This window comes from Saccoglossus kowalevskii, chromosome 21 (genome assembly GCF_978046115.1).
Source record: "Saccoglossus kowalevskii chromosome 21, keSacKowa6.1, whole genome shotgun sequence".
NCBI lineage: Eukaryota > Metazoa > Hemichordata > Enteropneusta > Harrimaniidae > Saccoglossus > Saccoglossus kowalevskii.
In genome coordinates this window covers 15,767,691-15,911,869 of record NC_140661.1, presented here as the reverse complement: position 1 = coordinate 15,911,869, position 144,179 = coordinate 15,767,691, and the positions used below count along the sequence as shown (strand labels likewise).

The 144,179-nt window shown below is 35.9% G+C and overlaps 3 protein-coding genes and 3 long non-coding RNA genes across 8 annotated transcripts; 2 read left to right on the top strand and 4 right to left on the bottom strand.

The window, feature by feature from the left end:
* Positions 1 to 43,966: 43,966 nt before the first annotated feature.
* LOC102804192 (G2/M phase-specific E3 ubiquitin-protein ligase-like) lies at positions 43,967 to 50,581 on the bottom strand. Its single transcript, XM_085495048.1, has 5 exons — positions 50,359 to 50,581; positions 49,947 to 50,128; positions 49,566 to 49,738; positions 46,338 to 46,552; positions 43,967 to 44,229 (listed from the first exon to the last, which is right to left on the bottom strand). Exons 1-5 carry the CDS (start codon positions 50,579 to 50,581, stop codon positions 43,967 to 43,969), a joined length of 1,056 nt encoding a protein of 351 aa, XP_085351174.1.
* A 44-nt stretch (positions 50,582 to 50,625) lies between these two features.
* On the bottom strand, positions 50,626 to 52,008 carry LOC146729662 (uncharacterized). Its single transcript, XR_014928058.1, has 3 exons — positions 51,916 to 52,008; positions 51,004 to 51,111; positions 50,626 to 50,684 (listed from the first exon to the last, which is right to left on the bottom strand). It is a non-coding gene; the product is annotated as an uncharacterized LOC146729662 (long non-coding RNA).
* Positions 52,009 to 72,207: 20,199 nt separating this feature from the next.
* On the top strand, positions 72,208 to 74,088 carry LOC102804369 (alpha-tectorin-like). Its single transcript, XM_078009681.2, has 6 exons — positions 72,208 to 72,313; positions 72,408 to 72,549; positions 72,776 to 72,840; positions 73,022 to 73,272; positions 73,379 to 73,665; positions 73,821 to 74,088. Exons 1-6 carry the CDS (start codon positions 72,208 to 72,210, stop codon positions 73,828 to 73,830), a joined length of 861 nt encoding a protein of 286 aa, XP_077865807.2. The 3' UTR covers positions 73,831 to 74,088.
* Positions 74,089 to 74,825: 737 nt separating this feature from the next.
* LOC144352809 (uncharacterized) lies at positions 74,826 to 128,095 on the bottom strand. 3 transcript variants are annotated; one of them, XR_013420682.2, is made up of 3 exons: positions 127,814 to 128,095; positions 75,351 to 75,444; positions 74,826 to 75,246 (listed from the first exon to the last, which is right to left on the bottom strand). It is a non-coding gene; the product is annotated as an uncharacterized LOC144352809 (long non-coding RNA). The 3 variants fall into 3 exon arrangements; XR_013420681.2 differs by lacking the exon at positions 127,814 to 128,095 and adding an exon at positions 86,610 to 86,772; XR_013420680.2 differs by lacking the exon at positions 127,814 to 128,095 and adding an exon at positions 79,510 to 79,635.
* Positions 89,120 to 92,850, top strand: LOC102804172 (alpha-tectorin-like). The gene is made up of 8 exons (XM_006817112.3): positions 89,120 to 89,260; positions 89,898 to 89,913; positions 90,423 to 90,569; positions 90,699 to 90,840; positions 91,013 to 91,077; positions 91,431 to 91,669; positions 91,775 to 92,061; positions 92,630 to 92,850. The coding sequence occupies exons 1-8, from the start codon at positions 89,201 to 89,203 to the stop codon at positions 92,637 to 92,639; spliced, it is 966 nt and encodes a 321-aa protein (XP_006817175.2). The 5' UTR covers positions 89,120 to 89,200; the 3' UTR covers positions 92,640 to 92,850.
* Positions 104,337 to 108,749, bottom strand: LOC146729661 (uncharacterized). The gene is made up of 3 exons (XR_014928034.1): positions 108,445 to 108,749; positions 107,951 to 108,006; positions 104,337 to 104,751 (listed from the first exon to the last, which is right to left on the bottom strand). It is a non-coding gene; the product is annotated as an uncharacterized LOC146729661 (long non-coding RNA).
* Positions 128,096 to 144,179: the final 16,084 nt, after the last annotated feature.

Genomic DNA, 144,179 nt, shown 5'->3' with positions numbered 1-144,179 from the left:
TGTTTGAGAAACACTGCACAGAAACAATGCATAATGACAATAAAGGCACTAATCACAAAAATAAACTTCGTACCTACAGACAGCTGAAAACTGATTTTGCACTTGAAAAATACCTTGAAATTATTAAAAACCCCATCCACAGATCATCTATGACTAAACTGATGATAAGTGCCCACATACTTCAGATTGAAGTTGGGCGATATCACAACATAGATGTCTTAAATAGAACATGCCCTGTCTGTGACTCCAATGAAATTGAAGATGAAGAACACTTCCTCTTCAATTGTAACCAGTACAAATTTGAAAGAGATGCTTTGTTTGAAAACGTAAACTTATCCGGTAATCTGAAAGCACTTCTCAATAACAAAAATTCTGAAACCGTCCAAGCAATTGCCAAGTTTATCAGCGACTGTTTCAATAAAAGAGAGAATTTCATGAAAAGCAATTTACCAGCTGCCTCAAAATAACACCATAAAAATATTTATATAATATTTTCACAGTATTAATATTTATTTCTTTTTTATTATTATTATTACTTATGTATTTTATTGTTCCTTATATCCTTATTGTATTCTAATCTAGATCCCAGAAGGGATACGATATCAATAAAGGTTGTTATTATTATTATTACTTGTATCCGCCCACGAACCAAGATGGTCGTCGAGTATCGTTCGAAGAAAACGACTGTTCGAAGTGTTGTTTTTTTTATATTGATGCCTAAAATTTTGAAGAACCGTTGATTTATATCATAGAAATATCCGAATCATGTTGGTGTAGTCAGATTCCGATATTCTTCTCAGAAAATCACTGAATTAAACAGCTCCCTGATTTAGAGTGTACAAAATTTGTTCATGTTATATCATTTATCTTCATGCTTATATCATGGAGCTATGGTTATATCAAGATGGCGATTCGAATGACCAAATTCGATGTTATAGTAACAGTATCTGATTTTAACAAACCTCACAAACACACTTTTCCGACTTGAGCTATTATTTTATTAATATTGAGGTGGAAGTTAAAAAAAGTGCCCAATGCTGTTTTAATGGCTGTTCTGTTTGTTTCGATCAAACTTAGATCGTGTTTTAACACATAAACTACGTTCGATACGTTTTTTGCGGCCCTGACAGAATGGATGGCTGCGTCGATGTCTCTGGTTCCGTAGCCTTCTTTCGTGCATTCAGCAGCAACATACTCTGGGCCCTCTTGCAATATATCATTCCAATCGATATCGAAATCGACAAAATCCTCGTAGTTTTCCCACATTTCGGTAAATAATGTACCGTCTCTCGCGTTGTGCCAAAAATCGAAACGAAGTGTATACGCATGCGTAGATGTGATTCAAGAAGGCTTCTGTTGTCATATGTCATACGTGATTAACCATGGAGGTAAAAAGAGACCTCCATGGGTTAACGAATAAACAATTTGATGAACGTGTAACACGCATTAAGACAAAAGAAGTATTATCGTTTCCCAACCGGGGGTTGAGAGACTGCGTTTCTATCCACCCCTTATCACGGAGATCTTACCATGGATCTTACATAACCAAAGCTCTTTATTAACAGTTTATTTGTTCACAACTCCCGACTTTTGGCAAAATTATATTCTTGATTATCACAATAAAAATAACATTCCAAAGATTTGCTAAATTAAGAGTTGTAGTCCTATCAGATTAAATACCACATCACAGTTGAGAGAATAAGACAAAACTATATACAGTATACAATGTATTTCAGCAAAAACAGTTAGACGAAACTCTGTAACTTTGCAAACAAAACCCAAAAATGTTTAGCTAACGACTACCAAACACGCATATGAAAATTTCAGCTTACAACTGAATTCGTGCCGAAAACATGCACAGCACGTTGTGGACACTGAATACCGGTCACCCCAAGTGCCAAATCAAGATAAACGTAAATAGAGTAGCCAAGGTGTTAAAAATGGATTATGTACTGGCAAACCAAATTCTGCATAGGCATATGTCTCCAACGCGTTCTTTTTGAATCATTTAGTCTTTTTTTTTTTGACTCAGCAGCTCTCAAAACCTATTATTAAATATAAGAACGAAACAAATCTGTCGCGATTTCACGCTTTCACGGTAAAGGGGTGGTGGCTGCTCCCCCGCTGTAAACCCCTGCGTTTACTATCAACTCTTTCTACCATGTCCTTACTTGAATTGGTGACGTTTCTCAATTTATAAACTTGCCACGCTACTAATTTCACCCAATCACCCGCTTTTATCGGTTTTAAGCAACCAATTATCACATAATATCCGACCACGGGATCTTTTCCGACCGAAAAAACTACCACATTTATATCACTTTCTTTTCTCGCTCGCTTATTTAAAACACCAATCGCTGGCTCAAACACTGATCACTGGTACACGAGTGGTTGAATTTGTTGTTTCAATGGTAAAGTTTACGGATACAACGAGTAATAGAGTATTAATTACGATTAAAATCCGAACGACACGATACGGACGAACGACAATCTATGACACTTTGTATCACAGTCCCTCTATCCCCGGTCTGGAAAGTAACGGTTATTGTATTAGGTGTCATGAATTTGTTTTTGCGTATCTGTTAACCGACTTTATTAACTGATTATTAGCGAATTGCTGTGTTATGTCTGTCATCGTGTAGGCCTATTTGAAGTTTTGGACGGAACTTGGCTCAGTGATTTGGAACTAATTACGAGATATCCGTTGCGATTCTGACAGTTGGTATTCCATAGTTATTAATGTGGTGAACGATTAATCAAAAGATATGACGTATTCAGTACTTAGTGTGATTGGCTTTATGATTGAAGGTTACGCCCTAGAGTCTTTTTACTGCTTTGTAATTGGTTAGAGTTGTGAAAATGAATAAAGAGAGTTTGAGTTGGTCTTGAAGAGTACTCCACGATAGATGCAGTAGAGAGAGAGAGTGCAGTCCTGGGCAGTCGAGAGTCCTGGGGCGAGCCTTGAGGCAGTCCAGTCTTGGGCGAGTCTTGGTTCAGCCTTGCGAGAGTCTTGGGGACACTTTTCCCCAGGGCGCTGTGTCTTATAGAGTGCTCCAAAAGATCGACTAAGACGAGAGCTGAAACGTATTTCGTTGTGTGTGCCTTATTTGACTGTAAAGTTAAAGTGACATTCCCGATCCCGTACCTCAAGGGGACGCGATAGAGAGACGAGAAGAGATTCCCCACCTGACAAGTGTGTAGACCCCGAGAGAGAGATTTTCCCCCTGATACGTGGTGTGAGAACCCTGGGCAGGTGTTTAACACACATTGACATCCTGTGAAGAGAAGTGAAATGGCGAAGATGTGTCTTTCTTGTGAACCGAACTAACAGCTCGACGACTCGGAAACTGCGCTTGACGACTCACGACTTTACCAGTATGGCACCGATGTACAAAGAGATGAAGACTTCTGAAACCCTTACGAAGGATGAGTACCGGATAGGACAGTATAATTAAGAATTGAGCGACATTAAAGACAGGAAGAAGATAAAGAACGACCCGGACTAACACGATGACAAGAGGAGACGCTTATAGACTTTGACTTTAGCTATTTGCTTAGAGTACCGCTCGTTGGACACTGTAACTGACACTGTGTAACTCAAGACGTTGAACTCTTTTCCAGAACCCTAACCCTATTGCTCAGTAATGTAATGTATTGCTTGCTTTTCCTATCGTTTTTTCTTACCGTTTCTTTTAGTGATGTTGAATTGTATGTGTGTAAGCGCCCAGATCTTTGTTTCGAACTGATATTTAGTGACGTGCGAGGTCCTTTATAACGATTTAAGCGCGCCTCAGTGGACAAGTATTTGCAACACAGTGTTTTGAGTTTTGTGATGTTTTATGGAGTTTTTATGAGTTTATGAGTACGGATTATGACGGGGAAAGTAATGCCCCAATGAGTTTTTCAGAGTTTTGAGATTTGTCGAGTACAGAGATATCGACGTTTTAAGAGTTGTTTTTGTGTATGTGTTGTTTTCCGGAATATTTCTGACGCTTTTTGAGTTGATAGCGCCTTTGTAACGTTTTTTAATGTCTTTTTACCAAACGCTTCAGCGTGGTATTAAGATTTTGTTTTCAGGCTTGGGTGGTACCAAGGTGGAAAATGGTTGCACATATGGGAGGTAATTCCTGGAATTGCAATAGAGAGGGTTCAGGCCGAAATACATATATATAGTGTTTCCATGTTTCGTCTGATATTTCTGTGGTATTCTGCTGCTGTAAATAATGCAAGATTTGTTCCGAAATTCAGTGTGTTGTGTGCACTCCAGGGTTATTCGTTTTTTTGCTCAAAACACCCCTATTTTTTAATGGGAGAGTCGAATAGTTTCACTCCCACTGGGAAATCTGCATTGTTACTTGAATGAGAGCTAACTAAACACATTTTCCAGACCGGCGAAAGTGTATGCAACAGCCAATGTTAACAGCCTGTCACGTGATTTTAGTCTGAATGTCAACATCAAAAGAGGCTAATCCATTTACGCAGGTATAACTGGGAATAGAATATGTGAGGGATTGTATCAACAGAGATGTGTATAATGAAAAGTAACATCTATCCTTCTTTTGCATCGCTGAGCATTTCTGTTTTAGTATACTGGTTTGAAAATGTTGAATTTGCATGATTTGCAATGTGTTTTTTTTACTGAAACTCCCCTATTGATCGAATCCCGGGTTTGAAAGAGAACGGCGTGATTCGTTTGAATACAATGGTGAAGGCACGCAAGCATGACTTACGTTGTCAGCAGTAGTCGCTGAGCTTCACGCTACAACTTCACTTGTGATGTTGCTTGTTAGCCGTGGATTGAATTAATCTTGATTGCGGGTTAAAATGTTGCTTATTTGGCGTTGGTGATCTTTATTTGGAACTGGGTAACGTCGCCAGCAGAAACCTCCTGCGATTTTGATGGTGATGGTTGCGCCTCCATGGCAATCGCTAATTTTACTGTGGGTGGATCTTCCAAGAGCCCTTCGAGGTTTATAAAACTCATTCAACATACATAAAGTTCTCTCAATCGCAGTAGTCCATGTGATGTACACCTAATATGCCAAACATGTTGCTGAACGATTTTGCCAATGAAAACAAGCCGGTTGGCGATCCACTCCACTAAAAAAAACTAGCAATATGTTTTCGGCTGTTGCCATGGTAGGACATGACCGCGAAGCTAACGTCGGTTTATAACAAAACCGGGCACCGTATACAAAGTTCGCAAAAAAACATTCAGTCCTTAGAAGTCATTTTATTTTATTGCTAGGACGTATGCTGTTGTTAGGGATTGGTCAGTTACATCGGCCTGAGGGTGGATCAGTAGGGGGGTTACCCTGATTTTGATTTTGCGAATGGGGGGGGGGGCGTCACCCTGTTTTCCACAATTCACACACGCGCTTATGCATATATTTTTTTAAATTTTATTTCAGAACAATAGATTAAAAAGTTAATCGTACAAATGTGTTCTTAATAATAACTATTACCCATATTGCCTATAAATTTGTTGATGCAAAAAATGTTATAGGCTAAATATTTTGGGGTTGAAGTTGACAAATAACTAACAGATTATGCAATGCGGCAGAGCCCCATGCAATTATACAGTTAAGTTTTGAACACATCCCAAGTCCATGTGATATCAGATTATTTTATTTAAAGTCTGAAGTCACCATTGTATAAGATATTTACTGGATTTATCCAATTGTAGCTGGAGACGGAAAAACACAGCAATTAGTACAAAGAGCAGTGACAGTTTTTGTTCAGCAAATCAAAAAAGTTAAATGGATTCATGTATATGAATAAATATTTTTTTTTGTTTTTTTAACTTTTAAATATGCATATTTTGCTCTGTAAAATACCAAAATCCAACACAAATTTATACAAAAATCAAAGTGTCCCTTGTTTTCATAAGCACAGACTGTGCTTCAGGTGTAAAGCTTTCCTGGTCTATAAGATATGAAAGATATATTAAATCCAAATTAGTTTTCAAACCGCCTAGATTCAAATCCTCTTTTCCTATCTTATAAGGGCGTTTATCAAGTGAGTACTCCACAGCTTTGTTTTTATTTACTATCTTTAGCAGCATAGATTTCCCTACTTCCTGCAGCCTTTTCTGTAGTCGTTTTTTGGCTTTATGCTTCCCCTCCCCTCCTAAGGTGACTGGTCTATTAAATGAAAACACTAAAAATTACGGCAAACCACGATATTTTCAATGCACATCATACATGTAATGTAATCATGTCAGAGCCAAAACTGTTAATGTTTCTTTGTTTTTCGGGGGGGTCAGCATGTTTTAAAATATAATGTTAGGGGGGTCGCCCACTTTTTGTTGTTGATAGCGGTGGGTCAACTGAGATTTACAGCTGACAAAATGGAATCTGCCGACCCCCCCCCCAGGCCAGAGTAACTGAACAATCCCTTAAATTTATTATTTCCAACCGATAGCATTTTCTAGATTGCAGGCAGCATTTAAAGTTCATTCAAAGTTCAAAGTTGCGTCGGGATTACGTTGATACAGTGTAACAATGTCGGCGTCGGTGATCTCTTACCGGTGTGCAACGTAGCCAAAATAAAAGGCATGAATACAAGACTAGTGGGAGGTAATAAATTTGGGGTCGAAAGTATTCAAAAAAAAGTTTTCGGCTGTTGCCATGGTAGCTGTGGACCAGGATTGTTTTGCCAATTAGTGACGGTACGACCTGCCTGTCAATTATAAACAAAATTAGCCAAGCCAAAAAAAATCTCAGTAAATTGTTGCCCACACTCAAGCGGATTAGAATGAGCTACGTCCATGCTTTTTAATCATAGAAATGTAGGGTGTGATACTTTTGGCGTGAAGGTATTAAAAAATTCAGTTGTTGGCTGTTTCCATGGAAACGGTGGTCAGAATTTGTTTTCAGATTTTACCAATAGTAACCTTGTGCCCACACTCAAGCTGAGCAAAATGAGCTATGTCTGAGGTGTTGTATCCAAAATTTGTAGGAGATACATTTCCTGATAACTAGGGTGAAGGTGTGACCTACCTGCTAAGTTTGAGCGAAATCGACCAAGCCAAACAAATCGCAGAAGAATTAATACGTGAAAACACTAAAAATCACACACACACACACAGATACACAAAATTAAAGTGATTTTAAGGGCAATCCAAGTGGAGCGAATCGCCAATACCATGTTCATTTGCATATTGACCGTGAAAATACCAAAAACATCATTGCATGGGTGATATGCAAATTAGTTTTAGTCAAAATAAGTTACTGCTTAGAAGTACCATTACTGTTGTTCAAATTTCATTTCACTCGGCAAATATATTCATGTACCCAAACGTAAAGTATCGTACTTCTAAATATTGTTTATTTCTGCTATGTATCGAAAAACGCTACTCTTGAACGGACTACTTTATTCGCTCTCAGACCTCATTTGCATATGGGGTGTGGAAGTACCGATTTTGATTTCAGGGACGAATCAAAATAAACTGCAGTATATATGTAATAATGTGGAATACTTCCTTTCACTGTGAACATTTTTCCGCTAAAATAAATTCCAGTGAAAATGCCATTTCCCTCATACTCTATTGAGACTTGACACAGCACAGTGAAAATTTGATTCACACCGTATGCTTGAAAACTTTTCATCGAAAATAAATTAAGTGAAATTCTGTGTGATTTCATGAGAGTTGAAAATGAAAAAATTATATGACACTCAACCCTACCACTCCATACACAATGTAACCACACCTCAAAAACATCCTTTCACCAGTGTATTCTATTTGAATTCAGGAGAAATTTAAATAAACAAATTATATGACAACGAACTTAATTATAATTTCAACCTCTAGTTCAGCACTGATTAAATAAACTACCTCGTCTTTATGCCAACTTGAAGTTATTCAATGCCTACACCAGTGACTTCAAAATCTATGTTTCAATTCCAGGAATTTCACTTGCTATTAATTGTATGGGAGTGCCAGTCTTTTATTTTCTATTGTAATGTCAATTTCTTGTGATTACTCGGAAAATGAAGCTGCAACCACAGACCACAGTGCTGCAACTAAATCCTGGTATAAGCACCGGTTAGGCAGTCTTGAACTATGCATGTGAAGCCAGCTGAGAGGTATATCCAATCCTATAGATTTCTCATTGTTTGGTAACTATTTGCTGCAAATGCAACAAAAATCAATATAAAAATATTACCCACACAGCATTCTACAGGTTACTTGTTGAGATGAGAGTTTGGTGCGCTTATATACGTATTGTTTGATATCGCAAGCTTTTGTTCATGATTGACAGGATTATATGTGACTTAGTAGTTCCTATCGTTTTAGCCTTTTTCCCATCTTAACTGCCAGAGAAGTAATGTGTTATGAAAGCGACATTGTCTTTGCATTCTGTTTCCACGCCGTTTGACTTTTGCTTAGAATAACGACTTTTGAGTTCAGTTGAAGTTTATAAGCGTATATGACAGGAGTTTGATTAATAGCTTTTTATTCATTGTTTATTAGTTACCGCTTTGCAATGCTTTAACCGAGAGACGCATCCCTGGTAATCACGTGATCACGCTGTCGACTGCAGCGATTGGCTGATCACATGGTTACACCGCCACGCCTTAGTTTTTTGACCTTTTGATATAGAGTTTGTAACCTTAGTAACGGAGACAGTGCAGCGAAGGGTTACCCTCAGCGGACCGTTTTGAGAAAAGTGAGTCGTTTGGTAGCCTTTCCCTTGTTTTTGATTTATAACCGTTGATATTTGAAACTTTATAACCATTGTATTTAGACTTTATAATCATTGTACTTAATTAGTGTGTTTTACTCTTTTTGATTTATTCTTTTTCTTAGTATTGTATTTAACCCTATGACGATGAGTGGCTGACGGTATCTTTGATTTATGAACGTGTTATGCCGAGAGGCATATCTCAGTTTGGGTGAAGGGATGTGTCATGAATTTGTTTTTGCGTATCTGTTAACCGACTTTATTAACTGATTATTAGCGAATTGCTGTGTTATGTCTGTCATCGTGTAGGCCTATTTGAAGTTTTGGACGGAACTTGGCTCAGTGATTTGGAACTAATTACCAGATATCCGTCGCTATTCTGACTAAGATTCTGACAGTTGATATTCATAGTTATTAATGTAGTGAACGATTAATCAAAAGATATGACGTATTCAGTACTTAGTGTGATTGGCTTTATGATTGAAGGTTACGCCCTAGAGTCTTTTTACTGCTTTGTAATTGGTTAGAGTTGTGAAAATGAATAAAGAGAGTTTGAGTTGGTCTTGAAGAGTACTCCACGATAGACGCAGTAGAGAGAGAGAGTGCAGTCCTGGGCAGTCGAGAGTCCTGGGGCGAGCCTTGAGGCAGTCCAGTCTTGGGCGAGTCTTGGTTCAGCCTTGCGAGAGTCTTGGGGACACTTTTCCCCAGGGCGCTGTGTCTTATAGAGTGCTCCAAAAGATCGACTAAGACGAGAGCTGAAACGTATTTCGTTGTGTGTGCCTTATTTGACTGTAAAGTTAAAGTGACATTCCCGATCCCGTACCTCAAGGGGACGCGATAGAGAGACGAGAAGAGATTCCCCACCTGACAAGTGTGGAGAACCCGAGAGGAAGAGAATTTACCCCGTGATATACGTGTGAATTGGCCCCTTCCCTGGCAAAGGCGCATTGCGTGGTTGGGCAGAGCATTGTCACGTGATCAGTACGCAGCCGACCACTACTTTTACATCGTCAGTGTTATTTATTTTTTTACAACTTAGTTGTTTATTCCAGAATTCGTGCTTTTTTACATAATTTTATAATCAGGTTATCTGTATAAGGTCATATTTTAGCCGGCTAGTAGTTCTCCAATTCATCTATTTTACCAGCAGCGACACATTTTCCAACGAATTTTCATACTTTTACCCAGATTTTTGTCGTTTTTGATTTTGGGGTGATTGAAATGAACTCTATTTTATTTACCATACTTCTCGGCGCGAAACCAATATTTGTCTTCGATTTTGACATTTTATGATCGAAACATATCATTAAAAATTGGTGGGCTGGTTTGTTATTTGTCACACCGCATTTTATTAATGTTAAATTGAGCGACTTTTATGGATGCTTTTTAGATTGTAAATGCAAATTGCGACGTTTTGAAATGACAATGTACTCAATTCTGTGCTAAAAAAATCATTTATATACAAGCATTGAAGCATTGTTATATACTTTTGCATAGAATATAGTCATTAGTTGTTGTATAGTTGACTTGAACTGTTATGAACCCCAAAGAATCAGAAATATCACAGGTTTTTCGATCGATCACGTTAACATGAACGACGCCATTTTGACAAGATTTGTTTAGCGATGTCAGCATGTTGGCACGCGAAGTTTTTTCCCTATTAAAACTAGAAGATGAATATAATTCCCGATATTAATCTTTACATTGTAGGAACTGGATGTTTATGAGCTGGTAGGCTGGTTTTGATGCGCATCACCGTTAAAAAAACTCAAATTTTATAGTGATAATTTTGTTTACATGTTTGTTTACGTTGTGGTTGCCCGATTTTGAAGTCAAAGTGAAGTCATACAATGAGGTATCGCTTTGCATGCCGGTAAATTTTCCGATTTTAATGAATATTGTGACGGTAATGTAATCTGTCTGACTTCCTGACTCCTTCGGCCCGGGTGTGAACGGTTTGTTTACCCGCACCGCGGATCGAGACAAAAAAAAACGCTAGTCGTTTCCAGACCGGGGATAGAGGGACTGTGTTTGTATGGAGGGGGTAGCTGGTACAGTTTTACGGGAAATAAAAAGGGCCTTTTACAATTTACAAGGAAAAAAAGACGTTTTTACAATTTACAGTGATAATTGAATTTTCAATGAATTGTGTCATCTAGTCATTTCACAGTTTCGAAAATGTAATTTCGCTGGATTATTCTTTACGACTTTTTTAATTTGGATGTAAATTCTTGTACGTACCGAGAAAAATGACACATTTTTACAGTGTACGATAAAAATATTTGATTGAGTACGTCGTACGTCTAGCCTGTGATTACACAATTACGGAATTTATTTTTCCAATTTCCGTTGTACGAACAAAAAAATATTGCAATTACGTTGAACGAAAATAACCCTCCTTGCCCTCTTGTATCATTCGCGCACGCAACTTGAAGTACGACCTTTTGTTTAACATGCTGAAGGAGCCGAACTGTGTTCCGTTTGAATCCAGAACTGCTCTTTCCTTTCATCAATGATTATCGAGACAGTTACTTGATAAAGACAACGCTAACTCCCTAGGGCAAAGAAACGAAGAAAATATTGATGTGTTTTCCCAAAAATAACGATGTCAAAACCACGAATTAAAATGCGCGCAGCGGGCGATATTTTCAAAATAAAGCGGAAATTAGACAGGTTGGGTGAAATTAATACTGTGCACGCGGTTGGTATAAACAGATCCTTAAATACGTAAAAATACGACCGGACAATATCTATCATTCTGAAATATGCCAAAGACAGAAACAAATGCAGCACGTTTTTTTATTAGCCAAAATAAACAAAACAAAAATTCTACGAACAAAACAGACCCTGTTTGCAATGTTTATTTACACCGCGGCATCTCTTAAACACATTTTCAAAATTAGCGATGTTAATTTTACAAACGTTTAAAACATTGTTATTCTGATATTTTTTGGTCAGCATAAAAAATAAAAAAATATTTTGTTCAAAGGGCGGTGGTCATCGTGTCCTGTTGGATAGGGGACTCATAGCGACGTATACAACACGTGTAAACATTGCTTCATTACACGAAGTACGAAAACGCGCTGCGCAACGACCAGCGCCCTTCAAATTTGTACCTGTATCATACTATTTTAAAGGACGTTGGCGTTTTTTAGTTTGGAAAATAACTTTTCAAAAAAGTGGTTATACGCTAAATATTTATGTAAACAACTAAACATGTACGCCGAAATAACGGAATAGACTACTACTATGTTTTAATATTTTTGTAAACTGAATGACGCAATCATTTCTGTGAACAACTGATGACCGATATCACGTAATTGACTACGTATTACATATTTCTGTGAACAACTGATCACTTATATCGTGCAATAGACAACAACTGTAACATCCAGTCTTCTTGGTCATTATTATGTTCAGTATTATGTAAATTAGATAATGAAAAGTTCTTATTTGTATTGTTGTTTTATTTGCGAAGAATAATTAGAATGTACTGTATACACGTAATTTCTATTGCATGTTCAAGGGTACCGAATATCCCGCTGTTTAGCGCCCCATCCACAGCTTTACCCTAATGTGATACCATGGAGGTAAAAGTCTTTTTTACCTCCATGGTGATACCAAGTGAAACGTATATTTTTACTATCGCATTTTACAAAAGTCGAAACTGGGTGTATCATGGTACAACACACGCTGCGACAACTGAATGATCAGCGACATCTTTGTTGGGCGATGTTTCAATGGTGAATTAGTTTATTTGAAATGGAGTGAATATGAATATGAACTCTATTACAACGTGTTTGAATTATGTGCAGCAATGGGCAATGACCTCCAGAGTTCACGCATTAATATCTAATTAAATTCGCTTAACTCTGTTTTTTAATAAACATGTCGCACGTGAAAAGCAGGAGCTATTTTAGATTAGTTTTATGTTTACCGATCTTCAACTTTTTAGAATAAATGATAGCTACCGTTGTCGAATCAATCCGGAAGGCTTGACTATTTTAAACTTCGTAAATAGCATTCTTTTCAAGCGGCGACTTTATTCAAGTTTAATGAACGTAAGTGAAATGTATGGAAGAGTCACGATACTTGTACCTACGAAAGTTACGACTCTTATTCTTGAAATTGGTCATAAATACATGCACAAAATACAAGCATATACCATTTTTTCAATGGCACAAAAATCATACTTATTGTTTGAAATACTCGTAACTGATACCTACACATATAACGATAGGTGCAAATTTCAAATATTGAAACCCTTGACCGAAACGTCCGTCCACCGGAACGCCCAAACCCAATTTTCTGTCATTTTAAATATAATTACTCAGTAAAGTAACAAGGAAGGTATACATGTTCGATTTATAGTTATAAATCGATGCCAAAGCAAATTCAGAAAATGCAGATAACAGTATAACAGGAAGTGGACACGGTGTCTCGACGTCAGTTATTTTTTTTCGCTTTCACACATTATTATTTAGGCCGCAGTTTGGTTACGTCAGAAGTGTCCAATACGCCGGACCTCAGCGTTTTGTTTCTCAGTGTTTTCCTTTATGTACGTAGCACATTTCGACGAAAAGGTTGTTGCTGCCGGTTTGCAACACAGTTAGATATGTGGCGCCCTCTAGTGGCCCTTTCGTTTTGTTCAAAGTTGACCTTTTACCTTTTGAAGATCACAAGTTTTCACGCTACCGCGGCATTTGATTTTGACTCGTCACTAACGCTCAATTCGTCATGATTGAAGGTTACGCCCTAGAGTCTTTTTACTGCTTTGTAATTGGTTAGAGTTGTGAAAATGAATAAAGAGAGTTTGAGTTGGTCTTGAAGAGTACTCCACGATAGACGCAGTAGAGAGAGAGAGTGCAGTCCTGGGCAGTCGAGAGTCCTGGGGCGAGCCTTGAGGCAGTCCAGTCTTGGGCGAGTCTTGGTTCAGCCTTGCGAGAGTCTTGGGGACACTTTTCCCCAGGGCGCTGTGTCTTATAGAGTGCTCCAAAAGATCGACTAAGACGAGAGCTGAAACGTATTTCGTTGTGTGTGCCTTATTTGACTGTAAAGTTAAAGTGACATTCCCGATCCCGTACCTCAAGGGGACGCGATAGAGAGACGAGAAGAGATTCCCCACCTGACAAGTGTGGAGAACCCGAGAGGAAGAGAATTTACCCCGTGATATACGTGTGAATTGGCCCCTTCCCTGGCAAAGGCGCATTGCGTGGTTGGGCAGAGCATTGTCACGTGATCAGTACGCAGCCGACCACTACTTTTACATCGTCAGTGTTATTTATTTTTTTACAACTTAGTTGTTTATTCCAGAATTCGTGCTTTTTTACATAATTTTATAATCAGGTTATCTGTATAAGGTCATATTTTAGCCGGCTAGTAGTTCTCCAATTCATCTATTTTACCAGCAGCGACACATTTTCCAACGAATTTTCATACTTTTACCCAGATTTTTGTCGTTTTTGATTTTGGGGTGATTGAAATGAACTCTATTTTATTTACCATACTTCTCGGCGCGAAACCAATATTTGTCTTCGATTTTGACATTTTATGATCGAAACATATCATTAAAAATTGGTGGGCTGGTTTGTTATTTGTCACACCGCATTTTATTAATGTTAAATTGAGCGACTTTTATGGATGCTTTTTAGATTGTAAATGCAAATTGCGACGTTTTGAAATGACAATGTACTCAATTCTGTGCTAAAAAAATCATTTATATACAAGCATTGAAGCATTGTTATATACTTTTGCATAGAATATAGTCATTAGTTGTTGTATAGTTGACTTGAACTGTTATGAACCCCAAAGAATCAGAAATATCACAGGTTTTTCGATCGATCACGTTAACATGAACGACGCCATTTTGACAAGATTTGTTTAGCGATGTCAGCATGTTGGCACGCGAAGTTTTTTCCCTATTAAAACTAGAAGATGAATATAATTCCCGATATTAATCTTTACATTGTAGGAACTGGATGTTTATGAGCTGGTAGGCTGGTTTTGATGCGCATCACCGTTAAAAAAACTCAAATTTTATAGTGATAATTTTGTTTACATGTTTGTTTACGTTGTGGTTGCCCGATTTTGAAGTCAAAGTGAAGTCATACAATGAGGTATCGCTTTGCATGCCGGTAAATTTTCCGATTTTAATGAATATTGTGACGGTAATGTAATCTGTCTGACTTCCTGACTCCTTCGGCCCGGGTGTGAACGGTTTGTTTACCCGCACCGCGGATCGAGACAAAAAAAAACGCTAGTCGTTTCCAGACCGGGGATAGAGGGACTGTGTTTGTATGGAGGGGGTAGCTGGTACAGTTTTACGGGAAATAAAAAGGGCCTTTTACAATTTACAAGGAAAAAAAGACGTTTTTACAATTTACAGTGATAATTGAATTTTCAATGAATTGTGTCATCTAGTCATTTCACAGTTTCGAAAATGTAATTTCGCTGGATTATTCTTTACGACTTTTTTAATTTGGATGTAAATTCTTGTACGTACCGAGAAAAATGACACATTTTTACAGTGTACGATAAAAATATTTGATTGAGTACGTCGTACGTCTAGCCTGTGATTACACAATTACGGAATTTATTTTTCCAATTTCCGTTGTACGAACAAAAAAATATTGCAATTACGTTGAACGAAAATAACCCTCCTTGCCCTCTTGTATCATTCGCGCACGCAACTTGAAGTACGACCTTTTGTTTAACATGCTGAAGGAGCCGAACTGTGTTCCGTTTGAATCCAGAACTGCTCTTTCCTTTCATCAATGATTATCGAGACAGTTACTTGATAAAGACAACGCTAACTCCCTAGGGCAAAGAAACGAAGAAAATATTGATGTGTTTTCCCAAAAATAACGATGTCAAAACCACGAATTAAAATGCGCGCAGCGGGCGATATTTTCAAAATAAAGCGGAAATTAGACAGGTTGGGTGAAATTAATACTGTGCACGCGGTTGGTATAAACAGATCCTTAAATACGTAAAAATACGACCGGACAATATCTATCATTCTGAAATATGCCAAAGACAGAAACAAATGCAGCACGTTTTTTTATTAGCCAAAATAAACAAAACAAAAATTCTACGAACAAAACAGACCCTGTTTGCAATGTTTATTTACACCGCGGCATCTCTTAAACACATTTTCAAAATTAGCGATGTTAATTTTACAAACGTTTAAAACATTGTTATTCTGATATTTTTTGGTCAGCATAAAAAATAAAAAAATATTTTGTTCAAAGGGCGGTGGTCATCGTGTCCTGTTGGATAGGGGACTCATAGCGACGTATACAACACGTGTAAACATTGCTTCATTACACGAAGTACGAAAACGCGCTGCGCAACGACCAGCGCCCTTCAAATTTGTACCTGTATCATACTATTTTAAAGGACGTTGGCGTTTTTTAGTTTGGAAAATAACTTTTCAAAAAAGTGGTTATACGCTAAATATTTATGTAAACAACTAAACATGTACGCCGAAATAACGGAATAGACTACTACTATGTTTTAATATTTTTGTAAACTGAATGACGCAATCATTTCTGTGAACAACTGATGACCGATATCACGTAATTGACTACGTATTACATATTTCTGTGAACAACTGATCACTTATATCGTGCAATAGACAACAACTGTAACATCCAGTCTTCTTGGTCATTATTATGTTCAGTATTATGTAAATTAGATAATGAAAAGTTCTTATTTGTATTGTTGTTTTATTTGCGAAGAATAATTAGAATGTACTGTATACACGTAATTTCTATTGCATGTTCAAGGGTACCGAATATCCCGCTGTTTAGCGCCCCATCCACAGCTTTACCCTAATGTGATACCATGGAGGTAAAAGTCTTTTTTACCTCCATGGTGATACCAAGTGAAACGTATATTTTTACTATCGCATTTTACAAAAGTCGAAACTGGGTGTATCATGGTACAACACACGCTGCGACAACTGAATGATCAGCGACATCTTTGTTGGGCGATGTTTCAATGGTGAATTAGTTTATTTGAAATGGAGTGAATATGAATATGAACTCTATTACAACGTGTTTGAATTATGTGCAGCAATGGGCAATGACCTCCAGAGTTCACGCATTAATATCTAATTAAATTCGCTTAACTCTGTTTTTTAATAAACATGTCGCACGTGAAAAGCAGGAGCTATTTTAGATTAGTTTTATGTTTACCGATCTTCAACTTTTTAGAATAAATGATAGCTACCGTTGTCGAATCAATCCGGAAGGCTTGACTATTTTAAACTTCGTAAATAGCATTCTTTTCAAGCGGCGACTTCATTCAAGTTTAATGAACGTAAGTGAAATGTATGGAAGAGTCACGATACTTGTACCTACGAAAGTTACGACTCTTATTCTTGAAATTGGTCATAAATACATGCACAAAATACAAGCATATACCATTTTTTCAATGGCACAAAAATCATACTTATTGTTTGAAATACTCGTAACTGATACCTACACATATAACGATAGGTGCAAATTTCAAATATTGAAACCCTTGACCGAAACGTCCGTCCACCGGAACGCCCAAACCCAATTTTCTGTCATTTTAAATATAATTACTCAGTAAAGTAACAAGGAAGGTATACATGTTCGATTTATAGTTATAAATCGATGCCAAAGCAAATTCAGAAAATGCAGATAACAGTATAACAGGAAGTGGACACGGTGTCTCGACGTCAGTTATTTTTTTTCGCTTTCACACATTATTATTTAGGCCGCAGTTTGGTTACGTCAGAAGTGTCCAATACGCCGGACCTCAGCGTTTTGTTTCTCAGTGTTTTCCTTTATGTACGTAGCACATTTCGACGAAAAGGTTGTTGCTGCCGGTTTGCAACACAGTTAGATATGTGGCGCCCTCTAGTGGCCCTTTCGTTTTGTTCAAAGTTGACCTTTTACCTTTTGAAGATCACAAGTTTTCACGCTACCGCGGCATTTGATTTTGACTCGTCACTAACGCTCAATTCGTCATTCAATTCACGCTATTCCATGGTCAAGACACAAACGTAAGTGTGATCTTATTTCCTGTTACTGTAATAATGACATCGTTCAGAATTACTAATTTTTTTTGATGAGTGAATTCAGCGAGGTTTCTAAATGCAATTTTACACGAGGCGTCGTAGGTCGACATGATGTGGAAAATTCCGTGAAACTTTATGTATTTGTTTTTGATCGATGATTGTGCAACCAATGCCTTAATTAGTGATTTATGCGTGTCTAGTTAATCTGATTCAACGATTTATTGTTATGTCTCAAGATTCGCAACCTTATTTCGATTATGTGCAATTTTGTTTCACTCGATGCTTATCACGTGACCGCTATCTCCATGTGTGATGTAATTGACAACACCTACTTCTGCATTTTTATTGTTCGCTATTATTGGTCTGTAAGCCGCGAATATTACCAATGTGTGAATCATATTTTATTGTCTAAAATTATGTATTTACATTATACTTGTACATTATTTATACCTTTGTAATTTCTTTATTTATTTTCTTTTTTATTCATTTTACAGTTGAAACCATTGTCATTGTCACTGCCAATATTCTATCGTAACTTGACCTTGTATATCTACTAGATGTGATTAAAGTGATCAATGCGTTGAAAGTTGTGTTTTATCCAATCAACTGTGTCGTGTCAATATTCACCCTCAACCGAACAGCAGGAGCTGTTACAAAGGTAGTCTGCATTATCGGAATAGTGTCTTAAATTGAAGTCTCTGCTTTATGTTTCTACAATGCTGTCTTTGGAATAACCACTGAGAAATTAGTTTTCCTTTAATATATACCAACCATTGGTTTTGTTTCCTCGGCAGGCTAATTGACATCTCTCACAGCCATCCTGGTTGCAATTGTAAAAACAAATTTTACGAACCTAATTTAGTCAATGCATGGAGGTATCTGTTTATACCTCCATGGTCAATGGTAGTTGCGGTTACGCAATCTAGCGCTTGATCATGCTGTAGTTAGGCCACCCATGGAGGCTCTTTTTACCTCCATGGGCCACCTAACCTTGGGATTAAAATGCAATGGTTGTCGCGCCGCGTCGTGTTTGATATGGACTCATAGCGACGTATACAACACGTAATTGTTTACTTACATAACATTCAAACACGCACTGAGCAAAGACCACCGCCCTTTCATCAAAGGCCTCTTCTAAGCTATGATTTATTTATATCGCCCGAATATTTTGATTCGAAATTGAGTTAAGCCACAGCCCCTACACAAAAGCCTCTATTATTTTACAATGTGATATCGATATCCAACAACATTTATTATCTTGAATATTACATTTAAGCCCAAATACTAAACGTCAACAATATTAGTAAATGCTAAAACAATCACAATTATGAATTCTAAGTAGGAAGACTGAATAGACGTGATGTCACAGCGTCAACCGTAGTGCTTGTCATGATTACAAGATCCTAAAGCGGAAGTGATGCAATCGTAGAACGATTTTTAGCCCTTGAAAGAGAAGCAACGTCACAACAGTTATAAATACGCCTGTCGCTGTGTTGGCTGTTGGTTGTTGGCTCACCCGCTTCAAGTTGTCCGAATATAACGCCTCGTTAATTACTACTTAATGCTAAGCGGTGTTGTTTGAAATAACGCTATTTTACAGAGTGGGTTGCGTGGAACGAATTGTCGTATGTTTTAAAATTACGTCAATTAGTCGCGTGAATCCGGACAAGAATCCCAGGGCCGACCTGCCGTTCACAAAAAACACTCCTGTAGATTCGTGTGCTACAGTAACTCATTAGTAGACATCATCTTCATAAAAAAGATCATAAAATTTTCCCTGAAAATTACATGGTCATCAAGTATTGGAATACACTACATAGTAATATAGAATTTTGTTTAAAAATTGTAATATAAGTGATGATATAGAAAACATTCCCTGTAGACACAATCAGGGTAGAACAAACTGCCAGACAGTACATCGCATGGAGACAATGGAATTTAATGTTAGCGTACCATAATCCGTTAATTGTTAAACCACCTATTTTTAGCTGTATATTATATATTATGATTTATAAAGCAACAATAGGACTATTTGTATTTTAAAATAAAGATTGAAATTGGTGACCTTTTAGATCTACTGTGAAATACTTTATTTTCGCGAATATACCTTTTTCCTATATGTCACATTCAACTCGTCAGAAATCTGTAAAAAAAATCCATGCAAAACACTCAAAAACACTTTTCAGCAAACAATAATTCCAGCTAAAATAAAGTATTTCACAGTTCATCAACGTTCATCGTCGACCCTGTTCTATTGTAATGTGTTGGCAGTAACTTAAAAATTACATTATCTAAACACATGTTTTCTGAGATAATGTCCGCCGGGATCTTGCTCTGCCGGAATCCAGTAAATCTCGAATTCAGGTTAACCTCAAAACACATTTCGTGCTCATAGGATTAGCGATGGTGCGGGTTAAACCCATATATTATCCATGTAAGGGCCACGGCCACTTCACAAAATGTCAATAGTCGCTAAAGTGTTAATTCCATAGATAAACATACACAATTTACAGAGGGCGCACAACCATCGCATAAGCCATGATAAGGAGCTATTTTGCTTCGCATGAATTGTAAAGTTCAACTGAATTTGAGATCGGCGAGGGCGCAATAACAGAAGTAATATTATTATTAGCCACTACGGATTCGTATGTAATAAATTATTATATGTCGCTATAATAGCATATTTATGTAATGTACAGTTACAGTCGCTAGTTAAGCACTTCGCCACAATCGAATCCTTGAGTATTACTTCAAACAATACCATTGTAAAACAAAAAATGTATAGTTGACGATAAGTTAGTAAATTATAAACGGATTAGTTAGAAATATATTTCTATAGTCTTTAGACCTGGCCACCTAAGCAGGTTTATATGAAAAGTGAATGATTTCTACCATGTCAAGCCAGTAGTGCAGCAGTTCAAGCTGCGTGATTTCCGCTTAATAAGTTGAACGTAAAACAACGACAAACTCAGAGTTGCCCGTCAATTTACGTTGAAAATATACAACGGGCAACGTAGTATATCAGTTCTTTAAGTTCAGCGTAAAACGACAGCAAATTTGGGAATTTCCGCTGTTTACATTGGGCGTATCAAACGCACAATTTCTAAATTTACGTCGTTTCAGTTTCGACGGTTACGCGAGGGAAATTCGAACGTTTACGCACCCAAATATAAACAACGGATTTACTGCAAAACACGTTGCTAATCCGGCAAGCGGCTACGACGGAAATTCGAATTTTCATGCAGTGGTTGTCAACCAGTGGAGAATTAAATTTAAAGAGATCTGAATTAAAGTACAATATATTGTGTATAATTTTAAATTGAAACTCTCGTGATTTAGTGTCTATCGTGACATAAAATGGTAAAATATACAACTTTCTCAAACTCGAAAATGGAATATCAAAATTATTCATAAATTTGTTAGCACTTGTCGGCCTTTGTCGTTTAATTGTATATTTAGAAACAACACTGATTGGAGCAAACTTTTTGTCAATATAAATACATGGTGAATGTATCCTATTGCCTGTACGTGTATGATTGTACTTCAGCCAGGGGGGATAGAATGAATAATTCCCAGGACTCGAAAGTAATCAACACTTGATAAATTATAAGCTTCCCGAAATACAGCTGCTGTTTTTATCGTGCCGTTTGTAAAAAGATCGTTGATATATGTGATGCTACCGTTGCTAATATTAGAGTAATATACTGACTTATTTCCAATCAATATGTTGCGATTGTTCCAAATTATAAATCTAGATGGATTATTTCCAGTCAGGTGTAGAAGTTTGCTCCATGCCGTAAGAGCTTCTTTGTGAAAATTAGATAAATTTATAGGAAGAGATTCGATGCTGAAGTCACAGTTAAATAGAAATGAGCCGCCTACGGATTGTAGTCTATGTGTGAAGAAATCTTTCCATGGGTGATGGAATTTGGGGTCCAAATATTTTTTAATTGTTTGGATTCGAAATGAATCCTTCAAGACAAATACGTCTGGGATGTTAAAACCTCCATCCTTTATATCCGACAGCATCGTGCTCTTGCGATTTTATCTTTTCCGCCCCATAAAAAATTAAAACAATGTGTGTTCACTTGAGAAATAATTGTATCAGGTGTGTTGGTCATGCGCATAAGATATATTATTTTGGAGATTGCTAGTGATTCCAATGAGAGTAAGATTTCTTTGTTTCCAGAATTTAAAAGTGCATGCCAAATTTTCCAATGGTTTTGCATAATTTAATCATGTTGCCAATGATGTATTATAAGAAAAGTATACCCCAACGATTTTAATTGGCTCTCTGGGCCACTTCAATCCAAATGGCGTATCCTTCCGATCTTTCCAGCGACCCAACCACATGCATTCTGTTTTTCCCCAGTTTGTTTTTAGTCCAGAGAGCCTTTCAAAGTCGTTCAGTAAAGTTAACACTTTGGACGCGGAATCCATATTACGCAAGAAACACGTAATATCGTCGGCGAACGCAACCCCTTTCACATCTATATCTTTATCGAACCGTATTCCTTCAACATCTGAATCTGACCTTATCGACAAAAGAAATATTTCAAGTGCAAGTATAAATAGTGCCGGTGAAAGGGGATCCCCCTGTCTGACGCCTCGTTCGATTGTAAAGGACCTGTTGTAAATCCATTGTTTATAACTGTACATTCAATGTTACAATATAAAGCATCAAACCACCTTATTAAAGACGGTCCAAAATTTTACATTTTAAGGCAGTGTAGAATGTAATCCCACTCCAGAGAATCGAAGGCTTTTTCGAAATCTATCGCCATCAAAATTCCTGATAGCTTTTCTTCTTTAGTTGTCATGAGAATTTCCTCAATTAAACGAACACAGTCCGAAATATCTCTCCCTTTAACAAAAGCTGAATGGGTGTTGTGAATTAAAGAAGGTAGTACTTTATCAAGGCGCTTCAAAATACATTTAGAGGCTATCTTAGCATCCACATTAATTAGTGAAATTGGTCTCCAATTTTTTATGTAGCGTTTGTCCTTTCCCTTTTTGTCTATTAATGTTATTATACTTTGGCGTTGAGACACTGAAAGAGTTCCATTGACATATGCATAATTCAATTCTTTAACAAGCGTGGTACCCAGGGACTGCCAAAAATAAAGATAAAATTCGGACGGTAAACCGTCATTTCCAGGCGTTTTACAGCGCGGCATTGTGACTAAAGACTGGTATGCCTCATCAACTGTAATCAGACCTTCACACAACTCTTGCTCAGCCTGTGAGAGTTTGGGTTTTGTCTGATTGGAAAATAAATCACAGTTTTCGAAATTAGCATAGCGCGATTTATGATTATACTTGTACAACGCCTCGTAAATTGTCTTATTTCAGACAGAATTGTAAAGGGAGTTTCGTGAACAGTATTGTCAGGACCAACTATTCTCTGTATGTGGGATTTTTGATAATTACGTTTCTCTAGCCCTAGGAAGTACTTAGTACTTTTTTCTCCACTTTCGGTCCACTGGGACCGAGAGCGGATTATTGCTCCCCGTGTAATATAATCATTACAAGAATCAAGTTCATTTTTAACCTGGTTATATTGTTCAAGGTTTCCATTTGAAGGGTCAGATAAACACAATAGATCTAACTCTTCAAATTTATTTTCGAGTGAGATTCGTTTATCCTTTCGTTTTCTGGCCCTAGTTTTACTAAAATTTACAGTGAATTTGCGAATTTTGTATTTTAAACAATCCCAAGATAGAGTTGGCGTAGAATAATTATTAATTTCAGATAGCCAATCGTGTAATAATTTTTGCATCTCATTTACATAATTGATATCATCCAGTAGACTGATATTAAACTTCCAAAACGACGGTCCATGAATTGAATCTTGTGATGATAACTTGATAAATGCACATGAATGGTCACTGAAAGAAATTGGTACAATGTCCACCATACTAACAATATGTTGCATATGGTCAGAAATAAGAAAATAATCCAATCGACTTTGAACAGGTGTCGAGACACCCCTTCGCCAAGTAAAACGTTGACCTGTAGGATTGCGTATTCTCCAAATGTCAACTAAATCATACTTTTCTATAAAAGTACTAAAACTAGCATTGGAACGATTCCAGGCGCGAGGATTACCTCCGTGGCGATCCAAGGCAATGTCTGGGGTATAGTTAAAATCTCCTCCACAGATGATCTGTGTGTCTTGGCTGTAGTTTTGAGCAGTGGTGTTTATGTGATCTAAAAACTGGTAATGAGAGTTTTGGTCGTTTGGGGCGTAAATGTTTAATAAAATGAACTGTTTATTATCTATTAACATGTGGATTAAAACAAAACGCCCACTCGGGTCGTAAACAACATCTGTAATATCATATTTGAAATTGTGAATAATAGTAAGTACACCCTTACTGCTACTAGTACCATGGAAATAAACACAGTGACCATTTGTTTGACTAGACCATTGCCTTGGATCTCCAGCCGTGCTATGGGTTTCCTGAAGAAACACAATATTAGCATTTTTACTTTTAATCCAGTTAAATACTTTTGCTCTTTTAGAATAACTTCTCAGGCCATTTACATTAAGTGTCAATATTTTCAACTCAGTCGCCATAATTAAATTGTCTAAATTGACTACATGTAAATGTGCCTTGAGATGTGGCCCAAATAACATACAAACACACGAATGGACGCAACACAGGAAAACATTCAAAAACGTAGCAGTAACAAATACACCCAATTGCAAACTGCATGATGTAAGAGAGCAGTGAAACAATCAATACTGCTCCGAAAGACCCATTTCAAAAATATATATATATAATAAATCGAAAGGAAGTAGACCAATTATTCATAGTCATCAGCAACAAAATGAACCCCCCCCTAAAAAATAAAAAATAAAAAAATAAAAAAAAATTAGAAGAAAAAAGAAATGAGGTGAACTGTATCGAGTGACAAACATCTTGTCTGTAGTTAATCACAAAGATTCAAAATACAAGTTAAATACCAGCGTGGCTAATTACCATCATTAAACATGCAACAGATGTGTATTCCACACAATGTATCCTAATTAGCACATGAATATAGCAATGTTCATCTACAAATCACACAAAACACGGAACAAAGCTATATTAAACAAATTATATCAATGCATAAATGATTTACCTTCTATAAAGTGTTCCTTCAATATAAAGTTTACCATCGCGAAAAGTTTGTTTTTTGCCTTCGTTGTAGGCCTTTGTCATCACATCCTTCAACGACTGTTTTACTTTATAGTCTTCCGGGATGAGATCACGGGCGACAAAAAGAGGTGAATCTTTTAAAACGGATCTGGCATTCTTGACTACAAGTTCTTTTACTGGCCTGCTATATAATTTCGCTATTATATGGCTAGGTGTTTTCCCATTTCTTTTAGACCGGAGGCGGTGTGCATTTTCAATGACTTGCCCAGAAGCCATCTTTAATTTTTCAACTAACAGTTTTTCAATAATTTCTATGCAATTTTCATCTTTGGTTTGTTTGATTCCTCCAAATCGCATATTATAATTTCTTGAGTACCTGTCTTGTTTCATCTGTCGTAGATGTAGCTCGTCATTGTGTGTCGATAACAGTTTATTTTGTTTCTCCAATTCATATACTCGTGCAGAGAGTTCGCCGACCTTACGATTTAATATGTGAAATGATTGCTCATTCTTTTCTGCGAAGTTTTCGAAACTAGCTTGTCTTTCTTCTAGTTCATATTCCACTCTGTCGACTCTTTCGCTTGTATGCTTCGATCATTCACTATTTTATATAGGTTAGAATCAATACGCAGGATCGCTTCTTTCATAAAACGTTGGAAGTCCTGATCACTATCATCCCCACTCGCACTGTCTTTGGCGGTATCCACATACTGCGTAATGGATCTGTGAGTCGATTGCTTCGGTGTATTCATCGGTTCCATTTTATCTTTTTCTTTTATGCTTGCCCTAGTTTCGATTGGCATCGCTCCGTCACGTAAAGTATTACAAACTGAAATACTGTAAAATGGAGTGTCTACCGGAGCAGCAGTGAACCACGACCTACACGTTGTTGGTCATGCGCAGTCGCAAGAGACGTATAATTGTTACCATAAATTATATTGTAGTATGTTAAAGTCAGCGGATAATACCGAAATCAGTAATAAGTATAAAAGATATCGAAATCTATTGACAAAACTTCTTTTGTATTATTCGAAATTTTCTAGTGCCAAGAGTAATTGCAATTCAATCTGGAAAACGGAATTCTTAATAAAAACAAAAATATGTCCTCCCCAAAAAACATTAAATCATTAAAACATTAATAATATTACAGATAAGATTTTATTGGTAAGTATCATGCTGCTGGACAACTCAATGAGTTTTTTACAACTATTGGCCCCAATCTTGCAGCAAAACTAATTTCTAACAATGACTGTGAGCGTTATCTCAATGACAGTAATCCAGCCTCATTTGTTTGCATCAAGTCAATGAAAATGACATTGCCAACGAAATATTTCGTTAGGATGCCCTGAAAGCTATAGGTCAGATAGCATACACCCCCGGCTTATAATTGACGCTGCTTATCATATATTTCTCGTCCTCTAGCATACATTGCTAACTCTTCCATAACACAAGGTATATTCCCAGATGCCCTTAAAATTGCTAAAATTATAGCATTATATAACAGGGGGTCAGCTTTATATGTTAGCAACTACAGGCCGATTTCAATTTAACTGTCCTTAGCAAGATAATATAGTTTATTTTTAACAAACAAACAACTAATGTATTTCCTTGATAAATACAATATACTTCTGCCATCTCAGCATGGGTTTCGGAAAACAAATTATACAAAACTTGTTCTTGCCGATTTAGTATTTGATATTGTAGATAAAATGGATGAAGGCTTTGTAACAGTTGGTATTTTTATTGATCTAAAAAAAGCCTTCGATACAATTGACCATCGAATTCTCCTTAACAAATTAGCATATTATGGGACCAGGGGTCTCCCACTCAAGTGGTTTCATGGCTACCTTTCCAACCGCCATCAAGCAATAAATATCGACAGCTTTATGTCAGCGCAAAGACTAATTAAATGCGGGGTTCCCAGGGTTCCATTTAGGGCCAATTATTATCATTCTCTATATTAATGATATTAACAAATCCACTAATGCATTTATTTTTCGTTTATTTGCCGATGATACTAACCTGTTTAAATACATGTAAACAGATACTATTGACCTTAACACAATTAAGAACGACTTTGGTAAAGTGATAAAATGGTGCAATGCTAACAAACAAACTAACAGTGAGTGTAGACAAGACTAAGTATATGATTATGAAAACGACCCAAAAACGAACCCAAATAACAGGCCATCTAAGTATAACGGGCACGCCGGAAGCGGGCGTACAGTCAGCTACATACTTAGGTGTTTCTATCTACCCCTCACTTACCTGGAAATCTCATATAGAAAAAGTGAGACAAATTATTACTCTCAAAATTGGTATTATATCCCGAATTCGTCACTATATTCCTCGCTCTAGACTAATTTTACTATATAATACATTAATCCGTCCACAACTAACATATTGTATTGAAATTTGGGGAAACACTTATCCAACTTTACTAGAACCAAAATTGTTCAACAACAATATGTAGTTTGACTTTTCACTTTTCCGACTTTCATGCCCACTCTGCTCCCCTTTTTTGCCAACTTGGAATTCCCGATATTCACAAAATCTGCAAACTTCAAACATGTTTATTTATTTTTGACCTCAAACACGACCGTTTTGCCCGTAGTCTTATATAGTATGCAAGCAATCCCACTAAAGCAACAACTGAAAGAAACCTGTCAATTCCTAAACTGCATTTGTCCATTTCATAGCATAATTTTCAACATGCAGATGTTACACATTGGAACTCCCTCACAGTTTCATTAAAAAGTGCACATAATAAAAAAATCAATTTAAATCAGATTTAAAGACACAAGTAGTTAACTGGCATATCCATCTTCCTTGACTATTATTAGTATTTTAGTTACTTTATTTTCCTTGTATTATAATTGCTAACCAAGGTATGTTTGTTAGTTCCTTGGAAGATTTTGTTTATTGTTTTTTTCCCCTACCAATTCATTATTTACATTTCTTATTTTTTTGTTTGATTAGCTGTTTGATTTGTTTAATTGAATTGTTTCATAGCAGGTTAATTAATTATTATATCAACTGTTTTTTTTAGATATTGATGAATTGTATTTTCATCTTTTTTGTGTCCTAGTACATATTTAGAAATATAGTTTCTGTCTGTCAATTTATTATTATCTACTTAACTACTTGTAACTACTTGTATTTTCATTTTTTTTTCTGATGAAAAAAAAACTAAAAAAACAACAACCATATGTTGAGAAAAGTCTATGGGAACCTGCATCCGTCGCAATGAAAGCGTGTGTTTCAAGGGAAATCTAATACATGGTGCATACACATCAAGAACAAGTTGAAACATAACAAGTATCCAAAGCAACTGCTTTATTGTTGACATACAACCACATACATGAACAGCTTCGCTAGATGACAATGTAGGTAAAAAGACCAGCATCAAAGACACAATATTTTCATTGTAATCCGTTAAAATTTGATACGCATCTTTTGCACGTGACTATTTGTACCAAGTTTGAAAACTAGCTACCTCGATGGTCGAAATACTTTCGTTTCTTTTTTCTTTTCGTAAAACACTATTGTTCTCTGTTTTCTGAGGTGAAATATTAGCTATTTTTCATGGTAAGCGGATTCTGTAACGTAGTTAAACACATCATTTTTAACCAAAATATTCACCCGAAACAGAAAATTTTTGCGATATCAACACGAAATGAACAGATCTGAGTGAATAATACCAAACCGATTCGAAAGTCAAAAAATATCAGTTTTGACCGAAAATAAGCCAAAATACTGACCAAAATACAAGATTTGATATACAGACAAACAATGAAGTTATCTGATATCCCGATAAAACTACTACTGTCAAACATTTTATTTTCTCTGGTATAATTTCATTATTTTGAAAATATCATTAATGGTATTAAGTTCACAAACATTGATGTGTATTTATTTACCGAATTTTACTTATTATTGAAATTTGCAAACAAGCAGACTACCTGTCCTAATAAATTGCTATATTGTCTCATTCTGACTTATGTTCTTATTTCATTCACGCAACACGTACATATTACGAAGAAAAAGTTTATTTGTCTGCTCACACAAACTGCTGTATTCTTTTTTTCTGCTGATTATCGTACTTAATTCATGACGCATCTCGCCATGGAAACACATTCTAACAATCATGGAGCTCTGTTTTTTTAGCTCAATGCAACAAACCACAACTATGCATCTGAGCCCAAATCGAAACTGAATTGTATTCTGTGTCAGAGGACCGCGTACGTCCACGTGTATAATTGTCAATAGGTACAATGTTTAGTACAAAGGCCGCCGTGAGTGAATGAAACAACTGCCACAATGTGTCAAACCGCAGTCCCTCTATCACGTGCCAGAGAAACAAATGTGTTGTAAATAATAAAACCACACATTTATTGAGGAATATTAACACTATAACACTACTTCAAATATAATTTATGTTTGTCGTTGATGGCGGACTTATGATGCTGGAATAATGGCACTTCACACACAATTTAAATACATGCTGTACGGGGGCGCTATATACGATGCTCGACTAATCATTATTATTATCGTCCGTTTTTTCTTCTTTCTTCAACTTCTTCTTCTTTCTTTCATCCGTAATTCTCTTCATCAACTCGTTCGGGAAAACTGCTAAATGGGATGGTCTGGAATTCTCCATACTGATAGTTCCTAATGTGAACTGATGCACCTTATTTTCAGAATTGTGATTGGTCAATTGGTTCAGCAGCCATATTGGATTTAAATTAAACCGGAAGTAGTAATTTTACCACTTTTTGAGGGTCTAGATAGTCTGATTATTTTCCTGGAAAATAGTACAACAACGCCATGTTTTTTCTTCCACAAAACGGTAAAAAAATTATCAAATATGATATTTTATCATCTATATTTGAGTTTTACAAATTTGTTATGATTGGTCACATGGTTTGGCCGCTATTTTGTTTTTCTCTAAATAGGAAGTATTTTTTTACTTATGCCACAATTATGTGATTATTAGATTCTAATTTGTTACAATGCATCACCTGGTTGAACTCTTTCAGAAAGTTAAAAACGATCTAAAAATGATCAAAAGATTTGGCATTTTTTTCCCAAAGGTGCTTCAACCGATCAACTGATTGGTAATTTTAAACTCATAGTTGCTGTCGACATAGGAAGTAAAGTAAGCAAATAACACCGAATAAACGGCAAGGTGGCGTGAAGCAAGGTGGCGTGAAGCTAGGCGATTTGGTGCCGTACGCGAGCGCCGGTTCGAGTCACGCACGCAGTACGTATTTACTATAATTAGACATAGTCTTTACCTTGCCGTTTATTCGGTGTTATTTGCTTACTTTACTTCCTATGTCGACAGCAACTATGAGTTTAAAATTATTTCTCAGTACCTATTCACTGTTACAATGCTGTACCATTACTTTCACCATCCTACTACAGCCAGATCTGAAGGCCTTTGCCGCATTCTGGCCATGCTGTGTGGCGCGTATCGCGTGGACGGGTTTCATGTTCTCTGCACGTAATAAGCTCGGTTATTAAGCATCATTTTTTGGGGATGCCCGGTGGCCGAGGGGAAGACGTGTAGTGGCGTGAAGCTAGGCGATTTGGTGCCGTACGCGAGCGCCGGTTCGAGTCACGCACGCAGTACGTATTTACTATAATTAGACATAGTCTTTACCTTGCCGTTTATTCGGTGTTATTTGCTAACTGATTGGTAATAGCTTGTTGCAAGACAAGTATTATAATTTTAATAGGTCGTAAACGGACATTGTGCAATTACATATGTGCCACGACCAGAAGGCATCAAACAAAAGATGTAACTGACATAAGGAATGTCCATATATGATCATGTAACCTCATTAATATGCACATGGCTCATTGTATATTCTGGAAACCATATCTTGATGAGCAAACCAGTTAAATACATGGAAGCAAATTGGATTCCGACCTCATGGTAGTAATTATTCAAAATAACCAATTGTATATGATTTGCCATCATTAATTATGAAACAGAATCTTGTTAGCTTGGGATCCGTTGATCCCGCTTGCAGCTTTAATTTTACTTTCTCTATTATTCATTTGCTTTCAGAAACAGATCAAAGTATATAAGGTTGTTTACGTTTAATATGTTGGTACCTACATATGCACGTCATCCATATAAACTGTTAAAGGTCAACACAAAAACATAGTTGAACTCTGGTGACCTTGCCATCTGTTATATAATATTATTCTTTTTATGATAGTTTGTTTCAATATGAATATGCATTGTCATAATTAATTTTGAATACAAACAAGTTTTGGGGTTGAAACAACAGTTGGAAAGCAGTCTACCAAATGCCCTCGATAGATGTAAATATCTTACAAAAGCATTGGTGTCTAATCTGTTTAATTATTTTAAGGAACATAATTTCCAGCTTTATTCAAATATTCAGAGTAATTCAGATATTTTAGTGTAAAAACGTATAAAAACAAATGCCTAATTTAGGCCTTAGTCCTGCATTTAGACGTGAATAGATTCATAAAACATGCAAGATAACCGAAAATCTTAAGTGGCTTTTGTCCAAGTATTTTGTACAGGAGTTTGTCAAAAATTAATGATTCACTTAGACGAATATGAATTGCCTTATAATATTCATCGTGCGACTATTGTATTATTTGAAAAGTTAAACAAAACGCCCTCTATGAATAGCTATCGTGTTGCAAGCTCTGCTTTGTATGCAAATCAACTTAAATAGTTAGTTGGTGGAGAGAGAAGTCAACAGTACTGTTGTCTCCGATTTTCATACAGGACATATATCGTTCATACTCAGAGAAGACTTTATACTGATGAATAAGGTGACCAAGTTTGATAACGTTTGGAGTAGAATTAGTCAAGTTATTGTGCACAAAATAACAATTATTAACGACAACAACGACGGACAAAGATTTTCTCTGTAATATACCTTTCCCTTCCATCTTTGATGGTACAGGGAAGGTAATTATACATAATACACATTTCAGGATGTAAACGGTTATGTTGAAACATCGTTTATAGATAAATATAACTCCAATACCGGCTAACGTCAACACAAATGTGATTTACAATGGACGTATCCTCATACATGACGTGGAAGTACACAAGATTACACCGTATACTGTGGGTATATCGGTTACAAAGCTGTATATGTCGTACATTGGCGTGTATTTCCGCATTTGCGTTTCTTCCGTCCAAATAAATTTCTTCCGGAACTATCTACACGTTCTATCACTTGAGTGTGTTAGTTATGACCCCCGCCTTTGCCAAATAAAATATTGTTTTGTGAAACGGGTATTTGGCTAAATGTTGCAAACATAAATAAACATGTTTTTACTGCAGATGACTGTAAATTGAGCAATCGTGTGTTTTTCAATTGTAAGTTTGTTTATGTACTTCAACAGAACAATTATATATAAATTGCAGCATAAATTGCTGAACCTTCTATGACGACATTCTATCTGTTCGAGGACTGCACGTACAACCCTTGTTTTGAAGACATAACTATGTTTGAGCCAAGAGATAATACTACACCAATCACAGTAACTGTTGGAAATCATAACTCAGTATTGATCGACCTTCTGGATCAAACATATTTTTGACATTTTTCCACATAAAAACGACGAATTCGGCCGAATTTTTCGATCGGTTGGGTAATCGTTTTATTTTGAACCGGGAAATGTGTCAAACGTATGGTTGGTATCCCGATGGCACAGGGCAGGGGGTTCGATTCCCCCATTGGCCGTGCCAAATTGGCGTTGGCCTGCCTGCGCGGTGTCTTGGTTCTGTTTATTACTATCCAGTCGTTGATTTATTTATTATTTACCCGCTGAATCAAAAAAGGAGCTAACTATATATTAGTAACTAACTAACTGAAAGACATATATCATTTGGGAGATAAGCAAGTGAGTAACCAGTGGGAAAATAATAAGACGTTTTTCTGATCAAAATCTACAGTTCATTATGGACGTTTTTTTCTGAAGCTCGATCTCCTGGTAATATATTTCTGCTGTGGCTCGTCACCAAAAGGTAGTGTTATATCTATATATCTCATGCCATGTTATATCTATACTAAATAAATTACCTGTTGAAAGTGTAACTTTAATTTCTTGCAATACCATTTTGAATGATTTATGATTTGCTTTGCCCTTGGTCTTGACTTTGTTAGGTTGTTCACATGTAGCAAGTAGCTACTTAATTAATATTCGCCCTCAGCTGCTATTAAATAATTTACACCTGAATGTTGCATAACATCGTGTGCTTCATTCATAATTGTTGAGCTATAAATGAAAAATCCAATAAGCTCAACCCATTATAACATCAAGACGAACATAGTTGTTTACTGGTCTATTCTTTCCAAGTTAACTGATTATCCACTCTGTTCATCTTGGCGAACCTTGAATATTTCAATCATATCAGCAGTCAAGGTAAATGCAGAAAATAGATGTTATGCCATACAAAAGATTGAGTCTAGTCATTAATGCTTCCTAATCGTCCAAGTAAATCATTGTTTGCATTATAATTATTACTAAAAGCTATGACCTCATCAGTAGGGTAAAACTAACCTGTCTCACGACGATTGAAAATCTTTCCTGTTTTGTCACTAGGACAATAGACACCTAAAAATGACTGTGCTCATGTTTTAACGTCCATTTTAAACACTATTACCCATTAAAATAACTTAAATACAGACAATAAATATTTATTACATTGAATGGATCGTCATACTGTATATAACTACTTGAACTGAGTTAATGATTAATATACTGTCAAAAAACTTTATAATGACATCCACACGTCATGTACGTTCTATTCTATCGAATAAAGAACTGTTGAATTAATTTTTAAAATCACACCCGGCAACAACCAGTGTGCCTCCCTCGGGCGCAGCTATACATCACAGTTCCAGTTCGCATTAGAGCACTGAACACACTCGTGTGACAGCATATGATGGAAGTGCATTTGCTTTCCAAGGCAAATGTGGTCCTGTGGGCAATGCTGATGGTAACGCTTTTAATGATTTCAAACGTGATGGCAGTGATGTACAAGACGTTGACGAGTTTGGAAATAGCTGGAAATTATCGGCAAAACATATATATTCATATTCTTTTTTACAAATAAGGATGACAAATAAGAGCATGTCTAACCAATTAAAACAAACCCTGGTCTGATATATTGTATATCAATCTATTTTCTTTAGAAGATTATTATAATACATTGCTATTATTAAAGAATATGGATATTGTAGTTACTGCACCAGTTGCTAGTTGCTACAAATTGATCACCTAATTGCACACATGTCTAACTTGATTTCAATTGGTATTAATCAGTATGTACTGACACATGCCTGAAAGTATATCTAAACTGTATTGCATAGGTATATAATATTACAAAACAAACACGCCATTGAAACAGTTAAACCAGTAATTCGGAGAATCGTTGAAGTTGATTTACAAAACAAAGTGGGAACCACATGTTGCAACATAATATAACCAGAAACAGACCTTATTTGAACGAGTACGCCAATGGATGCTGTTCACTGACGTTGTCTTGTGAAAAAAACAAAGAAAATGTGAGTATGAACTCAAGACGGCAGTATGAATACCACAATATTTATGTAGCAAATGCCGATTGCAATATACACATCGGAGTATTTCGGAATACCATCTGCACAGTTGGCGACGTTGGGCGCGTATTAGAGCTCGTAATATAACTATAACTACTACTACTACGATAACTGTGAAATTATGGAATAAACGGATATAAGTGGCGATTTTTTTCTCGATAACAAATTGCAGGATGTTGAAAGACACACAAGATGACAACCTGCAATGTCAATTTCACTCTAGTGACGGTCGTGTAAGGGAAGTGATGTTAGGCATGCTATCAGGTGCAGTAATTCTATATTCACATGAATAACAATCCCACTTGTATGTCACAGTACTGCAAATGCTAATTGAGGCGCATTCTTATCATCTCCCGTCGGGCATTACCAAATACGGAAATTGTGGAATGAGCGATTATTATGTGTGGCTGGGTGTACGGTACATATGCAATGATTTCTCCAGCAATGAACAGGCCAAGTTCATTCACCTAATTAAATTAACGATGCACATGGACTACAGTTAGTGATTAGATTTAATTTTATGTTATTGTTTGCGTATTGCAAATTTAAACTTGTTATGAATATGTTAATGATTTCGCTTTACATCATCGGTAAAGGCAATGTTATATACTGGATAGTGGACGAGAAATCGTGAATTGAAAAGTATATTCATCATGCAGTTGATATGGACTTATATTTTGCTTTTTAATCACACTTGCTGTGATATTGCTTGGCGGGGGATGTTTCACTCGTGACCTAATTGACGTATATCCACCATATCTGAACATCAACTTGTTGCTAAACACTATGGGTTTAACCAATCATGTTTTTACATTGCTCATATCAACAGTAACGGAATAAAACAATCACACTGTCAATTTTCTGATCTTATTATTAATTCTACTTTATTTTCATGTCAATTATAGCACAGAGAATTGAAAGCTGCAAATAATGTATTCACTTTCTAAAATTATCATTCTGAAATGTATTAAAATTATTCAGTACAACATTTATGCATTTCGAAACAGTGCTTATTGGTAGACAAATTGTAGAATTTAATTAGTATTACCGTTACTTTGTAGCACAATCCTATTTTCCAACTCAAGTCACGATATATTGTTTAGAGCCTACGGATGTATGACATTTGTATTGATTATGTCATTTAGCTGTTTATTCGATAGTGGGTTTAGATGAACTATGTTTGTATTATAAGTAATTATTTTGGATTACGGCTTTTTAGTACACATGATGCAACTAAAGCATGGTGATATTACCTCATAACTCAGAATTAGTGTCGAAACCAGCATGGGAAAGAGTGGTGTGGTGAGGGCGTAGCCCGAAGCAACTCCCGATTGCTTATGGTCAAGCAGTGACTGAAACAATGGTCAGTCAAAAAGTCAGTGTAATGTGTTTTTCAGTTACTATGAACAAATGTCGTTAATCATTGTCGAGTATTTTTCAAACAATTCCCGTAACAATTTCTCTGAAAGGCAATATAATTTCAATTTCTGATTGTTTTGCGACAATCCTTAATTGATACGAAATAAATATTGTACAACATGCATGCTGTCAATTCTATGTTAAAGCCAGTGAATGTGTTATCTTACTGGTACACCAATTGTACATTGTTTGCTCAAATGAAATAAAATAATTCATTATAGTACATAGTGTAAAATACACCTGTGGTGTGTTTGAGCCAATATATATTTATTTAATTCTTTGTACATATTATTTATTTATTAGTCTCGTTCAAACGTAGCTTGTATAATTCAGTCTCCATATATTTGTCAATCCGTTCTTCATCATATTGTGGAGCCCTCTGGACCGAATCAGTTCATTCGCTGCATGTTCCTGATATACTGTGTGGGACAAACGTGCAGTAGTTTAGTGAGTCGATCCAGGATGGCCGACTGTCAGCCATTTCCATAATCAGATCAAATGTAGTCGCCTGCACTACTATATCGCCTGAAATCTCCGTATTAAACCTCGGACTTTGGTTGTCATTGATGAGGCCGAAGGATCGACACCAATAATTCAACGGCTTTTGACGGAGTACCACGAGTATAGCATCCCCTGATTTGTCGAAATCGAATGCAATGTAAACTTGACCCATTTAATGTGTACCATAATTTACTTCTCAGGTGCATGATGAATAGGTATAGTTTGAAATGAACTAGGTCAAAGTCATATTGCTGACATGTTCGAGTAGACATTAAAACTGGCATCTAAAGGGGGTTGTCTTACTGGAAAATAATTTATTTACATTTGCCTGACAATATTTATAGTTCTGTCTGAAAATCTATAACATTATGCTTTCATTATGAAAATTCATATTTGTTTGTTTTTCAGCCTCAACCAACAATTGTAGCCCGCCCAAAGTTTTAAATGCGCAACTTCTGATCAGCATTTTTTTTTCAGATCAGATTGTGTGTGCTTTTAGTGAGCTATGTTGTGGACCAGATTTATTTCAATACCAAGAGGAATAGTATCTGTGATTGTTTCTCTGTATGATAATATCTCCAGATACAGTCTATTATTTTTTTGTTGGCAATAATATTTATGCACGATGTGATAAGAACGCGTCAAGTAACGGATGTGATGTGTTAAGGTAGCGAGACTATTATTTGTGTTGAAAATTACGATTTTCACATTTATTTATTAATTGATGAAATGCACTATAAACTTTCATGTGATAAAGTCAACATAACGTAGAATGTCATGTAAGTTGGTTAAAATGTAGATTTTCTGAAGGGAAGCAAGGCAGCTTCAGTAGTGTTTTCCAAAATCAATAACACAGGTTTAATCTGTGTGCCTATAAGTTTCAAGGATGAACTCAAGACAAAGCAATGTTAGGATGTGTTATCAGTAGCTATCTGACACACAATGAGTGTTTCCAAACATTTGAGTGGTTTGTCTCCGCCCCTGTTTGTTTCACAGATTAGTCATTTGCATATGAATGTGTCAGACACAAGGTCACACAGCCACTGAAAAAAAACCATTGATTTTGGTGTTTTCATATGCCGAATTTATCCAATTATAGCTATCACATTCCTTTATTTTTTTTGGTTTCCAATAGTCTTACACATTTGGATGTCCCTACACATGTTAAAGCAGACCTTGATGGGAAAACAAATTGATTGTGCCGATAAACAAGCTTGAAAATCTTTGCTGTTACTTCATGGACGTTTTCTAGGAGTTTATGTTTTTCAAAATACAAGGTCTTTAACAAAAAATAACGTATACTTATTGTTGTCGGATTAACACCAAATTTTCACAGCTTTAAGGTGACAGTGAGACGAACTTGAATGTGTCCAGACAAACTATTTCATCGATTATTTACCAACGAGTTGTGGTTTGAGTTGGGAGCAATGCGACTAAAACAGTAATTGAAATTCAGCACACTATTTTTTTAAAACGCGTTGCTTGCATAAAACTGACCAGACACATTCAATTTACCAGACTATTGAACAACTAGGAAAAGTGAAAAAAATACTTCTTATCGCCAGCATAAATGCGTAATTATTTTTTTACAGAAAAAGTAATTTTTCACCTTTGATTAAGTAACGGGTCATAGAATGCAGATACGAACATGGCAAACACACCTTTGCAAAGCTTGAAGTCTGGCGATTCTAAAAATATATACTTTCCTGGGTCTATTTGTAGTAATTTGGTCACAATTAGAAGATGAAAACAAGTAAGCAAATAATAGTCCCACTACCTTAAGTTGTAGTGATTGTTGGTAGCGATTGCATGTCATTTTAGGAATTGCATCCTACTTATCAGTGTCTCCTGCATAATTTGACCTCTATACTATTTTTCAGTAAGAGTGGTAACCTTCGCAGCGAAAATAAAATAATAACAATTTCTCGTGAATCATATCAATTTTACTTATTTACCTTGTTCTTTTTCAAATATTTGTTTTGAAATGTCTCAGTGTAATTCACTACTGACAGAGGATGAATATGCATTATGTTATTTCAACACATAATTAATTTAGTAAACAAATGTGTTATGTATTCAACTCTCAAGTGTAGCTTGACTTACAATGTTCGACGTGTAGATGCTTTCTCATTTATGTAAACCTTTATTCCGGCCAAATATAACAGCTGGATCACCAGTTACTAAATAAGGTCGATAAACTGTTGAGTCCATAAATATTGTATATACCGTATTTTTTCCTAGCTGTGTGTGATGCTAGTATAGAACATACGGCATATAGTTAAAAACTGTCGAACCTGTCAACATTTCACAGTTTAAATTATTAAACTGTTGGGCAGGTAAAGTTTAACAGGCAGATTATAATAAACAAGTTGTAAATTATTTCCTTCAATTAAGATGTTACGATTATGTTTGTCCACACAATTAGGATATATTGAGAATGTACTTACCATTAGGATGTATGTGTGACCACCATTTCCGATAGTTTGACCACTGATTAGAATGTTATAGGCATGTTCTATTCTAGTGACCATGTTTGACAAAGAAAGTCTGTATTTGACCACTATTTAAATTATCATGACAATGTTTTGATCACAATGTTGTAAGTAACACATTCTGCTGTTACTGATCGTGTGTTGGCCACGTTGTCAATATACCGTTGAAGTTTTGTCCAAGTTTTATTTTCGCGGTTCATATTGTTGTGATCATGGTCGATCAAGTTCAACAACCATGTTTTGATCATTGTTCAAAACATGGTAGGCCATGTTTTGTCCATCATCAGAGAAACAGAGTTACACTGACATCACCTCTTTGAGTTTGAGGTGCTTGTATAAATCTGTAACTGAATTTACAATGCGTGTAACGTATTGTTCTAATGTAATGTATGCACTTATAGTTGTATTTTATGGTTTACTGATTGGGTGTCAATTTGCAAAATATAAACAAACCAAAGTATTTTATCATCCTGCTACATGTATATGGGCCTGGCCAATACGCCTATGAGAGTACATCTATGCAGCCAGCTTTTGATTTTACTTTCTGTGCCAGTATAGTGACTCTGACTGTTTGCACAATAGAAAAAGTTCACTCAAACTGCTCAAAATCGTTGCAATCTTTAAAATGTTTGTTTCCAATAATACAAAATAAAACGACATAAGATAAAATATTGCATGTGATAATTTATAATTATATTAAAAACCAGCATTCTAGTAGCTAATGTAAAATACATCGATGTGGTGGACGTGAGAAAGAACTGATGGAAACATGCAATCTGGTGGAGTAAATACGATATCCACGTTATTGTAGATACGATGTGTTTAGTGATTAAATCCCTCGGTGCGGTATTTACCAACTGGCATTGGTTATTAGTTGATGAAAAAGGTAATGTATCATGTCTGGGGGAAATGCTACTAATGTATTTCTTGAAGAATGTATATGATCGTTCAAATACAGGTAGTTGAGTGAGCATTGTTCGAGAATGGATGTCTCTGTGCATGCAGAACAATTGTTACTATCTTCCCAATACTGTTCGGCTTTAGGCAGTTATTGCAACATTAAAGATATTGGTTTACAACTCAGTAAATTGCGACATCTAAATGACTGACATTTAGGTATTTTACTATAGTTTGATCCGGAAAAATTGTGTTTTCATGGTGTATTTTACTCTTTTGTTTGTTCACATTGGCGTATTTAAATGTTGTCAACCCGAACTTTACTGTCGATTGCACTATAAGTGCATTTACTGACTGGCTGGAACCCAATTCTCGTTTCAGTACGGTGGCCCATATATACAATCGGCGAAGAATGACCAAATTTCGGCGATCAATGATGCATTGCGACGATCAATAACCAATTACGACGATCAATGACGCATTGCGGCGAACAATAACCAAATTGCGGCGATCAATGACGCATTGCGACGATCAATAACGCATTGCGACGATCAATAACGCATTGCGACGATCAATAACGCTTGCGGCGATCAATAACGCATTGCGACGATCAATAAAGCATTGCGACGATCAATAACCAATTCCAGCGATCAATAACGCATTGCGACGATCAATAACGCATTGCGACGATCAATAACGCATTGCGACGATCAATAAAGCATTGCGACGATCAATAACCAATTCCAGCGATCAATAACGCATTGCGACGATCAATAACGCATTGCGACGATCAATAACGCATTGCGACGATCAATAACGCATTGCGACGACCAATAACGCATTGCGACGACCAATGACCAACTTCAGCGATTTAGTTTAAAGGATGGACCCACAATGCTTTGCACACTTCAATGGCGTCCGCCATGGAGTTAACTTCGTTCGTCCACGAACTACAGGTTGTGTAAGTATTCGTTATATGAATAAATCCAAAATGCTAGAATCCATTGCTATGGCAAGTCAAGTGTTGCAATATTATTAAAAACATTTTTTTTTTTTAAATCCATATTTTATTCCACAAAACGCAATTTATGTTTCTAAATTCTATTTTACATTCATAAAATATTATTTCATTTTCTAAAATTCGTATTTGATTGCATCAAACGTATTTTTGTTCAAAGAATTCCTATTTAATTATTCAGACGCCATTTTGTTGTGTACAATTTATATTCCATTCAGTACACAAATTTATGTTTAAATAAAGGTTATTTTGTGTCATTCATTTTACTTCTGATGTGTTTAGGGTAAATTTATGTTTCACTTCTGAATCAAAATTATTTCACTCGTGAAATATATTTTACATGCAGAATTCTGTTGGTTTTTTTTCGTTCGACAATTTTCTATTTTGATTCATAAACCGTAACAAACTTAGGGGGCCTACAATTGTATGCCGTGGCGGTGGTGGCGCTGTTGTCATTTTTGGTAAAAAGTGATATTTTCAACTTCTTGTTAAAAACCGCAAGTCTGATTGCTTTGATACTATACATATATGTACCTCAGGTAGACCTTTTTCAGATTTGTTTATTTCGTGATATCTTAATTCTCTAATTTTAATGAATATTTTTGTCATTTTTGGTAAAAAGTGACATTTTTGAATTATTGTTGAAAACAGCAAGCCCGATTGCTTTGATACTATACACATTGTTCATTTTCTAATATCTTCAATTCTTGAAATGTGCATTGCTAACAGCGTAGATATCTCATATTATATATTGTTTAGTGGTAATTATGGAAAATGTACAATAAATATTCAAATATTACAAATTTCATTATGTGTGTTGAACTGCTCTATTTGAAAGATTACAGTTGTAGATGTTATTGGCCGAGAATTTTCTGAAAAATGCATTAAATTGGTTTGATACAGTGTATATTGATGGGGGACTACTACATTGCTGTTGCTTATATTACCGGTAGTATGAAAAATGCATGCCACATTTAATAGTCATGATCAGTTGTCATTTCATTCACTTGTGCAACCAATAGGACAAATATGGTATATTTCAGTGATTCAAACTGCACTATTTACTCGTGGGTACAAATTCTATGATACCATATAACACCCAAGTTCTGTATTGAACACATTATTTTTTTAATTATTCTGAAAAATCAACTACATTTCTGTATGTTGCAATACATTCACTATGGATTCAGTTTAACAATATGCAAGCTGTTTTCATGAGTCTTGCCCATGTTAAAAAAAGAAAACACTACAGTATTTTATAGCAATTCACTATTTGCACAGATCAAAATAATATTAGCGTTGATTTGATGTCACAGACACCTATTTACCACCACAGACAAATTTAAACATAGGTAGTATACTTCATTGATGAAAGCCCTTTCAATGAGTAACTCTAAAGTTACATCATTCTCAAATTATACTGATCAGAACCTGGTACAATGCACCTTTCATTGACTACAATAAACCACATCATGCATTGCTTTCAAATTCTGTGCTTACTTGACATAACTAACCTAGGAAATATGTATTAATGAAAGTTTGCTCAGGTCACTGTGCAATTAACACAATATAAATAGTCTGGCAGTATTGGGCAGCCAATTTGCAAACTTGATTGTGAATTGGCTTACTACTTTGGATTTGACAAACATAACTTATTTCTAATATTGCTTGTGTCGACTTGTGGCCATGCCTACTTTGGATGAATCTATGTTGCGATAGGGACATACATTGTGTAGCTTGACTGTCCTGTAACGTGGTATCACAGACAGTGGACATGCTACACAAAAGCAATTAATGTCCCTACTGCAATATAGATTAGCTTGGAATGGGCATGGCCACCCTAAAATGCTGATAAAGAAGTCACAAATTGTGATAATATGACATAGCGAGTTTAATTTTGCCAACAATGTAACTTTAAACTATCTGTACTATTACTACAATTACTGCAGACAATCTTTCTGTACTGGTTAAAAAAAATGACACTACATACATAGATCTTAGCTGAGATGTATATGTTAGTAATACGTGTACATATAAGACTAGCCGCCTGTCAGCTGCCATAGCTTTGCTGTATGTACTGCATATTATAAAAATAATCTGATCCATATTTGGAAGCAGACTGAAGATGTTACAAAATGAACAAATCTAATAATGGTCATCCCAATGAATGTACATACACACATTAACACAATCAGCAAAACAGTTTTTGAGAAATTGTTAAAAGTATTTTTTTACTAAAAAGTACCAAAATATTCATCAAAATTAAAGAATTTAGAATTTCACAAAATGGAAAAAAATTATAGAGAGAACCTACAAATATAGCTATCACTGTGTTATACAGTATGCTGTTCATATGTATTTACTATCATATGGTAGTTACAGTGCCGAGCATAGAAGGTTGATTCAACATAATATACGGTGTGGTAACGCTGACTATAATGTTAATTACTGTCAAGAGAATAATGCATCTTAGAAATCAAGTTTTATTCTGTACTTACAGCAGTTCTAAGAATTATTCAGACTGTCAGGTAGCAAGATAGATGTCATTGTTGCACAATATTTTTCTAGACTGTGCTATTCATGTACTCGAACGTGTATCATATTACCTTCATCTGAACGAGGGTATGGAACAATCTAAACTCAACGAAAAAACGGTGTTTTGCAAAGTTTTAAGCAACCTTGCTAACTGTCAGAATAGTTCCTAGAACCGTTGTAAGAAACTATTTGGGTGTATGTAAAACTATTTCTTATGCATTCCTATCTTATCAACCATTCTTATCTTAATAAGGAAACTAGCTGCAATTCACAGTTTTATTTCCTGTGAACTACCTAAATAACGCACACCATGATGCGTACAAATTTAAATTGTAGCCTAATACTTGCTCATAAAAATAAAAGAGAATAAACTACATATCAAAATTGGATATAAATATCAAATGAAAAAAATAGAAATGTTTAAAATTAATTAAAAATGTGAGTGAGTTAAACAATACGCCAGTAAGTTGATGAACTGAGATACACTGTGTTAATATTATAGGTCATTTAAGAGCACAAGAGCAAAATTAATTTAGTTTGTTGAGTATTAAAATTGGGGTATAAATTGATGATGTAACCTGATGTACCGCCGAACACCTAGACCTGTCCAAAACCAGGACTGTTAAGGATTCCAAAGTCCATGGATGATTTAAATAGTTCATAACTATTAACAACTGGAATATAAAGGAGATTTGCACACGTGTTTCCCAATGGCAACTTTTGCTTCCCTATATCCCCATCATGAATGAACTCTACACTAGGTTTGGGGAAGAATCCCAAAGGAGGAACTTTATCAGCTCCAGTTGCAAATATTAATATATCTGTAAGTGATGCTTCTGATGATGTTTCTTCAGATGATTCTGAAAAAAAGAAAGAAGAATCTTAAACATAATTGAAGGAAAAATAAGTAGCATACAAGCACATGAACTAATTTAAATTGAACATGCTGTACAGAAATGAAGCAACAAATTGATTCCATTGAAATTGAGCCAAACAATATTCATGACTGTATTGTTCAAGACGTGAAGCACCAAGGACAATACCGTAGCATACAAAATGTAAAATATGGTATTTTGTGAATAACCTTATTATCATATACCTTTCATGTGGCCAAAACAAAAATAAAACACAACAGAGAGATCTTAAGTTGCGTTTGCTCATTTGAATATCAAACGCTGCTTTTGCACTGCCCGCCACAGTCAGCTGTTTCGATGAAATGAGACATGGTGGCAGGGCGTAATGGTCAGGATTACTGACACTAAGAACGTTACTGTACTGATATTAGAACTTTGCAAACACCTCACTGTTGTATATATTTGGACAGTGGTGAACAATTAGCCCGTAAGAGTGGCAATACAGACCCTTTGCAGCATCCCAACCTTTGATTTTCAAAGTTGATCGCATCTCTCCAAAGTGGATGGCTACTACAAGCAATACTATTTTCTGAAGATTTAGTTACAGTACAACTGCATGTGGCTAGAGTGCAAACGAATGCCAGTGGAGTCAGTGCGTGTAGTGCGTTCAATTATGCCAATTCAGAATACACTACTGCCATTGTCTGCTGTCATGAAAGTGGACCACCCAAAACAAAAAAAAAACTATTGCAGAAGCTAATTTAAAATTGTATACATTTTTTTCTTGCTGGATTAAAAAATAGACCGCCTAAAATTTCATTACAATGTCAATCAGAACATTTTTCTCAAAAAAAAATCAAATTAACAAACTTTGTGCGCCAAATACGATTATTTATTAGTAATGAAAGTATATTTTAAAAGGAGTTTCAAATAAAAACGAACACATCTGCATTCCTTAGTAGCAAATGATCGCGGTAGTGCAATCCGGTTATGCTGCGTTTCACAATTGTTGATTATTACCTAGTAATGATTATAATAACGTGCAAAAAATTCGTTGAATTGTTATGAAATGCAAATAAATTTCAACTTATTTCATCGTAAGGCCAGACTTTTTTTATTCCTTGTTTCTCGAGTTTTTATAAGTCAATTTTTTTGAGGGCGAAAAAAAAAATAAAATTAACTCTTTTTTTTTCATTAGATTTGTGTGATTCTCAAAGAATTGTAAGTGAGATCATTGATCGGAGAGAAGAAATGAAATAAAATTTTATTCCATGTATAACATGGTTGGCAATGTCGCCAATGGTGGCACAATTTTCAGCATTAATGAGAGATTTCTTGGTTTTTGGCGACAGAGTTTCAAGGCGTGTCACCACGCCACGCCATGCCATGTTCACCTAGTAGTCTCAAGCAGGCAGTACGCAGAGAGGTCACTGTCAACCAACGCGCATAAAGTATAGATCTGCGCGAGACTTCGGTACTTTGATCATGATACTCCCATGAAAATGCAACTTGGATTTGTTAGGCGACGGGCCTAAAAAATTAAGATAAAAATAATTTTTTTTAGCAATTTTTTGCACTCACATGTCGGCGAGCGCGAGAAATTACGCAGAAATAAAATTTAATTTTTATTTCATTTTAGGCTCCTGTTCATTCGGTGGGTTCGCGAAACAAGGGATAATAAAAGTCTGGCCTAAGCAAAAGATTACGGTCGAAATTTAAACGTTTGATGCTGTAGAAATTAATATTCGCCATGTTTTGACCTGGGACGGTGTTCTTTGACCTGACAGGTCAAATCACTAATTAACCAATCAAAACATTGGATAATGCCAACGTGTTCAAATTACCATAGCTCGTTTAAATATGTTAATGTTATTGAACCCAGCACGGAAGAGATTTGCCGATGTTGTTCTACGATCTTATGGCTTGGATTGTAATGGGAAAGCAACATGATTTGCTTTTAAATAATTTTTTTTTATTTGTTTTCAAATAATGAACATTTGAAGTGAAATTTAACATTGTTAACAGTGAATATTGAACAAGTTTTTTTTAACTGCTTTTATAGAGAATATATGATAAACTAAATGATACTTTTATTATATGATAATTCTGTTTACCTTCTGCGTCAACCAAATAATCTCTCCAATAGCTTAAGACTTCATTTTCTTGATTTCGTTTGTTGGTTCCTTCTTCACTCACTTTCACTGAGAACAAAATTTCTATGCTTTCAGCAGTGTGTTTGATATTGTGGTACATCAACACTTCTTTAAATGAATTAGGGTTTTTACGAACACAATCTAGAACACCAAGGGTGTTGAAACCATCCTTAAACCTGTCAATACACAATGTTATGTGAAAAACAAATTTTAGAATCAAGACATAAATGCCACATTCCATGTCTTAATGCTAAGAAACAACACATGAGACAGGATTGCCGTTTGAAGTGGGGGAAGTGAATGTCACACTAGGCGTCGTCACGTGTCACCTCATAGGGATCCTCAAAACCACTGAATGTCATTATGAGCTGGCGACGCATGCTACCCGAGTGACACCTGCCGACACAGTGGCTCTGCATCAAGCGTCGTAGCGGCTGACCCCCATGACAGGAGACCTAGATATATTTGACTCATGTCATGGTAAGGGCAATGTCGTACCTGACCAGAGCCAGCATGCTCTGTGCAGCATTTCCCCCAAATTAGAGAGGAGGTGGTGGAATTGAACAATTCGCATGATGTGGTGAGGCAAGCATCGCTTGTTCAAGAATATGGAGAGTCTGCATGGGATAAGAGTACATGGTTACAGAGCAGGAATTACAATGTAGTAAAATTACAAAATTACGAATAAAAAATTGCGAGTGAATAACAATTAAAACAAAAGATCTATAATGTCGATTGGAGATGATTGGTAAATGTAAAAATGACTAGTGTGGATTGAAAGTAAAATACAAGCAGAGCCAGCAAAAGAATAGAATGTCTTAATAGCATTGTTCGGAAAACATTGTGAGTTGATTGGCTTAGTTCTGAGGTTCGGTGTGGTTGGCGAGGATCCTTGGCACTGCATGAAGGATTGTGGCTGGAGTCTTAATGTAGAGCTGGTATGAGTCACTGTGCCATCGTCCAAGGGTCTTGATGAGCCAGTCGGGAAGGTTGGCCTCGGCGGCTGTTGTGGCGGCTCCAGCACGAAAGCTGTGTGATGAGTATTTCTCCGCACTTGGGATCCCTTCTTGCATGAGGAGGGTTCTGATTGAGTCGGTGATAGTTTGACGTGTTAGATATGAGCCGTTGGTAAACTGGAATGCTGGTGCAAGCTGGGAGAAAGTGGTACGTGTACTTGCCTCAATGTATTTGTGGTAAGCTTGCACTGCGCAGACCGAGGAGTCAGATGAGACTTAGTCAGTGTATGGCCACGCCGAAATGGATCATTTTTGGCTGCCTTGATGTAGATGGTGATTGCACTACCAAGATTAACATCAGATCGAAGAAGTGTTCGTTCACGGTCAAATGTTGTTTTCGTCGGAGAGGCAAATTCGCTTACTCGTAAGAACCCGAAGAAGGCCATGGTGAATGCGGCCCATAACATCAGTATGTCTGTTACATCCATATTGATGCAGCAGCGCAACTGATTTTTTAGTGTTCTCATTAATTGAATGGTTATCGGTAATCGTGTAGCCGTAGGGTCACCAATTTGTTTCTTGATGCCTTGGAGTGTGCGAAGCAGTAGATGATCCTCTGGAAACTCTGGGTAGCCCATCTCTGTGTGCTGTCGTAGGATGACAGCGAAGTATACTTTGATTGTTTTATACGTCAATGAGAGCGATGCTAGGTGTGTGACGAAGAGGATGGCAGAGCGGTGTGTGACTGGTAGCGGGGCGAGACCGTAGTTGTGACAGAAGTTATACATCAGTAACCTCCATGAGTACATGAATGAAACTGGACCAGGCACACCAGAGAAATGTTGCAATTTTGTGAATTTTAAGTGTTTTTCATGAATATGGTTGACAAACAGTTACACTTGCTCAAATAAACAATCAAAATTGACCAGAGGGGATTACGCACCCTATTAATATATGGCATTCATATCTAGAAATTTGTGTTCGGTGATTATTAATTCCTGTTGGGTAGTATTAGTGTCGGCTAGCTTAACACTAATGCACTTTGAGGTGTGATTTTTGTCAGTTATGAACAATGAAAGACATAGTCAGAGAATCATCTTGAATTGAAATAAATAAATGCATGTGCATATGGAGAATAGAATAGAATGGAATGGAATGGAATGGAATGGAATGGAATGGAATAGAATGGAATAGAATGGAATAGAATGAAATAGAATGGAATAGAATAGAATAGAATAGAATAGAATAGAATAGAATAGAATAGAATAGAATAGAATAGATTTATTTCACCAGAAAATTGTACAGGAACTTTATATGAAGAAATATTATAAATAAATATATTTTTTCTGGTGGGAACCAGAGAGGTAATTCTAGCAGAACTAATCTAGTCCCTGGCCCCAAAACCATACTTAACTGTTCAAATGTACGATGTTGTGAATAGTGATACACACACAAAAAATTTATTTAGTTAAGTTAAAAATAAAGAAATACATAATTATATGATGTGTGTGTGGAGTTTGCGTGTAATTGTCCAACATGTCTTCGATACATGGGGTGACGGACAGACGCACACATGGCAAGACGCACCAAAGTCCCAGTCCAAACACAGACTAACAAAATGTTATGTTTGATTCATTTTAATTTGATTATTTACCAACCATAGGCATCTAGCTAACACTGAGCATATGGTTACGAGACTTGGGTGAAAAAACTATCAAGAACGGGTGGCTAATCTGCATATGACCAAAGGGGGACCACTGATTGGCAATTATCAACAAAATAGATAAAGCATACCAGTATACCAGCATATAACACTTTATACAATGCTATAGGATTAATCAACCAAGACTTCAGAGAAAAATCTGACTATATAATGCAATCAAGAGATAAGACAGTTATATATGCTCCAACTAAATATTTGTTTCAATGTAAAAAAACAAACACTGACTAACAATGTCAAAACTTATTATCAAAGTATGTGTGAAAGGACTAGTTTCACAATCAAAATACTAGTAGTATAGTCTAATGTTGCTATTTTTATTATATATTTTTTACTTAATACATTACTTTGTTTTCAATTTTTCATTTCAATTTTTCAACTTCATTGATGTACATAACCAAAAAGAAAATGTAATATTTTCTTTACGGTGTCAATAAAGCACTATTCTATAGTTCTATAGTATACCATCAGGGGCGAGTAGGTCAAATGTGATGATATGATAAAAGAACATACCTCTCGTATGCAGACTGGGTTCGGTAAATCACGTAAAACTTTAAACAATCGGCCAACAGTTTATCTTTAGTAGTCAAATCCCATAGTACATGATTAGCTCCTGTGAGAGTTATTAGGACACTAGCTCTTTCAATTGCAGCATCAAATTCATTTTTGTTGGTGGACAACATTATCTGAAAAAATAATACATACCATAGTTTACAAAAAAATAATAATGCACACATTTGTATTTGCACAGAGGTAAATTTATTAGTCGCATTTTCTGGACTGTGTTTGAACTAAAAAATTTATAATCAGCCTGAATCAGCATATGGATTATATTGTAATTACATGTACATAGTGTACTAGTATATATATGGTATATGTGGTAACTCAACTTACATCCTTCATCTGACTTTTTATCTCTTCATCGCTCACATCTTCCAGGTTAGGTTCAGTATTATTTAAACCATAAACAAGGCTGTTAAACAGAGTGCCAGAAAAAAAATTAGGCGCTGCCCCACCATGAACAAGAGAAACAGCCAACATCCTTCCTGCAATGTGGTATAAATCATTTTCCATTGCTGTAATAAGAAAATATGATAGTCAATACTTCTATGAGCATGTTAAGAACAAACAAAAAATAGCCCCTCCATCTTTATTTTAGTAGATTCAGTTTATACTGTCAATTAAGCTGATCATTTTGTATATAATGAGCAGCTAATAACCAATGCTTATTGTTACTTGATGAGTGGATTTCTTACTGCATTAAATACTCCAATAATGCAAATAACCATGAAAAAAAAGAACTTACCAGAAGTATTCATCGAAAGCACTTTTGAGTATGCAGGACCATCAAATAAGACAGAATCTTTCAAATGATGCATTAACAGCCTGAAAAACTCCCTTTTCGGACCACCAACATCCACAGCCCCCTTGTCTCTCCCATAGTCATCTGTGAAGCGAACATTCATCACTTTGAAAGGACTATAGGTCTTGCGTTTAAAACCTCGTAAGGCCCCCTCCCAGACTTTCATCCTATTAATATTGAATCTGCAGCAGATGTCAGCATCAAAGTTGATTTTCTCTTCCAATTTATGTAGCAATGCAGACACATTTGTATCAATTTCTTCTGAATTTCTGGAAACAAATAGGTATGTATGTATGTCAACCAATCAGTGGACATGTGTATGAACATGCAATCCTGTAGTTGAAATGATAATGTTCTGTACCATGAGATAATCATTCAGGAGTTGTTTTGACCCTCAATTCATTTATTTATGGCAGCACATGGGAGGTGGCACTTTGCTACTCAGCTTATGTCCCACACTCATTGCCTCATTGTATTAGACATTATTCCTTGAATTTATAAAACAGTTCCCACCATAAATTTACACTGAATCCCAGGTTATAAATGCATGTAAATCAGTATATCGATATATATCACATATATACATACAAGTGTCTTTGTTCCTCTATACTTCTATGTAATGCTTCTTGTAGATCTGGGTTGTCAGAGTCTGAATCACAGATTTCTTCTTCTGCATGTAACAAGTTTACATAGGAACTGTAACAGTAACATACACTAGCATAATTAAGGAAAAATAAACACTAACTAAATCTGATAAAATTTATGTTTTCAGATGTAGCAAGCAAGTTAGAATTGAGAAAACAAGTCAAACACTCAAATAAGAGTCATTTTGTCATTTTTCATCCTCCATACGATTTTACTTGTACATGTACTTAATTATTGACAACATGGCTGGCAGTAGCTCTTATGTTGGGGTCATTAACACTTTTTATTGTGTAGGGAATAAGCACCAAACCTAATTAAATAATGAAAGAAAGCTTAGAAAGAACTCCCGTGTACTGAGAGTATTGGGAACACATACAAAATTAATTCAAAATTACTTGTACTTGAGATATTGATGGGAAAGCTAGAAACTACATGTAGTTATGTAAATCAGGAAATTAATATGAAGAGATTTGAGTGTAAAACTAATAAGGTCTGAACAATGTAACAGACCATCTGTGTACTTCAGATGTGAAAGCTTAAAATTTGTTAATTATGCAAATTAGGTAATTAATATGTACAGATTTTGACTTAAAATTAATCAGATCTGTGCATTGACCCAGAGCATCTCTGCACCAAGTTTCATCAAAAAACGAGGTATGGTTCTTGAGATATCAGTGGAACAGACGGACACACATACACACACATACATAAAGACTCCCATTGTGCTTCACACACGCGAGTCAAAAATATATACTGAATTTGGTAAATAAGTATTATTGAACCAAGGCTATACTCAGTATAATTACGTGACACCAATAGTCTCCAATGAAGTTCTGCAGAATAAATAAATAGTACCTATATAGACAGCTATCTCCAGTTTGTGAACCTTCGGTACTTGTTGCTTCAATCACCGGTTGAGTAAGGGCACTACATATCAGTGGTTGAGTATTTGTATGAGCATTTAATGAGAAATGAGATTCACAGGCAGGGATGCTGCTGCCAACGATGCATGAACCACTGGACTGGTTGCTTGTAGCTTGCAGTACATTAGGTACATCAATCTTGTTTGTATTCGTGTCATTACTCTCATGATCTAATGTTCTGTAAATAATTATCAGACATCAAGCATGTTTACTATTTCAAATTGAAAGTACAATGTATTGTTACTACAATAGATCCATAAATAAAATAAACAAAAATTAGAAATTTTTAAAATGTTTTGGTGCAATGGCAAAAGTATATCAAATGTCCAAATAGATGTTACTTCCATTCACCAAAAATGACCCTATAGGAACCTATTGGACTCTGTCCTATAGGATATTATGAATATCTTATATGACTATGTCTATAGGATCCTATTGACAGTCCAATAGGATTTTCTGTCAAAATACTATAGGATTTGTGCAATAGGATCCTATGGAATTATGTCCTATATGATGACTATGATACTATTGTAAGGGTGTGTTCCCTAACAATTGTAATACCTGTCATTTTTTCCATCAACCTTCGTCCCAGTACTTTCCACATAGTAGGTATGAGGGAAATACTTCCACTTCTAAATCTGAATCTGAGCCAAGAATGAGGGCAGTAGTCTTCGTATGTCCTGTAATGAACATAACCACAAAAACCTATTAAAAAGTGAATTACTATAAATGACAAACTGAACTTTAAATGCAATCATATCTCAATCAACTAATGATTCTGGTATATATAACCCGGATACTACCTAGATTATAATGTTTCATGTATGAGTGTCAAGCAAATTCGCTCACACAGACAAAACTTCATTCACTACTTCCTGCTTGTGAACTATCGTGAAAAATAATAGACACAGTCTGTCATTTGAAATAGCCCCACTGTGTAAGAAAAAAAACAAATACTGAAATTGTAGTGCAAACGTATATTTTGCCACTGGAATGAGAATGAGAAGACACAGCCATGGTCAGTCCGGGACACCTCCATGTTTGGTGATGTATGTTTGAGGCCAATGTCCAAATAAGTGCCAAATAGTTTTATGAACCCTGAAAACCATACCATTTTCTTGTTGAAACATCAAAATTATGCATTTATATCACATGCATGCCAAGAAAACATCCTATGAACTATAACACATGTGGGATTGTCTCAGAAACATCGGCCCAGACATGTCTGAAAAACAGGTTAATGAGATGTCCAAAATGAGATTTTGGGCCATTTGTCAGAACTAAAATGGCCACCAAATGACCTAAAATGATCAAATCAAAAAATAACTTGAGATGTTTCTGCCCACTGCTATGAAATGACTCTTTACCAACATAAACAGTCAATTCATGTCCAAGATACGATTCCAGACACAGAGAACAGAGCACTAAAGAGCATAAATGTTATACTCACTTTGATTGGTTAGGTATAAAAACAGGTTGCATTTCACTGGACGTGCCAGGTGTGGGCTCAGTCGAAGACCTATAAAAACAATAGTATCAGTAAATAACCTAATTATTATACACAAATTGTTGAATGGACTGCCACTTATTGACTATTTACTTAATTAGTGCTATTAGTATTAGATTGATATCAATAAAAAACATAGCGGAACTATAACCACCTTGCCCTTTAGGAACAAATGTAATCACTATACGTTATATTTTGTAATATTTAAACTTTGAAGAGTTGAGCATGTTGGGTGCATGACATGCAAGATAACTCATGTTGCTAATCAACATGCAGTTGTTTGAAGCAAACATTCATAATAACCAAAATGGGGTGTATCATTTATGGAGACGGGGTTGTAATGTTGATGGCTTATACTGTTGAATTTGCCCTTATGAGATTCTGGCCTGGTTTGGGAGGTGGATGGGTCAATGGGAAGTAGGGGTAGTTGGGATTGTAAGGGTAGATCTGTTTAAATGTAGGGTATTCCAACATACTTTTGTTCTTTCTCAGCTGCTGAAACTACATGGTTACATTTACTACGTATCGACTTTGTATTGAGTAACAAATTGATTTATTATCTTGAGTAACAGACTTACTGTAGTAACAAATTAAATGAATAATGAATCAACTTCTTGTTACACAGTACCCAGTCAAAATACCTGCAACAACAAAATAACTACACAAAACACAAAGGACAGCTTGAGCAGATCAAAAGAAATACATTGCAGCCACTTGAGAACATGGCCTACCAAAGTCCATACACATGTATGTCACCACATCTGGGTCTGCATTATTTCAAGTGCTATTACAAAGTGTATTCACTTTTGCTATAGCCAAGGGTATTCATCCACACTTCCCACCCATTTCCAAGTACATGCCCAAGTACATACATTGTACTCTCAAAGACGTGTCAACTGTACAGATATTATGTTATGGCAGATGGTCTGCAGAGCTGCACTCTCCATTACAAATTATTACTTTGGTCAACCAATTATGCTAATTTATATTCACATTTTAATACAGGTTATTTGTGGCCAACATAAACATCCCATAGGATAATGTAAAATAAAAAAAAGACACTTTAATGTCTCCACAGCCAAGAGAGGTGTAATGACTTAAACAAAATCTATCTTTCTAATGAGACTCTAATGAGTGTATTTATATTAAATCAGAATATATAATGTCGCATACCTCATTGATTTCATCTTTACAATTGGCTAAATTGCACTGTATTCACACAGGCCACTTTTCTTAACGTTTAAAGAAAATGTACTCATGGGCATTGTTTTGGATGGACAATGTATTGGACAAATATGATATACATGTATGTATTTATAATGTTCAATATTTACTGTTCCAGGCATGTATGAGATATTTGTATGGGAAAAAAATGTCCATCAATCGACCATCTATTTTGCTAATTTTACAAATCATGGGTAAAAACCACCCATAATACAGTATGTATGTAGAAAATCAAAATACACATAATTTGAGTGATTATGAATCACACAACATATACATCAAGGACTGTTATAACTCACAGATGAAATGATTCATGTGAATTTGGCTAAAATCTCAACTCAGAAATGCCTACACAAGAACAGACAACAATGGGGGATAGTATTGACTAAAGTTTGATCTTCCAATCACACATACCTATATGGCAAAGTATCGTCTAGGTCATCTGAATTTGTACTAAAAGTAATTTCTTCATCACTTATGTCGAGACATCTTCTTTTACATTTCTGTTTTGACTGAATAATACAAAATTAATGTATATAATTATGCCCAATAGTAATATATCATGCAGATTACATCTATGTATATGCTTATCAAATTTGCTGTAAATTTGTTAAGTTGCTCATGAGATAATCCCAATCTAATAACTAGAGATTATGGAAAACGTTCCTGTTGAAAAGTTACCACAAAAACTGGTGAGGGAGGGCGACCATTGGCTGGGGGGAGGGGGGGTTTCTGCTATCTTGGAACTGTGCGATTATTATATTGATGGTCTTCTGGAACGATAAATTAATTTATCATAAATGCAAGAGTGTTATTTATGCGCTGCTTTCTATTGTTCAGTGAGTGAAAATATCACGCGTTACTGTGGTGTTCCAAATGAAAACATCAGTCATGTGATTGGTGTTTTTATTTTTTCACTCTGTGGCTGGGACTACATTTGTATTTTTGTGGCGATTGAGTCGACCCTGATTCTGACCATCCGTTGACATAGAAATTAATTCAAAGAACCCATCCTCCGAACACTGAGAACAAGATGAAAATCCAAGGGCCAGAATCATTACCTTCATCGTGACTTTATCAGAGATAATTTGTTTGAAAAAGTCCTTCTTTCAGTAGAAAATCAAGACGACACCGTGAACGGCACATCGCATTCTCCACAAAGGCATTGAAAATTCGAACATACAGTTTTTAAATAAATAAGACATCGATTTAAACCAAAGAACGATAGATTCTGTTAACTTGTTAGAAAATATACATACCACTACAAAACCGATAACAAAGACACGAAAGGGTCAAATTTGCCATCCATACCCGACATCGCGCGGCCACAGTGCGCGACCTGCCGTCTTATCGCACTTCTGTTCAATCTACATCCACTTCCCAGTAAATAATCCCATACATGATGATACTTTTTCCCAGTATTTATTAAAACATATATTTAATATGAAACTGTCTTTTATATAGTGATATGATCACCAAAAATGGCCCCAACTTCTGCATAAATATTGAAATCAATAGCACAAAGAAGTGTGTTTACTCGTTAAACAAAACCCATTTATGGCGTTCTGTAAGTTACTGCGCCAGAGTTCAAAAACCTTACAGTCTGTTGCGCTGCAATATGTTCGTAATCATTCGATTTTGAGCATTTAACATGTTTATTGGTCGTAGCATGCATGATAAAGAGGTTATTCGTGGCGAGCTTGAAAATACCATGTTATATCACTTATTTTGATGTCTAATATTGTTAAAATATCTGTTGTTGTCAACTATGAGGCGACTCATATGAATATCGTACATCAAAACTCGTGATATAACGCTGTATTTTCTCATTTGCAGCAAATAACCTAGAAATATTTGTAAATCAAACATATATATGTATTCACCTTTTTCTTTGATGCTTTAGGTGTACTTTCCACCAATGACCGAGACGCTGAAATAAAGAACATAGTGGTACTACTGAAACCATGCCATTGGGATATTTGGAAATTATGACCATTCGATTCCTTGGGAATATGTATTATAGACAAGTTTATAAAATTTGTAAATAATAAAAAAGGTACCTGGTATATATAGGTGGAAATTATGAAGAAGATATTTTTTTGGAACGGAATAAAACAATCGTTCAGTATGGCATACATTTTGGTGGGAAATTATATGGGGGGGGGGGGGCTGTGACGTCCATTGTAGTAATTGAAACCAATTGCCATGAAAGTGTTAGTATTAGACTATATTGAGAATGCATAGTCACTTAAGGTAGAGATGCAGGTTCGTGGGCACTTGGGAGTGAAATATTTTTTTTTTTGCTTTTTATTATTTTATTATTTTGTTATTTTTATTATTTATTAGAATTGTGAATAGTGGAACATACTCAAAAGACGATTTTAAAATATAGATAACAGGTGCAGACATTCTTTCTTTTGAATGCTTAGCAAGATTTAGCAAGGCTGTACATAAATAATCAAAAAGAAACATGGTGAAAAAAAGAAATGACGGGATCTCCATATTATGCACTATATTTAACTTTTTACAAAATGATAATACATTTAAATTTGGAATTGTTACAGTCATTTTAATTATGAGCATTAGCAAACTTCTTACTGAGTGAATTGTTATGCAAATTAGCAATTATCTCGGCTTCTTTTTAGTGCACATCCCAGAACTTTAAAAAAAAATAGCTCCTAGACGCTTTGACCTTTTGTTTTGAAATTTTTACAAATGATTGACAATGTGTTTATCTTCAAAACGCCGTCAGGGCATTGTTTTTGGTTGAACAGTGTTACAACAATCGTACAGACAACTAGCCTGGGTGTTAATTTATGCATAAACTTGAAGTAGTGAAATTTGAGCTGCTGCCCTGCAAAATTGACAACTGGTAGACAGTTTTCAAGACGGCGCTTTCTTCATAGTAAACAGATGTACCCATAAACCAATTTTGACAGGAAACAGAAGTATTGTTTAGAAGCTATTTTTTTTAAATCACTTTTGACCAAAAAAGCACATTTTTTGTGCATATTTCAAACTACAGTGTCCATAACAAAAAAATACTAAAAAAATTTTAAAATTCATACAATAAGCTTTCCGAAAATATATAGTTTTGTGGACAAGGGAGGTCATCTTGGTTTCGTAATTAACTAATTAAAATACCTGTCAGGTAAACTGCATCTCTACCTTAAAAAAAATAAAATGACAAAATCAGGAAAAACAAGTCATTGTCAATGACACGTCCCCGTTCCATTCATATTTGAGTGACATATACATTCAAAGCAGATCATGACCGAAATGCACCTGCATATGTACAACACATTGTGCTAAATCTGAACAAAATCCATTCATGCATGACTGAGATCCGGTTCTGGAATTGTGAAAATACGTGATTTTGATGCATTTTCGGCCTTAAAATGGCCATCATTCCGCTATTGTTAAGCAGATCATGAAACAAATGCACATACATATTTGTGACATGATGTACCTTGTGTGTGTGAAGTTTGAACTCGATCAATCCAAGCATGTCTCAGATACGGATCCAGAACTGAATTCTTTAAAACAAAATGGCCGCCAGTCGGCCATTTCGAACCCGATCCAAAAAAAAAATGACGTGCATCAAGGTCCTATTATGTTTAATGTATGTACCAAATTTGAACAAAATCCGTCCATGCATAACTGAGATCCGGGTCCGGAATGGTGAAAATGTGCGATTTTGATGCATTTTCGGCATTAAAATGGCCGCTATTCGGCTATCGTTAATCGGATCATGAAAAAAATGCATGCGCATATGTCCCATATAATGTGTGATGTATGAGTGAAGTTTGAACTTAATCGGTCCATGCATGTTGGAGATACAGAGGATCACGGACGCACGGACGGACGGACGCACACAGGGCAAAACATAAGTCCCCGTTTTCGGACTGCGTCCGAACGGGGACTAATAAAGATTTTAGCCAGATCAACTCAAAAAACTATACAGGTTATCTATGTACAACAACTACAATGGACATTTTGCCACAACTATAACTTTGCCCTCCACTTCATTACAGTCAAGCCAAATGATCAAAAAGAGGAAATTTTCTGAAAGAATCAATTATTATAGGTCATTCTTTTTTGTTTAAATAATATATTATTAGTTACACATGTAGTTTGTCATCCCCACTACCAATGCAATGGAACAACAATTTGTACAAATTATTGGTCTAAATATAAGTAGAATACACAAGTAATCAACCTCACAGAAGAATACACACCTTGATAGTCATCAATGTAACACAAATAAAAATATAGGCGGCTAAATGATGCATGTAAACTTTCACTGTACAAATCAAGTCGAAAAGGTTCAGTTGTGCCAGGTATGAATTCCACAGGTGTAGTGTCCCTGAACAGTAGTAGGCATTCTGCATCTTTGTCTAACAAGTTGTTGTTTGTCAAATGTTTATCCAGAATAGTTTTTTTAAGTTCTTCAGCAGTAGCTAAAAGTAAACATACATTAAAATCAAACAACTTAACAATCCTTAGTACCATATAGTTAGCTAATACAATACAGTATTAATATATATGCACATGTATAGAAGTGGATTGCTGCAGGCATGTCCAAGATATATATACGTTTGTCAAAATCAAAATGGCTGTTAGTCGACCATCTTAGGTAAGATTTGTAATTAAAGATGATGTGCATAAACCGATCAGATCAGATCAAACTTTCAATTCTGGTTAATCCCTCCACAAAGTTTGAAGAGGTCAGAGAACATTTATTCAAGATCTTATTCCAGACATGTCAAAATGACTAAATTGAGGGCATTTTTACACTGATAATGACCCCAGTTAACCATCTTTGATCTCCTCATGAAATCATTGCATGTACATAAGTCCCAAATATTAGATATGTGTAAAATTTAAGAAGAATCGGTCCAGAGATTTCAGAGATACAGGTCAGGACATATAAACACACATATGTCTATCTGTGTGTGCATTTGTCCACCTAGAGGATGGACAGACGGCTGATTCATCATAACAGGAACTAACAAACTTAGAAAGGGTTCCCATGTTTTGAAAACAAAGGTTAAAATCTTAAAAAATGATATGTCATCAATAAATATGTTCAGAGTTACATGAACGCAACTGTAGTTCATGGTACAGGTTCATGATTATTTCTTGAAAATAATCAGGTATTGCATAAAACATTAGCCAAATTAGCTAAAATAGACAAATTATTTGCAATAGTAATATGGTAAGCTGTTAACATCGAACTTCAAAGAGTCAAATCAAGACAAAGTTGAACATTCAACGTTTTAAGCAATACAAACCTGTTGCTTTGACTTCGACAGTCAACTTAAATCCAGTGTGGTTCTGCCTGGAAGGCATTAATATATTATCACTATTCAGGGTGAAGAAATTTGATTGAATCTAAAATATGAGAAAGATATGTATCTAAATTGAATAAAATAAGTAATTAGCCTGCCCCATAATAGCAATGTACATATTAAAATAAAAAGCTACTTTTAAAGGACATAATAGTTTTAACAATTACAGTGTCACAATGACAGAAAAGTTCAATGTGAGGCATAAACTCGCGCATAAACGCTGGTTGTCAGTGCAGTTTCACAATGCAATTGTTAATTGGTTAAGTTAATACAAAAAATTGCAGATGAATTTGTCATTGTCTTTCAAAACAAAAACGATGGTTATAGCACCATCAAGACCTAAATGCAGTCGAAACGCACCCGCAATTTCAACACATCCAAAATACACACACATTGGACTGGATGTAATTAGCATAAATTATTATTATGTTTAGCAACACTTTTCTCCTGTCAAAGTACCATTTTCAGTAAATTTAACCACACATAATTCTAATTGCTCATTTTATATAGTGCCCAAATCCTACAGACACAGTCTTTTTCAAGAGTACATCATTACCCTGGTTGATTGGCCATACGCAAGTCAAAGCTGAAATCATCTTTACTCCAGACAATTGGTTCTTGAGATATCAAAAACACAGAAATTTTTTAATTAATATGCAAATTAAGCTAATTAATTATGCACAGATTGGTACCAACTCCCAATCAGATCTAGCATTTGTCCCATACTATTTGACAGTTAGGTGTCGTCATTGTTAGTAGAGCAAATACTGTCTTAAATGTTGGAAAATACTTACCGCAACCTTTGAACTACTTTTTTTTTTCTTGTGTTTTGCTATTGATTTTGCTCTATTCTGTTTGGCAATATTCCTGAATGCATCAAAGGTAACTAATGTTTAAAAATAAGGATACACAAGATAAGCTAAAATCAAAGAAAGCTTAGAAAGAACTCCCATGTGCTGAGAGTATTGGAGACACATTAAATATAATTCGAAATTACTTAGCTGAAAACTAATTATGCAAATCAGAAAATTAATATGACCAGATTTGAGTGTAAAACTAATGAGGTCTGCGCAATGTAACAGAAAATCTATGTCTCCAAGTTTAATTGAAATGTGATTAGAACCAAAAAATTATGAATTATTATGCTTATTAGGGAATTAATATGAACAGATTTTTACCCCAAACTAATTAGGTTTGTACATTGTCCTAGAGCATCTTTGTACTAAGTTTCATTGAAATGGAATAATTAGTACCGTGAAAACTCCAAAATTTCGACCCCTCTAAAAATTCGTCCTCCTATTTATTTGCCGGGTTTCGGTGTTTTATTTACCTCCAAATTTTCGACTCCACTAAAAATTGCCGACTCATTCTTATTCGAAAATTGCGACCAGTTTTAGTTTTCCCCCAAACGAAAAAAAACCGATGTGAGCGTTCAAACGGGACCTTCCTCAAAGGCATGAATCCGGGTTTCTGATTGACTGAGAGATTTTTATTTTATTGGTAACGAAAATATATTCTAAATAAACGAAGTTTCAAATAAAAACGAACACAAAAATCTCGGCATGCTGCGTTTCTGAATTGTTGATTATTACTGTACTCAGTAGTGATTATAATAATGTACACAAAATAAATTTCTTGAATGGTTATGAAATACAAATAAAAGTCAACTTAGTTTCATCGTAAGCGAATGATTCCGGTCTCGTATAAACGTTTGATGCTGTAGGATATCCGCCATGTTCTCTTAGGTCAAATAGGTCAAATCGCTAATTAACCAATCAAAAAGCTGGATGATGCCAACGTGTTCAAATTACCATAGCTTATTTAAATATGTTAATGTTATTGAACGCAATGCGGAAGAGATTGATGTTGTAGTACGATATTTTGGCTTGGATTTTGATGCGAAAACGGCATGATTTTTTTTAAATAAAAAAATTAGTTGTTTTTAAAAAATAAACTGGTCATCTGAAGAATAATTTAACATTGTTCACAGTGATAACAGCTCATTCTCGAAAGGAAGCTTACCCGCTCACGCTAGTCACGATAAAAGTCATACACGTGTACTCTTGAATAGACAGACGTCAATGACTACGGAAAAACTTAGACTCTATTTTAGCCGGCAGGATTGATTGAAATGTTCGAAAAATGACGCCAAAATACACCTTAAAAGTCCCATTTTATTTTCTTAAATCCCATTTTATTTTTTAATCCAAGGGCGAATTTACGGCAGAATTTGGTCCCTCAAATAAGGGACATGTGAGCTTTGATTCTAACCGGATACATTGCACTGGGTCGGGGAGATCGTTTGCTAAACTTCCATGTATCTTTTGTCCAATAGGTACCTGTACTTCGAACATTCGCAAGTTTTCCTAGGTAGTGCGAGACAGCTTTGTCTTTTGACCTATTAGTGTTGTGCTGACCTCTTCTCCGCGTCTTGATGTTTTGTTTTGCTTGTCATAATACTCACTGATTGATGACTTTGTTTAGATTTTGAGTTACAACTCGGCCACGACCTTTGCTTTTACCGTGAAACATGAGGAAGTTTACGTCAATTGACGGACATTGCATTTTTTAAAAACTAATGAAGCACACTGTCTATCATCCCCATTTTTTTTTGCTGATTTCTATTCTGAAAAATTCGACCGTCCGAAAATGCACCTTAATTTTGACTCTAAAAACACGTCACATTTCTAACACCAATTATTTAAAACCGGTCGAAATTTTGGAGTTTTTACGGTACTTTAGATATCAGTGTGAAAGCTTAAAATTGGTTAATTATGCAAATTAGGTAATAAATATGTACAGATTTTAACCCACAATTATTCAGGTCTGTCTATTGTCCTACAGCATCCATGTACATTCATTGATATGTGATGTATAGTACCTGAGATATCAGTGTGAAAGTTGGTTAATTATGCAAATTAGGTGATTAATATGCACAAATATTTACCGGAAACTAATTGGGTCTGCATAATTCTAGATTCATTGAAATGTGATGGTTAGTACTTTAGATATCAGTAGAAAAGCTGAAAATTAATTATGCAAATTAGGTAATTAATATGCACAATTATTTACCCTAAAACTAATCAGGTCTCTGCATAGTCCTAAAGGATCTATGTACCAAGTTTCATTGAAATGCGATGATTAGTACTTGAGATACCCATGGAAAAGCTGAAAATTAACTAATTATGCAAATTAGGTGATTAATATGCACAAATATTTATCGAAAACAATCAATCTCTGCATAGTCCTTGAGTATGTAAGTACCAAGTTTCATTGAAATATAATGCTAACTACTTATATCAAATGCTGAAAATTAATTAATTATGCAAATTAGGTAATTAATATGTACTGATATTACCATAAAAACTATCAGGTCTGTGCAGTGTCGTATGACATCTATGTACCAAGTTTCATTGAAATGTGATGATTAGTACTTGAGATATCAGTGGAAAAACCGAAAATTGACTAATCATTATGCAAATTAGGTAATTAGTATCCACGGATTATTACCAAAAACTAATCAAAACCTAGCATTAGTTCAGAGCATCTATGTACCAAGTTTCATCAAAATCCAATGAGTGGTTGTTTAGATATCAGTGGAACAGTCATGGAACCACTAAAAAATAGCTAATTATCATGCAAATTAGGTAATTAATATGCACGGATTTTTACCAAAAATTAATCAAATCTGCGCATATGTTCAGAGCATCTATGTACCAAGTTTCATCAAAATCCAATGAGTGGTTCTTTAGATATCAGTGGAACAGTCATAGAACAGCTAAAAATTAGCTAATTATCATGCAAATTAGGTAATTAACGAGCATGCATTTTTACCAAAACCTAATCAAATCTGCGCATTGGCCCAGAGCATCTATGCACCAAGTTTCATCAAAAACCGATGTATGGTTCTTGAGATAGCAGTGGAACAGTCGGACACACATACACACACACATACACACATACACACACACTAACTGCAAAGACTCCCATTTTGTGCTTCGCACATGGGAGTCAATGAATTATGATCACAGACAACTCACATAATGTTAATTGTCAGATGTCACATAATGGCAGATTGTGTGCAATTAGTTTAGTCGAAAGTGTTGTACTGTTTATTGTCAATTCTAACAACAATGACAATCAACTACCATGACCAACCAGGGTTGAGTGTCAATTCTTTTGTATTTCATATATATATAGAATGTGATCAGTAGGACATGTATACAGACATAGCGAGGGGTACAAATTGCCATCCCTGCTTTTGCTTGATATGTTAATTGCTGCAAAATTATTTTACAAAAAGAAATTCTAAAATTTAGGTGCAGCACTTCAGGTTGCAATTGACAATTTACAGAACTGACCACACAGCCAATTCCTGGACTAAAACACAATTGATGCGGTAACTAATTTGAAGCAAAAGAAAATTATGACATGCCTGCACTTATACTTTGTACTTACGTTTCTGTCCTTCCTTCACTGGTAAGGGGGGTGTTGGGGGCCTAGGGGAAGTATTTTGGCCCATAAAGTCCACAAAATTACTAGGGAATGAACCCTCTTCTTTAGAAGTTTGGTTAACCCCAGTTAACCATCCTCTTGGATTCTCTGGCATCCCCCTAAACTTCCATGGAAGCCCTTGAACCTTCACAATGTCACCAACTTCCAATGCCAGCTCATCATCTGCTCTTCGCTGATATTGGTGTCTCACTTTATATAAAAATACCATGTCTGCCAAATAACAGTAAAATGATAAGAAGATGCTAATTTTCATAATTATTGTTTAAATGCATCAAAAAATAAATTAAATATACCGATAGGCAGCCACTCGTCTCTCTGTTCTTCAGACATGCATCATGCAGCATACTCACCACGATATAATACACAGGTTTAACGTTGAATAAGTCAATACACTTATAAATCACCGGGAATGACACCAAATCTGTCACAAAGTATGAGACCCTAATATCACTGTCTTCCTTGAGTCATCACTCAAAATAATTCCAAATTACATATGAAAAATATAGATTCTCATCATCATCTGATAACAGTAGAAGCAAAGCATAATCTCTTCCACTGTCAGGGGCGATTTTTAGTTCAAATAACCTCACACATAGTCATTCGCGAATTAAGGTCACATCATAAAGACGCTGTTTCAGTGCTTACGATAACATATGAATTACTATTAGAAGATAAATCATAATAAAGAATATGGTATGACTGCACTTACCTACAACAATCTTCGATTATCCTGGCGATAAATAGACCAGAATCAAGCATGGATCAATCGTCAAAGTAAAGTCGACGAAATGGCACGGAGAGTACAATTGGCGCATAAACGCCCTCACCACGTGATCACTGTTCGTCGCGTCAATGTCACCATAGACGGCGCTCTTTACTAACATTACTTACACAAGCTGTAGTTCGTCATTGATCGTCGCAATGCGTTATTGATCGTCGCAATGCGTTATTGATCGCTGAAATTGGTTATTGATCGTCGCAATGCGTTACTGATCGTCGCAATGCTTTATTGATCGTCGCAATGCGTTATTGATCGTCGCAATGCGTCATTGATCGCCGCAATTTGGTTATTGTTCGCCGCAATGCGTCATTGATCGTCGTAATTGGTTATTGATCGTCGCAATGCGTCATTGATCGCCGAAATTTGGTCATTCTTCGCCGATTGTATATATGGGCCACCGTATTTCAGGGGGTTTGACTTGCATGCAGTAGATGTAAACATTATCAATGTCATATCCCACTATTCTGAATCTGGGCATTTGTAGTTTACTTTGTTGTAGAAGTTCACAACATTACATTATTTTTTTATATATTTTCTGGTAACGTTTGTGACCCCTAGATTCTTATTGTCTATAAAATATTCCCAGTGGTTTTACTTTCGAATCTGATAAGGAAGTGTAGAGATGACTTATGTCAAAGCGTGGATGGTGATCGGAATCTGGAGGTATTATTTTGATTCAGTTGATTGTGTGGTTTTGTGGTTACCAAGGAACGACAAAAGAGCGGCGAATTTTAAATTGAAAAGGTGAGAATATGTACACGAATATTGAATTATATAATATAATCACAACCACAGTCAAACAAATGTCAACTGTCAATAATCGCTCACAATTCACTACATGAGTTTGTTTAAAGCATTGAAAAAAATTAAATTAAATCATGTGATCTGAAATTATATAAATCAGTGTATGGTTCTTCGGATGGATAATGTTTATATTGCTATATGTGAATAAGCTGTATTTCACGTATGTTCCATCATATAATTGTGGATGAAATATGTTTTGTTTGTATAATATAGTGCTTTAGGTTTTATTACAAAGGATTAGTTTTTTGTGTAGCTAAAGCATGGGTTATGAGAAAAGGATGACGATGGAAATTTGTATAAGCTGTACAAATAAAATATGATCGATCGATGTGGCATGTACCTGAGTAAACACTGGTAATCACGATTTTAAGTGATACGTACTTTCGTGTGTATATGACGGCGTGGGTTACTGAGCAAATGAATGAATAAACTAATAATTAATCAATAAATCACTCATTCCGTTTGATAAAGGAAATGTGGATAGCTACTTCGGGACTACTACTACTACTACTACTGGCCCTGTATTTACTATGAATAATACATGAAGAAGATTCAATTAGTGCATGGTGTTCGTTATTATAGATATTTGAGTAGCTTTTCCATTACAAATAAAGGTCCACGCACAAGGAAATTCGTTTATGTAAGGGTGGGGTTGTTTCAGCTCATGTTGTTTATATCCAAAAAGTATGGATCGAATGTTTTGTACATCTGAGTAATTTGGAATGAATGGGAGTACTCCCGACAGAAAAAAAACAGTCGCTGGTTTAACCAGTGGTTCAATGTAGATCCTAAAAAATGTTTCATTGATCCTGGAAGCAGCAATAATATTACAAGGATCAGCAGTATGCGCAATAGCTTGTAAACATTCTTCAATATTATAACCAGCAATATAAGTCATTATTTCAGGTCAGTACTGCAAACAGATTGTCATGTGAAAGCTTATGACGGAGGCCGCCATATTGCATATGCGTTATCGCAGACTTAAAAATGCAGGAACCTTGGAAGGCAGGAATACGAGTACAAATCAAAGTAAACCTGATTGTTCTCAGAGTAATTAAAGATGATGTGTAACTGTTTTATACTCACATGAGTGGCATATATTTTGCAGGTTTTGCAGAAGCTATTCTCAGTGACGCATGTATTCAACTACATACATACATACTGACGCACTAACTGCAAATCACCGATTCACAAATATAATTGTGAGCAGCTTAGTATAGTAAAAACTAATGTTATGAACGTACATATCACATGCTAAAAAATGAACAAATAATGAAAATACTGAATAAAATCGTCGCAGAAAAAAATAGACGTGTATATTTGACCTACATGTGGCAATGCATTGTCGCTGGTCCTAACCCTTCGATTCAGACATAATGTTTGCTCATAACATACACACCATTAAAAGCCATCCTTAGCACGAAGTAGTGCTAATTATTGTATAAATATGTTAGCTGTTTTTCCTAGTAGTGTGCATTACTCAAAGAAATGTTTATTGTATTTATTAGCTGTGTACGGTTTACATCATTACCAGCAGTAGCTACGTAAATAATGACAATGAGCATGCGCAAAATAAGTTGCTTGTGTGTGCAATAATATATTTAGCCAATGGGAATGCTACCAAATGGCTTATACAAATACTAGCGTCAGCAAAAACTAATCGTTATAATCGAACGAGCAGATCAAATCTATCAGTTGCATGATTGTTTGTTTAGAGTCTCTGCACAACATTTTTTATTTAAGAGTAATATAGGAAAAGCAGCAATGATGTTATGTTTATTACTGATCCTTGCGGTTGCCAGTTTGGCCCAAGCAGTCCCACAGGAGGTAGGTTCACTCTAATATTAAGTTACGAGGGGCGTTTACTAAGTAATGCTGCGTACCCATTTCCCATAGCAAAAGATTAATTAAACTTGGCACAGTTATTAGTCTTCCTCTACATAGGAACCACCCAGAGTTATGCATTTCTCACTACGTTTGATGCAGCTCTGGACACCGTTTTTGTAGAACACTCCAGGTTGGTTTTCCAACCACGTCGTAACATCAAGGCTGCATCATATGTGAAACGATTTCCTTTCAAAAACAACTTTATGGCTGGGAAGAAATGAAAGTCAGAGTGTGCAAGGTCAGGAGAGTAAGGGGGATGGGGAGGATTTCATAGCCACACGCCCGTGCTTCTGATCTTGCCTCGCCTCTTGATTTTGATAGCTTCTCTTCATTTCATAAAAAAGTGAAGCGTAATAGGCTCCTGAAATCGTAGTATCCTTTGCCAGGAAATCTGTCATCACTATTCCGTCCTGGTCCCAGAAGACTGTTAGTATGACCTTACCAGCGGAGGGCTGTACCCTTGCCTTCTTTGGAAGTGGTGAGTCCAAGTGCTTCCACTGCATTGACTAGGATTTATCCTGTGTAATCAGTCTTTTGAAAAACTTTAACTCATCTTCTTGGCACATCTCCAAATTCATCCTCGAGCAATCGACACGTTCTTGCTTCTGAAACAGTGTGAGCACCATGGGATCCAACTGGCAGACAACTTATGCATATATAAATGGTCATGAATGATAGTTTCCATAGACCCTGTACTAATCTTGACCTCTTTGGCTATCTGGCGAACAGTTATGCGTCGGTCTTCCAAAATGACTGCCTCAACTTGACGGACATATGACTCATCAAAGGCAGAAGAGGGACGACCAGGTCCGGGAGCGGTTTCCTCAGACTCCGGCCATGCTTGAATTCACGATGTCAGCGTTTTACAAGGTCATATGATTGGGCATCATCACCATAAGTTTCTTTAATTTCATCAAAAGTCTCATTTGATGTGCGTCCTTTCAAATACAAAAAACGGATCACTGGCTCCATTTTATACCTGACTCAGATTAAACACCTGTAAATCAGAAACCACAATTTATTTCAGAGCTGTTTTTTTTTGCAACATGGATATGCAAGATTTCATCTAGATCAGACAAGCGGAAGTGGGTCAGGGGCATAACTTATTGAACGCCCTTGGTATATATTACATTTTAAGTAAATTAGAATCATTCATGATACGTACACGTTATGATTTGTGATTTGTGATTTATGCAGTTTTTAATTTGTTCAGTTGATATTTTCAAACACATTTGTTACTAATACATGAACTATGTCTGTTAAAAAAACATCTTATGATACGATATGCACATTACAAGGTAAACGTACGTACAGCGAGTCTGCTTAAAACTTTTTAGATTAATTTGAACACCATTTCGCTGATGATAAATACATGCCTTTTAAAATAATGTTTTCGAAAACACGACATTGTCTTGCTGAAAAATACCCCCATTGCTAGCGTAGAATGTACACAGATATGTAAATTGATCGTATACATAATTATTACACAAATATATAAACATTTACCATGACTTTTGAAACCCATCAAAAACACTTTTAGTATTGGATCGCCAATGAAAAATTGATGAAGAGATACTTAATTACAATAACCACATTTAAACTGCATTGAAACAATATTTTAGTTCTTTTGTTTCACATTTTTTACAGAGATCCGTCAAGCAAAGGAGTAAGTACACCCTCTTTGTTACGAAAACATTGACACTAGTACTCTCATATCAGTTTGGAAATCAATTACTTAGAACGTGTTCTAACTACCAATCAATATTTTACGGCAAAGGCTAGTTAAAATACGGAAACTATACATATGTGTGCACAGTGTTGGCAAATGCAAAGTTTTCAATGCTTCAATTTGGGTAATTGTATCGCGTGGTTTTAATATTAAAGCGAACCTCAATGAGGCCATAATTTATAGTTGTTCATATTCAAAACTTGTATTTGGAATAAAATTGCAGTGGTTTAGTTTTTTTTTAATCATAGCTGCTATTAATTAAAGCCAATAGCGGCCATTCATGGAGGGGTAAATAACAAACAAACATATTTAATACCCGGATACTTTTCAAAGCTATGATGTTTTATTATGTGTTCACATTCGTATACGCCATTGTACATAGCCATTTATGCAGCCTATGATTGTGTACTACTTGTATACAATTTAGAACTTGGGTTAGAACCTTATGCGTTTGAACCACAGTAATCTGGCAATAAGATGCCCAATTGCGTTGAAGTACCGTACTTTCCCGAACATAAACCACTGCCAGAGTATAATCCCACGCACCCCGCTAATTCCAAACATCTAACGAGTTTAGTGCATTCCCGATTATAAGCCCATGGCGTTTTGTTGGGTATAATTTGCATCGTGATTGGTAGGTAGTTTGGTTCGTGCTTTTATGTGGAAACTAGCATTAATATCAGTGTGCATGGCGAACGCACACAACACGGTTCGCACCCTTTTGTTTACTCAGGATGAACCCCGATGTTGCAATACTGAAGTAATCCATATAGTAGCTTTCGAAACGCCAAAAATGTGATCGTCAAGTCGTGAAAACTGGTCATTGGAATTGGTCGTGTTCATTGAGACTCTCGAGGTGGGAACGACGTGACCTGTTGGCGACCGTGTATGGTGTTTAAATACTACCTCCACACTCAATTAACCTTTCGAAAATAAATCGCCTTTTTTGTCGAAATTAGTGATATATATCGCAATATAACATCGCATTGCGTTAACAAAATTATCGTCAATAATCGGAAAATGTCGGCAGTACGACACAGCATTTTGATTGGTTAATGAAAGACGTTACCTGTAAGGTCAAAGGACGGACGTTGTTTCAGGTCAAATCGTGCTGAAAAAAACACATGACGGAAAACACCCAAAACGAAGACAATGATAAAGATTTTGCCTTCGACTGTTTCCCCACAGACTCTACCAATTTGTACACGATAAATTCGGACAGTATGTAAATCGTATTGTAATAAAATGTGTGTTTATTATGAACATGTTTGTTTCTTCATTGTAAAAGTGCAGGGAAATCAATGACGCATTTTTTCTTCAAAAAGAAGTAATATCTACCCGAGCCTGGCTTGGTGAACGAAAGATATAATTTGGATATTTTTTAGTGGGTGGTAAGATGATTACAATGTTACCCCCCCCCCAATCATCTTTTCCGAGGTCATCTTTGAGTATAAGCCCACCCCTCATTTTTACCGATTTTACATATTCAGGGATGTACGGTAGAATGTGAATTTGGCGAATATTCAGATCAGTCTAGTGTGAGTGACGGGAGTCTATCTGACGTCGACGATGCCCCTTCTTCGGATGATAGTTTTATTTCAAAATACGGTCGGTGAACAATCTGCTTGGCGTTCCTGTGACAGTTGTCCCATTGATTTTCCAGTACAGCAAGTGAGCGTCTGTGTTACAAAAGAACAGAATACATGAACGAAAAGTTTTCCACCACCACCCTACAAACTGGATTGGATTGCATACTCGAGCAGCGAGCAGTACTGGAAACAGCATTTATTAGAAACCAGTTGGACAGAAAAAGAAAAAAAACAAAATGCCTGTCTTGATCATTCGCACATCCATAATACTAGTATTTGCACGTGGGCATGTTAAAAGTAAAAGTCAAAACTCCCTAGGCCAATCCAGCCATCTATGGCTCCCCAGGTTGTTTATATATAATCAGATAGATAGTATGCTTTGTTTTCTTTTTTGTTTATACCTCATGTGGGCGCTATTTAGTTCCCATTTAACACTGTATCAATACAGTGATATTAAGCCCCTTTCACAATTGGCGCCTCACTCATGCGATAATTTTTTTTTCGAAAATATTTTGTCCGTCCTGTTGTAGAAGTGTTGTCTTTGAGTCGCAATCAATATATAAAATCGTACGAGAGGTGAACGACCACTGCACCAGGATACAACGAGTCGTACAACGTGAACAATTTCGAGTCGCAAGCCGTTGTAGTCTGTAGGGGCTTTAGTTATATATAATTGAATAAAATTAGTATCACAAAATGCATACTGTGTATCAGCAGCTACACCGACTATGTACAGCAAGCGGGTATCACTCTATTGCTATATAGGTATGTTGTTAATCATTGTCCATTATTTGTTATGCAGATCCTTCGAGCGTATATAAAGTTTTGGATGGGCCCATGAACTGGTCTGGTGCAAAAGATAAATGTGAAGCCCTTGGTTGTATATTAGCACAGCCTAAATCTGAGTACGAAAACGATGCTTTGCAAGCTGTACTTGTTTCAGGTATACTTCAAGGCGTTTTAATTTAATTTAATTTAATTTAATTTAATTTAATTTAATTTAATTTAATTTAATTGTTTTTATTTTATTTTATTAGGTTATTATTGGCTTGGGATAACAGATCTGAACCACGAAGGGCGATTCACTTACTACACTGATGATGAAAACATTGTATACAATAACTGGGCTGAAAACATACCAATAGATTACTATGGATCTCATGACTGCGTTGATATTAGGTAGGCAAAATTAATATCACGTAACCGCGAACAATGATAGTTAAGAATAATGCCGACGAAACATAGTTTGGGGTTAACGTTTAAATTGTTTCTACATCACATTGAATCTCATCTATAACCAATTGATCCCGTGATAATCCCGTTGGTAAAACATTGCGAAAGATGATATAGTGATTTATTGTGGCTTATGCAATTATATTTTAGTCAAATAACTTATATTTGACAGGGCTAGCGATTTAACATGGGATGACTATGATTGTAAAACAGCAGAAAATAATGCAGTCTGCGAGTGTGAGTATGGTGTTTGACCCGTTAATTAATTATTTAATTCATTCATTCACTCCTTCATTCATATGAATAAAAAATAAGATTTTCAAAAGATGCATATTTTGTTTCTCCACTTGTATTTTCTTTATTTCATGTACAGAAGCAGAGCAATTATTCATAACGTGTGTTTAAATGTTTCTATCAGGTCCTCCTAATGGAGTGAGCGGTGATCCTCATATGAGGACATTCGATGGGCGTGCTTATACATTCCAAGGCACATGCTGGTATTATCTATTCAGGGACTGCACTGACAACCCTCGTTTTGAAGTCACAAGCAAGTTTGAACCAAGAGAAGATAGTACACCATGGCGAGACCAAGTCAGAACACGAACAATCGCATTCAACGTAACTGTTGGAAATCAATACGCAATTATTGATGGACTGGATGTTACTACAGTAAGTTGCCAATTTGTTGAATTGAGATGTGCCACACATAATTTAATTCATTTTTTTATGAATTCAAAGATCATAGCTAGATACACAACACTTGTTTATTTCACAGGGAAGTACAGGTGGAATGGTGACTGACGCAAAAGTTATACAAATCCAGGAAGAAGATAAGGGTATTAAACTACACTTCACTTCGAAAGACACGACATTCACTTTTAATTGGACTCTCAGAAAGCACGAATTATATGTATCCTACACTGGTTCTTTTTACAATGGAAAGCTATGCGGTCTAATGGGTAATGCAGATGGTGATACTCGCAATGACTTCCAGAAACCAGATGGTAGCATTGCCAAAGACGTTCTTGAATTTGGCGAAAGCTGGAAATTGAATGACAAAAAGTAAGTTGTTTGTAAAAGTATTACATTGATTATAAAAAAATTACATTCTTTACTTCACGGTTTTAAATTAATCATTATGCTGAGATATTACAGTGGTAATATCTTTCTTTCACAAATTTATATAGCTTAATCATTTGTATATGTTCATATTATAGATGTGATTAGAAATGCCATAACTGGGGAAAGGACGAACGTGGTAACATCTTTATCAGTTTTAGATATTTGGATTTTTCAACATTATCTGTGATGATATAATGTGTAATATACAACAATTATGATATTTAGATTTGTAGTTAAGCAGTATGGTTTTGATTCATTATATTCAATGACGCTATATCAAATGGATTATACATCGCAAATTGTGGGTATTCAGTAGATAAGTAATGTATAAAGGTTAATTCAATACAAAGATGTGGAAAAAAACGTTTGAGTTCTAATTATGTTACAAATACGACAACACTATTCCCCAGTCTTCCAGGTAACTGCAAGCAGATAGTTTCTAGCATGATTGGTAGAATGTGCGAATAAGCAATGTAACAGTGGGTAATAAGTTGTACGTCGATAAACCTGGAATTTGTTTAACCAAAAACCTAAAAACCGATTTTGAGATATTATATCAAGATACTAATTTTTAATAATATCTTGCTCTCATAACCATATAATGGGTTTAATATAACCGTGTAGTCTGCAAATGTTGAATATAAAAAAGTAAAAATTGCCTCCCGACATCTCTTACCGTTGAGGCGGGAAGGGGATCAGTACATATAAATTCCTATCAATATACACAAGACTCCCCCATTGTTGTAATGATAACGACACACTAATACGGCAAAACATCGATAGATTGTGTTCATGGTGATCTGAATTCTTCACAGTGTATATAACTGGTAACTACATTGCACAATTAAACCGTTTCACTATTTTGATAAATTTTGCATATAAAATAGTTCTTTTGTCATTTTACAATTTTTTAATTTAGCGGATTTTACTTACTTTCGAAATAGTGAAATTAAAAACCAGTAAACAATATTAAATTACCCAAATGTATTTGCTCACACATCCAAGCATTTAGGAATCATACTTTATCGATATCAGATATTATATATGTTGCGATTGTACTACTAGACACACGCCTAAAAAAACAAGATAAACATAACAAGAACGAGATAACAAAAGTCATTTAGTATCGACTTAAGGCATTACAATAACTTTCTCTGTGTTGGTAATGTTTCGAGGCTGAATTCGATTGTCTTTCCAGTTGACATGACTGTACCATGTTTTTTTTTATTTGTGAGTCGTTGATTGGGAAAAGTAATTTTCTATATTAATGTAATTTTCTATTTATTTGTGCATGAATAAGTTGAGTAACTCCATATTTGAAGGTGTACTTCTAATCATGCTTTGCGAGAACTTCTCCCTTTTTCTTTATTTTCACTGTATACATGGTATTGAGAACATACACTACCATGTAAACATTATAATTGATCAAGGACTTATAACCTGTACCCATGGGGGCTTGAAGTCTAACTGCAGCTCAATTTTTGTGATATACCATTTTCCAGGCAGTGAATCACATCTAGTCTTGAAATTAAAATAAAATATAAAAATTAATTAATTACAATATTACAAGCAGTGAACATCAAATGATGCTCTAATTAATGAAGGTATACAGTTCATTCACTTACCCCAAAACATATTATAACTTGTACCCATGGGGGCTTGCAGTCGATCTCCAGCTCAATTTCTGCGATACTACCATTTTCAAGCCAGTGACCACATCTAGTGTTGAAATTACAATAAAATATTAAAATTTATTCATTACATCTGTTATATTTTTATAGAAGACCCTTCCCAAATAAAATAAATTCTACTTTCTAAAAAAAACAGAGGTCGTCACTAAACCATGTACTTTCACACTCAAGCAAGAGAATAGACATGTTGATGAACTAGCCTTGCACTGTGAGTGTTTTATTCGAGATTGCATGACGGTGAGCACTGTTCATAGTGATTGCAGCTGTATGAGTAACTTATGAAAACAAGGATTCGTGGTATAAGTACTATTTGTCATATATTTAATAAGGATATTCTTAATAAGGAATTGAGTTGATGAATATTAATTAGCCTAGAAATCACTATCAGCGAAGTCGAAAAAAGATAATATACTAATATTCTAATTTTCCAACAATTCAGAAATCATTGGCAGAGCTGTGTTTCAGACCATGAAGAAATCGTTGTATTTACAGCCGTTCTGAGAATTATTTAGCAATATATCTTGGAGTTTTGCAAAACACTTGGGTCATTTTCCAATCTAGACTTGATGGCGCCGTTGTATTGGTACGCCCACAATCTTGCTAGATGCGGGTAAAACGCTGTTTTCAAAACGACACGCGTTGGTTACCATACATTAACAGGTTATATGTTGTATCTGAGTCCACCTGCAATTTACAAAATAACTCCCGTGTGGTGAGTAACTACAGGTAGTAATGAACTTCACGGAAGGCTCAAAGTAAAGTTTCTTAGCTTAGTTTGTTGTTACATTACTGGTGCATTATGTATCAAATTCAGATTTTATACCGAGGTGGGAGAGTACGTAAGGGATACACGGACGGATACTCGATTATAACGGTTTGATGGACTTTGTCAAATCAAAAGTGCCTTCCTTGTGCGAATCACTTTTCCAACTGCAGTTTGAAAATGACGGGGTATGACGACCGTTATTATGTCTAGTCCATGTTTGTGACAGCTACAACTGACTAAATGAGCGAGAGGTTGACATTTTTCGACAAATTTAAGCAACACGCAACATACGATTTTTAAAATTACTGAAAATAATTACAATATAAATATAAAAAATAAAGAATGGTTGCTGTAAACCCACGCTAGATAATACTTGCAATTCGCCATGCCGACAACCCCTATGCAATAGTAACCCTAAACTACGCTCCCGTCAATCAAGTGGCATCGTCAATTGGGCAAAGAGCAAAGTGTTTTTCAAAGTTGCAAATCATTTTGCTAACTGACTGTTCGAATAATTCCCAGAACGGCTGTAAGAATCATTGTCGTGTTGAAAAGTACACTCATTAGATGGTGGAGTTACCCCCCCCCCCATAGTAGAGATATTAGTTTAGCTTGCAAGTTTGAATTAGTCAACACATATTTCCCATAGTGTTCACACTTATTTTGGGACAGCACTGTGGGAAGCAGTCGGCCTCCTCCTTAAAACCTGAATTTTCAGTGACTCTTGGGTGACACCATCTTTCGTTTATCACAAGAACTGCTGACCGCTGATGGGTTCTTTAACCGTGCAGATAATCGGTATGGTAATTCTGTCTATCAACTCTTGTATACTCAAACTACCAAATGAATTACGCTTGTACTGTGAGTTCGCATTTACAATTAATGTGTCCAACTATACGAAACCCTGCCAACATTTCTGAATTATGGCGCGTGATTGTGAGTACTCTTCACAATTTCTACGAATGAATTTATGATAACATTTTCGTACAGCGCCCTCACCCTGTGTATTCTATAGATAAACTCTCTGACACTGAAAAGCGCCCCAACGTTAAATTTGGCCCAAGTGATGTTGATTATATAATGATCCTAGCGATGATATAATTGTGTTTTAAATCTGGACTGATTATTTACATGTATTAGCGAGGGTATTACATTACTGAGATTGGACGTTCAATGGTTCACAGCGTCCCCTGCGAATGGCAAGTAGGACGCAGTAAACTAGTATTCGTCTATGTGTTCAGATAATAAATGTACCGGCTTCAGCGTTACACCAACGTATATGGTTAGAAGTCAAAAAATAAAGTGCATTAAAAATTGTAAAAAATAATGCAGGTAACAACGCTGATTCTATTGTAGATCTATCAGAGGGAACAATAATGTGCTTTCATTTGATATATCTCTTAATGTTTTTTGCGTGCACATTGTTTTAATTGACATTTAACTTTGATTTTTCAACACATAGTATTTGTCTCTCACATATGATGCAACATAGTTCGTTATCTTTGGTCTTCTAGTGAGCAAGACGTTGGTGGACTGCATTATTATTATTATTATTATTATTTGTAACAAGCTAGTTATCTGCTTTAAGTGAGATAACAAGTAAACATATATTGGGTATTGCAACAATGTTTTAAAGATGATAATACTAGTGTCACTTCAATTACCTTAACTAAAAACTTATAAGAGTTCTATAAAATATAAAAAAAAAACGATATGAGATATATCCCATTAACTGAGTTACCTAGAAAACGTAATATACCATGTATACACGGATGGCTAAAAAGTATGATATTAAAATGCTACAGCCACAAATAAATTGCAACACTTACGATATTACTTAACACAGAATGTTAGGTAAACTTGAAAAATTAATGTGTACTCAAAAACAAGATTATTACAAAATACATCAACGTTTTCTCGATAGAAAAAAGAAGAAAGAAAACAAGCAATGTCTGTATAAATGTTGACAAACTATTTTGCACTAACTAACACTAAAATTACAGAGAGATTACAATAAATGCCGAAATATGAACACTAGATATAATCATCAACAACACTTTATTTTGTTGATTTTCGAGAAAATTTGTAAATGTACTGGTTTGTGATAGAAAATCACAGGAAACTATGAAAATCCGCAGCTATGTTAGACTACTAAGTAACACAGTTGTCTCTCGATAGAAAAAAGCACAGAGAAACTAGTAACGTCTTTCAACCTGTAAGTATTAGATAATCCAGACTAAACTGATGAAATGTCTGTTAGTATGAAATTACTCAGAATACAATGTTTCTCTGCATAGAAAATAAAATCCATGAGAAAACTACAATAATTTCCTTCAATTATGGGCAAGATATACAAAACAGTATATTTCTTCAATACAAAAAAATACACAGAATATAAGTAAACGCTTGTAATTGTGTTAATGTAGAACATAATTGGATGAATCTATAAATGTTAGTTGTATAACAAAGTTGACAAAACGATTTTACTAATAGGAAATATCACTGGAAAGATCAGCTAATGTGTCTATTTGAAATGTTAGTGGTCAGAATAACATTTTTTTTTCCGATAAGTAAATTTTAGGTTTACAGTGACGAGATATCTACTCCATAGGAAAACCACAGGCAAATACAGTACATAGGCTTATTTTATCGGAATACTGCTTGGAGACATTAATTTATATGGTTCAGTGCTACTTGAAAGCAGGTAATATCAATCGGCAACATACAATAAAACATAAGCCCGAGTGTAGAGAACTTTTGTAAATCCAGAATTCAGAAGCAGGGTATTATTCCACGGTTCTAAAACAGCGATATACGACATACTACATAATGGTAATATAATAAAAAATAAAAAAAAACTACGTTGGTGACACACAGTGGACGAGAACAAAACAAGGAGACATACAAAGTATATAAACAATTTATACACAGCGATTATATATTATAACGGTATTTCAATAATAGTATTCAGGTTTATGCAATATAAATAAAACATAAAATGGCATCTGGAGAGAAGAAAATGATATTACATTTTTATAGAACAGCCAATCAAAATATGAATGAAACTGTAAACCATAGACAATTCTAATTAGCAATGAAATATGATAGCAAAAAATATTATAGCGCCCCCACATACGAATTTAAAACTATATAATACTGTCATTAATTAAACGACGATCCGGATGTACACTGATCATCACTAAAACAATGGATATATATATATATATATATATATATATCGTTTAACTATTTTCCAGCCATAAAACATCACTATTTTAATGTTAATTACTTTGCCAATTAACATTCACAAAATAGTCCCCTACATACCGTGCAGTATTGTGACTAGTATCAGTGACGACAGGTTGCATCACACGATTCAGTATTACTGGTCACCGGGCTCATCATGTTTCGCATCTACCAACCGCCCACTGGCGATAGAAAAGAAATTGTTTTAGACCTAATTTTTCTTTAAAGCAGTTTAGGGAGGTTTTTTGTACATTATGCGAAGTAGTAAAATACGACTACAGGTCACACTAGATCTGTCAATCAAAGCCTATCTTGTCAATAAAGACAATAGTTGATGTAAACCACCGTCCTGACCGGGTTTTAATGAACATCTGCTTCTCGATTAACGATTTACTGAACCAACATGTTATCCACTACACTGTTAGAACCACAGAGACTGACAAATAATGTTGTTATTTATTTCGCCATACAAATATTTATGTATGAAAAAGCTTTTTGAAATTACAATTGAAAAGTGGCATCTAAGTGTAGAAACACTTTCATTTTTTCTGTCACGCGATTAAACCACATTTGAAAACAGGATATGTACAAACAAAGACAAATAAACATGGACACTGAAGTTTATTTATATTGTTTAGCCTAATATTTAAATACTATAGACCACCGGCAAAAACAGATACATCATAGACACAACTCATGAAAAAGAACACACAGAAGGTAAGATATTCGAGGAACATGGTGTTTGATTGGAATTAAAACTTTGTGTATTGAGGCGTCAAGCAGAAACAATAAAACACCAACATAATCACTAATAATACATTGTTTTTGTTAACGAGACTGAATTTAATATTTTTTTATTTTTCGTGTGTGGATTACACATTAATGAATTCTAAGTAGGGTATTATCCGGTTACTAAGTTGATCTTGGCTTTCAAGGGCGACATTCATAGTAAGTGTCATTACTGTTTTGTTCAGGACCACTTAAGGCTGTGGCGGAAAGAGAGTTTTTATAGATATGAAGAGCAAAGAAAAGGTGACTCCAGTTCACAATAAAAGGTGCGAACAGACCTTATAAAAGCGGGAAGGGGTCTAGGGTATATATATATGGATCCCAATTTTTCCAAGTTTGGCGTGTTCCTGGTGGTATTGTGGGACCTCTACAATTGGGGAGAGCAGGGGGATTAAACACATTTGAAACCTTAACCAGATGATGATTATTATCAACTACATACACTAGATGGAGATGATCATGTGCACAGAGGCAAACTGTTTCTGCGAAGTAAGTCCAGTGAGTGTATCATGCAGTGAGAAGATGAACTTTGGAAATCTGCCCAGCAACTGATGTTGGGCATGACTAATTATGGTACGAAAAGCCATGCCCCCAATCTTTCGGCCAATATGTGAAGCTTCTATATAAAAACACACTCTCAATTATATTCACTTAACATGAACAAAGGCACACTTACAGGAAGGTTTGGTGTCCAGGCCCACAGGGTCTGTGAATTGTTCTCAACAGTCAAGTCTAGATAATATTTTGGGAAAGACATTTATTTTGAAGTGCAGTATCTGGTGATGGCCAGTCAGGTAGTTCATCACCTGGACAAGAATTCATCAATTCTCAGCATAATCTAAAAGTTGGAAGATGTATATGTATATAATTCTAAAGATGACCAGGAGGGCATAAATCAGTGGCCAGTATGGTACCAATGCAGAGGAGTGATGAATCTAGCGTGTCCAGGAGATGGTTTTGTTCCATTAGCTGTTGATGCAAGCTTTAGGAATGGTCGTGGAGGGGTCATATTTTGGGGGTAGTGAAATGACAAAATGATTATGTCTATCAAACATCAGTATGAGCAGTGTAAAACATTTGCTCAGTTGATGAGCATGAACAGAGTTACAGAACAGGAAATGATAGTGAAAAGTGCTGTAGTTCTGTTTGAAGTTAGCCAAACTGGAATAAATTCCAAGGGCATCCTATAACTCAATATACCAGATCAACCTGACTCAATGTGGAAGAAATGGCAAGAAGAAATCTATTCATTGTTTCAACTGTGATTGTTTTGCAAATGAGTAATTGGCTCCAAGATGCTCAAACTGCAATCAGGAAGGGCATATTTCCGAGAACTGTCCAAAATTATAGACGAATGTAAGAAAAAAACTTGGCCCAGGGTAATGTCTGTGCAGGTATATTAATGCAGGCATAGTATTTCCGTCTGAGATTTTTGATGATGAGAAAGAACAAAATGTTTTTGTACTTGGGTAACTAGAGCAAATATAGCCAATATATACCACTGAAAACATGAACCAATCTGCTGAACCAGTACAAGACAAGTTACAGAGAGATAGCAAATGACAGAATCATACCAGGTAGCGAATCACCATGTATGGATTGGAGCACCAAGGGCAATTTTCGGGAGTGATGAAAACAAATTGAGGTGTGGAGGCATCCTTTGGAGATTAAACAACACTAGCCTACGTCAATAATGGGAAGAACAAGGCTTGGTTGTAATTGGGTGGAACTTGGAGGATATATGATTGATCACCTAGTACCCATAATGCAATGTGTTTGACTATGTGTTGACTACAGGAAGGTGAATACTAGTACTGTACGAAACTCATATGCAGTACCAGGTATCCATGCATTGTCTTGAAGAGTTGGTACTGGTAAATTGACATGGTCAGTAAGGATTTTCCAAAGACTGCTTTTACCACTACCTTAGAATTGCCCATGAGTGCCATTTGTTTTGCAATATGCATCTGCAAAATTCATTGCAATATCGACAGTTATTTAGATGGGCTGAACCTCAAAACATTGTTCATATACTTAGATGATGATATTATATTGTAAACCACATTTGACAAACACATCGAGTGATTGCACTCAAGATAATATTTTATATATTGTTAGAAAATCTTAGCACATCATAACAGCACATCATGAGCTTCCTTTTGAGGCTCATATCAGTTTTTAGGTTCAACCTTGAGTCAAGAAGATATGGTAAATGGAAAGACAACAATGACTCCAGTTGCATATGCAAGCGATGGTTTAACAGCAGCAGAAATGAACTATGCAGTCATAAATTGGTTTTATGGAAATGGGCTATAACTGTGAAATTGATTTGTATGAAGGATAACCAAATGTAGTAATTACTTATAGTAACCGGTAGGTAACATGTGCACTGTTCCAAACAAAATAGGATGTGTCACGGTGTAAGACCTGGTCATAGCAATTGAGAGGGCCATCCACACTGGACAGGGGTTCTTTCTCTAAAGCTCCTGGCTTTAATACCTCTCAAAATAATTACAAGAAATAAAGCACAGAAAAATGAATAAAGTCACTAAAATATGGGATTGCTTAGGGAAGTGTACATTGGTGATAACTCACAGTTCCAGGATGTAGAAACGGATGACAGTCAATGGCTCTTGCAACACAACAACGAAGAAATATAGTAGTCTTGTAGAGGAACGATGGTATTCTGGAGGGTACCGCTGAAAACAGGAGATCGCAGAGCAGTTCATCCGAGTCTCACAGATCGATGATTGAAGCATGTATCACTTGTCTCACAATATCGCAGTAGCTACACACAGGATACACATTAGAGATGATGTACCTCAACTGTCCCCAGTCTGCCCAATTTATAGGCATAAATGGCCCAGATTCAGTGACACCACCTGGGTTTCCACATGAGCCAATCTGAATGTGATCTTGCTAGCACCTGTGTCACATAGGCAAGTCAGTAGATCATAAACAACTATTGTTATTCAAATAACAGCACACATGGTAGATTCCAATTGTCCTATCAAAGTTGTAAACACCCTTTGTTATGTAAATCATAAGCACACAAGAAATCCAGTTATAAAAAAAACTAGCATCAAAAGAAGCATATAAAAGTTCTGTGGGAAATAAGTTTGCCATATAACTAATAGGTAAAGGAATCTATACTATGAAGAGTGATTGGTCCGGAACCCCGGTAATCAGAGGAAACACAACATATGAAAATTTCTGTTTACAACTCTTCCAGGGGAGATTTGGATTATAACACCGTGACAATCAAAATCCACTTTAAGCTGATAAACTTTCCTTTGTATTTAGTGCTGACCTCTTTTGTTTAAGGACAAAGTCAAATATTCTGGTATGCAGAAAGGGAACTGCGAACACTAGTTTATGAAGAAAACATACTTACATGTAATTATATTAGATTTTGAGGGCTTTGAGAGTCCACAAAAAGAACAACATTTGAACCTTAAAGCATGCGTTTGGCACATACAATTTTCCAATACTTAATTTATTTTTAACACCTTTGCTACTCTATTGACATTGGCTGTTTATCCTATTAATTTAACCTTTGACCTGACTGATAACAGATGAACAAACGTGCGCAAAAGGCAAAATGATTACAAATATAAAGAAGTTAGCAGAAATGATCATATAAAAGATTACTTTCTTCGCACAACCCAATCCTGATATACCAGTATATGCAGTGTCTCGAAAAAGAAAGAAATCGCAATTGGTTGATGTTATGGTAAAAGAGGTAACAAGAACGTTCAATCCGATGAGGAAGCTTTAAAAGATGATTATGTCATTGGAAGGGTGGAGCAAACAACTCTGTTCCATTAGCCAAATACTTACAGCCGAAAAACTTCTTCCCGAATTTTGCGTGGTAAAAATGCCCCCACGACATCCCAATGATTGGTAAACAACGTCATGGAGGATGTAATTATGATAACTCCACCCCAAATTAATGTAGAAGCCCTGTTCTACTGAGGGATACCCATGATGTGGATGTACCAGTGATGCTTCTCACCAGGGAAAACTGGCAAACTACCAAAAATATAATTTGAGAAGAAACTAATCACGGAAATGGAGGGTGAACCCCAGTAGTAAGGTGGTCAAAGAAGCTGAACAGAGCACCATCATGATATGAGCGGTGGCAGAAACGTTATGCTAAAAGCTGAATACAAGACATGAGTATTTCAGAGCCATGCAAAGAAATTGTGGATAGGCTGAAGCAACTATAGACTGTTAATGCACAATCAGTTTAATCAGGTGGGTTGAGTGAACTTTGAATAGGGTAAGTTATGGAAATACCCGATCTAGTGATAGATAAGTTATATCCTGGAAGACGTCACATTCATGAAGGTAAGAAATACAGAGGAGGTCAAGTTGAACCTCTCGGAAGACATGGGAAAACTTATGGGTCACGCTGAAAGGTGAGAAACAGCATGGTATTGCAGAGAGTGACAGTGAATTGTTACCAGAAGACACTGATGCAAGTGAAGTTGCAAGATGGTAAAGTTTCCATTCAATCACCCATGCAAGATAAGTAGATAAGAGGCATATACGAGGCTCAATACTATAGCTTATATGCTATATGCAGAAAGACTGTGACGATTTTGTTCACAGTTAATCCCTAGCAATTGAATGAGTGAGGTGTGTTAAGGCAAACTAAATATTTGAACAAATAAATCACCCAAAATATACTATTTAAACCATTGTTGTCAAGGATTACCCTAATATTGCTCCCAAGCCATATTTTGTTATCTAAATATAATTGGCAAACTCATTCCAAAAACATTTACTGATATATAATTTTCAATTAAAAATACACTACGTGAATGCAAATAAAATAAAATAAAAAGATCAAAATTATTCCAATTGCTACTCAAACCATAAACGTGTCATAACATAGCATAGCACTCAGATTAGAACAGTTTACATTTACATTGTCCGAAGTGCCGTAATTGTGAATCATTATAAACTTGATTACACTTCTATTTATTGCCCTACTCCATAGACTTTGATTGGTCTTGAGGTATCAAGACGAATAATGAAACAATAATGAACCAGGGAGTTCATTCTTGTTATTATTTCGTAGCCTTGTCCAGTGGATTTGCTGCCACTAACTTTGGAGAGAAATCAGCAGTGAACGGAACAGTTTTCAGCCACTGGCCCGTGAATTTTCATAATTTAAAATGTCTTTTTGATAACTGTTTCCCCAATCTCATATGATAAACTGAGAAAGAAACTAGTTTTCATTCAACAATTTACATTGCGAGTTGTCGAGTGACTGGTGAGTGGCGTGGAGTAGCATTATAGTGATCGCCAGAGCGAACGGCACACTGTGACTGGTACGCCGTCTTGGTGTCAGCCGTGGCCTGTGCGTAGAGGTGTGTACCCTGGGTACATTTATGTTGTCCTCGAGTGTTTTCAAACCATGAAGGTGGATGTCATTGTTATTCGTTCATGCAAACTGTGCCCGGACTGTGACAATCACCGAGAAGTTGCACTGAGGAAATAAATGTCACGTCGGTCTTGATCTCGTTTCGCAAAATGTGTAGTACTACTGGCTACAAAAACAGAAAAAAACATCATATCTCTGTGCCCGCGCTCTATAGACAAACTCCCACGTCGTGCATCACATTTACTTGTATATATCACCCCTGGTATTGACAATGATATAATATAATTATCAATCAATCATGATTTTGTCATTACATAATTGGGATTTTTATTTGCATCTGCAACCAATGTCATCGCATTTAACTTTTTTCAAGCTAGACAACTGAACGATCTTTATGTTTATTGAACTTCACAAAAACTGGTTGCGGAATTATGCAAGCTCTTTTAATCATATATGCACGTTTAATTGTTGCAGTCTCATTATTCACTTATAACTGATCATCGATAAAATGGCGTACCTACCCCATATTGTTACATGTAACATTGTATGACTGCTCGATTCCACGGTTGATCAGGTTATTTCTTTTACACATAGGTAGAAGCAGACAATTAAGGACTGCCAATGTTGCTTTCTGATGTCTCTGATAACCAACTTCATGAATGTTATCGTCAATAAAGACGATAACAGGAAAATGCTTGGGGCACAACGATAACACTTCATCGCTTAGAGTCAATGCACGATGATAGTATAGTGATGGGAGTCAATCAACGAGTATAGTAATAAGATTATATGTGTTCGACCAGTCAACATTAGTGTTCTCCCCCACTTGTAACGATAGTTTATACAACGAATGCACCATTATTTGTTCAGGTTAAGAAATGCTGGTTAATGTCTTCTCGAATATACCTATGCGTGTATGTTCGCATATCGCTTGGGGTCAAAAAACGATGATGACAGGGCAGTGATTTGGGTCAATAAACGAACATATGAATAAGATTACCTGTGTTCGACTTTTCAACATTCAACGTTTTCCCACATTTGCATAGATACCTTAAACAACAAACGCACCATTATTCGTTCAGGTTAAGAAATCCTCAACAATTTCTTCTAGAGATTACCTTTGCGCGAATGTTCGCATGTCGCTTGGGGTCAATACACGATGATGACAGGGCAGTGATTTGGGTCAATAAACGAGCATACGAATACGATTACGTGTGTGTAACTTTTCAACATTCAGTGTTTTCCCCATTTGTATAGATAGCTTGAATGACAAACGCGCCATTATTTGTTCAGCTTAAGAAATCCTGACCAATTTCTTCTAGAATATACATATTTGTGTATATTCACATGTCGCTCGGGGTCAATACACGATGATGACAGGGCAGTGATTGGGGTCAATAAATGAGCATACGAATAAGATTACGTGTGTTCGACTCATTAATGTTTCACCATTTGTAAGAATAGCTTAACAATCGTACCATTATTTTTTCAGGTTAAGAAATCTCTTCTAGTGCATAAGTTCGAATGTCGTTTGCTCGTGGACTATGTCTCCACGAATTTCATCATACAATTTAGAAATATTCTTTTAAAATTGAGTGAAGTATGGCTCGCATTCGAAATGCCAATCAAACCATTGTTTACAATTATAGACAATAGTTGATATAATCCTATCATTATGCTGACTGGGTTTTAATGCACACCTGCATCCTGAATAACAATTCAGTGCACCAAAATGCTATCATCCACGGCATTGTTAGATTCACAGAGTCTGATGACGAAAATCATTCATTTCAATATACATTTAGTTGATATAGAAAGATGCTTTTTAAAATTATTTTGAGCAAAATCACGGCAGAATATCAAAGTATCTATCTTCATATAATACAATTATGTAGTTGTTTATGAAGTCATAGAGTTATTTGTTACAGAGAGATGCGAGAGGCATTTTATATATCCCCAATCCTTTTGAAATATGAAACTACACAATGGTATAGGTGTCTGTGCAATAAAATAGGGCTTTCCACTGTTGCTGATGTCAGATTAGGACGAGGGTCGCGTAAACCGCCAAGCAAGCCTTTCATGTAGATAGAAAACTTAACTGTTGATATGCAAGTATGAAAAATAAATAACATAAAGATCTTACATAACCTTATTGTTATATACCTTTAGACCCCCGGGGAGGGTACTCCAAGACAGACCTGGTACCCATTTAGAAAAGTATAGCTTTTCAAAAAAGCCTCTAAAGACATACTTATTTTTGTGAAATTCTATTACTTTTCAAGTGCAGAAACTTAATATAGATACCATATATACATACATACAAATTATAAAGCGAATTAGTTTTAACGAATTAAGTGGAAATAAAATAAATATAGTATCAGATAGTATGTGTATCTTCATATATGGAAAACTTGGCTAGCCCATTCAAAAATATAATGATGTCATGTCTTTAGTTTTTCTTTCTAATTTTTAGTTTTGAACAAAAACTTATGCATTTCAGAAATCCTCACATTTGCACACGGCAATCCCGGGGCGGAGGAACGCAATTGTGCATGGGGGCGAGACCTGCTCACCATTCGTAAGGCCGAAGGCGCGACCTTACTAGGGGGTTCGGGGACATGTTACCCTAGAAAAATTGAAATCTAGACCATCTGAAACGCTATTTCCTGCACTTTGATGGGAAAATATAGCTGACATACATAACATAACATAACATAACATAACATAACATAACATAACATAACATAGGATTTCGGCTTGATTTTGGGAGGGGCGATACCCCCAACACTTTTTTCAAGGGGGTGACCCCCGGTGCCGCCGCCACTGCAATCTCCAGACAATATGTGTGTATGACTTCACTATTTTGATCTTGAGATCAACAATTCCATAATGTAACATGTAGACATAAATGTATCATCAAAATAATATTACTTTCCATGTGTCCTTTGAGCAGTCAACTGCCAGAACAGTATGACAGCATGATATTATGTACACATTTGATGTTTACTCAACATTTGCATATGAGCATGTATGTATGCTGATATTTTGCGTAAACAATCATTCAGCCTACGTTATTTCTGAAATAGAAGTTTAATATTTCGGCAACACACTGTAAACAATGATTAGAGCTAATTTGAACATAAAAAACCTTTGAATCGTCTCAGTAAAAAGATGTTTGACTCACATGCGGCAATGTATTTTCACTCAATCTATATGATTCACTCTAGACGTTATGACATAAGTACAAATGTTGTATGAAAGTATATTTAGCTTTTTTCTCAGTAGTGTGCGGTACTCGTGAAAACGTTTAGTGTATTTCTCAGCTATGTATGGTTTACAGCATTACCAGCAGTTGCTGCGTAAAAAATGAAAATGAGCATGCGCAAAATAATTCACTTTCGTGTGCAATATATTTATTTGGCCAATAGAAATGCTTCCAAATGGAGAGATTAATATACAAACATGCACGTCAGCAAGAAAATAATTGTTATAATCGAACGACCGGATCAAATCTACCAGTTGCATGAGTCTTTCTCTGACGTCTCTACACAACATTTTCCGTTAAAGAGTATTGCAGGAAAGACAACCACGATGTTACGTTTAATATTGATCCTTGCGGTTACGAGTTTGACTCTAGCTGCCCCACACGAGGTAGGCTCACTCTTTTATTAAGTTACGACGTATTGTGTATATTCACGAATCATCTAATATTGCCATCATACCAACGTTATTTTAGTTTGTATATATACCACGTGCACTTCTATTACAACACGGCACAACGCCAAGTGGATGTAGAAGTATGCTATACATCAGAGATAATTTTACATCATAGAAATAAATGATTTGAAATATTGTTTATGAAAATTCAAAATATTATTTCACGGACACATAATGACCTGATATCGTTTGTTATTGTATAACATTCTATTAGCAAATCAAAACCGTTAGTTATTATTATTTGTTTCATCAAAAGTGCACAAGTTCTGAAAAAAATTCTGAATTACTTTGTATCACATCATCAATGACCATAGGCAATATACAAAATTGCACGGGATTTGTATTATATATTCCCGTTTTCACAATTTTCAGTCATAAAAGTTGTGTTCGTAAATTCCCGGTAATGTTTCCAAAATATAATGTTCATCAGAAAACGTCTTTAGTAAGTGTTAGCAATGGAGAAAGTGGATGATGAAAAGAATTGAATACGACAGGCAGTTACAATGGTCATTTGCGAACTGTCTTCAATTGCATTGAAAAACAAAATATTTTTGTTTTCTTTCTTTTCCAGGAATTGGTTGAGAAGCGTAAGTGCTCGTAGTTGTTAGTTAAACACTGAAAATGCCATATAAGTTTGTATATCAATGATTTTCAAGTATTTAAAAGGATACAAATGTATGCACGGTGTTAAAGATTACAAAGGTTTCAATGCTTGAATTTAAGATGCTGTGTCATACATTTTTACGCCCAATTATTTGGCTTCATTTAAAAGTGATTTACTGTATTCATATGAGATTAAATATCTGTAGACACACAACTGCATTTATTACTCTGAATGATATTATTGTGTGTATACTATTGTTTACCTTGCGATTCAACGGAATTTGTTTTCAACCCGATTTTAATATTATTACTATTACTATTATATCAATTTGTATGAATTTGTTATATATATATAATTGAATATAAATACTATCAACATAACTACACTGTCTATCAGCAGCTACATAGAATATTTACTTCTTTTAGTTGCCAACATATATCACTTACTTGGTATATAGGGTTGCTGTTAACCATTAATCGTTTTGTTATGCAGGTCACCCACCTTCCTTATATAAAGTTATTGAAGGCCCAATGGACTGGTATGAAGCTAAAGTCCGATGTGAAGCTATGTGGGGATGGCAACTTGCACAACCAAAAACTTTGGCCCAAATGAACGCGATAATGAGCTTATATGTGGCAGGTATACTTGCAAGTATAGATATATCGTAATTGTTCCGAACTAACATTTTAATCATGAAACAAAACAAAAAACTTAGTAATTTTGTATCTGTATAAAGTATTTGTTTTATCTTGCCTCGTTTTTTATTAGGATTTTATTGGCTTGGTATAACCGATGAAAACCACGAAGGGACTTTCACTTATTACTCAAATAATGAAGCTCTTGATTTCACCAACTGGGATAAAGACGAGCCAAATAATGAACTTGGAAATGAGAACTGTGTTGAAGTCTGGTAAGTAAGTTAATGTCACGTAAAAACAATGAGGGCGAGGTTGTTCCTGCATTACACACAATTTCATAAATATTCATTTGATCGCGAAGGTAATCCCATTGATACAAAACATGCTAATAAACAAAAATTGTTTATGAAATTATATTTTAATTAATGAACTTATGTTTGACAGGAAATTGGATGGCAAATGGAATGACGTTAATTGTACGGTGAAACGGGCCAATGCATTCTGCGAGTGTGAGTATGGTTCTAAAGGATCCAGCTTCTTAATATAATTCGCTCTATCACTTGAGTGTGTTTGTGGTAAACCATTTATTTGCCAAATAAAACTTTTCTATAAAACGGCTATTTGGCTCAGTATTTCTGCTTGTAAATATAATTATATTCTTTTGAATAAACCAGCGTGTTGTAACCACCAACTCTTGCTTACATAATATAAGTTTTGCAAACGTTAATTCTACGATTTTTACTGCAGATGACTGAACAAAATTTCAATGGAGCAATCACTTTTTTTTTTTCACTTGTAAGTCTCGTGTTTTATGTGTTTAGCCAGAACAATATTATACAACATACAACATTGTTTTCTGTAGGGCATGGCGATCACGGTGAACCTCATATGAGGACATTCGATGGGCGTTCATATAATTTCCAAGGGATAGGCTGGTACTCTCTATTCAAGGACTGTTCCGACAATCCCCATTTTGAAGTCACAACCAAGTTTAAACCAAGGGATGACAGTACCCCAGACCAAATCAAAACGAAAACTGTCGCAATTAAAGTAACTGTTGGAAATCAATACGCAATTATTGATGGTCTTGATGTTACTACAGTAAGTTCTCAGTATGTAGTATTTATATGCTGCAAACATAATTTAATTAAATTTTCACAAATTCATTGATCATAACTAGATGCTAACCAATTATTCATCCCATAGGGACGTATAGGTGGACAGGTGACTGACGCAAAACATATAACAATCCAGGAAGAAGAGAAAAATATTAAACTGCACTTCACTTCGAAGGACACAACCTTCAGTCTTAACTGGACTCTGAGAAAGCACGCATTAGATGTATCCTACAATGGCTCTTTTTACAACGGAAAGCTATGCGGTCTGATGGGTAATGCAGATGGTGATCCCCGCAATGACTTCCAGAAACCAGATGGTAGCATTGTCAAAGATGCTCTTGAGTTTGGTGAAAGCTGGAAATTAAATTACAAAAAGTGAGTTGTATTTTTACATCATCATCGTTTTGCAACCTCATGGTCAACGAATATTAATTTTGAGCTAAATACTAGGGCCTACTTATTGTCTGTTATTTTACTTCTGTATGAATCAAATACTAGTTTTTTGAAGGTTTACGACACCCACGTGATCTCTGTCGCCATGACAAGTAGAAAACTATTTTTTAGAACCAATGAACATAAAGAATTTCGGATTTTAGCATCTATGTATAAAGTTCATCAAAGAGGTTTTCTATGATTGGTCACGTGGATTGGCAAGCTTATTGGTTTTTCTCTAAACAGAAAATGACTTTAAACTATTACCACATTTCTCCTTTCACATTTGTTATTTTTCATCTCTCTACTTAAATAGTAGGTGCTTCAACTGATATTGTTTGAATGCGAACATTTAAAATAACGTTGATCAGTCACATGTGTCTTATTTCTTTGATTGGTCTGAAATTCAGCATGTGCATTCCATCTGGAGATGAATTATCCTATATTACAGTGGTAATTTTCATTTCAAATTTTCAGTTTAAAGCTATGTATTTATGTATCTATGTTACAGATTTGACTAGGAAACAACTGACGAAAGCACGAGCGTGGTAATAACTTGATCCTGTTAGAAAGCAATATTTTCAACATTCTATGGTGATGGTTATCTGTGAAAGACACAACAATTCAGATATTGCGATATGAAGCAGTATACACTAACGTTATCGTGAAATTAGATAATTAATACACGTATTGCTCAACAAGGTTAGTTCAATAAATATATGTGGGAAAGCAGATGTTTGAGTTTCAATATCTTGCAAGTACGATTGTATTTAATGCCAACACAAGCCATCAGTTTCTCCGGCTAATGGTCCGCCCATAATGCTGATAAAAAACTTAGACACGTCACACAAAATACACTGATGTTTCAAAAGCACGCCAAATAATCGCTTTGTATCCTAACTAAGGAATGACAAGCGGGATCAACGCGGTTAGGTTTCCTCCGACCGCATACAGCAAGTCTGACTATAGGGTAGTATGTACTGCATGGGTAGGAAACGAACCACAAGAGGTAAATAAACACTGGGATGACAGTACTCAATATATAACATACTCGTTGAGGGAAAACAGTTTACACCATGCCATACCAAAGCTCCTACTCAAATGGCATTACGTCACCATTGTATGATGTGAGTTGCACACATATCTAAAGAAAAATGTGTATAAGGACATTTGAAAGTTGAACAATGCCAAGACAAATCACTGAGAGCAATCGACAAAATCCACCACAACAAAATAACTGATATGTACGCTAGGAAACTTGTGTGACAAAAAGATACATGGTACGCATGTACTTAAGAAGTGATGAAAGCTGTTTTGATAGGGCACTTCCTACACTACATTCATTATTGTGTGCTATAATCAAATGAATGAATGAATGAAATTTATTTCACCAAAAAAACAAAAACAACGGTAAAGGTAGAAGGTGCACAGGTAGTAAATACATATAAATAAATAAATAAATAAATAAATAAATAAATAAATAAATAAATAAATAAATAAATAAATAAATAAATAAATAAATAAATAAATAAATAAATAAATACATAAACAAACAAATAAATAAATAACGAATTCTACTTAGATATCTTTTCTTTTTTTGATGGGGATTACAGATATAGTTCATCAGAACTAGTCGAGTCCGTAACCTCTGTATATATAATTTCATAGTTTAATCACACAAATCTCCAAATAAAGAAAGAGAAAAAATATTACAAATCAATTTTTTAAGAGATAGTTTTTTAATTTTGCTTTAAATATATGTCTCTTAGTGATGGTTTTAAATGCATCAGGCAAATAGTTCCAATGTTTTGTTGCAGAGTATTTGAGACTGTGTTGGTTGAGTGTAAGATTCAGCCCTGGAGTATAGCAGTTCAAGCTACATGCTAAACGGGTCCAAATAATTGTAAATATCATGTACAAAATATTTATTGCTGAGATCAAAGACAAATAAACAGGTTTGTAACTTGCAGAGTGAAAAAATGTCTAGTATTCTTAGTTTTTTTGAAAAGAGGAGCAGCATGGGAATCAGAGAAAGTGATGAGGCTTATTATTTTTTTCTGTAAGAGATATATTGGTTGCACTAGAGTAGCATATGCTTGTACTGTGTTTTTTACGGAAGCAAAATTGAGTATCAATGAGTATGGATTTTTTCTCAAGATATGTAATTAATTGCTTATTAACGATTGATTCGCATACTTTGCTAAAAATAGGTAGAATGGATATTGGGCGGTAGTTGTTGACATCATTTGCGGAACCTTTTTCATTAATGGGAATGACCTTCGCTATTTTAAGAGCATTAGGAAATATACCTTGGCGAATTGAACAATTGATAATGTAGGCAAGGGGGTGGGAAATGATATGCCTAGCATGCTTGACAATTTTAGGGGGGACACCATCATGTCCTACTGATTTTCAAGGATCTAGGGCAGTGATTTCATTGACTATATAGCTCTCATTCACAGGGCGAGAATAAAAAGAGTCACGATAATTGCCAGTTAAATATTCAGTAAAGTCGCCCGGGGCAGTAATGTTATCCGCGAGTTTTGATCCGATATTGGTGAAAAAATGGTTATTAAACTCTTCAACAATAATGGATTCTGTATCTGAAAAAACAAACTTTCGAATGATAAAACTTGATTCAAAGTTTGAATGAACGAGAAAAATATCGCTCACAAAATTAGCATATGTAACTATAGGTCCGGAAGAATAAGCTGAAAATTGATACCATGGGTAGGATAGAGTAGAATATTGCTGCAAAGTTGCAAAGAATTGATTTAAGTGAAGCAGAATAAGCAAATTATTCAGCTGTAGTATCATTAGATCTATGATTTTGTTTATATTTATATTTATATCATAAACATATGAATATATGAATTTGTTTTCCAAATAGCAACATTACAAGAACCATGACCTATTTGGCTCAATTTTATTAAGCGACGCTTCCGTTATAATTATTTTGTCATCATTAATTATTAATTTGTTACTATTTTTTGGAGCGGATATATTTTAATTAGAAAATCGCTTGTGACCAATGGTATAACACAATCGGTACATCACACCCAAATAATGTAGACATAGATACTAACTATTTCGCAATCTTCTTAAGCACACTGTCAACTGAGTTCTATGCCGACTTGCCACGTATAATTAACTTATCTTTTAAATAGCTTGTTTATCACACATTAAGTAATCATTATCATTCCTGAATTAAAACTGGATACATACTGTAGGCAGTATGTATGTCCCATTTGACCAGAGATGAAATGTGCCCACCATTATATTTAAATATACTCTCTCTATTCTTACTTGCGTTGTTTATATTTTGACGAATGACAACAAACTGTGTTTTTTCATCCCATTTTTCCCTCCAGTATTATCGCAAATCAGCGTACATGTTCAGAGAATAGTTTCTTTTACATAACAGAGTATATCCTATATACAATTACAAATAAGACACTCATTTATTAATGAGCCTTCTACAACGCCCTTGGACATTTCGCGAAGTTTAAAAATACAAGTTTTGTTGTTAAAAAATAAAGTGTATGGAATCAGGAGCAACTAAAATACGATTATAACAATCCTAATAGACAAAATTATCAAGATATTTGTAATAACGATCAACCTTATTGGTAATACAACCGCATTTGTAAGAAAAGATCATCCCTATTGGTATCGCAAAACACTTGTCTAATAAAGAACAACTCCATTGCTAATACATACCCTATTTGTAATAAAGGTCACAGCTGAATAATGAAATCTGAGAAATCATGTGAATGGTTCACCAATAAATGGCGGCGGAATAATCCACTCTAATTGACACCGTCATTGAGTCTATAAAAAGGGTGGGAAATAAGGTTACTTAGGACATGGGTATAATGATATGATGTCATCACATTTTTTTTGTAGTTTTGACGTCCAAGGCAAAAAATCTTATTGGGGTTCTTATTTACTTGTCTCAAACATGTTAATTTACCGTTGTAGAACGTTTTACGTGTATATGTGCGAGTGTTTCTATGACTACATAATGAAATAGCATTATCTGGGTACATTTCCGGTATAACGGCATAAAGGTCAACAAGGGGTATCGAATAACCTCAAATATCTCTCACAAGTTCCCGTGTTACATGACATAGTTTTTATTCTGTGACAAATAAGGGACTGTCAAAGTTTATGTGTTTTCACAATAACCTAGTGTCACACGCAACGTAATATTACCGTAATTGGTATAGTACAGGTGTGATGGTTCAAATATCAAAATGGCAACAGTAACAAAAAGACTTCCCTGGCGGCGATGATAAAATACGAACACGTAGCCAACAGATGAGGTTTCAACTGGTACTGGTATTATTATACTCTGCAAACATCAAGTACAATAACGCGGTAAAACTCCACTACTCCAATAACTAGATACTTAAACTCCAATACAATTCAACGAGATCTCCGATCTGATCTCAGTGCTGAACAACTCCCCTATATATACCCACACTGTCTATAAATAGACCATTACATCAGCATACATAATGAGTCTGGAACTTACTACAAATTTCTAGAATGTTCCATTACCTTCTATTGCCTTCTACAGTGTCCTATTACCTATTCAACCAACTTCTAAAAATTCCACCCAGACACAGTACGGTTCTAGAACATTCTCAGTCACACGGAAGTGGTAAACAAGTCGTATGCGACACCTAGAAAGTGCAATAAACAACACATTTTGTCATGGGATACCGATACTTAGTTACACATCTCAGAATCACAATATATGTGTATAAATGTATAAGCAATATAAAAACAAATGAAAATATCTACCACCAGAAAAATCATGTTATACTACAACTTAATTTTCACATTCAATCACCGTGAATTAGATATGAACATAATTAATGAGTTGCCATGGTCACTCTATCTAAATCTCCCCCAAATCTCTCTCTTTATGTTGAGAATTTTATTAAACACGTTTCTGCGCTAATAGTCAGGGAGCATGTGTGAGTCCGTGGGACTTTTGTGGTGAAATACTCCCACCACTTTAGATGGGATCGTAGACAATATAAAAACACATGTTGACAAGCATGATAAGTGTTATCTAATTTTTTAATAGATATAACAAAAACAACAATATTGTACTAGGCGATGACTTTAACGAAATTCAACAAATTAAATAATATCAGCTATTATGCAATGTAAACATGGGTTATACCTGTTATAGATGATTACCGTATATTTTTCTCCACTAAAATTGTTTTACCAACAATGTCTGTCAAAGTCAGTTTTGTTTTATGAGTGGATTCCATAGACTTGTTCATAAGATACTTCCACATATAGGTTGCCGAATGCAACTTTCGTTCAATCAATAACTCTTAGGGTGTATTTAGTTGACCATAATGACTTTTATTAAAATTGATCTTCATCAGATTCTTCCTCCGCTTCTTCGTCTTCCTCGTCATCGTCGTCATCTCCTATATTCTCACATGGCTGTTCTTCATCTGTACATGAGCAAAGATCAGTCATTGCCGGAAATAGACAATAGAATCTGGTCAAGTAGAGATTTCCTGTCTATCCCATTGCAGTGACTATAATTACATGCAAAATTATTCAAGACAACGGATGATGTCATAGACTTTTAAGGTCTATTGTTTAGCCTAATTGAGAGGATATTGTTATGTTAAGTAGTTCACAGCTTGGGGTTGGAAACAATAGTAAGTGAGGTAATCTATTGTTTCCTTTGTTCTGTGTCCACTTGTATTTGTCAGCTGATCATATGAAGCCATGTAATAAATGGTTGTGGTTACCAGAGAACGAGATACCCTTAGGGACACTCTTAAGATGGCATTGAAGACAGCCACCCGTTATATACTTAAGGATGCGTTATTTTCGTGAATTTTGCTTTTTTTGTTATTACTTTTGTAAAGTTATTGGGCTCATAATTTTATCAAAATTAAAACTGAAACACATCTAGAATACCCTTTTTTTTTAAAAAAATAAGAAAAACTACTTCTATAACGGGATACTGTTCAATTTGTTTTTGAGATAAAAGTCTGGACGCAAACAATAACATTGACTTATTGCGTAATTTGCATAATCCCTTCACGACAGTAACAGTGCACACTGAAGACGACGCGGTCATATCAACTCCGGCTCCTGATTATTGATCAATCACAAAAAAGAGGCCCCAAGGAAAAACTCAAAACGCAGTTCAGAGGAAGCGAAACTTTACCTATAACAGAAATGCATTGCCGACAGTACAATGGGGTTCACACTTTGAGTATTCAAACCAAGAGGGTAAAATTTCGTCAGCAAACATGATCAATTTCCATCTTCCAAAAAGTCGGGCAGACAAGTTATGCAGGGCCGCTGTGTACTGTAACAACTTCACTTCTTTTTGGAGGACGAATACGGACCCAAAACTTTATAGTTTTGGATTTTGATACTGCAAGGCTACTAAGTGACTCCATGTTATGTGTTTTGTTGTAAAAATCAGTCCATCTGATGCTTTAAATGTCCAAAATTAGCGCAGCGCAACGTGACAAATGTTTTGTTTTTTGGCGTTTCCAGGCAGGAGAAATCTGACGCCATGTAGGTCATTCAAGTGAGTTGTGCGTCGTCAGAAATTGACCTACTTTCATGAAATTCACACACATTGATAACGTATTGGCGCAGAATAAAACCCTTGAAACATTTTTTGAGAACTACTCGCAATAAAAAATAAAAGGCTTTTAAATTCCTTGTCTATGGGTGAAATAACAGGAAAAATGTAAATTGGTGTCATTGTAAACAAATATGCAATCTATGTTCTAACACTCTCGAGGCATTGACGGGGCTGATGCTGTCTTGATTTTTCAGCTTTCTTTTTTTACAGAACCCCTATGGTTTTCATACAAAACTAATTTTTATTCAAAATAACACCTCTATGTTTACTTAGTAATCACGTGACTAATTCGTGGTACATGTCACAGATCATTTTTTTCAAAAAGCCAGGAACAAGGGCATCAAGAAAATATATAATTTGCTACGCTTCAAAACACTTTTCCTCATGAAAACAGTTTTTACTTTTTAGAGCATGATAACTCTACCGCATCCTTAATACAAAAATATGTGGACAGACTAATCTTGTAAATATCATTGTGGCAGTCAACGGCGATTGGTATGCAAATTACGTTTGTCTGACGCATTACAAAACAAAAGTCTAGACTGTCGTAGAATAATACACAACTCGCGGACAGACAGTGTGATGAAACCCCTTTTTTACAAAGAGGAAAAACGGCCGTTACAATATATTGATCTTGTGGTCTGACCTTCAGCATCAAAAGCAGTATGGCGATAGTGCTTCGCGTTCGAAAAGTGGGATAATTTTTAACATGGAATAACGGACATAAACTAAATCTTGATTCAGGTTACTTCCTGTTGTTAATTGGATTAAAACAGTTATATTTGCTAACAACTGGATCGTACATCTGTGTAAAAAATGCATGAATTTTAGCTCTAAGTTGGGCAGCGAATACTGCGTCTACAACTGCGTTGGCTGCGTCGCCGTGTTCATTGAACCAGAGAGTATCCAGAACGAAGCGAACAAACTTGAACAGTCACCTGCGTTACTGCATTTACCTATTTTTAAAAATAGAGTTTGGCACACAATTACATATCGTCCATTGGTAATACACTGGGCCAGTGTAGGATATATCATCAAGTTTTACGGCAAGTTGGGCATTTAATGGTGGAGTTTTGATGGAAACATCTATAAAATATCGAAAGCTTGGAACGTCACCTGTCTATTACGAAGCACACCAAAGTGAAAAAATGAAAAATATAAACTCAAAATTAAATTTTGTTTTAATAGATGTTTATGCAATGCATTCTCTATGGCACATCCTGTGATGTTTATTTGACTGGGGAACACTGGCCAGGGCGGAAGTCGGCCATCTTGTCCACTCATTTCTGGCAATGACAGTAGAGCCCTGCTTTCTGGCAAGAACATCTTCCTGAGTGACATTGTGTCTTGAAACCACACTTGACTAAGTGAAGCACTGACTGGGGTGCTGGGAGCTCAGTTGTCATGACGGGTGTCCACCCTCCTTCATTGTGTTTCCATCCATAATCTTCTGGAGATGGGATATCTGGGCATGCAACTGTATCCTGGTTCCAAACAATAGACTGATGGTGGCAGCGCAGAATTGCTTGATGTAGTGCTGCTGGAGTGGGTGGTAGCTTTTCTGATTCTGCTTGCTTCTTTTTGAACATCCACCATCTCAGCTGCTCAACTTTTTTTGAGATGGGTGTTTGCTGGACATATACTTTGCAGATAAATTCTTCAATTGCTGAGTAGGTGTTGTCACTGAGTCCTGTGGTTGTACCAAGGGAGGCCAGTGCGGAAACAGTAGCATCACTTGCAGCTTCAAATGCTTTCCAAAAACTTTGTTTCCCCTTTCCAATGAAGCTACCAGTATTATCACTACCACTCAGAGCATGGAGACCTGGCAGTGCTGCTGCTCTTGATGGACCAAGTACATTATATATCTGACCGAGCTTGATTGTTCGGCAGTTCTTCCGTGGTCCAGTAACAAAGTTTGTGTTTTTGCACAAATCAGGATATCGACGTATAGCTAGGATGAAAACATCTGTGTCTGGGGAGCAGATATCAATGCGTGTTGCACCACATGTAGTTGCATCAGCAGCATGCAGGATAAGCTTTGTGTCAGCCTCTTCTTGATCACTGCTTATGTAGCTCTTATCTGTGAATGTTGCCCTGCATTGTGTCCCCCAAGCAACAACAACACGGTCTTTATTTGCTGAAGCATGCTCCAGTATCTTCTCACCTAGATAACCAGTCAGCTCCATTTTAGTCTGCTGGTGTGATAGTAACTTCTTCATTGACACTTTAGCTATGTTAGTGGTGTCAGTTATGTGATAGGCTACTGGAACTTGAGTCCCTTGTCTCCTGCTCCGAGTTGTCATCTTCAGTGAATGTTGGACATCGTACCGATCAAAAATAATGCGTATTTCATCCATGGAGCTGTACTTTGCTTGAATATGAGAGAAAAAGTGGTCACCTAGGTCTGAGCAGCTCTTGATATGGTCAGGTTTGGACAGTGCTTGCACTTCTGCCATTCCATCAATGAGGGCAACTCGATAAGTGCCCTCCCTAGCCAAATCCAGATCACCTGCTTCAGTTCCAACATTACTCTCTTGAAGCAGACTGACAATGATAGACATGAGGTTGCTCTTTGCTGAACAATGTAGCATCTGTCCATCAGCAGCAAACATGGATCTTGGTACAACTGACAGTTCATGTTTACCAACAGCTTTCTCTAAGTTGATATTTGGTCTTGACTTGGCCACTATCAGCAAGCGAGCAAAGAGACTCCTGTCTTCTTTAAGCTCTACCAACTTCTCATTTACCTTGAGCTTCATCTGTTTTCCTGTGCTTTTCCATGTCTGGAGTTTACACTTCTTCATTGGAGCCCATATATTGATCTTATTTGTCTTGATGCGGTTGCTCACAAATTCATCAAGAAGCTTGCTGCCAATTTGACTTTGAGTGCAGAGATCAAGGGTGACCTTTTCTGGCATAATTGCCTTTGTCACCAAGTTGTAGAGGTCTTCACTGTCTTCAGTAAATGGATTGGTGAATCTCTTGATAGTTTGAGCCAGTGCAGTAATGATCATTGATTGTCTTTTTTCAGCTAGAGCTGAAGTAGTATGGTGACTCAGTTTGGTATTTGAGGCATAGCCAGCCATATCTTCAGCTTCTCCAGCAAGACGTGCCAGTTCGGGTGCAATAAGAAAGAACTTTGTTCGAGCACTTGGATTCAAAGTGATTCCTATCAAGCCTCCTGAAACTTTCATAGAACGGTTGACATGTTCCAATGCATGATCTGCACCTATAGCACAGAATGGAATGTGGGGATTTTTATTCACAACCCAGTTGCCTTTGAGGAACTCATCATATATATCGGCATCAGTCTGCTTGAGTGATTCCATGTCTGCAAGGTAGACTGGCATCATCCGTGCATAGTTCAACATACTATGTGCAAAGAAGTACTTGACAAATGATGTGCTGGATGCGAGGTGGAGATTCCAATCGCCAGTTCTGACTGACCTTATATATTGCAACATTTCCATCACCATCTTCATGTACTGACGCATGGCAATGAAAAGAGGTAATTTGTCATTCTGTTTGTCAAACTCACTCATTTTCTCTAGTACATTTAGTGACTGCATCTCTGTAATCATGTTGTCATGTGCTTGTTGTATATCATTGTCATCATGACATGCTTGTCTGAGGTTTTGAGCAGCTCTTGTGAGACCTTCTACCATGTCTGGGTGCTGTTCAAAGAATGCCTCATGGTATATGATGGACAGGGCTTGTAATGTCAGCAGATGTGCCTCAACTCCTCTCCTCACATGTCTTCCTTCCAAGATCTGTTTTACAGTGGCTGGACCATACATATCAGCTTTTGTCCAGCAGAAGTCCAATCCACTGTTTTCAATATATGCTCCAAGAGTACGCAGCTGTGCCATAACAAAATGCAGCTCACCTGTGCGAAGTACTAGATGATCCATATCATCACGAGCCATCTGAAGCTGCTTGGCTGGTTTGTATAGACCCATATCTAAAGAAATAACTGGTTTTCGATCAGGACCCACAACTTTTGCATTTATATGCTGAGCTTGCTTTAAGATAGTCAACAGAGTTGTCCATTCATGAGCAGGTGCAGGAAGTAGTGGTGGTGCACCCACTCTTGTCACGGGTAACGGTTTGCTCACCAGTGAGTTATAACCTGACCAGGAAGGAATGTTGTCATGACTTCCATTCTCTTCAGAGTTTGAGGAGTCATCTGGTTGATTGTCAGTGATTTCAGTTAGCCTTGACTGAAATCCTACAATTATTCGTCCCATAAGCCAGGCAGCATCTGGGGAGCATGTTTCTTGTACCTGATCTTCAGCAAGTGTGAATGTAGGATATGTGGGACTTGACGTTTGACTCAGTGGCTTAGAGCATTGAAGTAAAGGAGTGTCTGTGAATTCACTCATTGAGCGATGGGTGGTTGACTGCAATAGCTTCAATTTTCTGGCCTCATCACCTGGTTGACATCTTTGGTAGCTGGCCATTGCAGTGGCATGGAGTGTGTGCTTCCCATCAGCTGTGTCCTCTGCAAAGTCAACATTGTCAATGGCAAAGAAGATAAATCTTCCCTTAATGACATCAGGAGGCAGGTAGACCATGTCATTTTCCAACAAGGTATGAAGAACACTGTTGGCTATCTGTGATTCTATCCTTAGAAGTCTATTATACTCAACTGATACACCCAGACCATGCAAAATGTTGATAACTTTCTTGCTTCTGATGTCTCTTTCCTGTTAACCTAATGCTTGGACAAGAACATGGACATTGTACTTTGTGCAAGACTCATGGCATTCCTGTTTACAGCTGTTGATTTGAACTCAGTAGAGAGTGATGTCTTTGGTCCTTGGATTATCCAACGATAGAAACTGTATAGCTGGGTTGGTATATTCTCTTTCTCGACATCACTTAGCGACCCAGCAAATGTCCATGGTCTGGCCTTGCTTATTGCTTTTCTGAGAATTGATGCACCAGTAAATAGGCACTTCATGTCTACATCGCCTTCTTCTGTGTCATCTTCTGCAAGATGAATAGTTGCATCCCTTCCACACTTTATGCTTACACGTTCAGACTCATTCACTCGCTTTGGTCTGTGGAATTCTATTTCCATTATTTCTCTCTGCAGAAGTTTCTTCAGCATCTTGCGACTGAACATGGGATTCATCACATTATTCACATCATCACATCAGCATAATCATTAAAGGCACTGTGCTGACTAGTTGTTTCTTCAGATCGACGTAGCACATGTGTCACATGAATGGCCCAGCAATGCTTATGACACCTGATGTCAATAGCGTGTGCATCTTCAGGATTTATTGCAGTGCTGAGTTTGACTCGAAACTTCTCATTTCTACTCTTCTCTACTGCATGTTTGAGAGCTTGGCCTGCATTGCCAGTAACAACTTTATGTAGAGGCTTATTATATAATGCTCCTTGTTCACAGAAGAAGCATGCATCTTTCTCAAACGGAACAGACTGGGAACGTGCGAAGGTGCTACTGCTGTCTGAGGAGGAACTATCCGGTGCTCTACTGCCTCTTGCTGCCATCTGCTTTTCAAATTTTTCCCTAGCTCTCTTGGTTAACTGTACGTGCACTGTGTTCTGGTAACATTTTCTGTGCCATGTAGCATTTATTGATCCAAGATCTTGATCAGTCAAATCACCAAGACGCCTGCTCACTTCCGGATATTCACCATCACCATACTTTGCTCTTTCATGAACAAATTGCAGAACTTTTTCATAGGTACTAGGTTTTCCAACAAGGGCACCACCAGCTTTCTGGCAAATGATGCACATCGAAAAGTCTGTTACATATCGTGCACGTTTTGACACTGGAACTCCCAGCGGAGCTGTGTGTTGCATTGTAAACGTACTATTTTTTCAATCTCTATTCAGTGTCTAAAAAAAGTCACCATCACCACCATTTGAACACTATTACTACACCAAATAGGTGACTATTAGAGTTCTACAAAGTTCAGGTTTATAATCTACAGCTCGGTCTACTGATAGATGATCTGAAACATACATAAGAAAAATTGGTCATTATAGGCTACAATAAAAGTGTATTATATGTATACAGGGTTAGACCAATCAATATTTGAGGGATGAGGTCATCATGGCAAGTAAATTAATGTTCACTAGGTATTGACCTATTTTTTTAGCGCTTTCCAACATAAAACCAAACAGACATATGATTTTTGGGGAAATGTCAATGTTTTTTAATTTGACCCCCCCTCCAATCGAATGGTCTGACCCTTATGAGTAGTTACGTTTAATAACCCAGCTATATATAGTTATATATTTGATAAATAAATAGACATGTCTTCTGAAAAAAAAACACACTGAGAATTATAATAATTGACAGGTTTCATATATAGAGATATATTGGCAAGTGCTAACAATTAACTTAATGAGCAATGAAAATAAGGCGATCTTTCTGGTTAAAAAAAAATCTGCAGGACAGGAACTCAGAGTGTAAACTTATTTTCAATGTTATTTAGAGATTCCTCAGTGTAATTAAAACATATGGTTCACTTTAACCACCAACCTGCCAACACACAGAGCCATTTGAACTAATGGCAGGAAATACGCAAGGGGTACATGTGCAACAGTCGTAAACAAAAGTGTGCAAAAATAGGCATTGCCTTCTTTTGTTAAAAACCGCTAACACAACAAGTTTCCAGACTGTCAACATGTTTTTTATCATCAATTAGGGTCACCTGAAGCCATATAGATAAGTGATTTGCTTTCACCACCCAAGTCCCACGGGCTTCAGAATTGATGCACATGCTCCCTGACTATAACCTTAGAAATAGATATGCACTTATTTGATGAGATCACATTTATTCTGAGTAAATAGTCCGCTAAGGATACCCATTGTAAAAGTCACATATATTTATTAATAATTACCAATCAAGACAAGGCTGTCATTTTAACAATATGTTACCTACATTGTACAATAATTAATTTAAATGTAATAGTATTGTGCTTGATGGAATTTGATGCTCGTGGTTTTCATTCACATTTGAACGAGTTCAACCAAAGCTTAACATGCTTGAATGTTGTGCTTACATATAATACTTATAGTATAATCCAGTAATCAAGCAGCATATGTGCCACATGATACCTATCATTGGGGCACTAGACTTTGTCACCAATTACAACAATCAGTAGGTGCTGATTTTTCTTATGATGCATGATACTTTGTAGAAGAAGAATTTCTAAAGCTGAATTAGATATTGCTAGCACAAATAATGTTAACTACCCTAAATGTCGAACGGGTATAGACCAACAGTCATTACAAATACTTAATGTTGACAGTCAAAGTCCCTTCACTTGCAAATACAAGTTATGTGCATCTGATGACCAGCCCACTAGAACTGATTGAATTAATACATATCAGTATCAGAAAAAAAAAAGTTGTTGGACAACTATGCAGACCATATCATTTGACTGGAAAGGAACAGAAAAAGGAACAATAATAAGGTTAATGAAATAACCCACAACTATCCCAGTAATTCTATCAGCAAATGTCATAAAATCATCTACTTTATGTGATTCCCACAACTATAGCAATGTCAATTGACACTATCCATACCCTCCAATGTGTTGTGCTATATGCATGCATGGTCCAGTCCTCCATTATGTGGAGTGCATGCCTCCAATATTAATGACTTTGAGTCAAAATTTGAGATTGAAAGAATACTTGATAACAGTCAAAATACATAATCATTGACAATGTGGTATGATATTGCATCAGCATAAATGAACTGGCACTTTCCCTACTTGGCACAATCCCATTTTTTATATTATTTGTTCTCGCCATGGTTGTTAAAAGCGATTTTAAAGACAGACTCATTATTTTTTTTAATTTGTAATAGTGGAATGGTTTGAGAGCGTTTGAAAATAAATAATAGGTAGTTATTTAGTTATTTATTTATTTATGTCATCAGAGTGACCATTATAACAGAACTTATAAACAAAATACAATAGTGGTAATTCAGGCGTGGACCATGTAAATAGTCCTTATGGACTAGTCCAGTCCATGGCCCAGACTGCCAAGTAGAAATTTATAATTTACGAGTAAAGGAAAGGAAAATTACTATTTACACAACGAAAATTAAAAGGTAATCTTTCTGATTTAGATATAAATATGACTAGTATATTATGTGCAATATTAATATAAACAAACTACTGGTACAACGAATTTATATGCTGAATAAAAGAAACAAAAATTGCAGAGAAATGGAAGTAATCGAGGAATTTAACAAAAATAATGTTTCATTTCATATTTAAATTTGTTTCTGTTTCTGTTTCTGGAAGTGAATTCCAGTGTTTTGCTGCAGCAAATTTAAAATTATGTTGTGAAACTGTAAGTTGAGTTACCGCTACACACTGAACTTGTGGGATAGCAATGTGTGTAATAATAAAATAACATACTGACTATCGAGAAGTGGAAAAGTCTGAACTTGAATATCACTGTGAGTTCACCAATTTTAATGAAATAACAGAAAATGGCTTGCATAAGATATCCTGTTGGTAATCCTGGGAAATATTGATTTAAATTGATAATTCGAGGAAATTATTTTTATGGTCATTTATCACCAAATTTCTGTAATGACACTAATATGCGTATAGATAATTACATTTATCAGATTGCATTAATCTACAGCCTAAATGATTATGATTACGAAGTTTAACAATTTATCGCTTTTCAGTGTTTTTGCTATTGTCAATGAACGACATGAATTTGATTACAAACCACCTATTGTTTTTGTATTTTGCTCTTCCGATTAGGCGTTATGGTAATGATAACAAGTCAAATATTTGTTTGGTCTGACACTCAAACAAACAGCGCCGACAATATAATGAATAATTTTAAAGAAATGTTGTTTTCGACTACTACTTATTTATCAAATATGATGTGTGATATGATTGTTAATATGAAAATCAATGCCTGTAGAAAGAGTAAGTTTAATGCTTGTCTCATCGGACAGGCGTGTGGCGACGAGAACTAGTCCTCCAGAATTAATAATACACTTCCCAGGGCACGGATTTGGCTGAAATGGATTGGGGTTGGCATGAAATAATTGGAACATATGTTTCAACTTGAATGAACTCAAATCACACGCGCTAATGTGAAACATCATAATAATGATATATGGGAGAAATCTAAAAACATATAATAACAAAGCAAAAACTTTGCAAACATACTTGCTTTAACATTTGTCTGTAGTACTTGTTCTATTTTGAAGCACACTGTTAAACATCTGTAAAGAAAAGTATGTTTTTTAATATTAATCCTATTAACAGACACATCAAATCCGTAACAGCACTACAATTTTCAACAAGTTTATTCGTATTTTGCTTCAGTTATTGAGTTGAAATATTTGAACATCGTATTATCTAGTATTACCGTTACGGCACTGGGGAACGCTAAAGAAACTACGACAAAATATTTGCATTATAATTCTCGCACAATTCATTAGGTAGCATTTTAGTGTTGACCAATCACAGTCGTTGTTACTGTATTCATTTTAACACCAATATTCGACTGAGGCTATATATATGAGCAGCCTTGCTGCATGTATGCAGTTTTAATTGTGTGTTCAGATGAGTGTTCTGTACCAGCATTACTGGCTAGTTTTATAAGTTAATAAATCTGTTGATAGCAAATCAACTTTAAATCATGGTTTATTTGTAATTACCAATGTTAAATTATTTTCGTGTGTTTGACATTTTTCCTTTAGCTACTTGAACCTATGCTTCAACATTTTCGTACAACACTGCGTAATATAATGCCTCATATGTAGGGACAGTGTCGCATCCTCGTAGCACTCTTCTTTATAGAATATCGTCTCCATGATACAATGTCTGTAAATAGGGTTGGTATTACGAATTAGGTTAGCAGTTGTGTGGTTGGTATTAATAGATTCGATCGTTATTATAATGAGGTTAGTGTTAAAATAGTGTTGATCGTTACTACAAAATAGTTTGGTATTACTGATAGGGGTGATCGTTAATACAAATATAGATGGTATTACAAGGTGGTTTGTTATTAGGAATAAGAATGGTCTTACAATTGCTATTATTAGAAAATGAGTTGGATTGATGTCATTAAAATAAGTTCATCATTATTTAAATTAGCGTTGGAATTGAAATACAGTGGGTTGTTACTAGTGCTAGGGTGTTATTATTATGTCGGTCTTACATTGTGATTCCGTACATTTTATTTACAAAAGAACTTATAATTTTGGGTTTTCAACATTGACTTGTCATCCGACCGTCGTCAATGCTAAATGTGAAAAGCATCGTGTAATTTGATCATGCGTCAACCTGTAACGCAGACAACTCGACCAATTTCAACAGTACCTCGATAACATTTATGAAAGCATAAATTAAATTTTGCGAATTGTCCATGGGTCTTCGAGAAGTCTTAATATATAGTTTTTATATTGTTTGTAATTGCATATATGATATTTCATTTTATTGAATAGAAGCTCCTCCATTTTAAGTTCACATCATTCTCGCCGCCGATTCGCGATGATGCTTAATGAAAAAGCATGGCCTGTTCTGAATGAAAACTAAAAACAACGGAGAAAATAGATTTAATTTCTGGTCAAATAGGACATACTACCTACAGAATATACCGAATTCGAATTTACAATGGGTAATGTAATAGCAGGCGAATATTTAATTGTAATAATCAAGCTATTCCACGTTATCTATACGTGACAAGTAGCAATGCATTGTCCAGTGTTTGATTATTATAAGAGAAGATTGTGAAATAGCAAGTATCTACGTCTACATTATTTGGTAGTAAGGTGTTCCTTGTTCACAATCCGTTTTGTAATGAAAATATACCCGCTCCAGACAGTATTAAATATCCCAAATTAATGATGACAAAATAAGTAATCTAAAATTATATTAACAAAAGACACAATCAAGGCAAACGAGACATTCTTGCGATTTATATTAGAAAAATTGCAAATTAAAAAAATGAGAAAATGTGTACTATGTGGACTTGAAAGGCAAGTCATATATACTCATATATGATTATGATGCAGTTTTCATCAAGAAATATGCAGCTGAATAATCTGTTTATTCTGTTTTACATAAATCAATTCCCCGCAACTTTACAGCAACATTCTTCCCTCTCCTGCTTATGGGGTATATATTTTCCGAACCTGTAGTGTACATATGCTGGTTTTTTAATCGATTTCGTCTTTGTTCATCTAAATTTTGTATCAAGAGTTGTGTAGAAATGAGTAGGTTTAACATTCGAGAATTTGTTTTACCAGATACAGAAGCCATTGTATTATATCCCATAATGGTAAATGTCGAGTGCCACATGTGGAGCAGGAAGTGATCAATCATTTCTAAACACTATCACACATGTTTCTTAGTGTACAAATCAATTTTTTTTTCTGTCGGATGTTGTCAATTGCTCTCAGTCATTTGTTTGACTTTAAAATGTTTGTTTACAACAATTTTTCCACGGACATTCTATATTTGATTGTGAGAGTCGTGGTTGAATGCTGCGTCCAAGCGTAGGAGACTTAAACGTGTTGATCCCCGTTTGTCGCTCATTTGCTGGGACACAAACTATTATTGGCAATCCGCTCCGCTAGGATTGGCCTTAAAATTACTTAGTGTGTTTGTGTGTGTGTGTGATTTCCAGTGTTTTCACGTATTGATTCTTCTGTGATTTTTTGGGGTTGGTCGATTTCGCTCAAAATTGGCAGGTAGGTCACATCGCCATCCTAGTATTTAGGAAACATCTGAAAAAAAAAGATTTTTGGATGGTTTCGCGATGGGGTAACTGTTCACCGGGAAAGGCATTTTAACTCTTCTGTGATTTTATTGGCTGGGCCGATTTGGTTCAAGCTTGGCAGACAAGGCACACCTTCACTCTAGTTAGGTTGTAAAATCTGAAAATTGTGGCCCATCGTTTTCATAGCAACAGCCAAAAAAATAAATACTTTCTCGCCAAATTTATCTCACCCTACAATTCTAGGATTAAAAACACGGAGGTAACTCATTCTACTCAGCTTGAGTGTTGGAACAAATTAACTGTTTTTTATGTATATTTTCATTACAAAGACAATTGACCTCGGAGTTGGGGTAACTTTTCACCAGCAACGGCTATTAACTCCTCTGTGATTTTTCGGCTTGGCTGATTCTGTTCATACTTGACAGGTAGGTCGTACCCTCACTAATTGAAAAAAAATCTTTGCCCATTACTGCCATTGCAACAGCCAAAAACTTATTTCTGAATATTTACGCCCCAGATTTATTACTCCATACCAGTTTTGTAATAGCAGTGTTCAAATGATCATGCTTTTTTTTCGGCTAAGTTGCACAAAGACCAGAGATCACCGGCTCTGACATTGTTACACTGTATCAACGTAATCCGAGCGCAACTTTGAACTTTGAATGAACTGTGAATGCTGCCTTCAATCTAGAAAATACCATCGCAAAACAGTTGGAAATAATAAATTTAACAACAGAATACGTCTTAGCAATAAAATAAAGTGACTTCTAAAGACTGAATGTTTTGTTTGCGAACTTTGTATACGGTGCTCGGTTTTAGTTATAAACCGACGTTAGCTTCATGTTCATTTCCTAACATGGCAACAGCCAAAAACTTATTGTTTGTTTTTTGAGCGGCGTGGATCGCCAACCAGCATACCGGCCTGTTTTTTAAAATATCAGTCGATTTTTGTGATATGACTTTCCACCAACAATACGGGTGGACGACTGATGGCGAATGTTGACACTAGATGCAGTCAATCGTATTTGAAACTTAAACGTGTGCTTTTCACGTCTTTTTATTGAACTAACCAAGCAATAGAATATATCTTCTAATTTCCCCCTAAAAGTAATGTATTATTCACGTGTTATAGGGTCATTAAATTCCATACTGCAATCAATACTGCTTATATTCAAACACCAGCAGAAAATGTTGACAGATTTCCAAAACGGATAAAACTGTTGCCACACCTGTCTTTTCACGAGTTGTTGGATTCCTAGTCTCATCTATAACATGAACATATAAAATGAATTAGCCTTACAAATTTGAGAATACTGAAATGAAAATTACCATCGTAATACCTCAAAGTATCTGATTCCAAGCTCAAATACATCTATTTCGTAATTCAAGAGATGACGTGGCTGCCATTAGAGTGGTTTAACTGATCTAGCCATGCAATATTTTGGGGAGGGGAATGGAACTACCTGCCGATTTTCAGACCAGTCGCACTGAAAACCAATACATATGAGAGATCAGAATTATTTTATTTTTGTAAATTTACTAGTATAAACATACATGCAACATGCATGATGTAAAATGGTTAATTAAAGCACACATGGGTAATAAATGCTCTAATTCAGAAAGATGACGATGAAGCTATGTGACTGAACTGAAAATGTTGTGACCATATATGTCAACTATCAAGTTGATCGGTTAACTCACTCATGGAAATCAAGTGTCCTGTTGTTGTCACATTTCTTTCAAGAAAAGCTCCTACTATACTATCTACATGCGCAATAACGAATTGATTGATTATGGAGACAATAGTTATTTTTTTTTTGTATTCAAGCAAAGAAACGCAATATATGAAATCTGTAAACTATAGAACGATATTGCTTCAAGACAATTTCCTTTAGATAGTTGCTGAAATCAATAATTTGAATTAATATTTTTATTGCTTCCACAAAAAAAATAGATTTTCAAGCGTTGATTGCTGCTTTCCAAGAAAGAATCATGGCAACAGACAGCATGTGATCGCTACAGATTTTATTGGAAATTGTTGTAGCAGATGAAACACAGTTTATATCCAAAAAATCCCGTCGTCTAGACCTCAAAAAGCTGGTGCCAGACAATGAGAACAACTCACTTTAAATAACAATATCTACCAAACTGTGAGATCGATCGCCATTTTGAAATGGACCGCATTAACACATGAAGTATGAGGCTACTAGTTTAGGCTATTTTCTCAAACGACCTGACGAAACTGGTTATAAAAGAAAAATATAACAGGGCCTAGTCCCGGAGCATGAGGTTCAGAAACGTTATACAGAAAAATACAACTTACTTTTTGCCAGTTACTTTCCAGCTTTCACTAAATTCAAGAACGTCTTTGGAAATGCTACCATCTGGTTTCTGGAAGTCATTGCGAGTATCACCATCTGCATTACCCATCAGACCGCATAGCTTTCCGTTGTAAAAAGAGCCAGAGTAGGATACATCTAATTCATGCTTTCTCAGAGTCCAGTTAAAAGTGAATGTCGTGTCCTTCGAAGTGAAGTGCAGTTTAATATTTTTCTCTTCTTCCTGGATTGTTATACGTTTTGCGTCTGTCACCATGCCACCTGTACTTCCCTGTAGGATGAATAATTGGCTAGCATATAGTTATGATCACTGAATTTGTGAAAATTCAATTCAATTCAATTCTATTTGCAGCATACATAATGAGAACTTACTGTAGTAACGTCAAGGCCATCAATAATTGCGTATTGATTTCCAACAGTTATGTTGATTGCAATAGTTCGTGTCTTGATTTGGTCTGGGGTACTATCTTCTCTTCGTTCAAACTTGGTTGTGACTTCAAAACGAGGGTTTTCGGTGCAGTCCTTGAACAGATAGTACCAGCCTATGCCTTGGAATGTATATGCACGCCCATCGAATGTCCTCATATGAGGATCACCGATTGGGCCATTAGTAGGACCTAATGAAAACATTCACACGCAGGTTATTTATAATTGTTCTACCTATGTACATAAAACAAACGACTTACAAATGAAAAACACAAGATTGCTCCTATGAAAAGTGTTATATTCAGTCATGTACAGTAAAAAATGTAGTAAATATTTATTTTTGCAAGGTTTATAGTGATGTATGTGACAGTTTAAATAAGTGTTATAGATTGAAAACAATCTGATCAGGATTATGGAATCAAATTTCCGTCCAGCATAAAATGTTCCTCGCCTTTGCTAAATACAATTATGTTGATAAAGATCACACTTAAAAATGACACTTACACTCGCAGATTGCATTGCCTCGTGCCAATGAGCAATTAACGTCATTCCATGTGCCATCGAATTTCCTGTCAAATCGAAGTTCATTAACTAAAATAGTATTGTGTAATCCACAACAAATAATCGTACAATCGTTTCCCTTGTAGCTTGATTTTTATACATGGGAATGATTTTGTCGTCAAATGTTTATTCATGAAATTGTGTGTAATACAGATACAATACTCTCTCAAAATATTTGTCTGTATTTTTTTTAACTAATACCGCTCGTGTTTTAGGTGACAATAACTTCACTTACCAGATTTCTGTACAGTCCTCGGTTCCATTTTCATTGTTTGGTTCGTTTGCATCCCAGTTCTCGTAAACAATGGGCGAATTGCTTGAGTCATAAGCAAAGGTATCACTGACAAGTAGATCGGTTATACCAATCCAATTAAAACCTAATAAGACAAAAATAAAATGAAGTAAAAGTAAAACAATTACTTTGATACAATTAAAGAATTCCACAGTTATAATTAATTATCAGTGTTAGTACAGAGCTTGCAAATATACCTGGCACAAATACGTTCATTATCTCGTTCATTTGAGCCAGACTTTTGGGTTCAGCGAGTTTACAAGTAGGCACAGCTTTACATGCATCTCTTGCTTCAAACCAGGTCATTGGTCCTAGCACAACGTGATACTTGGGCAGGCCACCTACACAGCAAACAATAATAATTGTTAACACCATCCCTATATACCAAGTAAGTGATATTTGTTGGCAACTATAAGAAGTACATATTCGGAGTAACTGCTGATACACAGCGTAGATATTTTGATTGGTTATATTTAATTGATTTATGAATATTAATACAAATTGGTACAGTAACAATGATAATATTAAAACCCATTCGAAATCGACATGTAGATAAACACACAATACTATTATTCAGAGAGATAGATGTATTATTATATCTACATATATATATATAATCTCACATGAATACATTTCAATTCAACTTGTATTTCTCTAAAACCGGTAATTGAGTGGTTTTAAATCTTTAAATTGGAGCAAATGAAATGACAACAGATTGAAGCATTGGAAACTTGTATTCTCCAACACCTTGCACATATTGTCGTAAACTGTTAATTGATAAATTAGAATGCGTTTATGATCATTGATATACAAACTTATACGGCACGTTTAGTGTTTCGCTAACAAAGACGAACTACTTACGCTTCTCAACCAATTCCTGAAAGAGCAAGAAAAAGAAAAGAACTAACGTTGTTTTCGATGCATTTGAGACGATGCAAATTCTTACTGAAAGTGTTTTGTGATGAACTTTTGCAATGCCATTCTTGGAAACAGCATTACCTGAACTTCTGGTTGAAAATTTACGAACACAACATTATGACGGAAATTGTAAATAAAACGTGTGTTCGATCAGAACAATGCTATGATGCCTCTAACTAGGAAAATATAATCCCATTTCTTGCATTGCTGTATAAATGTCCCTATTGAGTTTCGAATTATATAATGTTTTGTCGTACATCGTAGACTTTCTGCACAGTCATGATACATGTATTAGAATTTTTTTCTGTTTTTGAAAATGTTGGAATTCAATTCCTCTTTATAGTGCTGTTCCCTTGTATGCCAGCCAAGAATTGCGCTCGCTTTTGTCTATTCGTGTCGAAAGTAGGCGACAATGGTCTACGGTCGTTGATGCTATGATACACAGTTAAATTTAGAGTTGTCTTCAGAACAAATCTAAATGACATTTGTACATTTGATGACACAACTGATAACAGGTATGTAACATAAATTGTATATCATATCATTGTGTGTTCGCAAAACAATATTCTAAATTCCCAGAAACAGACCACTAGGCGTTGGGCTGTCTTACCGAGGAAGGTAGTATACATAAAGGACCTAAAACAACGTTGTTAAGCTGGCAATAGTAGATGATTGAATACACACAGTATTTGAATTCGAGTGAACCTACCTCATGTGGGGCTGCTAGAGCCAAACTAGTTACTGCAAGGACAAATAATAAACGTAACATCCTGTCTGCCTTTCCTACAGTATTCTTCGATGGGAAATGCCGTGCAGAGACTTCAGAGAAACACTCCTGCAACTGATAGTTTTGATCCGCTCGTTCGATTATAACGATTATTTTTTGCTGACGCACATGTTTCTATAATCCCCCCCCCATTTGGGGGCATCTTTATTGGCCAAATAAATATATTGCATACGCAAGCGATTTTTTTCCGCGCATGCTCATTTTCATTCGTTACGTAGTGATTGCTGGGGATTGTGTACACAACTGAGAGATGCACTAAACATGTCCATGCACACTACTGAGAAAAAAGCTAAAGATACTTTTATACAACATTGGTACTTGGTATATAATGATGTTTAGAGTGAACGGAAATAAATATATTGTCGCATGTGAGTCAAATATACCAGTCTGGGACGATTTAAATCAGTCACTCCTCTCAAGGTGAACATTTTGGTTGTTCAAATTAGCCCTAAGCATTGTTCGCAATATGTTACCAACAATGTACTCATTTTCTACTCAAAATATTAACACACTGACAGTGTTCACGCTGGCACTCGCCACAATCGCAAAATTCGATAAATTGTGTATGGCGACAATTTAGTAAAATTGATTAGCCACACTTGCGAATTATATTTTCATTCAAAAAATATTCAGGGCGATCTTGGCTACTAGCCGTAGACATACTCGCCATTCTTGCGAAACGCAATGACCTCGAGGTTCTTTGCACGAATTCCAGCTATAGGGGGGTCAAGATATTTGTAATTCCTAGGCAGTGAATAACAGCTGTTATATGCAAATTAGCAGATTACATTTTCAGGATACTTTGGTATCGTAGATGCCTCTGTTAATACAAAACTTACAACGGAACATAAACAAAAAATTCCGATGGTTGGTTGTTCATATTCTATTCATTTCTATCTGTGTCGAAAAGCCTCTTAAATTAGTGTATTTACCAATGGGAAGAACAATGCTAAACCTAAGAAAGACTTTCTCAAAACATGAAATCACTAGTGACCACAGGTAATGTTATTTAATTCCCAAACAAATTAAAATGTCAAACATCAAAGCAGATGTACCGTCCGTTTTCTGATTTTGTTTTCATTCTCCGAACAGCGGAAAAGAAATATCATTCATAATTAAATGTCTCCCAATTGTAGTTTTTGAAATAATCGTAAAAGAATGTAATTTATGTTGTAAATATTTTTATTTTTTTAAATTTAAAATTTTCAATCTAGGCGCAAACAGCAAGAGCGGAGATGACGACAGCTGTTACGAATACATTAAATGGAGGAAGCAGTTAAAGCTAAAATGCGCAGTGTCTATTATATTGCAATAAAACATTGCAAATAGAAAACTGCAGGGATTAGTAGATCTACAAATACTTAATGTAAGTTCCAATAATTTTGTTAAAAAACTTCGACTTCGAGAGAATGACGGTGCAACAGCATAGAAATGTTCACCGTAAATTCGGCGTTTCATTGTCCAACTGTAAAAAGAATATTCTTCTTGCAATCGCTAAAGCTGTGCACGATATGGGACTCCAGGAAGATCGTACAAGACTTAGGAAACTTGGTTGTAATTCCACCGATCCTTTGAAATTACTTGGTTACCCTAGTAATGTAATTAATGTTCTAGAATTCGGCCTGTCCAATATAGTCAACTATTCTGCGTTATCACTCTCCATTAACCACATTGTCATATACCATAGCGCTATTTAGCTTCGTGCAATCAAACCGCTTAAACTCCGAAATTACATTAATTATGCAATTCTATAACACAATGCATGATGTAATGATATATATCCACTATAAACAAGAATATCATACATAATAAATTCAAGTATTACAACTTATACATGAATAAAGACTAACTAGAATGTGTCAAATAACATAACATACTGCTTGCCACACTGTGGCTACTTATTGTCATGGCCTAGCGCTAATAATGTTATTTAATGTGCCACCGATCCGACTATAACCGGTTCAGGGTCTACAAATCGCTCGAAGATTTCAAATTATATTGTGACGGGTGGTTGACCTGCAGTGTGTAAACAATGATTTTCGAAACAACTTCACTTAGTTCGGTGACGACCTTATCTTCCGTGATTTGAATATACATCATTCAGCACCTGGATCTGGACCATTTTTTCTATAAAGATTAATGCAGAGAACGAATTTACGAGTCCTGGGTGATTCAGTGTCGAATGAAATTGTTTCCGACGAGAGCAGGCACTGATCCACCAATCGTACCCTTTAGTCTGTGTTTTGGCTTGGAATCATTTGTGGTCACGCGTGATCATGGCTTATTACTTAATTGCTTTTCATTTTTTTTATCAGAAACACATTTCAATGGAACATGGCACATAAATGCTCTGGAACAATGTACCGACCTGATTATTTTTTAGTTGCAATCTGTGTCTATTAATTACCTGAGATTTAGTATATAGGTTCTGATATAGGTATAATAATAATTAAATAATTTGTAGGCATATCATCGAGGAAAATAGGTAGTACTGTACTACATTGTGGATTGGATAATTGATATGAATAATGTATAATACATATGGGCATATGATCTGCATAAATGTGTATTCATTGTGATAGCATTGGACAAGTTACAAGAGCAACATATCATAAGCATGTATACAGTAATGACAACTTATTATTATGCAGTACGTTACTGTTATAGATCAAACATTGTTGCCGATATTGACAGAGACAAGCTACGAGACAAACTTCTGACTTGTATCGATCCTGTGGATCCAACTGCTCATCTTGCTTGCTTGTTTGATCAATGTCATTACTGGACAGATTGGACCAGAAACGGCGAACGCACATGACGCAGTAGATATTGGGAGTGGTCACCTTGTGTCATTTGAAAAAGCTGGCCTGGCGGATTTAATAAGTCATTGTCCAAGATGTGGTGACCAGGGCAGTAAAGATGACGGCAGTAAAGTTTGGGAAGTGTATGACACAAATCTAATCTACTCTCGGGTGCTAGGGGTGCAACAGTCTCGAGACATTAATATCAAAACTGTCCTCGTAACCCGTCCCTGTTTGATGATAAGAGAAATATAAGAATCGCAACTACAAAATCCACACTGAAGAATAAGCGACAGGTGACTGTATCACAGCGCCTGGTTGAGAAATCAGAAGTAGAAATACTGGATAGCTGTGTTCTTCTTCGTGTTATAAACTGGCCTAATCAAGAAACTGTGTCAAATTTTGTCAGCGGCTTCATGAGGAATGTGATGAAAAGGTTGGCCAACAAGGACACATACCTGATTTTTGATTACTACTTCAACTTCAGCAATAAAAGTGAAATGTGCGCAGCTCCAGCTGGTGATGAAGCGAGCCGACGACACAAACTGCAGTTACCTACTCCATTGCCACCTCAGTAACCATGAATAAGATACAGGTCATAGATCTGATATGTCAGGACTTGATCCAGAAAGCACAGGAAGAGCTGAGTAATCACAGTCTGGTCATTATCTCTACTGACCTTATACCACTTGTAATTCAGGATGGCATTGTCTTCTGTAGAGAAGATCTCTGGACTTGACACAAAGAAGCGGATATCATAATCATACATCAAATGGTTAAGGCTGCTGAAAGTGGAGTGCAAATAATAAATACTGTATGTGAGAACACAGATGTTTTGTCCTTATGCTTATGCACTACTACAGGGAGTTGCTGACTTGCCGTCTCACTATGAAAAGACCAAGTTATGAACGAGCTGGTATAGACATTGTGGCAACTGCAAGTGTGCATGGACACGTGCTTTCGCAACTGCCAGCTGCTCATGCCCAGTCAGGCTGTGACACCGTGGTTCAGTGCCACTATCATCAAAGTCCTTAATAGTAGTATAGAACTGCGCAAATTGGGAGAGTTATCTGAAAAAATAGGCCACATCATTGAAGAAGCCACGGTATCCATGGCTACCTGCTACAAAGTCAAAAGCATGGTGACATTGAACATGTCAGAGGGCCGTGGGGAAGTCTGGATGCGAAGGATGGGTAGGAAAAATGTGACAAAGGCTCCACGGCTTAAGTCACTCCCACCTTCTAAAGAGGCATTCAAAGAGAACGTAAAGTGGGTACACATTCAGACCGCCATTTGTAAATCAGCTCTCAACTCAGAACCTCCAGTATTAGATCCTGTACAGTTTGCATGTGAACGTGACAAACGCGTTAGATGCTTGATCCCAGTAACATTGCAAACAAATGTTAGAGTTGCTCCACCGGAAGTGCTGGAAATAATAAGGTGTGGCTGTGCTATGCAGCTCACTTGCCATGTACAATGTTTTGTGGATGTCACGGGGAAGAACGCTGCCAGAATGAGCACACCCGATGGGTGACGGGTGAAAGCGACTTGTTAGAGGACTGAGTCAATAAATATTCATAATCACAGGAGATGTTATATTATGACTCTGATGTACACTGAAGATTCTTGCATATTTTCAGTAAAACATTGTTGTGATCTTTCCAGAAATGGCTTATTCCTCTAGAAATACTGGGATAGGAACCAACATTATTTTCTTTCTATGTGTAGTAAATGGGATACTGACACAAACATTATTTTCCATAATGACCACCCTAATTTGAATATTGTATGCCTATTTAGCACAAAATATTTGTGAAAACTTTACTGAAACGACTAAATCCTATTTTTTACCCCTCAAGACACCCAAATTATGTTGATACCATGTGTAGTTAATAGTTAATATTGACGAAACAAAATTTTTCACAATGGCCGCCTAATTTGCATATTGTGCGAAATGCCCGAGGTTGACAGAGTGGCACCATCCAGATTCTTATAGTGCACACCTCAGAAGTATAGAAACAGCAAACAAATTTTGTATAGACCGCATTGCAAGAGTTTCTAAAAAAATGTCGTTTTGCAACCGGACTAAATGGCTAAACTTCCTCAAAATCATTGAAATCGACTGTGATCGGGGCAGCACCACTGTTATGTTACCTATGTGATACACCATGTGACATTTAAATAATAACACATGCTTGTGAGTGTAATATCACGATTTGTTGCCTGCCCAAGGGATGGTGGTTATGACCATAATATTGATGAGCCGAATGCAATGGCATCATCTATATTATGGTCATGGCCAACGGCCCAAGGGCAAACAACGAATCGTGATATTGCCTGAATAACCATGTGTTATTTATTTTGTCACATTGAACAGACATCTACAATAACAATCAAAGCTACCATACATCACTCACATCCGCTCTCCCACAAATTAACAACACTTACATTTGAAGTATGCAATATTTTATTTTATCTATTATAACAAGTTTCACATTACTCAATAACATACATTCATTGTTTGCTGAAAAATCAACGAAATACACTCAGGAAATGTTCAGCCACAGATACTCTTTAAGTAACCGTTTTTAAGTAGTGCGAATCAGTCAAATTATCGACAATAATATTTTTGAAATGAAACGCAAGTTATTTGATCACTCTCCAGATAAATTGGACAGAGTACCGTGGAAGTGACTGAAATAACTTTCTTACTAAAGTATCACACCTATTCTCAAGCCACATAGCTTTTGAGCGTTTTTGGTTAGCATCGACGTGGAACGCGTAGAAATGATCACAGCGTAGAACGCTCTGCAGCGACCCCGGCTGGGACGTTTCAGTGGCGGCTATGGCGTACATTTCTGCTTCATATAAAAATACCCTAAACATCAAAACAGAGTATCTTTCTTAATATCCATTTTGGTACGTTCACTGTCTATTTCGGATGACTAAAGTTCCTTCAAAACCTTGAAAGCAGCCCCGAAAACAACAGCAACCGGGGCAGCACCAGTATAGCGAACGACAATTTGTTATGCACAGTATCGTTGCTAAGTTGTGATATACCCGGACAATATACCATGTAATATCTATATTTATTCAATGTCGTGTGACCGAGTCTCAACCAATCACAGCATGCATAACAATAGTGTGATGTGATAAACGTTTTTATTCAATGTCTTGTGACCGAGTCTTAATCAATCACAGCATGCAAATTACAACAGTGAGATGTGATAATTAAACACATGTTTGTGAGGGTAATATCATGACTTGTTGCCTGCCCAAGGGATGTCCATTTCAGTTCCCAGGTCAAATATACCAGATACTGTGCGAGTTGTAATCTTTCACTCAGGTAGTCAAGCATACTATATTTTAAGTCGCTGGCTGGTTAGTTGTAAGTCCTCAGTCACTATCATACCTTTATGTCTACTCCCTTCACTTGCAGATGGTCACCCCACTAGAATATTTTAAATAATGCATATCAGTAGCAAGAACAACATATTTTGAACAATTTTGCAGACCTTATTATTTGGCTGGACAAGGGGTCTGAACTAGAGACAAAAAGAACATAAATTAAAAAAATGCCACAGCTAATTTTATAAATAAATTTTCTAGCACTTCATTGATAACTCATAATAACCAGTGGGTTTCCTGGCTTCACTGGTGGTTCATTATTAGCGCAATGCAAACGGTCTCCTTCGATTTTGTATGAAGTTAAGGCTAGCTACACCTTCAACGTCACATGCTATCAGGGTCCACCACAAGAAAGTATGACCTCAGAATGATATGCTCATCGTAAGCCACTTCTTCATTTTTGGAATCAGGATTTGTCATCTAGGCTACAAGACTAAAGTTCATACAAAATATAGTAAAGAAAAAGTATGGAAACCCTTATTTGAATATCAATAGCTAAGTGCACTCTCTATTGCAGACATATATTGAGAACATCATACCCCTTATTGTCTGCCGTTTTTTTCCACTCAAGTGGAGTGTGATCAACTCAAACAAGCTATTTGTTGTTGCCTTGTATGCAACTCGTGTGTCATTCGTTGTTTGATGAAGAAAGATGAGAACTGTTGACATATTTGATAATATGAATATTTATCTGATAGTTTAATACACAATGTACACAACTTTGCCAGGATTCTTATTCCATCAGATACCAGTATGCAATGTTATGTTCAGCTTCGAGTGACTTTGGCATGAATACATGTCAGAAAACCCAGAAAAATAAACTTAAGAAAGCAGGAGCTGAAATACCCGGTTGTCACTCAGGAACTTTAGGGGTACCTCTGCTTGTAACAAGATGTTAAATTAACCCCTCAAATGTGGGAAGGTTATTACATTTATAATCCTGACGCTTATTGACGACACAATTAAGTGAAAACAGATATTCATTAACACTAAAAAAACATAACTGCCACACACTTAGAAATGGTTTAAAATACCCAACTACCCATTTCTGTGGCACATAATAGTGAAACTATCATGTAAATCTTGTTTGCGGGGGGGGGGGGTTGGGTTGATTATAACGAAGATAAAGATTGGGTGCGAATCAAAATGTTACACTTTGTACGGAATTGCTCCGTACGTAATAGTCCATAACGGGCTTTAAAGAGTGAATATTATCCTGTGATTTCAGCCTGCTATTTTATGGCTGTTACAGTATGTTACAGTATGTCTCAAATCATAGGCACAATAAAGGTAAGTTGCGTAATAGTAGAACTAACCACCAAGCCAAATTGTTGCTTTTGGCTTTTTTGAGAAACGGGCTGGTACCATTCCTATACAAGAATAAACAATTTCATAGAAGCAAAACCATGATCAGATGTGATGCAAATATCAACATGGTTAATTTGGTAAATTGGGGCTATCAAAACACACAACTGTAATACGAAATGAACGATTTTCACCTGACTCTGTGGATATAACAATGCTGTGGATGATAGCATATTGGTGCACTGAATTGTTATTCAGGATGCAGGTGTGCCTTAAAACCTAGACAGCATTATGATAGGATTATATCAACTATTGTCTATGATTGTAAACCGTGGTTTGATTGGCATTTCGAATGTAATATGGAACCATACTTCCCTCCATTTAAATAATGAACAAAAACAATTTAGATGCCCGAGTTTAATAGAATATTTCTAAATTCTATGATGAAATTCATGGAGAAATTTATTAAAACATGAAATTGTATAAGGGGTTTAGAAGACACCGTATTATTGCTCAATATTGTGTGATAGCATTACAAAAACATCGTTGTGTGCTGTAATGGGCAAGACATATCCATTACGAATAAATATGCATTGTAGAGTCATTCATGTCAATTATAATACTATGGACTTTAGAAAAGTAGAATATGCGTTCAGCAGTTTTTTTTTTTGGAAACAAATTACAGTGTGTGTTGTAGACGTTCGTATTTTAGTTATGCGTAGAAATCCACAAGTAAACGACATGCAAACAGAAAGTGGGTTTTTGTTAAAGCTATCGATACAAATGTGGGAAAACATTGAATGTTTATGATTCGAACACACACAATATTATTCTTATGCTCCTTGATTGACCCCAAGCTCTGCTCTGTCATCGTCGTGCATTGACTCCAGCGAAATGAGAACATATGCCCTTCGGTATATTCTAGAAGAAATTGACCAGGATTTTCTAACCTGAACAAATGATGGTGCGTTTATTATTTTATGTATGCATACGAATCTGGTAAAACATTGACCATTGACGAGTAAAATATAAGCAATATTATTCGTATGCTCGTTGATTGACCCCAAGCGCTGCCCTGTCATCGTTGAGCATTGACCCCAAGCTAAATGCGAACATACGCACTTAGGAATATTCTAGAAGAAATTGACCAGTATTACTTATGCTGAACAAATCGTGCATTGAATCTAAGCAATGAACTGTTATCGTTTTGCCGCGCCCCAAGAATATATTAACGACAAACTACATGGAGTCAGTCAAATACATCAGACATCGGTCAAAGACATCAGATATTAATGTTTGACGGTGTTTAACTCTGGTACTACCTGATGTTCCTGTGACCATTCATATCGACGTGTTGGTGTTCTGTTCATCCTTTTACCGCCTCACAGGGATTGTTACCATTTGTTGATCCTCTTTTTTCCGTGATTATTATATTTCCTTCTTAACATTTGTGGTAGATAGCTAGTTTTCCCCTGGTGAGAAGCTGCCAATCACTGGTACATTCACATTAGGGGTATCCCAAATACAACAAGGCATTCTACTTGAATGTTGGGTACAGTTATCATAATTACATCCTCTATGCTATTGTATACCAGGTTTTCAGATGTCATGGGGTTATTATTAGTACACGAACTTTGAGTATTTCGGTTAATACTTGCTGTAAGTGATTGGCTGATGGGATGGGGAAGTTTGCTTCACCCATCCAGTGACCCATTCATCAGAAGATGGCTCATCGGAGTGAAATTTCTTGTGCTAATATTTTGATCGCAACAACGTATGTTTTTTTTTCGGTTCGCATTGCCATTGTTAGTTTTGAGGCAGTTAGTTTTCGAGACATTGTTTTCACTACATATATTGGTATATCAGAATTGGGTTGTGCGAATAGACAATAGCCCCCTCCCCAACGAAATCTTTCATATTATGCATATGTATGTCTTTAAAACATGCGTTTTAGTTCAATTATTGTACTTATTGGACTCACCACCAATATTACATGTAATAACTTAACATTTACCTCGTAAAGAGGTGTTGGCAGTTCTCTCTCTTGACAACATTGTGCCAATTCCCCAAGGGTGATAGAGGGTTGTTTTTTCTTCTTCACCCGGTCACCTTGCATAGTTGTCTGATTAATTTTCACGTAACGTTGGTTTCATAATCAGAATGTAATCATTTTTGGAAATCATAGAGGTTTAAAGACTGGCCAAAAGGTACTTGGCAATTGTTTTTGGAGTATGGTTCTGACTATAAAATATCTGGTTAAATGGTATGTTATAATTAATATAATGTTATGCTTGTTCAGTGAAGTGTAATTGGAAGCTTCATATTGTCCCAACAATTGAGGGCAGGGCTTTCCGTGCTTACCATAATTAGTCATGCCTAGCTTCTCACAATGCCCAGTCACTGCATAATGTGACTAACTTTGCACTTTTTTTCTACTGTGCATACGTTCATTTCAATCTTGTGTAGGTAGGTGATAATAATCATCACTTGGTTGAAGCCATAGTCCTCCAATACCACCATGATACCACCAAATTTAGAAAGAGTATGATACATTTCTACGATCTGGACTCCTTCCCACTTATATACGATCTGTATATACGCCTTCTGCAGACTGGAAACTTTTCATGTCCATCGAAACACTTTCCCCACAGCTATAATTGTGTCCCTTACAAAACAGCCCAGATCAACCCAGTATATCTACTCACAATTCATGAATGAATGCACACACTTACACACACACAATGAAATAAATATATTATGTTCTGCTTTGAGAACAATAACCAAACATTAGTGATTGTTATTAGTCAGTCTGCATAATACACCTTAAAATTTACAATTATTTTCTGGTTTCTGCTACATGCCTCAATTATCTCCTCCCTTCAATCACTGTTCCACTGACATACACAAAATATCGCTCTAATTTCAATCCAGCCCAACATTACTTGGATATCTTAATTTTGTGTGTTTAATATACTATATATATGTTTTGGCTCGGATTCAAATAAATAGGTTAAACATTATAAACAAATTCTAGTCAATTGTTCATGTTTACTTGTCTTTGTACATATTTGGTCCTCAAATGTACCAGTGTTTTGATTGGGCATACACTAAAATCAAAATCTTAAAGTGTCCTTACACTTCCAGTACCCAAGTATAATTTTAAAAAGCCTCTTCATAGATAAAGACTGATTTTATGGCCAAATAAAGAACTACAGCCAGTTTCTCTGGTTCTAACAGTATTGTGAATAACACGTTGGTTCAGTAAACCATTAATCGAGCAGCAGATGTTCATTGAGCAGCGCGATATGAATATATCAAATATTATCTATATTGACAAATAATGATTTGATTGACAAATCGAGTGTGACCTGTAGCTTTATTTTATACGATGTACAATACGAAGCTCCAAGAAGTGCTATTAGGAAAGGAAATAGTTCCAAAACAATTTCTGAACTCGTGCTTGTTGGCGGTTGGCAGAATAGGGAACGAAACATATTCTGTGCCCCTCCCGTGATCAGTTAATACTGAATTATATGACGCAACCTGTTATCACTGACAAACGTCACAATATTGCACGGTATACAGGTAATTATTTAGTGAAAGTTAATTGGCAAGACAAAATAACATACTAATAACAGTGAAGTTCATATTTGAATGTGTTCAGGATTGTAAAATAGTTGTTTGTCACGATTAGTGTACATCCGTGTCGTCTTTCAATCAATGACAGTGCTATAACGTTTTAATCAGTATGCGGGCGCTATGGTATATGGGGGGGGGGTATTTACATCATAATCCGGGAAACGATAAATTAATAATATTAATCTAATAACTAATAAAACATAGACATATGCAAATAACAAGAGTAATATATATTACACGCAGGTTGGTAATATATAAACTATATATATATATATAACTATAACATACATTTACAATAGTGATAATAACCCAGCTCTGTATTGTTTACCCTACCTAAATCAAATGTTCGCACTGTGTAGTTCCAGTGAGATCTCACTAATACACTGTAACTTCGGCGGCGAAGTCAGTCATATAGCCCTCCAGCGACAAGGTGTCGACGAATGCAGAGCACAAGAAAATTACTGTTATGTCACGCTACTTGTCAGTGTAGAGGAAAGACCAAGATCAGAAAACCACCATTTTTACAAATGTTATATTTACAGAGTAGAGCTACTGCCGGTTATCATACATCTCTCAGTCCCCCATCAATTTGTGAACAGATATTATTTTGAATCATGTGCGAGCGTCGCGTCAACATTTGCGCTGGACGGAGTTCTTCTGCAGCTAGAAAGCATAATATGCTCACCATACAAAGAAATGGCGGCAAATGACCGTCGCTATGACGACAATAATTATGAACGAAAAAGAACCGCTCAGAAGGGTCAAACAAAGTTCACAATTCGATTTGATGATACTGTGCAAAACTGATTCATAAAATGCATACTTACCATGCTGGGTCCATTAAAACTCTACGAGTGTCTCCGACTTCGTACAGCGGTCCGTTGTTTCTTTCTGTTCCTTGCTGTGCCCTTTCACCAAAGCGAACTGGTACATAACAAACCTAATCATAAAATTCAGATATTTCTAACTAAGGTCTCAAGAACCCGTCACTATGAGAAGCTACGTTCCCTTTACCAACACCATATCCCTTGCCAACAAAATATAGGAATATATAGTTGTTGCGAACAGCCAAACACATGAACTAAATTAACGCGTCATAATACACACATGCAAACGGGTAAATGCGACAAAGGTCAAAATACAAAAACGAAGAGTCCATGCAAGCTTCAACACTGAGGGCGGATAACATACCTCTCAGTAGTTTACATAATTCCTGCCAATCTGCCACGGCAGCTACACAAGTTACACCTGAATCTACTCGACGCTATCGACTGAATGGCGAGAAAATTAAAGAAATTAGTCAACAAACATGAGACTGAAGTTATAAAACAATGTAATTCAACATAACGCACATAGACACACACCATATCTGCCTAGTACAAACTCATTATCAAGTTAATAGACACAGACAATTAGGACATGAATGTGATTAAGTGACAGTATCGCCATCCAATTTAATGAGGACACAATTTCTTGTACAAGGGAATATATGTGAATGTTTTCAAACTTCTTATTATTAGTGATGAGACAGGCAGATGTGCTCTGAACACGTTGCAGCTTGTTTATGTTGATAAACAAGATCCCATAATAAAGTAGAATGTTATAATAAACAACTGTCGATGTTATAGACATTTATTTAAACATGATTTCTTAAGGATATTGATTTGCTCCACAAATGGCATGCCTCTTGTGCCATGTTTGAGCCACTATTATGATAATATTAGCCGGAATTTAGTTTCTAATTTGCTTATTGAATGAATTATTTGTAATAATTATCGTTTAGATATCACATAGATACGTAAAAGCCAGGTCCACTGTTATGAAAGCAATATCAGAAAGCTGAGGTTCAGGTTCTTGATGCCCATGACCCATGATCTCAGAATAATGGTCTTTGACATCAACATTCTGGAAATTGTGCCCAGTTTGACGTTGCCGATTAAGTTCCACATTAGTTAATTGAGACGTTCAGTACATTCTCCATACCAAGCAGCCCATGCAAGATTAGATCTAAATCATGAAGCATTGCTTGTCTGACATAGAGCCTTACAATGTTGTCATCACTCATGATATCAACTGACCCATTGCCAGGCACATTCCAGGTACAATCTGGTCTCCCCCGTTCCACAACCGATACATACTGTCCCAATAATTGCTTTCAGTTAATGCATTTAGTTTTTCTGAATCACTTTTGGTTTATATTGTAGTTTAATTCATCAGCTGGTCGATTTAAACATTGCAACCGATGAATGTTAATTGTTAATCACGTTCTGGCAGGGGGCCCATGATATTCACTGCAGTTATTTCTATGGATGCTGCCACCAAATATTATTGCAATGGTGCTCAGTCTAAATATGTCTTCCAACATGATTTAATATATCTCCAAATTACATAAATGTGATACCATCATTTCACTCTCTCCATTGTTTTTTTTTCTATTTCTACGCGCTCTGCAGTCATATCATATTGCAAACTTTGCCGAACCAATTCTTGTTTTGGGCAAAATTAACACATAAAAACACTTGATAGCGTCAGCCATCTAATACGTATAACATCTTCTAATTAGCCGAATATATGAATAATTTTGCTCTTTTCACTCACATTGCCCACTAGGTTTCCTCGCTAACAGTGTTACTGTGTATCCTTCAAGCTACGAACAACCTACCAAGCAAGCTTGTGTTTATCGTGACAACATTTAATTTCTCTGGTTTACACAGTACCATCATTATGTAATCACAGGTGATGCCCAAGAACATTCTGTTGCAATAATAAGCTGGATGTTTTCCATTATTTGTTCATCTGCTTTCGTGCCTAATTAGAAAACTATTGGATTATTGTTTAATCAGTGTTGTATCATTTGCATTTATGTAATGCTGAACTAATTGTTCCCATATATATAAATCCTTTGTACAAACAATAAATATCTGTCACTTTTCAAGCCTTACCTCTCTCACAGTCACCAGTTCAGTAAAGCATTTAGATGGTGGACTGTACTCTATTGCCCTTCCTGGTATTTTTCATTACCATTGGCTAATGATTGTTCTTTTTTTCTATTTTGCTGGAGTTGTTTCCATATATATAACCTGTATTGTTACAACCACCCCAATTGACTAATGTTCCTGCCATCATTATTCCTTTTCTTATGTTTTTATTTTTCCCTGCGTAGAAACACTATTCCCTCTATATGTAGGAAAGGTGTGTAGTCAGGTATTGTTTCATGTTAAAAATAAAATCCAAACAAAATAGGGTATATCCTGATTAGTAAACTCAGTTTAGGGCGTTTGTTGAATATGAAAAACCTTAGGGATTTTAGTAATTACTAAGATGGTATCATACTTTATTTCTACTATATCTACTTTGGTTCGGAGTTGTTTAGTACACACTATATGGGACTTGAATAATTATGACATCACAATAGAATGTGTGCATAAAATAGCATAAATTATTAATGCCCATAAGTGGAAATCTGAATATATATATTCACAATGGGATTGTGTGCATAAATTAGCATAAATTACAGTGAAAGGAAGTTTGAGTAATGATGACGTCACAATATGATTGTTTGAATAACTTTGAATAAATTATTGTTTTTTTAAATCATACGAGCAATAACGTCACACCCAGAGTGAATTTTCTAAATGAATGCTAGAGGGCGCTCACATATACACACGCACATACATTCACACTGATTATGTTAATACATAACCGGCCTTTTGCATACTACCGGAGTTTATTGCATAAAAGAAGTAAAAAATAGATGAAATATTTACATTTATGGCGTGCTTGAGAATTTTCTTAACGCCACAAAATAAATACGATGAGAGTAAGAAAAATACCAGCATAGCGTGTAAATGTATAGAGTGGTTAAATATTTCTTTTTAACGCCACGAAAAATACGTTTGTAATATGAATGTGGTTGATATATATTACAAATAAGGCTGTATTACCAATGGGTTGATTGTAATTATAAATTAGGTTGTATTACCAATGGGGTTGATCGTTATTACGAATAGGTTTGGTATTACTATTGTGGTTGATCACAATGATTGACAAAAGAGATTGTATTATAAATGGGGTTAATTGTTATTCCAAATGAGGTTGTATTACCAATGAGTTCGTTGTTATTACGAATAGAATTGATATTACAATTAAAGTTGATTTAAATATGCTTATTACACATAGATTTGGTCGTTATTAAGAATATTTAGATATGATTGGAGTAGAGTTTGAGTTATTTCTTTTTAATATAATCGTATTTTATTTTAGTCATGGTTATTATTTAGGAAAAATAGATCTGTAGCTATATTTCACTTTATTTTGTATGATGTACAATACAATGCTCCATGAGGCGGTATCCATGAGGTTCTTGGGTGGTATCGGTGAATGCCTCCTGAAGAAACTTAACGTACCTTTGCTTAGACAGAACGTTGACTTGTGATGTGTCGCTCGGATTTTTAAACAGGAAAATGTGGTGCATGTTGAGATTGATGGTTCTCGATTGCCTGCCCTGATGAAAAAGATTTCGCAAAATCCGTATAACGGATGGTAGGATCCCTTTGTTAAGAACTGGGCGATTTGTTTGGCTTTACCCGTTTCTGTCATCAGATCATCTATCACCAACAAGTTTCTTTTAGCAGGGTCGATCATTCTGATAATATCTGGAGGTACCCCTTCGATAAAACGAATTCGAGGCACTGTCTTCATCATTTCCAAATAGGCTGCCTGAAACTCGCCGTAGCCCCAATAGATAACGTCTGGCGGTGGGGATATCACATTGTTCTAATATCTGTTTGACCAAACACGTCTTTTCCGACTGCGTGGGACCGCACACGAGAGAGGTAAATGTTTCAATCTTGCATGCATGACGATATGATAGGACCGCACTCGTTATATCATCTCTTTTTGTGTTCTTCATTGTACTTATTCAGCATCCAGTTCAAAACGAAATAAGGCAGTGTGCATGTACCAGAATAGACGAGTGATAGCACCACGTCTAATTTGGTAGAGCCAATGTCAATGTGATTGTCAAAGTTCAAATGGATGAATGGAGGGTAACCGTCCATCTCGGCTCTATTTATATTTTTAGAAGCTGAGTTCAGTAATCATCTTGTATCACTCGATTGTCATACACTAAACTGTATGCTCTAAACTGTTGAATATTCTCTCTTGTAAGCTATTTTTCGGGAGTCGAAATTAATTTCCAGTTGATTTATGTAATTGAGAGTGAACCCTCGGTACACGTAATTCTTCGGGGCTACAAATACAAATTGTGTGATGTATTTATCCGCTGGAGTTATTTCTCATCAGATCCCCGAGATAATCAACCGTCCAGTTCGCTGGATGTAAATGATGGATTCTGTGTCAAAGTACAAGACTCTGCTACCTAATTTCTCCAGAACACTGTAGAGTTTAAGTTTCATCATACATGCTCTGTCCAAAGTTCGACCTCTGTCCCAGCTTCCCCCAGAATGAGTTGAAATTTAACTTGGCGAGAGCTCTGAGACATGGATTGGTCTTGCTTCTGTCCAAGACGATACCTTCTCTTCGCGGTACCTTTGGATGATTCTGTCTTCCTCGGTGCGACACCACTGTGGATCACCAGACTCTTCTTTAATTTTCAGAAACATGTTGAAGTACTCGGTGAACAACCCTCCTTCTCCATTCTCCGGGTTGTAGGTACTTCTTCAGCCTTTTCCAATTCCGGAGTGCACCAAGCACCTGTCAGCTGGCGTTCATTGATACTGTGGTGACATTCGTCTAGATTCATGGTTTCCGCGCATTTGAAACAGAATGGGAACATCAGTTTGTTGTTCACCCTAAGAGGTAGAACTGGTATATACAATCTTTCTGGAGATAAAACGTCGCACTTGATAATACCGAAATACTTTTCTATTTCTCCATTGTACCATGTGTAGAATGTCTTACTGGCCTCCTTCTTCATACCATATGGGTCAAAATAACGGTTCTCGGAAACAGGTGGGGAAAAAACCTTGTGTAACTATGCCAAAGGTCTTAGGAAGTTTAGAAATAGCCAAGAGCAGGAAATTTAAGCTATCTATGAAGTTGATATCTGCATGACGGATATATAGTTGCGTGACCTTAGAACCATTCATGATGATTTCGGGTAGTATATTGTGATAGTGACAATATTTCAGAATCATAATTCCATCATACCCCTTTGAATTATGCGCGATGAAAATCATCCCATTCTGCTCTTTTTCTAACGCCCACTCGCAGAAATCGAGGTACGTGGTCCATTGAACACTTTTCCCATATTCAGTGGAATTCTCGCTACGTACGGATCTGGAATATTAGTGCAATATGAGTGCACAAAATAATCATGCGACAATACGCGTATTCTGAAACACGCGCTTTTTAATCTCTTCTATGCCACATGGACCCTGTTTTACTCTGGCCTTCTGTAAAAGTTCTCTGGCTTGGACGGTTTGCAAAGAGCATGTCGTCGGTTTTTGCCTCTTCATAGAATTCCACACCGATGGTGGATTCTCGTCCTTTGTGTCATGTGTCATGGCGACCACGATCGCTCTAGCGCAACACATCTGGTCATCGGAAACGATTTCAATGACAGATTTGGAATTTCTCAACCTGTCTGCGAATTCATATCAAACTGTCGCTTCCTCCCACGTACTTTACCAGAGCCAAGGGGAATTTCAACAGATACCATTCTGATGGTGTTTTTTTTCTTTGAGGGAAATATCTTGGTAAGATTGTAGAATCCTCTCCAATCTGGACAACATTCATATCCCCAACTGGTATAAACGGCAGCCAAGTAAGTAAGTAAATAAGTAAGTAATTAATTAATTGTAGCGATATTTAGTCGCCTGTCTGAGAAAATGAGAGAGACAGAATACAGGCTTGACACATATGAAATGTTACTATGTTCTGAATGTGTGAGTTTTGTTTGACATGGATACTGCTATACAATACGTCGACCTTCGTTACAAAAAAGGTTAAGTCTAGTGAAAATATGCGAATAAAGGACAACTTAACTAATTGGGAAAATGTAACACTCCACATAAAAAAGTGGTTTAAAGCTGGTAGACCAGTGGCTTGGGCTGGTATCCAGAGGTGAACCCCCACAGGAGGTATAACAAACCACATCCAACTTTTTTTTGTTCAGATATATATCTTCTTCATGGAAAATAAGGATGTGGAAAAAAATTCATGAACTAGCTAATGAGAAATGGGTGTTGCTATGGCAACATAAGAGTATATAGGCATAATGGTTACCACCACTGATGTTCCAATATCTTTCCATTTTTTGGGCTAGAGATCCCAGATTGGTGTCATTTGAAAGTGTTTTGAATTTATTGACCAAAAAAATGTAATTATATGCAAATCACATAATTTGCATATTCAATTGTATTAATTGTATTGATATTTTTTGCTAAAAACAATGTTTTATATTTCTGTAGCCTCTTCAAACTAACACTTTTAGTAATATTAAATAAATTACTGTTCAAGAAGCTAGTAGAACATGACAGTAACACATTCCCACTAGCCAGTAGAATATGACAGTAATACATTCCCACTAGCCAGTAGAATATGACAGTAATACATTCCCACAAGTTAGTAGAATATGACAGTAATGCATTCCCACTAGTCAGTAGAATGTGACAGTAATACATTCCCACTAGTCAGTAAAATATGACAGTAATACATTCCCACTAGTCAGTAGAATATGACAGTAATACGTTCCCACTAATCAGTAGAATATGACAGTAATACATTCCCACTAGTCAGTAGAATATGACAGTAATGCATTCCCACTAGTCAGTAGAATATGACAGTACCACATTCCCACTAGCCAATAGAATATGACAGTAATACGTTCCCACCAGTCAGTAGAATATGACAGTAATACATTCCCACTAGTCAGTAGAATATGACAGTAATTCATTCCCACTAGTCAGTAGAATATGACAGTAATGCACTCCCACTAATCAGTAGATTATGACAGTAATACATTCCAACTAGTCAGTAGAATATGACAGTAATGCATTCCAACTAGTCAGTAGAATATGACAGTAATGCATTCCCACTAGTCAGTAGAATATGACAGTAATACATTCCCACTCGTCAGTAAAATATGACAGTAATACATTCCCACTAGTTAGTAGAATATGACAGTAATATATTCCCACTAGTCAGTAGAATATGACAGTAATACATTCCCACTAGTCAGTAGAATATTACAGTAATACACTCACACTAGTCAGTAGAATATGACAGTGATACATTCCCACTAGTCAGTAAAATATGGCAGTAATACATTTTCACTAGTCAGTAGAATATGACAGTAATACATTCCCACTAGTCAGTAGAATATGACAGTAATACATTCCCACTAGTCAGTAGAATATGACAGTAATACACTCCCACTAGTCAGTAGAATATGACAGTAATATATTTTCACTAGTCAGTAGAATATGACAGTAATACATTCCCACTAGCCAATAGAATATTACAGTAATACGTTCCCACCAGTCAGTAGAATATGACAGTAATACATTCCCACAAGTCAGTAGAATATGACAGTAATACATTCCCACTAGTCAGTAAAATATGACAGTAATGCATTCCCACTAGTCAGTAGAATATGACAGTAAAACATTTCCATTAGTCAGTAGAATATGACAGTAATGCATTCCAACTAGTCAGTAGAATATGACAGTAATGCATTCCCACTAGTCAGTAGAATATGACAGTAATACATTCCCACTCGTCAGTAAAATATGACAGTAATACATTCCCACTAGTCAGTAGAATATGACAGTAATATATTCCCACTAGTCAGTAGAATATGACAGTAATACATTCCCACTAGTCAGTAGAATATTACAGTAATACACTCCCACTAGTCAGTAGAATATGACAGTAATACATTCCCACTAGTCAGTAAAATATGACAGTAATACATGTTCACTAGTCAGTAGAATATGACAGTAATACATTCCCACTAGTCAGTAGAATATGACAGTAATACATTCCCACTAGTCAGTAGAATATGACAGTACCACATTCCCACTAGTCAGTAGAATATGACAGTAATACATTCCCACTAGTCAGTAAAATATGACAGTAATACATTTTCACTAGTCAGTAGAATATGGCAGAAATACACTCCCACTAGTCAGTAGAATATGACAGTAATACATTCCCACTAGTCAGTAAAATATGACAGTAATACATTTTAACTAGTCAGTAGAATATGACAATAATACATTCCCACTAGTCAGTAGAATATGACAGTAATATATTCCCACTAGTCAGTAGAATATGACAGTAATGCACTCCCACTAGTCAGTAGAATATGACAGTAATACATTCCCACGAGTCAGTAGAATATGACAGTAATAGATTCCCAATAGTCAGTAGAATATGACAGTAATACATTCCCACTAGTCAGTAGAATATGACAGTAATAGATTCCCAATAGTCAGTAGAATATGACAGTAATACATTCCCACTAGTCAGTAGAATATGACAGTAATACATTCCCACTAGTCAGTAGAATATGACAGTAATACATTCCCACCAGTCAGTAGAATATGACAGTAATACATTCCCACTAGTCAGTAGAATATGACAGTAATACATTCCCACTAGTCAGTAAAATATGACAGTAATGCATTCCCACTAGTCAGTAGAATATGACAGTAAAACATTCTCATTAGTCAGTAGAATATGACAGTAATACATTTTCACTAGTCAGTAGAATATGACAGTAATACATTTTCACTAGTCAGTAGAATATGACAGTAATAGATTCCCAATAGTCAGTAGAATATGACGGTAATACATTCCCACTCGTCAGTAAAATATGACAGTAATACATTCCCACCAGTCAGTAGAATATGACAGTAATACATTCCCACTAGTCAGTAGAATATGACAGTAATACATTCCCACTAGTCAGTAAAATATGACAGTAATGCATTCCCACTAGTCAGTAGAATATGACAGTAAAACATTCCCATTAGTCAGTAGAATATGACAGTAATGCATTCCAACTAGTCAATAGAATATGACAGTAATGCATTCCCACTAGTCAGTAGAATATGACAGTAATACATTCCCAATCGTCAGTAAAATATGACAGTAATACATTCCCACTAGTCAGCAGAATATGACAGTAATATATTCCCACTAGTCAGTAGAATATGTCAGTAATACATTCACACTAGTCAGCAGAATATTACAGTAATACACTCCCACTAGTCAGTAGAATATGACAGTAATACATTCCCACTAGTCAGTAAAATATGACAGTAATACATTTTCACTAGTCAGTAGAATATGACAGTAATACATTCCCACTGGTCAGTAGAATATGACAGTAATACATTCCCACTAGTCAGTAAAATATGACAGTAATACATTTTCACTAGTCAGTAGAACATGACAGTAACACATTCCCACTAGCCAGTAGAATATGACAGTAATACATTCCCACTAGCCAGTAGAATATGACAGTAATACATTCCCACAAGTTAGTAGAATATGACAGTAATGCATTCCCACTAGTCAGTAGAATGTGACAGTAATACATTCCCACTAGTCAGTAAAATATGACAGTAATACATTCCCACTAGTCAGTAGAATATGACAGTAATACGTTCCCACTAGTCAGTAGAATATGACAGTAATACATTCCCACTAGTCAGTAGAATATGACAGTAATGCATTCCCACTAGTCAGTAGAATATGACAGTACCACATTCCCACTAGCCAATAGAATATGACAGTAATACGTTCCCACCAGTCAGTAGAATATGACAGTAATACATTCCCACTAGTCAGTAGAATATGACAGTAATACATTCCCACTAGTCAGTAAAATATGACAGTAATACATTCCCACTAGTCAGTAGAATATGACAGTAATACATTCCCATTAGTCAGTAGAATATGACAGTAATGCATTCCAACTAGTCAGTAGAATATGACAGTAATGCATTCCCACTAGTCAGTAGAATATGACAGTAATACATTCCCACTCGTCAGTAAAATATGACAGTAATACATTCCCACTAGTTAGTAGAATATGACAGTAATATATTCCCACTAGTCAGTAGAATATGACAGTAATACATTCCCACTAGTCAGTAGAATATTACAGTAATACACTCACACTAGTCAGTAGAATATGACAGTGATACATTCCCACTAGTCAGTAAAATATGGCAGTAATACATTTTCACTAGTCAGTAGAATATGACAGTAATACATTCCCACTAGTCGGTAGAATATGAGAGTAATACATTCCCACTAGTCAGTAGAATATGACAGTAATACACTCCCACTAGTCAGTAGAATATGACAGTAATACATTTTCACTAGTCAGTAGAATATGACAGTAATACATTCCCACTAGCCAATAGAATATTACAGTAATACGTTCCCACCAGTCAGTAGAATATGACAGTAATACATTCCCACAAGTCAGTAGAATATGACAGTAATACATTCCCACTAGTCAGTAAAATATGACAGTAATGCATTCCCACTAGTCAGTAGAATATGACAGTAAAACATTTCCATTAGTCAGTAGAATATGACAGTAATGCATTCCAACTAGTCAGTAGAATATGACAGTAATGCATTCCCACTAGTCAGTAGAATATGACAGTAATACATTCCCACTCGTCAGTAAAATATGACAGTAATACATTCCCACTAGTCAGTAGAATATGACAGTAATATATTCCCACTAGTCAGTAGAATATGACAGTAATACATTCCCACTAGTCAGTAGAATATTACAGTAATACACTCCCACTAGTCAGTAGAATATGACAGTAATACATTCCCACTAGTCAGTAAAATATGACAGTAATACATGTTCACTAGTCAGTAGAATATGACAGTAATACATTCCCACTAGTCAGTAGAATATGACAGTAATACATTCCCACTAGTCAGTAGAATATGACAGTACCACATTCCCACTAGTCAGTAGAATATGACAGTAATACATTCCCACTAGTCAGTAAAATATGACAGTAATACATTTTCACTAGTCAGTAGAATATGGCAGAAATACACTCCCACTAGTCAGTAGAATATGACAGTAATACATTCCCACTAGTCAGTAAAATATGACAGTAATACATTTTAACTAGTCAGTAGAATATGACAATAATACATTCCCACTAGTCAGTAGAATATGACAGTAATATATTCCCACTAGTCAGTAGAATATGACAGTAAAACATTCCCATTAGTCAGTAGAATATGACAGTAATGCATTCCAACTAGTCAGTAGAATATGACAGTAATGCATTCCCACTAGTCAGTAGAATATGACAGTAATACATTCCCAATCGTCAGTAAAATATGACAGTAATTCATTCCCACTAGTCAGTAGAATATGACAGTAATATATTCCCACTAGTCAGTAGAATATGTCAGTAATACATTCCCACTAGTCAGCAGAATATTACAGTAATACACTCCCACTAGTCAGTAGAATATGACAGTAATACCTTCCCACTAGTCAGTAAAATATGACAGTAATACATTTTCACTAGTCAGTAGAATATGACAGTAATACATTCCCACTGGTCAGTAGAATATGACAGTAATACATACCCACTAGTCAGTAAAATATGACAGTAATACATGTTCACTAGTCAGTAGAATATGACAGTAATACATTCCCACTAGTCAGTAGAATATGACAGTAATACATTCCCACTAGTCAGTAGAATATGACAGTAATACATTCCCACTAGTCAGTAGAATATGACAGTAATACATTCCCACTAGTCAGTAGAATATGACAGTACCACATTCCCACTAGTCAGTAGAATATGACAGTAATACATTCCCACTAGTCAGTAAAATATGACAGTAATACATTTTCACTAGTCAGTAGAATATGGCAGAAATACACTCCCACTAGTCAGTAGAATATGACAGTAATACATTCCCACTAGTCAGTAAAATATGACAGTAATACATTTTAACTAGTCAGTAGAATATGACAATAATACATTCCCACTAGTCAGTAGAATATGACAGTAATATATTCCCACTAGTCAGTAGAATATGACAGTAATGCACTCCCACTAGTCAGTAGAATATGACAGTAATACATTCCCACTAGTCAGTAGAATATGACAGTAATAGATTCCCAATAGTCAGTAGAATATGACAGTAATACATTCCCACTAGTCAGTAGAATATGACAGTAATACATTCCCACTAGTCAGTAAAATATGACAGTAATACATTTTCACTAGTCAGTAGAATATGGCAGAAATACACTCCCACTAGTCAGTAGAATATGACAGTAATACATTCCCACTAGTCAGTAAAATATGACAGTAATACATTTTAACTAGTCAGTAGAATATGACAATAATACATTCCCACTAGTCAGTAGAATATGACAGTAAAACATTCCCATTAGTCAGTAGAATATGACAGTAATACATTTTCACTAGTTAGTAGAATATGACAGTAATACATTTTCACTAGTCAGTAGAATATGACAGTAATAGATTCCCAATAGTCAGTAGAATATGACGGTAATACATTCCCACTCGTCAGTAAAATATGACAGTAATACATTCCCACCAGTCAGTAGAATATGACAGTAATACATTCCCACTAGTCAGTAGAATATGACAGTAATACATTCCCACTAGTCAGTAAAATATGACAGTAATGCATTCCCACTAGTCAGTAGAATATGACAGTAAAACATTCCCATTAGTCAGTAGAATATGACAGTAATGCATTCCAACTAGTCAGTAGAATATGACAGTAATGCATTCCCACTAGTCAGTAGAATATGACAGTAATACATTCCCAATCGTCAGTAAAATATGACAGTAATTCATTCCCACTAGTCAGTAGAATATGACAGTAATATATTCCCACTAGTCAGTAGAATATGTCAGTAATACATTCCCACTAGTCAGCAGAATATTACAGTAATACACTCCCACTAGTCAGTAGAATATGACAGTAATACATTCCCACTAGTCAGTAAAATATGACAGTAATACATTTTCACTAGTCAGTAGAATATGACAGTAATACATTCCCACTGGTCAGTAGAATATGACAGTAATACATTCCCACTAGTCAGTAAAATATGACAGTAATACATTTTCACTAGTCAGTAGAACATGACAGTAACACATTCCCACTAGCCAGTAGAATATGACAGTAATACATTCCCACTAGCCAGTAGAATATGACAGTAATACATTCCCACAAGTTAGTAGAATATGACAGTAATGCATTCCCACTAGTCAGTAGAATGTGACAGTAATACATTCCCACTAGTCAGTAAAATATGACAGTAATACATTCCCACTAGTCAGCAGAATATTACAGTAATACACTCCCACTAGTCAGTAGAATATGACAGTAATACCTTCCCACTAGTCAGTAAAATATGACAGTAATACATTTTCACTAGTCAGTAGAATATGACAGTAATACATTCCCACTGGTCAGTAGAATATGACAGTAATACATTCCCACTAGTCAGTAAAATATGACAGTAATACATGTTCACTAGTCAGTAGAATATGACAGTAATACATTCCCACTAGTCAGTAGAATATGACAGTAATACATTCCCACTAGTCAGTAGAATATGACAGTAATACATTCCCACTAGTCAGTAGAATATGACAGTAATACATTCCCACTAGTCAGTAGAATATGACAGTACCACATTCCCACTAGTCAGTAGAATATGGCAGAAATACACTCCCACTAGTCAGTAGAATATGACAGTAATACATTCCCACTAGTCAGTAAAATATGACAGTAATACATTTTAACTAGTCAGTAGAATATGACAATAATACATTCCCACTAGTCAGTAGAATATGACAGTAATATATTCCCACTAGTCAGTAGAATATGACAGTAATGCACTCCCACTAGTCAGTAGAATATGACAGTAATACATTCCCACTAGTCAGTAGAATATGACAGTAATAGATTCCCAATAGTCAGTAGAATATGACAGTAATACATTCCCACTAGTCAGTAGAAAATGACAGTAATACATTCCCACTAGTCAGTAAAATATGACAGTAATACATTTTCACTAGTCAGTAGAATATGGCAGAAATACACTCCCACTAGTCAGTAGAATATGACAGTAAAACATTCCCATTAGTCAGTAGAATATGACAGTAATACATTTTCACTAGTTAGTAGAATATGACAGTAATACATTTTCACTAGTCAGTAGAATATGACAGTAATAGATTCCCAATAGTCAGTAGAATATGACGGTAATACATTCCCACTCGTCAGTAAAATATGACAGTAATACATTCCCACCAGTCAGTAGAATATGACAGTAATACATTCCCACTAGTCAGTAGAATATGACAGTAATACATTCCCACTAGTCAGTAAAATATGACAGTAATGCATTCCCACTAGTCAGTAGAATATGACAGTAAAACATTCCCATTAGTCAGTAGAATATGACAGTAATGCATTCCAACTAGTCAGTAGAATATGACAGTAATGCATTCCCACTAGTCAGTAGAATATGACAGTAATACATTCCCAATCGTCAGTAAAATATGACAGTAATTCATTCCCACTAGTCAGTAGAATATGACAGTAATATATTCCCACTAGTCAGTAGAATATGTCAGTAATACATTCCCACTAGTCAGCAGAATATTACAGTAATACACTCCCACTAGTCAGTAGAATATGACAGTAATACATTCCCAATCGTCAGTAAAATATGACAGTAATTCATTCCCACTAGTCAGTAGAATATGACAGTAATATATTCCCACTAGTCAGTAGAATATGTCAGTAATACATTCCCACTAGTCAGCAGAATATTACAGTAATACACTCCCACTAGTCAGTAGAATATGACAGTAATACATTCCCACTAGTCAGTAAAATATGACAGTAATACATTTTCACTAGTCAGTAGAATATGACAGTAATACATTCCGACTGGTCAGTAGAATATGACAGTAATACATTCCCACTAGTCAGTAAAATATGACAGTAATACATTTTCACTAGTCAGTAGAACATGACAGTAACACATTCCCACTAGCCAGTAGAATATGACAGTAATACATTCCCACTAGCCAGTAGAATATGACAGTAATACATTCCCACAAGTTAGTAGAATATGACAGTAATGCATTCCCACTAGTCAGTAGAATGTGACAGTAATACATTCCCACTAGTCAGTAAAATATGACAGTAATACATTCCCACTAGTCAGCAGAATATTACAGTAATACACTCCCACTAGTCAGTAGAATATGACAGTAATACCTTCCCACTAGTCAGTAAAATATGACAGTAATACATTTTCACTAGTCAGTAGAATATGACAGTAATACATTCCCACTGGTCAGTAGAATATGACAGTAATACATTCCCACTAGTCAGTAAAATATGACAGTAATACATGTTCACTAGTCAGTAGAATATGACAGTAATTCATTCCCACTAGTCAGTAGAATATGACAGTAATACATTCCCACTAGTCAGTAGAATATGACAGTAATACATTCCCACTAGTCAGTAGAATATGACAGTAATACATTCCCACTAGTCAGTAGAATATGACAGTACCACATTCCCACTAGTCAGTAGAATATGACAGTAATTCATTCCCACTAGTCAGTAAAATATGACAGTAATACATTTTCACTAGTCAGTAGAATATGGCAGAAATACACTCCCACTAGTCAGTAGAATATGACAGTAATACATTCCCACTAGTCAGTAAAATATGACAGTAATACATTTTAACTAGTCAGTAGAATATGACAATAATACATTCCCACTAGTCAGTAGAATATGACAGTAATATATTCCCACTAGTCAGTAGAATATGACAGTAATGCACTCCCACTAGTCAGTAGAATATGACAGTAATACATTCCCACTAGTCAGTAGAATATGACAGTAATAGATTCCCAATAGTCAGTAGAATATGACAGTAATACATTCCCACTAGTCAGTAGAATATGACAGTAATACATTCCCACTAGTCAGTAAAATATGACAGTAATACATTTTCACTAGTCAGTAGAATATGGCAGAAATACACTCCCACTAGTCAGTAGAATATGACAGTAAAACATTCCCATTAGTCAGTAGAATATGACAGTAATACATTTTCACTAGTTAGTAGAATATGACAGT

Coding starts and splice junctions, on each gene's coding strand:
- LOC102804192 (XM_085495048.1), bottom strand. CDS start 50,581: ATGAAAGTCTGGGAGGGGGCCTTACGAGGTTTTAAACGCAAGACCTAT. Junction 49,739..49,946: donor TAAAAAGTCAGATGAAGGAT/GTAAGTTGAGTT, acceptor TTATTTTTTCAG/ATAATGTTGTCCACCAACAA. Junction 46,553..49,565: donor ACCCAGTCTGCATACGAGAG/GTATGTTCTTTT, acceptor GTGTATTGACAG/GTTTAAGGATGGTTTCAACA.
- LOC102804369 (XM_078009681.2), top strand. CDS start 72,208: ATGAACTGGTCTGGTGCAAAAGATAAATGTGAAGCCCTTGGTTGTATA. Junction 72,314..72,407: donor GCAAGCTGTACTTGTTTCAG/GTATACTTCAAG, acceptor TTATTTTATTAG/GTTATTATTGGCTTGGGATA. Junction 73,273..73,378: donor ATGGACTGGATGTTACTACA/GTAAGTTGCCAA, acceptor TTTATTTCACAG/GGAAGTACAGGTGGAATGGT.
- LOC102804172 (XM_006817112.3), top strand. CDS start 89,201: ATGTTACGTTTAATATTGATCCTTGCGGTTACGAGTTTGACTCTAGCT. Junction 90,841..91,012: donor GAGAACTGTGTTGAAGTCTG/GTAAGTAAGTTA, acceptor TATGTTTGACAG/GAAATTGGATGGCAAATGGA. Junction 91,670..91,774: donor ATGGTCTTGATGTTACTACA/GTAAGTTCTCAG, acceptor TTCATCCCATAG/GGACGTATAGGTGGACAGGT.